The sequence below is a fragment of the Notothenia rossii genome (assembly GCF_949606895.1).
Source record: "Notothenia rossii genome assembly, chromosome: 6".
In the NCBI taxonomy this organism is placed as follows: Eukaryota; Metazoa; Chordata; class Actinopteri; order Perciformes; family Nototheniidae; genus Notothenia; species Notothenia rossii.
The window spans coordinates 54,183,327-54,323,326 of NC_136909.1; the positions used below are offsets into that span (position 1 = coordinate 54,183,327).

Sequence of the window (140,000 nt, forward strand, 5' to 3'; positions counted from 1 at the left end):
AACTGCCTGACGTTGTAATCACACGTTACTACAGCTTAAGCACTCACAACTCTCCTTCTCTTAGCGACTGTAACTCCACAGTTGCCTACACTATTTTCGGGTTTGCTAACGGTAGCTACTTTTGCTTGATAGCTAGCCATGGCTCTTTCCCCACCCTCGGGTGCTATTTCCTGCTCTAACTGTCTCATGTTTGATTACTTCCCTACCTCCTTTACTGGTACCGATACATGTGTTAAATGTAGTATAGTTGTTAGGTTGGAGGCGGGAATCATAGCCATAGAAGCCCGGCTCCGCATCTTAGAAAATAACTCAGCTACAGTAAAGCCCATGTTAGCCGGTGCGGACCGGCAAAAGGTAGCTCCTCTTAGCCGTCCCCCGGCAACTCCCGAGCCGCAGGGAGACTGGGTGACTGTTCAGAAGGTGCATAACGCGAAACCCGCAGGTCCCCACCAACCCGTTCACGTATCTAACAGATATTCCCCACTCAGCGAGACACCCGCTGAGAAGCCAACTCTGGTTATTGGTAGCTCTATTATGAGACACGTGAATTTAGAGACCGAAGCCTCCACAGTCACATGCATTCCGGGGGCCAGAGCGGGCGACGTTGAGGCGCATCTTAGACTGCTGGCTAAAAATAAACGTAAATACAGTAGGATTGTTATTCACGTCGGTGGTAATGATGTTCGTTTACGCCAATCAGAAGTCACCAAACTTAATGTGGCGTCGGTGTGTAGTTATGCTAAAACAATGTCGGACACCGTAATCTTCTCTGGTCCCCTCCCCAATCTGATCAATGATGACATGTATAGCCGCATGTCATCATTTCAGCGCTGGTTGTCTTGGTGGTGCCCAGCAAACAATGTGGGCTTTGTAAATAATTGGACAGCCTTCTGGGGAAAACCTGTTCTGATTAAGAGAGACGGCATTCATCCTACTTTGGAAGGCGCAAATCTCATTTCGGCAAACATTTCAGGGCTTTGTGGACTTAATCCATGACAAACTGGAGTTGAGACCAGGAGGCAGAGTCGCAGTCTTACACCCTTCTCTGCGCTCTCTCCTGGGCAGTTATCCATAGGAATCCCGAACCCAATAAAATACCCAATATTAACGGTGTGTGTGTCTGCCCAAGGACAATTTAAGGTAAAACCTAATAGAGGTGTCATACATATTAACCTAATAAAAGTAAATGTAACAACTACTACAGTGCAACAAAACAGGAAGATTAAATGTGGTCTCTTAAACATAAGATCTCTAGCATCTAAAGCAATATTGGTAAATGATTTAATATCAGATTATAATATTGATATATGCTGTCTCACTGAAACTTGGTTGAGACATGAATAATATGTCAGCATAAATGAGGCCACTCCACCCAGCCATATCAATACTCATATTGCCCGAGGCACGGGCCGAGGAGGTGGAGTCGCAGCAATCTTTGGCTCAAGTTTACTTATCAATACTAAACAAAAATTTAATTATACCTCCTTTGAAAGCCTCGTTTTTAGTCTTACGCATTCGACCTGGAAAACTTTGCAGCCAATCTTATTTGTTACAGTGTACCGTGCACCAGGTCCTTATCAGAATTCTTATCAGAATTCTCTGAGTTTTTATCAACTTTGGTACTTAAAACAGATAAAGTAATTATCCTATCTGTTAGTGCTATAGCCAAATTTAAGGAAGAGATTCCACCAATACTTAACTCGATAGCATGTCTGAATGTAAGGGAGGAAACTTATACAAAATGTACACCACCCCAAATTGATCATGTTGTTGATAGTGCTACAGATGCGCTGCGAATAAAATTAGACTCTGTTGCTCCTTTGAAAAAGAAGAAAATAAAACAACATAGATTAGCTCCATGGCATAATGCCGAAACCCGCAAAATAAAGCAAAAGTCGAGACAACTTGAAAGGATATGGCGTTCCACTAAACTTGAAGAATCTCGTTTAATTTGGCATATTACTCTCAATGAATATAAGAAAGCACTGCGTAAAGCGAGAGCAGCCTACTACTCTTCATTAATAGATGAGAATAAGAATAATGCAAGATTTCTTTTCAGCACTGTAGCCAGGCTGACAGAGAGCCACAGCTCGACTGAGCCTTCTATTCCCATTGCACTCAGTAGTAATGATTTTATGTGCTTTTTTAACGATAAAATTGTTACTCTTAGAAACAAAATTAATTACCTATTGCCTTTGACCAGTATAGTGTTATCAACAGCTCCCGGAAACGTAAGTTCTAATATTACACTAGGTAGTAAACTAGAATGCTTTTCAGCCATAAACCTTGAACAATTAAATTCAATGATTCTCTCTTCTAAACCATCAACGTGTATCTTAGATCCGATTCCAACTAAGCTGTTAAAATAAGTTTTTCCATTAATTAGCACTTCTTTATTAAATATTATGAATATGTCTTTATTATCAGGCTATGTTCCACAATCATTCAAAGTAGCAGTGATAAAACCGCTTCTTAAAAAGCACAACCTCGATCCAGAGGTTTTAGCCAACTATAGACCTATTTCTAATCTTCCGTTCCTCTCAAAGATTCTTGAGAAAGCAGTCGCAAAACAGCTGTGTGATTACTTAAAAAAACTATGATTTATTTGAAGATCTTCAGTCTGGCTTTAGAACACAACATAGCACGGAGACAGCTCTGGTTAAAGTCACAAATGACATTCTAATAGCCTCAGACAAGGGACTTGTCTCTATTCTTGTCTTGCTCGATCTTAGTGCTGCATTTGATACTATCGACCATGATATCCTATTGCAAAGACTAGAGCACTTAGTTGGCATACAGGGAACTGCTTTAGGCTGGTTTAGGTCCTATCTATCTGAACGCTCTCAGTTTGTACGTGTCAACGATGAATCTTCCATGCAAACCAAAGTTAGCCATGGAGTGCCACAGGGCTCAGTGCTTGGACCTATTTTGTTCACACTATATATGCTTCCGTCAGGCAATATTATAAGGAATCATTCTGTAAACTTTCATTGTTATGCGGATGATACTCAACTATATTTATCAATCAAGCCTGATGGAATTAATCATCTAAATAAAATTCAAGACTGCCTCAAGGACTTAAAAACGTGGATGACCTTAAATTTTTTGATGTTAAACACGACCAAAACTGAAGTTATTGTACTTGGCCCGAAGAATCTACGAAACAAATTATCTAAAGATATACTAACTATGGATGGCATTAATTTGGCCTCCAGTGAGACTGTAAGGAATCTTGGTGTTATATTTGATCAGGATTTATCCTTTAACACCCACATAAAATCAATTTCAAGGACTGCCTACTTCCATCTACGTAACATTGCAAAAATCAGGCATATCTTGCCTCAAAACGATGCAGAGAAACTAGTCCATGCATTTGTTACTTCAAGGCTGGATTATTGTAACTCCTTATTATCAGGGTGTACAAAGAAGTCAGTCAAGTCTCTTCAGTTGATTCAAAATGCTGCAGCTCGTGTACAAACCAGAGTTAGAAAAAAGGGACCACATTACTCCTGTTCTGGCTGCCTTACACTGGCTCCCTATAGAACACAGGATAGAATTTAAAATTCTTCTTCTCGCCTACAAAGGCCTTAATGGGCAGGCGCCATCTTACCTTAAAGAACTCATTATACCCTACTGTCCTACTAGGGCATTGCGTTCCAAGAATGCAGGGTTGTTGGTTGTTCCTCGAGTCTCTAAAAGTACAATGGGAGCCAGAGCCTTTTCTTATCAAGCTCCACTTTTGTGGAATCAGCTTCCAGTTTGTGTTCGGGCGGCAGACACCCTATCCGTTTTTAAGAGTGCGCTTAAGACCTTCCTTTTTGATAAAGCTTATAGTTAGGGCTGATTAGATTCAGCCCCTAGTTTTGCTGATATAGGCTTAGTTTGTCGGGGGACATCTTACTTCTTCCTTCTCTCTGTCTATACCTGTGTACTCTCATGTTCCGATTAACCCAGCTTCCCCAAATTTCTTTCTTTTTGGTGTCTATATACGCCGGGATCCGGAGTCATGGATGATCCTGCGGTCCTGTGTCATGGATCGCGAGTCCTGGATCTTGAGTCGTGGCTGTGGTCCTGGATCATAAGTCCTGGATGGATATCCTCGTGGATTCATCTTCCTATTATACACACATGCATTTCCAAACATTTGGACTACCTATGTTGCAAATGTATTATCTTTTCAATTTACACACGGCATCTATTGCACGTCTGTCCGTCCCGGGAGAGGGATCCCTCCTCTGTTGCTCTCCCTGAGGTTTCTCCCATTTTTCCCTTTAAACTGTGGGTTTTCTCTGGAAGTTTTTCCTTGTACGATGTGAGGGTCTAAGGACAGAGGGTGTCGTATTGTCATACTGATATTCTGTACAAACTGTCAAGTCCACTGAGACAAATGTAACATTTGTGATATTGGGCTATATAAATAAACATTGATTGATTGATTGATTAAATGTTTTATGTGAGGGACTTCGGATGGAAAGTAGCTCAAAGCTAAATCCGGCATATTTACGCTTGGCACATTTATTGTTTTAAGTGTTCATTGATGTGCATTGTCCCTACCAAATAAACGATTAAAATAAATATTTTTTTTTAGTTGTTTGTCTGTATTTGTTACTGCGCACTGGGACAGGGTTGCACTCCAAAACCTTGTTGTATATTTTTCTACAGTGACAACAAAGGCTTTTAGCGTTAACTGTATAATCGTGTGGTGTAATGTCTATGTAATGTTTATATGCTGATGATGATACTTCAGGTTTAACAGTTTATTGGGTTCCCCAGCTACCGATATAGAACAGACATGTTCCAGTCACTGAGGACATCTGCATTGGAAGAGTTCAGAGCATGAAGAACACGTGTGAAGAAAACATGTAACTGCTGACCTGTTCCTCACCTCTACATGTATGTGTGCCTCACCTGTGTGTTTCCCACTGCTGCGTGGCACACCGGCAGCTGGCTGCAGTATTTAAAGGGCTGACCAGTGGGCTCACAACGTTGTGGTCTGGACTCAAGGTAAGTACACAACATCAGCCTGTTCATCACCCTGTTCCTTTATTTAACAACTAAAAACCCTTCATGTCCACAGATGTCACACATGTGGAGTCTGCTCTTTTTCCTCATCGGAACAGCATATGGTAAATTGGATTTATCGATTTGCTTTCACTGAAATTAGATTAGTTTAGATTACTTTATTCTCAATACATAATAAAAGCAGAGTGTAAAGAAATTAAGAGGGTCTAACCAAAGTGCAAACAGTCAGTTATATACATATCTATCAGCAGTCTGTACAAAATAAATGATACAAGTAAAGGTAAAGAGATGTCAAATGTATAAATAAGAATAAATACACTGAGCGTAAATACAATATACAGCAGTATACACTGTATTTAAATGCAAAGTAAAGGAATCTTGGAGTTTGATTGGTTCAATATATAAGTGGCTCTGCACCGTGGTGTTGTTGTGTGCATGTGCTGTGTGAAGTGTTTTACTGTAGAACCATAATGGAATAACGCCTTCAGGCTTTCATGTATTTGTATTCTATGTAATGAGATTTGTCTTTTTTTAATCAAGAATAAATTCAATCAATCAAAGCTCCAACATGTCTGACAGTATCACAAACTGCAGCCTGGTCACTTCTTTATTAAAGCTATAACAGTTCAATATTCAGGCCTAAGTGTCCATGTTCCTTATTGATACAATATTAAATCAAATGCAAATACTCTAAATGTCTTAAGGATTCCTTTTACACGTTCAGCCTGACACATTTGGTGTGTTTCCCAGAGAACTGGATGCAGTCAAAATAAATCGAATCCACTTTAGACTGAACATGAAATCTAATGTATTTGTTTAATGACTTTGAATTTGTGATGTGCTATTGTTTGTGTTTTTATTTTGTGTGTCTTGTATCTTGTTTTTACTTTTTCTTGTTGTGCTTTCTTAATTTAGTTTTAATATATTTGATTGTAAAGCTATAATCTGGTAAAGTGCATAATAAACCAAAGGTATGTTTGAAACTTGTACCTTTTAAATACAAATATATTTAATGTTTCCAAGATGAAGTGTTTGTAACTTTCATCATCTGTCTTTTTCCTAAAGTTCTGTGGAAAAAGTAATTTCTGATAAAACAATGTGTCCGAGGTGTCAGGATGCATGAGGGGTTGTGGACACTCACATGTGGTCAGGTCTGTGTCCTGCGTGTCCTCAGCGGCTGAGGTCTGTTTCGATGGGCTCGGCTGCTTTGATGACCTGCCTCCGTGGGGGGGCACCACCGCTCAGAGACCATCCTCCGCCCTGCCCTGGCACCCTGAGGAGATCGGCACCCGCTTCCTCCTCTTCACCCAGAAGAACCGTTGCTACCAGGCAAGAGCAGCTTTCATTTAGTATGTTACAGTTAGGAAAGAGATGCTGTCTCTCATCCTGTGTGAGCATGGAAACACTATCTGTGGATCCTCTGTGGATCAGTGAACCAATACAGAGGGTTACCATTAGTTTGAGATATTATACTATAACAATTTCTCCATGCCCACGTAAACATTCAAATGGTTAATCAGGGCTAAAATGTCTCCTCTCCTCTAAACTGGCAGCCAATATATCCTCTTCTATAATGATGTCAACATCAGTGATGGATGAAAACACACATTATTTGGATGATATCGTTAGACGATTAAAGTGGGTTACATTCTCAAGCTTCACATCAACTTCAATCAGTTGTTTTTTTCAAAATGTTGCTGTGGACTGTCCACTTCCTGTGGATTTAAGGGATCTATATGGATACTTCAATATTGGGCAAGTGAGTATTGTGTTAATGAAGACTAAAGCTATATAAGTCTTTCAATTAGTTTACCTTTGCTTTTCTTTTGAAACTGTCAGGAGATAAAGGCTGATAAAAGCATCCAGGCGTCAGACTACAGCAGGACGAGGAAGACCCGCTTCATCCTTCCTGGGTATCTGAAGGAAGGAGACGAGGACTGGCCCCAGGAGATGTGTAAGGTGAGCAGGCCCTCCATATAAATATTATTCCAGCTTGTTAGAGTCATCATTTGCGCTTGACACTCAAATCCTCTTTGATACTTTTCCAAGTGACATAAATGATTTATTTTATTCCTTTCAACTTTTTTCTCAAAGGGATATTTCTCTCTTTTGCCCTTACATTGTGAGTCTAGTTAAACCAGATTGTTCTTGATGTACCGAATAAACCCTTCACCAAGAACAATCTGGTTTTACTTTGAGTACTTTGTGGATTATCAGTGCTGTAAATGTTTTGGGACTCAAAACATTTACAGCACTGATAATCCACAAAGTACTTTCTACCAGAGAAACAGTCCCTTTGAAAACATTCACAAACTGATCCGTGTGATAGAGTAACATGCTGTGAACTCTACACACACAATCACTTATATTGTATTTTGTTGATAACAAAAAAATAAGAAACTGATACTAACATCCAGTGGTGCACCTGGGCTGAATGCTATCATGGGGAGGGGGGGCCGCATGTGGTTAGAGAGTCCCAGCAGATGTGTGGGTTCTCAGCTAGAAGCAAAGTGAGGCCACTGAGCACATTTCTGAAAGGTTGTGTACAGCTTTATCAACTAGTGTTTGTAAATGAAGGGAATAAATACATGTAGAGTATTCCCTACATTTTCTATTAGTTCCCGGTCACTATCAGATCAACCGATTTAACTTTCTATTTAAACTACTTTAACTCACTTAGTATTCCTCTGCTTTTATTTACCTGACGCTCACACAGCTCTGCTGCTGCTGTCTCCAGGCCATGCTGACCTGGGAGAATGTGAACTGCATTGCTATGGAGTGGAAGAAAGCCGTGAGGACTCAGTACGTGCAGGCTGCCAACAACGCCAGGGTGGTGTCTGCCCAGGTGGTCTCCATGATCACCTTCCTCAAGGTAACCTCACCTCACTAACTGTGCCTAATCCTTCTGAAAGGCAGAGACATTTTGGGGCTTGGTTTAGTCCTAACCAAGGTTATAAACATCCTGGACTGCACCTTAAACAATCATTTAAATATTAATATTTGCAAATGTATTAATTGCTTTTTTTTGGTATTACAGCCATATTACACTGTTATAACAGCCATATTACACATTAAAACAACCCATATTACACTATTATTACACCTTTATTATACCAATTATAAACAATTATAACACCTGTACTCTCCTTATAACACCCATAATAGACTGTTATTTCACCCTCATGCCCCCCCGTTATTACACTGGCATTACACTCATATTACACATTTATAAACCCCTATTACAGCATTACACCTCTATTACGCCCATATTATACCCATGTTACACCCAGGATATATTGTCATCACACCCTTATTAGACGAGTAAGACCAATATTTCACCCATATTACACTGTTATTACACTCTTATTACACTGTTATTATAATGTTATTACACTGATGGGTTAAGGGCTAGAGGACTATCCAGCTGAGTTCGGTAGAGACAGATTTGAGTAAAGACTTTAATAATAGTTTTACACGTCCATACATTCATCCTCATACACATATGCTAAATTGTATATGAAACATTTTCATGCTGCCTCAGCAGCTAAAAGTGTCGTCCCTATATCTAAGTTCTCAGGGACACACACACACACACATGACACACAGTGTGTACAGTATCTCTGAATTGAACACACATGTTACAGAGCCAGTACAGGCAGCAGGCTGATAAGTTCCACATCATCGGACACAGCCTCGGAGCTCACGCTGCAGGAGCCGCCGGCAGCAGGATCTCCGGCCTCGCACGCATCACAGGTACACACACACACACACACACACACACACACACACACACACACACACACACACACACACACACACACACACACACACACACACACACACACACACACACACACACATACATACACACTTAAGTCACAATTGGGGACACACATCTTTACACCCCCCCTTAGGGGACAGCACGTTCTGAAGGGGTTAGAGAGATGCTGGTAAGTAGAAAGTATTACTGGGAGTGCCAACCTTATCAAAATCACTTGAGATTTTAGTTTACAATAACTTTTGTCCAACCAGAGTTAAACCTTCAGATTGGGGACAAATCATTTAAATGTCCTTTTTGGGGACTCCAGATATACACAAATACACAAACTGATAAAAGGGACTTTTGGGTACCACACTTTCCCATTGGGGACACAAGTTATTAAATGTCATTATCAGCAGGGGTGCAGTGGGAGGCGTGTGGTGTAGTGGGTTGTGCATTGGTGTTTGGATCAGGGGGTCGCAGGTTCAAACCCCACTGCAATCAGCATGTCGTTGTGTCCCTGAGACACTTCACCCCAAACTGCACCTGTGGTGATTATCCACAGTATTGAGCATGTAAGTCGCTTTGGATAAAAGCGTTTAACGACTGACATGTAATGTAATCAGCAGCATGTATGTATTTTGTTCAGCTAATTTGAGTAAGGAGGACATGTAAAGTGGGTAAGAAATTCATCCTTTCACACTGTTCTCGAAAAGATCCTGACATGTCTAAATAAAACTGTTTAACTCTATCAAGCTAAACTGATACAGCTCAAATACATGAACATAATGTAAAAACAAAATACAACTCAAATATATTAGCAAAATGTAAAAACCACAGAGAAGATTCAAAATATGAGTGTGGACCAAGCCCTTAATAAGTAGCTCGCCAAGCAAATCCAAAATGGAGAAAATACACCAAAAAAAAGGAAATGTAATTAAAATTAGCTAACCTAAACGAAACCTCAATCATAGCAAACTATCTACTTACTAGTACTCTATATCTTTCTAACGCCCTTCCTTCCCCCACAATGAATATCGACCAATCACGTATTTACTTGATTTGCGGGACCAGCGTTGCAGTCGGGAAGAAATGCAATGTGGAGCAGCACCTCACAACATCATAAAGAGTTAGACCTTTCCTTCTGGCAGAATCAACACATCAGCCCCATTGAACAGCCTAGTCGTGCAGCCTATACAACACATGAGGGACAGAGTTTTACTGTGTGTGTTGCAACTTGCATATATCTTTATTGCACCTGACACACACATACGCATGGCGTAATTTCCACTGGGGACATGTCCCACCCACTTTTCGAAATCCTGTTTGCGTCTCCCCACTTTACAAATATGTTTATTATAATTTGTTAACGTAAGCCGTCATCGCCACGGAGGAGCACACAGCCTCTGTGAGCGAGCGAGAGAGAGAGCTAGAGAGAGCACACCTTTATCTGTTTAATAGTTAAAATAAAGTAAGAAATCATTCCAATGTGTACTATTTCATTTTTATTTGTTCCGCTCATGGTACCCAAAACCCAATGTACAATAATTGCCAACAAAACATATCTCAAACAAACAAAACACACCATTGAGTGAAAAGGAGCAGGGAGAAGAAATACATCTTATATTACCTGCCCCTTTCTAAATAAAAAAAAAAATTGAAATAGATGGTCAGTCCTTCATATTTATTTTTCACAGCCAAACATAACATTACATTACATTTAGCTGATGATTTTATCCAAAGATACATAACAGTATCTTAGGATAATAAGAGAAACAAAAAAAACAAACATATTTCCCACTTGACGGTGAATGGAAAGAAACAAAACAACAAAAAACAACAACAACGTTTAAAAGGGGAGTGATTAGTAAAATACGCATAAATAAAAAGAAAGACTGCTAACAAGGTAACATAAGATAAGAATAAACACATTTAAATGATTTGTTATTGGTTGTGATCAAATTCTAAAGATGTTTGGATTATTGAAAAGTATACAGCTCCCTTTCATCTGAGTGTTGAGAGCTGTATCCATAAATTCATTTTGTGCTCAAATGGCACCAGATTGATGCATTTAACTTCAACATTTAAAAACAAATCTTCCCGGGGGTGCATGCCCCGGACCCCCCAAGAGGGTGTGAGGTCCACCCCCAAATAAAGCAGTTTAAAATAATTAAATTGGGTTAAAGATAAGCATATAATAATGTTAAAATGTGCTAAATATATACACTGCAAAAAAGCAACAAAAAAAGAGGAGTAAAAGTAGCTATCGACTTGTTTTATTTTTTGAAAGTAGCTCTCATCCTACAAAAGGTTTGAGACTCCTGATCTAAATAAAACAAGTGTTTCCTTCACAACAGTCCAATACAATGATACAAATGAATTTCATACTTAATCTGACAGACATGAAAAGTAAGTATCCAAAAAAAACGTAAATGTGGATATAAAAACATGTCAGTTTGTGTCATTCTTAGACTAATCATGTCCCTAGTCCCTATTCGCAGTTTATTTATTACATTCAACTTTTCTTTAATCATCTGCATACAAATTGGGGTCACAGTGACCAGAGGCATCTAAAGACAATGAAGCTCAAATATGATCATAATATAAAAAACAACATACAGTTCAAAAATACATGATTATGAGTCCTGAGAACAGCCCTTTTTCATGCATTTTGTAATGTCAGGGTTTTATTTTAGAGGGAAATTGTTCAATTTGTCCTTTTTACTGTATATCACCAGGTGTAACATTTTACTATTGAATTACATGCTTGTCATTTCTTGGTTTCTTTGCCTGTTGTATAACGGGGCCCTGCCAGTGTTGGGGCAGAATCTCTGCTCCGCGCCATTCCTATATGAGCGGGTTCTCAAAAGAAGGAAAAATTCAAAGCAGCCAGGATAAGGGTTAAACAATAATCTGCTTTAATGGCAAAAACATACAAATACATCACCTAATCACGAAGCACTCTGCAGAGTACTCCGGGCTCAGGTTCTACCACCGTGTGAGACACGTCTCAGAAACGGCAAGTCAAAAACAAGAGCGCCGATCTTCAAAATGATCACAACATTTATACAAAGAGTTCACTTCTGAGCGAGCTAGACAGTGAGTTGGCAGTGTTCCATTGGTCGGTTTCCCTTCTGGGCGGGATCCCAGGTAGTAAGTCCGCAGTTGTTGATTCCATGTTGCTTCTGTGCGCGTGTGTGTGTGTGTGTGTGTTTCTGTCCCTCTGCCCTTAGGCAGATCCCCCAATCAATGATTTGGAGTCATGACAGAGGACTCTTTGACAGGACACATACTCATTCCCCCTAAACATCTTCAACACACATAAACATCGTATCATGTATCTTATCACACAACAGTCACCTGTTTTTCTTTATGAAAGCCATATTTGTAAATATCCAAACGCCATCGTCCCATGACAGTCCCCGAATCAGTCAACCAACATAAGTTAATTGTTCTTGTGGCTTAATGGCTTCCCTGAACTTCCCTTCACCCCAAAGTCAGCTTACTAGGAATGAATACATTTTATTGATAAGCTCAAAAGGACGTTTATCTTGTTTACTGCTGGGTGACCCAAGTCTCAAGGCCTGCAGGATGTGTAGGAGATAAATCATTAATTCTACCAGACTTTAACTGCCTTATATCTGAAAATGTATCTGGGAATTCCCCTGTTAATTGCAAGGACTATTGATCATTAACAGAGAGACCCTAGGGGCCTCTTCTTGGTATCTGCTAGGCAGAAGTCACTCAATGCAGAAATCAAAAGTTTAACACACATTCTATATAAGGTGACATTAAAATGAATATACCAGATTGAACTTTCCTGCCATAACACGTTACTTTAATACTTCAAATAATTCGAATAATACTTCAATTCCCCCTTTTGGTCTCGCCCCACGAGACCAACTCACATAAGACATTTGAAACACAACTACTGTCATTCTTTGCTACTGTGTCTGTCCCCCTTCATTAAACCTTTGGGAACAGAACACAACTTTCAATGTCAGTGAAGGAACTATCAGAGTGCGAACCTGAGTGCCAGAAAGCAGCATCCTTGCGTGTTGTTGAATTCTCAGGGCCCTCCCCCCTCAGCGGCATACGCCAACAAGGGCAGCTGATAGGGAGGGGGAGATGCTGCCTTTCCTTCAAAGGTGGAACTGATGAATCTGATCAGAGAGAAGTAGACTCCTCTGCTGCCTCAAGAAGTCCCCCAGCCCGCTGACGCCAGCTTCCGAGTTGTCTGCTGTAGGGATGTCCGCGAGGTCCTTCTCCTCCAGTCCGCTGATGACAGCTTCCGAGTCGTCTGCTGTAGGGATGTCCTCGTTGACGATAGCCAGGTCCGTCCTGATGTGTCTGGGTCCTTCCAGGTGATTTCCTCGCCGCACACTGGCTCCAGTAGTATCAGATGTCCCCCTTTGCTCCTCGGCGGACGGCATGAGATGTCCTCTGGGTCACTCTGTAGAGGCCGGAGAACCTGGGGTTGAGCCACGTAGGCCTGATGACCTTCAGCCAGACGAACTCCGCTGTAGAGGCCTCCTGCTCCTCGGGTCCCCCTTTTGGCGTCAGGAACCTGTGTGGAGAAATCTGATACCCACCCCTCAAGTCTAGGCTCAGGGCTTCTGGGCCCTCAGGTGTTTGACCCACCACTGGTAGGCTGCTTGGAGCCTGTTGGTGGGGTGTCTTAAAACAACAGCTGTCTGTGAACAGGTTTTCTAAATTAGTTGCAGACCTCCTATCTGCCAGTGCAGCTTCAGAATCTTAATACTTGGCCTGTGTCAACAAAATAAACCCCAACATCTTTAGGTGAACTAAGTAACATATTTCAATAGCTCTGAATGTCTGACAAGCATCTGTGTTATTTTTAAATGAAATCCTTGAGATCCTATTTAAAATCTAAATCTAATATGCACTGCTAATGTTTCTGGTAATGGAACACACTAATGTTATGGATTAAAAAACAACTAATTTCATGGTACTGACAAAGTGAATAATTTCCTGGTGACACTGCTTCTACCCGTCAGTGCTTAGATATTATCAAGCTGAAAAATGAATACAGAAATCCAACATACTGTCATCAAATGTCTTTCTATTATGAATTTAAATTAAATGTACATCCCCATAACGATCTAAACAGTCTATGGCTTTTACTTCTTTACCAGGCTAGTTACAAGATGTTGTCTAAATTAAATTCTATCTCATTACATTACTATGTTTTAACTTAACTGTAATATGTTCTTTCTACATTTCAAACCTCAGTTACTTTAATACCTGTTGAAATATTACAAAAAAATGTCATTATCACAGTTCACCTTCTCTGGTATTCTCATTCTGGAATTACCTCTCTCAGTAGCCCCTTGGCCACTGATTCTGCATCTGTGTTACCTGTTATAACTCAATCAATATTAGAAACATGTCAACATTTTTTAGGAAACCTCTCGTTTCCTTTGGAGCTCCAGAATAATGTGTTAGTCTAAAAACATGCTTGGTGAGTCATTGTTTTAGAATCATGCAGTTGCACTGATCACATGCAGACATACATTCACACTCACACTGTCAGTCAGGGTCAAAGGTCATTTGGTCTCAGTCTTTTTGGCCATGTCGTGCTCTGCAGAGACTTTAATATTCTACTAGCTGGAGTTGTACTAGTGACATCATTGTGTTGATGTCAACCAATGCAACAAAGTTTTTCTCGTGTTCGCAGCATCATTTTCTTCAGATGTTTAACAAACAAATTATCAATACACTTTATTAATATACCACCCCTAGGAAACACAATACCTGACAAATGTTCATGCAAGGCATTCTTAAGTGAACCTGCAGAAAACGTCCTTTTGAATTAATATTCTAAATTAAATAAATAATAATAACAATAATCCATTTTATCAATTTGTTTACCCTTAGAAGTGAACATACCTCATAATGTTACTTCAGGATGTTAAACTAAGCTTTGGCCAAATCAATCATTTTTACTGTTTCAGATCTAACTGGAGGTTGAACAAACAAAACCTTTTTTTGTTTACATCATGCAAACCACTACCACATTTTCCAATTTCAGCATCAGCCTTGTTACTCTAAAATTATGTCTTAAATAGGAATATTAGAAATGAAACAAATATTTAATCCTCAGAAATGTTCTTAACAAATGGAGAGTAATGCCATCTCTCTATCTAGTGAATAGCCAACATATTTAAAAAATGTCAGATATACAAAAATGAGCCTAAATACTTTTTTACTATCAAAGTCTAAAGCCAGACCTAAGCTGAACAGTTTTGGTAATGGACAATTTAATCTAGAAAAAAAAAAAAACTGGACTTGTGTTCTTGTTATGTGTTCTTTAAAATACATTAGTAAATACCTTGTGAAGTATTCACAATATAACTAATCCTCTCTAGGATATGAAATCCATTCATCTTTAACCAGGTACTATTTCCCTATTTATTTTTAGTTCATGATAATAATGGTATAACGTCCACACGTTTACCCATAGCTAGGTTCTATGTCAAGATCTATCATGTGTGACATAATAATCAGATGTCTTGTTTGCCAAACAAGGATATTAAACTTGAATCTTTCAGTATTCCAGACCATCATTAAACAATCAGCCTCCTTTCCTAAACACTAAGCATACGTTCTACACCACCTTCTGATAAACTCTTGCACAGTTATGCTGTAAAATCATTGCATGATTTCTTCAGAGTCTGAACAGACTGAGACCAGCCTGTCTCTTGATCTTGTTATATTGAGATCAGTCCATGATTCATTGTCCTCTTCAACTGTAGTCAGTGGCAGGGCCCCCAAAAAGCTAGAACCGGCCCTGGTCAGTGGGCTCCAAGGAAACTCTCTCTGGCACTGGGATGTCCTGAGGGGGAAGGAACCTCTGGATCAATGTGATACAATCAGCAGACACACGTTGTCCTCTGTACAGCAGAAATCCCCAAAAACTGCAGTACCTCTTCACACCACTGTTGCCTTGACAACGAGGCACAAGCAAACTGTCCATACCTCCTCAGAGATGCGTTCTTTGCACAGTTCTTCTGTTTGCAATGAGCAACATTTCACCAACACACTGATTCAGAGTACAACCCAAAGGTGGCGCACAACTATCCAATGCTGCTGTAATCACAGCAAATCAGCTACTGAGAAAAACTCAATGTAAATCTCTCCCCCAGCGGGTTACAAAATAAAACAGCTGAGTGTCTATATGGTCAGGAATGCTGAAACATGTGAATGTTAAAACCAATCAATGGTAACAGTTTTCCTATTCTTCATTACTTCAGTTAATAGGCAAAACAAAGACACCTTTCTTAACCACTATAGATTCATCTTTAATCTTCTTGCTTATTCTATTCTTTTTCAAATTGTTTATCTAAGTTGTGTGTTACAAGCATGGTTAGATTTGTAACAGAATACAAAACTAACTGTATTCAGCGCTATATATTTAAAACAAGTAATCTGACTACAGTTAATGAATATATTTTTGGAACACTTAAAGGAATTATTACAAAATGTAATCTTCATTATTACTAAAGCTGAAACCTAAATAAATCATCACGGAACATTTTTATGTCCTTATTACTTAATTGTTTCAATAAAAACTCAAAAGCATTGTGAAAACTCCCATTTTTGAGAACATCTCAACACTTTTATTCCATCTAAGCACGAATGTTTATGAAAAACTCGTCCTATTAATCCCAAACGGTCTTTAATGGTATCAATTGTGAACTTTTCTTAATATTAATTGCAAATGCAACGTTTGTTCTCTTTATAACAAAGACAGGATAGTTGCAGCTGAAACTGGTTAATAGCAATGTTCTGTTAACCTAGATAAGCCTGTTGTTCTTATATCTAGTAAATATATTCTTATTTCATGTTACTCATAAAACAATATGACATTTTCCAGAATAGTAGTAACTCTATATAACCTGTACTCTCTCTATACTTCGTCAAACCATCTGACTTTTCTCTCTCTTCCTCTCTGCGCCCTGCAGCTGCCGGCCCAAGGTTCTCTCATCAAAACCTCTTTTGTTCTCCAACTGTGTGAGATGGCTTTTAGCCTCGTGCAGCACCTCTATCATGCTTAAACATTAACAGATTCCCTCTGACAAACTTACAAAAACCTTCTTTTTACTTTCTACTCCTTCATCATAAACTTAAAAACACCATTGTGGTAGATCGTTTACGTTTTCAGTTTCCTATCTACTTTAAACAACCATCAACTGAGAGTAACTGTATATGATAACAACTCCTAAATAACCTTACAATATATATTTCTTCCAATGAGTTCGTTATTTCATGTCTAACAAATTCTCCTCTTTCCATGTCGTATTCTAGATGGAAAAATCCACCTATCATTTAATTTGAATAAAACCTTACCCTTAATGTACTTCATATACTCAGTAAATCTCTTTTTACTTTCCCCTAAGGTGACTGTATGTAATACAATTTTTCCTTGAAGTATAATTAAGTACAATCCTTAGTTAATGACAAATACCATGAAATTCACAATGTAATGCAACGGTATCAATCAGTTCTCAAAGACTATATTTAAATAGCAGCAAATCATTGTGTCTTATTTATTTCAATATGTCTACCACTTCAAATCACACATTGATCTGTTAATTTTCAATGTATTTCCCTCCAACTTCAGGCATTAGAGAAAAAAGCAAGCAGATACCCTCCGGGCCGCTGCTGCTCTCGAGAGGAAAAAAGGGGGGGGGGGGGGGGGGGTCTCATAGGCTCTTAACTCACGCTCCTCTCGTTCAAATTCTCCCTTCATTATGACTTCGTATCTATTCATCTGACTTACTGTCTTTGTTACCAGTAAATATTCACAGAAGAAATTCCCCGTACAGTCTATTCAGCTTTTATTGTCTGATGTTTATTCCAACAAGTTTAGCGAGCCTCTCAGCGCGCTTCAACACCGTCTTTCAACGATGTGACGCTGACATGGAGTCGTAACCCAGGCTTACAGAACTCTTTATCGTGACGTTTGGCTTTATAGATTCAACCCCCACAGAACAAAGGATTAATGAGGTCCGGTCACTTCAAAATTGCTTTTTGAAGGTTGCGTTAATCTCCTTTGGATTTACTTATAACTCAACTTCGATTCCTATGAACCTAAGAATTGTTATTCTGATTTGTTCCCGGATGGCGTCTGAAAACAGCCACTGAACATCCCCCAACGAGTCTTCAGCCGTCTCCTTTTTGCAAAAAGTACGGGGCCTTTCACCTTCGTCTTACATACCTCGTTGATTCACTTTTATGTTATATAACTTTCCTACCTATCTAAAATATGTATTTGTATATTCCACCGCAACAACTATGACACCGGAATATGTCTCTGACAACTCTAAAATTTAGTTTAGCCAATTACAGACCTTTGATAGAAACAGGCTCGTCTGCTCACCTTTCAATTGTAGGATCCTCGTTTTAGTTGTCAGAGATTATTCTAGGCCTCTTCTCCGGACCATTCGTCCGCTGGCTGCTGATTTTCCTCTCAAAAACCCTACTCATGACGTCACCACGTCATCACGTCGGGGAAACACCATTTGTTGGGGCAGAATCTCTGCTCCGCGCCATTCCTATATGAGCGGGTTCTCAAAAGAAGGAAAAATTCAAAGCAGCCAGGATAAGGGTTAAACAATAATCTGCTTTAATGGCAAAAACATACAAATACATCACCTAATCACGAAGCAATCTGCAGAGTACTCCGGGCTCAGGTTCTACCACCGTGTGAGACACGTCTCAGGAACGGCAAGTCAAAAACAAGTGCGCCGATCTTCAAAATGATCACAACATTTATACACAGAGTTCACTTCTGAGCGAGCTAGTTGGCTGTGTTCCATTGGTCGGTTTCCCTTCTGGGCGGGATCCCAGGTAGTAAGTCCGCAGTTGTTGATTCCATGTTGCTTCTGTGCGCGTTTGTGTGTGTGTGTGTGTGTTTCTGCCCCTCTGCCCTTAGGCAGATCCCCCAATCAATGATTTGGAGTCATGACAGAGGACTCTTTGACAGGACACATACTCATTCCCCCTAAACATCTTCAACACACACAAACATCCTATCATGTATCTTATCACACAACAGTCACCTGTTTTTCTTTATGAAAGCCATATTTGTAAATATGCAAACGCCATCGTCCCATGACAGTCCCCGCATCAGTCAACCAACATAAGTTAATTGTTCTTGTGGCTTAATGGCTTCCCTGAACTTCCCTTCACCCCAAAGTCAGCTTACTAGGAATTAATACATTTTATTGATAAGCTCAAAAGGACGTTTATCTTGTTTACTGCTGGGTGACCCAAGTCTCAAGGCCTGCAGGATGTGTAGGAGATAAATCATTAATTCTACCAGACTTGAACTGCCTTATATCTGAAAATGTATCTGGGAATTCCCCTGTTAATTGCAAGGACTATTGATAATTAACAGAGAGACCCTAGGGGCCTCTTCTTGGTATCTGCTAGGCAGAAGTCACTCAATGCAGAAATCACAAGTTTAACACACATTCTATATAAGGTGACATTAAAATGAATATACCAGATTGAACTTTCCTGCCATAACACGTTACTTTAATACTTCAAATAATTCAAATAATACTGGAATACATGTATGCAACTAATATGATGTAGGTGTGTTGGTACGGATGTGGGAGTGGTGTCAGCTGAGAAATGTGTGTGCGTGTGTCTGCATGTACAGTGTGTGTGTACAGAGACAACAATATACAGTAGATTTGGTTTATAGCAATTTGCAGTTTTCACCTCATATCTCTTTCTCTCTCTCTTTTTCTCTCACTCCCTCATTCCCAAACTCATACACACACTCGTACATATTAGACCTCCTTATACCTTGTATGTGTGTGAGAATGAGACAGGAGTAAGTGTGCTTTCATGGCATTTTTTTTTTTCATTTGTGCTGTTTCATGTGTCTTTGAGGTAAACATATGTATGATCTTGACCCAGCTTGACCTCGATTTTTTGAATTAGGTCAAGATCATACATATCTTTACCTCAAAGACACATGAAACAGCACAAATGAAAAACAAAATGCTATGAGAGCACACTTACTCCTGTCTCATTCTCACACACAATCACTCACACACATACAAGGTATAAGGAGGTTTAATATCACGGATGCAAACTCATCAGGTATGAAAAAGGTGACAAGGATCCGAGCCCCCGACCCCATGGAATATCGGCTTTAAAATGAGGAATAACAGAGGATTTTAGCAGTCAGAACAACTAAAGCAGCAGTGGTAATAATAACGCAAACGCCATAGAGTCACATCTAATAGAAATATATTAAAGCATTTATTTGAATTGTGTAGCACTCAGTTTATAATTTTGACAGCACTGTTGAACATTTTGAAAATTTATTTTGATGCCTCTGTGCAAGGCTTAGTCTTTCTATCTTTATAGCCAGTGGTGTAAAGTAACTAAGTTAATAAACTCAAGTACTGTACTTGGGTAACATTTTTAGATACTTGAACTTTACTTAAGTATTTCAATGTTTTGCTACTTCTACTCCTCTACAATTCAGAGGTAAATGGTGCAATTTTCCTCCACTACATGTATTTAATACCTTTAGTTACTCTACAGATGTGGATGAAAGATGTGAAATATAACCAAGAGTTAAATCAGACTTTAGTTCCACCTGGAGTAAATTCACAAGCTACCCTGCCGTATACAAAGTCATTCAGACTAGCTGCACCTTTACCAGCTTTGAAAACACTTTAATGATCAATCATTATAAAAAATATCATATATATTATTCTGAAATGGACCAATCTGCACAATGACTACTTTTACTGTCGCTACTTTCACTATATTTTGATGAGAATACTTTTCTACTTTTACTCAAGTAAAATATCTGAGTACTTCTACTTTTACAGTTACTATTCACAAACACACCCGTAGGTAATGTAGCTGCTGAAGTTAGACGGTCATCGTGGAGCAGAGTTCAGCCGACAGACAGGAAGACTCAGGCTTCATTATAATATATAAAAAAATAACACCATGCGCGTCATCATGGCACACAACAGCTAGCGGACGCAGATTACTCCAGGTCCCAGAAACCCCCCGCCCACCCCCATAAATATTTGTATTGCAGATCTACATGGATCACGAAAACGACCTATCCTGTATTAAAAACTGCACATTTTTCTGAAAGGTCAAACATTTGCATCCCTGTAATATTTACGAGTCTGTGTATGAGTTTGGGAATGAGGGAGTGAGAGAAAAAGAGACAGAGAGAGAAAGATATATGAGGTGAAAACTGTTAATAGCTGTAAACCAAATCTACTGTATATTAATGACTCTGTACACACACATTGTACATACATTCACACACACACACATTTCTCAGCTGATACCACTCTTCCACATCCATACCAACACACCTACATCATATTAGTTGCATACATGTTTTCCAATGGCTGGCAGGGCCCCATTATACAACAGGCCCAGAAACCAAGAAATTGACTCCTCATTGCCTTACTCTTTCTATCGTCTAAGTCAGCAAGATAAGAAACAGCAGATATTTCAGTTAGGTTACACATCTGCACAGTACTTTTCTAAAGTAGTAAACATGCAGCAAGTATGAAGCTGTATTGCATTGAAAGACAGAAGCACAAAGTATAGCCAATATTACTAAGTTTGCAATTGAGCTCCAATTCATCTACACGATTACAAGAGGATGGGCGCGGAGAGCAATTTCTGTCAGATGATCTGTTATACTTATACCCATGTCTGCCAATTGCTGAACCAGTTGTGCACGCTTTACCAAATTCATGGCATGTTCTCTTTTAGCATGTTGTTCCTTCTCTGCAATTTGGTGTCGTTTGAAGCATTCCTGAGGGTGTTGTTGCAATTTGGTTGTTCGAGACTGTAATGAGAGCAATTCAATTAATAACTAATTAAAGCAAAGAACTTTTCAAAGCAACCTTAAATAACATTTCACAGCCACAAAATTAGCAACATTGTAATAGTAATTACATTATGTGCGATTGGAGTGCTGCTGTATTTTGGTCATGTCATTATATGTGTTGAATCCAGGGGACTTCTAAAAGAAAAGAGAAAAACAAGATATATAATAATAATAATAATAATAATAATAATAATGGATTACATTTTTTATTTAGAGCGCTTTTACAGGTGCTCAAAGCGCTTTACGATTACATATATCACATATTAGACATGTAAATGTCATTACTGTGGATATATCTATCATAGAAACATACATAACCTCTGTGTGTATATACACAGTCCAAGATATATACATTCTATCAATACAGGTCATATCTCATGGCAGAAAATATGCTACGTGTAGGGGAAACTTCTGTTGCAAGTGCAGGTGAGTCACCGACTCAAAAGGAGACACGAGGAGAGCTGGAGCTTTGATGGGAAACACTGATGGTTTATTACGAGCTTCGGCCGGAGAATTCACAAGACATGTCACAGGGCCACGGTTTGACCACACGGTTGAGATGCCACCGTCAAATTTGAAGATTCCTCTCTCCTGCAAAACCCTTTAACAGGTTTGCTTGAGAGTAATCAACATTCCTTACTAGGTAGACTAAACAGCTGGGAACAACAACAAAATACTAGGGCAGTCCCTCCTTATGGGAGATAAATCAGAGGGTGAAAGGTAAACATATATGGGAATTATTCCCTAACACTATGTTTTTATTTTATTCAGTGTAAGGGAATGTAGGTGGTCAAGAGAGAGAGAGAGAGAAAGTGTACTGATCTGTTATTCATCTATCACATATACAAATATCAATCTAAAAAACCAAACACTAGTTAACCCATATCCATAAACCCAGTACATAACACACTGAGATCACTACAGAGCAGTGCCCAAACTACACCATTTAATACAACTACATACCTTGTCCATGGCTGCCATGATTAGGCCCAAATTGCATCCTGCTGTTCCCCCCTTCTTTTTGAAAACCTTCATCTACTGAGACGAATGGCGATCCAGTTGAGACATGAAGGTAGGCAGCAGCGGAACGGTGGTGATGCGGGTGAATTCTGCGTTTACCTGCAACACATTGTGATACAGGTTAAAATGTTTTGTTTGAAGCTGTTGCATCTATAATAATATCCATCAAGTATCATAGCAGAAATGACAGGAGTTCATCTACTGGTGTAAACAAAACAAAGAATTTCAGTGCATCTTCTTTAAAGAGTCCTCTGCTGCTGATGTTCAGGTGTATATCAGTATGTAGTGTCTCTGCTTTAAAGAGTCCTCTCCTGCTGATGTTCAGGTGTATATCAGTATGTAGTGTCTCTACTTTAAAGAGTCCTCTCCTGCTGATGTTCAGGTGTATATCAGTATGTAGTGTCTCTACTTTAAAGAGTTCTCTCCTGCTGATGTTCAGGTGTATATCAGTATGTAGTGTCTCTACTTTAAAGAGTCCTCTCCTGCTGATGTTCAGGTGTATATCAGTATGTAGTGTCTCTACTTTAAAGAGTCCCCTCCTGCTGATGTCCAGGTGTATATCAGTATGTAGTGTCTCTACTTTAAAGAGTCCTCTCCTGCTGATGTTCAGGTGTATATCAGTATGTAGTGTCTCTACTTTAAAGAGTCCTCTCCTGCTGATGTTCAGGTGTATATCAGTATGTAGTGTCTCTACTTTAAAGAGTCCTCTCCTGCTGATGTTCAAGTGTATATCAGTATGTAGTGTCTCTACTTTAAAGAGTCCTCTGCTGCTGATGTTCAGGTGTGTATCAGTATATAGTGTCTCTACTTTAAAGATCCCTGTCCTGCTGATGTTCAGGTGTGTATCAGTATGTAGTGTATCTACTTTGACATGTCTCCATGCTTTAATGTACACTTACATACACCAAACTTTCAAGTTATATTCCTATCAATATTCTGAAGGCTTTTACAGAAGAGTTTTTTCATACATCATTCATAGCCTGAATTATATAACATGTTATACCTAAAAACAAAAAAAAACAAGAATTTTGAACCTGGCTTTATCCAATATTCAGAAAAGTGTTCTTGAAATGTGTTAAAATATGCACATATTTCATCATTTGTATATTTAAACAAACTATTTCAGAAAACTTGTAATACAAAAAACAATTGCCTTATTGCAAGTAATTAATTGGAGAAATGTCTTGCTGATATCTTTAAGTTAAACAAAATACCCTATTCACCTGTATTCACCTTAACTGACAAATCCTACTCATTTAATCTTTGACTTATTTGGAGACGTGAAGGATACTTACTGTACTTTTGAGCCGCTGGCTTTCATCGATGAATCTGGCCACTCCCCAACAACTTGGAAATCTGAAATTCAAAGTTGGAGAATTAGTCACACAATGAACTTCATGCCAAAAATAATTAATCCTGTATAGCCTAGTCTCATTACAAATCAAAAATGTTTATATTGCACTGTTTTAACATGTATGACTTATCTCATGATCCCCTAGTGCAGGGGTCGGCAACCCGCGGCCAACGGGCCGCATGCAGCCCTTTAAGCCCTCTGCTCTGGCTCTCTTGAGTTTAGACAAAAATAAGAAGGAAATAAAATAAAAGTATTTGTAGGACTATTTATATTTTGTTGCATGGTTGAAAATGTTTCGTATTTTGAGGTGATACTGTGACACATAAATAAAAAACAAAACGGTTTTAATTAGGTCAACTTAAATATGCGTCACATCCTGCTACGGTCCCGCGCGAGCGGCCGAGCGCCTTTTCCTCCGGGTGAATAACCTGACCCCCGGCTCGATGAGCGAACTATGGATAAATCAAAGTAAAGTACCGGAGGAACACAGGATTTAATTCTGTGTGGACTGAGTTATATGCTTTCAAAGCAAACGATGCTGGTTTACCGGTATGTTTGATATGTAGAGAGAGAAGTTGTCAACGGTGTTGCAGCCTTTACGTATCGAGGAACAACAAGGGAGAGGAAGACAGCTGACAATCTTCCGTCATAATTCAATGGGATATGTAATTTATTTCAGAAAACACTTTTTGTTATATTCCATGGAATGCTCTTAACGTCCCGATAGCAATGAATATATTAAATGCGTTGACAATAAATACATACAAAAAGTAATCTCTGGAAGCCGTAGCGCTGTAAAAAGCACGACCAATCATTTTAGCCGGCCCGGCTAAAATAACTGGATGGCCTACCTGCCTGTCAGCCTGTCAGCCTTCCATCTGTGCACACATTTATCTCGTGGCCTCATTGATGATGCGCGTTCGTGTGTGTTGGAGGAGGGACTCTGTAAGAAAGTCTGAAGGAAGATTCATATTTTTTCCGGTTGTGTATTTCCAAATTCTAGCGCACTCGAGCTGGTTTCTCCATTCTTAACTACTGTACCCTACCTTTAACTATTTTTAGGGTGCAGCTATCTGTTTTATTTATTTCAAAGTGGGCCCATTTTAATAATATTTGTTTTTCCTTCAAATGTGCAGAGGACTCCCCAAGTGCTGTGTTTAATTTATTTTAAAGTAGGCCTGTGTATTATTTTTAATTATCCTTTTAGGAGTTCTTTGTTTCTTATTAGAGGTTAAAAGTGTTATATAATGTAATAAATAGCCTAATAAATGCAAAAAACTGTAGTTTTTGTCTGATATAACAATAAATACAACTGTATTAGCTATCAAGCTATGAAATATGTTTTGCGGCTCCAGACAAAAACATTTTTGGGAAAAAGGAGCAAAATGGCTCTTTTGGTCAAAAAGGTTGCAGACCCCTGCCCTAGTGTGTATAGTAATTGTAGTGTTTACCTGTAGTTAATATCCTCTGTTCCTGTATTAAGTGATGATCTCCTGCACACACAGACACAAACACATACAAAGCGTTATTTAGGTAAAACCTATGGGTAAAACACAGTCCACGGACAATATTTGAATGAAACCTTAAAAATACCACACTTTGAAAAAGAGCTGAAGCTGCAGTTAGCTTGATATGGTCGCTTAGCAATGCTAAGCCACGTCTGCCTCATTACAAGCATCCACAAAAGAGCTGCACGGCACGCGCTAAAAAAAATCTTGCGCGTCTGTCTCATTGCGCTCAAGGCTCAAACAGAGAAAAGAGCGGCACCGCACAAGCTAAAAAAAAAACTTGCGCGCCTCATTGCGCTCAAACATCTGCAAAAGAGCGGCGGATGCGCTAAAAAACCCTTGCATTTGTACGGCCCCTTATCCCTGCATTAAACGTTACCTAAATCAGTTAAATCGAATATTGTCATACAACACTGCATAAAACCTGATAGATCCAGCAGCTTTATTAATTTGCTCCAGTTGTTAACTTAAACTAAAACCGTAGCAAATAGGAGATACCTAACTTTGGCGGTGAAATAATTAAGATAAAGTAAAAAGAAAACTGTCAGCTCACCTATTAAAATGAGTTTGCTGTCATTACACAACTGGATGAAACACATGCATAAAACCTTAGAATATTCATAACATAAGCTATTAAATAGGAGATACCTAATTTCGGTTGTGAAATTATTAAGATAAAGTCAAACGAAAACTGTCAGCTCACCTATTAAAATTAGTTTGCTGTCATTACACGACTGGATGAAACACATGCATAAAAACCTGATAATACTCATAATCTATCAAGCGTACCGTACCTACCGTAGTGGTTGCAGCCTCTTTGCATCTGATTCTCCTTCTGTCTCTGTCAGTGTCATATGTCAAATCAACTGGAGAGCATCATATGACGCTAGTGACGGCCTGTCACTCTTGCCGGGAATGGGGGAGAAGCCATACTACTAAACTGTACACCGCTTCACACCGCTGTTATTGATCATTGGAGAGGAGGCAGACGTTTTTTTTTGTATTATAGCAGCTATCGGATTGAATCAATACATGGGCTGCACAGGTTGTCATGTCCGACTATCACAAGTAGAATCATGAAGAAAAATACGCCGGTAAAATGTGCCTGTAGAAAACGGCTTATGCCACAATAGGATAGCACCAAGTAGTCAAGATAGTCTGTTTAGCTTCAGTTGCTATGCTAACATCACCCATTTTCTACCAGAGAAACTTTCATGACAGCGTTGTGGAATTGGGGATATGTATCAGCTGCTTGTGTGACAGTCAGACACTGAATACTTTACAGCGGCCGCTGTCGGGAGAATAAACGGTCGGTAAATACCGCTGAAAAACATTAATACACAATGAACCATGGCACTCTGGAGAAAAGTATAAGGTTGGAGTAGTCGTTATTTAATTTAATCTGGCTTCGTATGATTAAAAGTAACACGATCATCGAGCCGAAGCAGTCCCTCACTGTTGTTGTTGTTGTTGTTGTTGTTGTTGTGAGCGCCGTTGATGAGAAAATCAGCGACGTAAACGGTGACGTCATTACGCAGCAGCGGAGATAGAAGAAAGACGTTCTGAAACGTCTTCTGAGTTTCTGCAGAAACCTAGTTGTGTGGAGCTGTTGCCAACTTGGCGACTTTCTCGTTAAATTCGGCGGTTTTCCGAACCCTCTATGGAATCAAATTAGGGTCAATAATATTCACAAATTATTTCACAGTCTGCAGTTGTATATCACCTGTTGTGCGCATGTGAAAAGATTTTGTGCATGTGTAAAAAAGTTTTGTGCACACAGATATAATTTGCTCGTGTAAAAACATGTTGCAGCTGTAGAAATATTTTGTGCGTGTGTGAAAAGTTTTTGCAGATATAATTTGCACGTGTAAAAAAGTTTTGCAGGTGTAGAAATATTTTGTGCAAGGATATTTACAACAGTGAGGTTTCACAAAGTCTGAGATACGGACACACAAATTTCCTATCTGTGTGTGCGAACCTGAAGTTACAAGCTACAAGCTGCTATTTACGAGTACGAATTTTGACCCTGTTTTTACGCCTGAGTATGCTAGCCAATCAGCACGTTGCCCACTGACTAGCCAATCGGGACGTAGCCCACTGACCATCCAATCATAGGACACAAGGTTCTAACGCGTTCGTTTTGCTGACCTGCGCCACTTGGAGCGTGCTTGCGGGAGTCAACATGGAGGAGCCCGAGGCGAACTCTTGTGGGACACAGGTGGGTTAATTACATGCTACCACGGAACATGCCACTACAGTTTTAATTAACTGACGTTACATCGTAATTAACTAAATATATCAAGACAGCTGTGCGTGCATCCCGGAGTTACTTAAATTGTATATTTAACGCTAGCTAGTTGATGTGGTCTTTGCTAATACTACTTTGTGCCACCCTCCTTTTTTGGGCTCAGTACTATCCCAACAAAGTATTTCCATTTACCTATTTATAAAACAACATGGTAAAGCAGTAAAATACAGCTCATCTTTAAAAACGCAAATGTCATTTATTTGATGTATTTCCACAACCTCTTGTTGTCTTTGAATGCAGCCTCTCCATCCCAACTCGAACAGCTGACAAAATTCTGGGTAGGGTGGGAAATCCCTACAGACACCTTGAAGGTCCGAGTTGTGAAGGGGGCGTACCTGAAGTCTTCCACATGTTTTGGCACATTGCATGTACCTGGGCACTTCCAAAACTATGAGGACTTTTCCAAGCATGTGGAGAGCTGCATTGCAACCTATGTTACAGGCTTTGGTCTAGTTTAGATACTGCTCATCAGTATGATTCTGTTGCAAAAAAAACATTGTTTCAGTGTTATGGAGCTTCTGCTTTTGTTCATTGGTGTAAAAAGGGATTTTGTCTTTGGTATTCTTTTACCTGAAAAGAGATCTCCATTTTAAGAATATCGACTCACAGAAACGAAACCTTTTGAGATTATTACTACTTCATTTGTTCCAGTGGTCAGCTCAAAATTGAACTTGAACATGACATTTTGTGACAGATACTATAACCTTTGCCTGGTACTCTTTTTGTACTGCATTTTGTTGGAAGGGCTGTTTGGATTGTGCCATATGTAGTTCTGGCACCTGGTTCAGGTAGTTGTAACCAATGGCATCATTCATTCTGTTAATAGAGTCAATATTTAGAAAATGGTCTATTACAGTACTTGTTATTGCTGATGTATTTACTTGAATCCTACAGCTCTTGTATCCAAAGATTCTAAGAAATAAACCATTGACCAGTGACTTTGGATGTTTGCTTCATTTCAATTTACCCACATTTTACATTTTTCACAACAATCAAAATGTGAATTATTATATTATATACCTTAAAATGTTCTGCGGCTAAAAAAGTAATTTCCATTCATAAACCACAGAACTGATCATTTGCTGTGTAAACATTTCCCCGGGGACTATTTTGAATGCAGGTTGAAGTCTCTGAAAATGATTTTTTCAAGTCGTAGCGGAATGAACAGAAGTCAATGTCAGGATGAAAGGTAGGGACATTATTGTGAGTTCTAAAATAGAACATTATACTACTACTGTAGTATCTTTCATGTAACAAGGAACTGCATTAGCTAGTGGAAAGCCATGTTATTCTAAGAGTAACATTTCAGGTTACTACAAATAAAGTAGGCCTCTAAAATTGAAATACATTTATTTTCCCTTTTCAAAATGAGAATATAACAGTCATGCCCTATATATATATATATATATATATATATATTCCATCATCCTCTACCCAACCACCCCCACAAAAGTACCACGTATCTCCAGATGTGTTGGTGTTGAATGTTTGTGATCAACTGAAGGATGAAGTGTTACTTAAATTCTTCTTCAGCTAAATAAACTCTTTAAAAAGCCTCTTGGATCAGCTTGAAAAGCCGTCGTCACAAAGCTGAAAACAGGCTGTTTTTCTGACTTTGTAGAGATACGTGGTTTTCACAGGACAGAGACAAAGATACAAACACATGATGATCTTATAGAATATGATGCATTGATGGAGATTAAACTAGCCAACAGGATATAAAGGATTTAAATGCAACTAATTACTGAATACTTCTTCCACTGCTGAAAGTTAGTATGCATTATGCCTTATGCTTCCTGACTTGATTCAAGGACACCCTCTATGTAGTGAACTACAGCACTATAGATGTCTGCCCCAAAACACAATGAAGGAGCAGTAGGATTAAAAAGTTGATTCAGTCCTTCCAGTTCTTCGATGCCCAGGCGAGATGCCAGTTCAGGAACCTGTACTCCAATTTGATCCATGTCTGCAATTTCCACATCTGGAAAATGGATCCCCTGAAATAAAAAAGTAATCGGGTTAGTTAAAAATAATTACATGGGATGACACCCTAAAACAGTGGTCAGGAACCTTTTCTAGAAATCATTTGGCTCCCAACAAATACAAATTCTAAATTACTAATACAGTCCATTATTTATTATTAAATTATTTCCACCCCACTGATTAAATTGTTGTTTTGTCAATCTTGACATGAACACTAAACTAGATTTCAATCACTTGACATGCATTACTGAACTGTAATTTATTAAGCCATTTATTTAGTTTAAATGTTATCCTTGTACAGACTAAATAGACTAGTGCACTGCATATTCATTGCAGTTTTCAGGTGTTAATTTACCAGTGAAAGAAGTCAGCATCTTTTTTTCCTGCAATATTCTTTTTGAGGCCTACAAATTCAAAGAAAAATAACAACAGTAGTTGTTTTCATTAGTTTTACATTTTTCGGATTGTGGCCTATGTCTTTGTATATCAACAAAACTATTCTATGCAACTGAAACTCAATGTTACATTGTGTTGCATAGCCCATTGTTGGCTTTGACACAAATTGTAATTCTGCTGTAGCCTGATTATGCATATGGTTATTGCTGTGTACTATTGGAAGATGCCTGGTAAAGTGAAACACAGTGGTCCTGGTAGGCTAAATTCCAGTTCCCGTGTGTTGCATTTTCATTATAATATTAAGAACAGTGTAAGGATTTTGTCAAATAAACATATAACCAAATACTAACATTGTTATGACTTCTAAAAGAAAGCAAGGTGTGCTAACATTGGCTTCCTCCACAATGGTGAATAAAACACAGAACTACAAAACAGTTTTTCCCCTTTACCTCGAAGTTGTCAGGAGGGCTGACAGGGCTCTGACTCTTCCCGATTTCCCACAGCTGGTTAGGAGTGAGGTTACGTTCTGTTTGGAGTGAATGGTTATTCCAGCCAACTGTGAATGTGTCAAGATCTTCCTGAATTCGGGGCAGAAAGACATACTGAGCACAGAAAAGGTGTGTGCAATTTGCTGGGTCGAGCAGGCCATCCTCCTCTAGGCTGTGGAGCAGATCGTAATAAATACTTGACACGACATTCCACACGTCACGCCACAGGCGCTCTATCCTGAAAGACAGTTGACAAAAATAAATGAATAAATGCAGTCCGTAAACAATTATCACACCTTTACGTTGCAAAAAATGCAAATAGTAACTCAATGGATTTTTCCCCATCCCTAATAACACTAATATGTACATTAATCTCAGCAACAACTTTTAGCACCATAATTAATGGCAGCACGTCACTATTAAGCGATACACTAGCAAAAGATATTTTGACCAAAGAAAGCTTTATGACAGAAGCTACAACCATACACTGATATTACCTTTGATTATTAACACTTTTCCCTGAGATGATGCTTCCCCTGCTGCACCCACGAACGTCAAACATATGTCTGGCAATGTCCACATTTTCCACACCTTGGTCTCCTCTGACCCTTGACATGTACAACCATACAGATACCATGTTAAGTAATTTGACAATGTGAAATTTGAATCTCTGTACTCTTAGAGCTGGCTGTATCTCCAGTTTTCTAAGTACAGCTATAGCCATTTAACAAGCTTCACTATTGGCTCCTGGCTAATCCCCCAGGGAACCAGCAGTTTTAAAGATTTTGTTACCACAGAAACAAGAGGTTTTAGTATGAGACTGAAACATTCTTTATGGGCACATCACTGGAAAGACCTACACATAATATTGGGAATATGTCATGAGGTCATGTAAAGTAATATAAACAAGGAATGAATAATCCAATCTCATTCTAAGGCCATCCCCATAAGTGTCATCACTGGTAAAGTGTTGTTTCAGAAATGACATATAGGGGGTGCTAGGGCTTCCTGGGCCTTTGCTTAATAGGCACTATATCCCCAACTATCAATTTACAACTTTTCTTGTAAAACTTAGTGAAAAATCTGTTGATCATGTAGGCCTATAGACCTTTTTGAAAAGCAGCCATTTTGACATAAAATAGTAGGGTAAACACAGGTGTTACCAGTGATACTAATTAATGTTCTGTTCCATTCAGATCAAACAGTCAGGGTGCTGCTATTGTGCATGTTGGCTCACTGGAAAGGCTCTACTGCACTAAATAGAATGGAACCTTATATCAACTTAATTAATTTAACCTGTATTTACCTGCTAGTTCATGTCAATACGGCTGCCGTGACAAAAGTCTACCTTATTTTTATAAAATGGCCTAGACTGATACAAATCAGTGTTCTTTTAACTGTATCAAGTGCACCTGACATTTTTCTTCATATTCACTATTTCCAATAATCCAATGTTTACATGTAAAAAAAAACACACACAAAACAAGAAATAGCCTGTTACCTGGATGGAAATCCGTGTTTGTCCACAGCCTCAAGGAAGAACTGCAGAGCTGTTGAAGCCTTGTTGTTATTGGCTACTTGTAGGTACATGATCTATGAGAGCATTTATAGAAAGGAAAAAGTAAGCACCACAGAAACACAGTACTCAAATAACCTATTAATGAATTAAATACTGACCCCATACTGTATGTGCGTGATAATTAACTTTAAAAAATGGCATTTAATATCAATTCACTTTTGGTCAATTGTAAAATAAACTCCAGGAAGCACTAACCTTTCTTGAAAATCCATCAATTCTACCAAATATTACCATACCATATCTGCAAAATAAAAAGGTATTAATTGCTTGATGTATCCACACCACATCTTGTCCCACCAAGTCCTTTGATGATTGAAATAATCTTCGTGTCCATCGCCAGACCCCTTTTTGTGGTGTTGTGCTGAATAACATGATGTGATCGGCGCCTACATAAGATGACCCGCACAATGTATAGTGAAATGTTTATCTTTGGCTACAATACTGCTTGTGTTTACATTATATAAAACAAAGCTGAGGAAGAGCATTTATTGTTATAAATATGTTATTTGTGTCCTAAATATTGCTGATTGGTCTTTTAAATGAATGAAGTAAGGCTAATTTTGGCCTGAACTCGAGCAGTGAGGCATGTGTTTCAGGTTAAAGCTTTTGAAGTTCTGCCCTTTTCATGCAAAAAAGTATAATGCATGGACTGTAGAGTATATGAAAAAAATATACAATTATATTTAAACAAATAAAATAATTAGATTGATAATAATAATAATAATAATATGATTGATTGATTTTTAAGAAAACATGAATCGCTCATCGTCTATTGCAGCGGGTTGTAAGGAGCATTTGTGTTGAGTAGGCCATACAGTTATTTATTATTGATTATGAAGATCGTATGGTTAGCCCACTTTACCGTTCCTTTTCTGTTCACTTATTTTCCAGCTGACGTGAACACAAGTCGGATTGGAAACTGAACCTTTTCGACCTTTGGCTAACTAACGTTACCTTCCTCTCCATATTAAATGCCCGGGGCATTATGTCAGGAAGCACCCGACAAAAGTGTTGCATTAATTTCTTTAACATTAACGTTACTCATTCAAACGGCACAACAACAACAAACGTTAATTTAGCCAACAGACTGTAGCTAGCTAAGACAATAGCAAAGACCACATCAACTAGCTAGCGTTAAATATAAAATATAAGTAACTCAGGGATGCACGCACAGCTGTCTTGATATATTTAGTTAATTACGATGTAACGTTAGTTAATTAAAACTGTAGTGGCATGTTCCGTGGTAGCATGTAATTAACCCACCTGTGTCCCACAAGAGTTCGCCTCGGGCTCCTCCATGTTGACTCCCGCAAGCACGCTCCAAGTGGCGCAGGTCAGCAAAACGAACGCGTTAGAACCTTGTGTCCTATGATTGGATGGTCAGTGGGCTACGTCCCGATTGGCTAGTCAGTGGGCAACGTGCTGATTGGCTAGCATACTCAGGCGTAAAAACAGGGTCAAAATTCGTACTCGTAAATAGCAGCTTGTAGCTTGTAACTTCAGGTTCGCACACACAGATAGGAAATTTGTGTGTCCGTATCTCAGACTTTGTGAAACCTCACTGTTGTAAATATCCTTGCACAAAATATTTCTACACCTGCAAAACTTTTTTACACGTGCAAATTATATCTGCAAAAACTTTTCACACACGCACAAAATATTTCTACAGCTGCAAAATGTTTTTACACGAGCAAATTATATCTGTGTGCACAAAACTTTTTTACACATGCACAAAATCTTTTCACATGCGCACAACAGGTGATATACAACTGCAGACTGTGAAATAATTTGTGAATATTATTGACCCTAATTTGATTCCATACCCTTTGCCCTCCCATAGTACTCACAGGCGCTCAGACAGTTGCCACTCGCAACAGCTTAGCTGCAGTCAGAGCAGAGAGGAGACAGCTACACCCTCCCGCGTCGAGACTGCAAATTAATTGCGCATGCGCCAACCGCCAAGCCGTCCTGGTTTTGAGCGGGATTTAAATGTAAATGTTTCTTCACTGTCACACTATATTAAATAACTGCCTTTGCCTCAGTCACTTAATCACCTCGTCCACTGTGTGTGTGCCTCTCAAGCTAATCATCCACGTAGGTCATCATGTCACAGTCTAAACTGTAATCACAAAAGTACAGAGAGGAGTGGGAATCAAACCCCGAGTTTAAACGATGGTTGAAGCCATTTATTGGAGATGACACACGGGCATACTGCCATAGACGTCGGAACTAGGGGTGCGGGGGGTGCGGCAGCCTCAGGAATCACAGGATTAGCCTACGTTAAAAAAATAAAAATAAAGATTCTGAATTTAAACTCAATTTGTCTGACTTACATGTATTTCTTAATACAGATCTTTTGATGTGATATGCACCCTGCCTGGCTCAATACAGCAGCCTGGCTGGCATGGCATAGCTGTTGCTATGCAGACTGCATCTGACAGCTCACTGTGACGTTGGCCTATGTGTAAAAAAAAAAAAAAAAAAGTAGCGGGAATTTTTTTTATGTTTGCTGTGTTCGCGGCTCTCATTTGTTTTTAGCATATGCATAGGCTACATGATTTGAGTTCAACTACGCCAGCTAGAACTAGCCTATGTCTCAAAAACGAATTTCAGATTTTTTTACAAATCCGCCTGACCCAGCTAAACGTCCGAGAGAGACACCTAGAGGCTGTGTGCCAGCAACCGGACAGCAGCAGCAGGCAGCCGAAGGGCCCGGCGGCCCTCGGCCTCGTCCTCCCTCCCCAGCGCCACCACCAGCACCCGGTGCTAGCCAAGAAGAGGCAATATCATGCAAACCACCACAGGATTACAATTTTCCTGCCAAGAAGTTGGGTGAGAACTTCACTCGTTCCTGCAAGGCCGCCTGGTTCAGAGAGTGGCCGTGGCTGGAATACATCGCGGTCAGTGATGGCATTGTGTGTGGTGTGTGCAGGTCAGCTGTCAAGCGCAAGTTGGTCGGGTCAGAACAAGCTGACAGTCCGTTTTTGAAAGATACGGGCTTTTCAAACTGGAGAAAAGCAAAGGAGAAAATCAGAGACCACGAGAAAACGCGCATTCATTTAGATGCGACTCAAAGATTGGCTGCATTGAAAACTACGCCAATTAATGCGCTTTTGTCTGAGGCTGCTGCTAAAGAACAAATAACAGCCCGGAAAATGCTGGAGCTCGTTTTCAGCAGCGTGAGATTCCTGGGGCGCCAGGGACTCCCTCTGAGAGGAGCTGCAAATCGGGATGGGGTGTTGTGGCAGCTAGTGGTCGAGAGGGTACGCGCTGATCCTGACCTGCAAAACTGGATGAAGAGGAGGGACAATTGGATGTCGGGCAGCATCCAGAATGAAGTTCTGGAGCTGTTTGCCCATGACATCCAGAGGAAAATCGGAGCCAAAGCATCCGAAAGTCCTTTTTTCGGCTTAACTGCTGATGGGACCACCGACGTCAGTGGAAAAGAACAGTTCTCATGCAGTATACAATTTGCAGATGACAATCTTGAAGTCCAGAATTTCTTTCTGGGCTTTTACAACGCTCCAGACACAACCGCCGAGATGCTTTTTCTGTGCATTAAAGATGTCCTTGTTCGGCTAAATCTGCCGCTGGAGAAGCTGAAAGGCTACTGTTTTGATGGAGCCAGCAACATGTCAGGGAGGTTCAAGGGAGTGCAGGCAAGATTAAAGGAAACATGTCCTGACTCCTTGTTTGTCCACTGCGCAAACCACTCTCTGGATTTAGTGTTGCAAGAAGTGGCAAAAGAAGTGCGCCTTGTTGCCGATACACTGAACTTTGTTCGGGAAGTCACAGTTGTGATTAATGATTCAGCAAAGAGAAAAACGTTATACCAGTCTCTTTTTGGATGTGGAGAAGTGATCAACCTGCTTGCCCTGTGCCCAACTCGGTGGTGCGTCAGAGTTGTGGCACTGTCACGGTTGCTGGCATGCTATGGAGAGATGCTGCAGACATTTAGGACCTTGGAGAGTGACAGGATTGTCAAGGGGGAGACGCGTGCCAAAGTGGCAGGATTGCTCAAAAAGGGCACCACTACGCGCACAGTCTTTGGTTTGTTTGCCTGCGTTACCATGTTTACGCCATGTGAATCCGTGGCTCGGTCACTGCAAGGCACCAAAGTCACAGCCCTTGGATCAATGGAAGCTGCCAAACTTCTTTGCCAGCGACTGAACACACTCAGACAAGATGACACCTTCGCTGACCTTGTGGCCAAGACCAAACAATACACAGAGCGCTACAACTTGAAGCCTCCTCATCCAGTGCGCACCAGCAAGACCCCAGCGCGTTTTCGCCATACAGCGGAGGAGGAGGAACGGGAGTTGGAGAACGAGGGTAAATAAATAGGCCTAAATAAATAAATAAATAATGCCAACAGTATTTTAAAATTAATCATAAAGCTCATCGGTCTGTAATGTTGAAAGAATGCAACAAATACGCACACAGAGCGTGCTCTCCAGCATTTGTGGACAGATTTGATCTATCCATAGAAAACTATATCATAGTTCATAATAATGTACTACATCCATGTACGCTTATTTGCGAAATTAGCCTGCAATTAATAATTCATTACAACGGTATCAACTGACTAAATAACGTATAGGCCTACTTTCATAACAAACCATATTCATAATTTGAATTTAAATTGAAAATTTAAGGTTGACCCACCCAGCTTAAATAGGCAGCCCATATGGAAACTATTTGTTGGTTGTTGTTTAACTGTTATATTTAACTATTAAAGAATATCCAAGCCTGTGGAAGAGGGAATTGTTTGAGGCCCTGGACTTGGTGCGCACAGAGGTGGAGCGGCGCTTTGACCAGGAAGGACTCCGCGTAGCTGCAGGGCGAGAGCAGGCAGTTCTACAGGCGGCCCAAGGGAAACGAGTGGATGTGGGTTCCCTGGAACTGACTTCCTTTTCAAGAGAGCAGCTAAGCCTTGAGCTGGACATCCTGAGCGACGTGTGTAGGGGGCGAGAAGTGAAAACCATTCAGGATGTATTGGCCATTCTGCACACCTTGCAGCCCCAATCCCGCTCCATGCTGTCGGAAGCGGAGAGGCTCATAAAGCTCTGTCTGGCTCTGCCCATTTCTGTCGCGGCATCCGAGCGCTCGTTCTCGGCGTTGCGCAGGTTGAAAACGTGGCTGCGCAATACTATTAAGCAGGAGAGACTCACTCATTTGGCCATTATGAATGCGCATAGCGACCTTCTCGATGAATGCGATGTCTCGACCCTGCTTAAAGAATTTATCAGCAGAACAACAGAGAGAAGGTCTACTTTTGGAACAGTTTAAAAGCCCTTACGAGCGCAAAGTAAACCGTTATTTTTCTGAATGTTCCATTAGGCCTATGTTCGTAAAGGCTGTATTATTCTGTTGATTTTCTGAATGCTGTAGGCCTATGTTATCGCCTATTAGGCTACAGTATGTTCCTTAATAAAGGCTTGATTAATTCATTAATTCATTTTGTTTCATACATTTTCGTAACAATTAAGATGCTGCGTGTGTTTATGTAGCCTATATCTGTTATGTATAGGCCTAGGCTATTAGGCCTACGTGTCGAGTTCGTTAATCATTGATAGTGTGAGTTTCCCCCCCGACCCTCCCAGCAAAAATCCCGCACCCCCCCCCCAGAAAATAGTTCCGACGTCCCTGCATACTGCCTTTATTTTAAGGGAGATTTCTACTACAAACTATTAAAACTACTTTCTACTTTTTCTAATGGAAACATTTCTGATCTACTGTCGTCTGGATTTACTCCTTGAACGTTTTTCTTTACTCCTCTCTCCCATGCTGTCCTACAGCCGCCAATACATGATATGCAAATTAGGCGATGACGTCATTTAGGGACTTCTGGTGATAGCCAATAGCTACTTTCCTTACTATGGAGTTGGCAATACTCCCATAAGGAGGGGTCTGAGCTCCTAGGAAGGCAGTGAAATCCATCATACATCTGTGGGGGTCGCTAATACATTACCAACAATCATTATTTTAATCACAAATAATGCATGTGTCAATGTAATGAGTATTATTTATGTTAAAGAGGTAAATAGGTTAAAAGAAAAATATGTTCTCCAAAAGAACTACGCATCGTATTCTCTCTTGAATGACAATATACCTGCACTTCACCAATAACCATAAATTATTGCGCAATCTATACCTGTGAGCGTGCTGTGCAAGCTGAGATGAAGTTTTATGACGTGTGCATAGTTGAACCTTTTCATAAGTTTGTAGCAAGTAGAGGGCTGCTGCTGCTGTGTGTGTGTGCTTGCAGTGGCTTGGAGCCTACCCTTATTTTCCCGCCTTTTTGTCAATATTTTGAAGAGCCACAGTTTTTGCCCGTAGGACAGGAGACCAACAGGCGCCTATCAATGATTGTCAACTGACAGCACAATGAGTCAAAGGACTAGCAGCAGCAGCATGATGATGATGTTAAATCTGTTGTTTTAGGAACACGGATGTAAATACATGGAATTCAATAAACATTGAATAGCATGCATGCAGTTTGTCTGTGCCTTTTCCTTCATGTTGTCCTGGCATATAGTCTCCCCCATGGTTTGCTGTGCTTCCTGGGGATGCTCCAAGCGCTCAGAGAAAGGAGTATGAATGTACGGTTTCCCCACTGACACAGAGAAGAGGAAAGAATGGCTGGCTCAAGTCAGCAGGAGCAATTTAACTATCACAAAAGACAACAACAGCAACACAATATGTGAGGTAATCATATTTTTCACAAAACAAAGACCACACCATTGGGAAGCTTAACGTATGTTTAATCAAAATCAGGAACAGGGAGAGGCTTGCAGAACTCTGGGAGGTGAGACTCAGTGGTGAGGGTCTCATTGCAGGTCTTCAGGCTCCATTGAATCCCCCTGGGGTTCTTTTGCTGAGAGAGGGAGACAGGAGAAATGGTTAGATACATCTAGCAACCTATAGGATGGGAAATTGCTGACCTATTTTAAACTTACCTTGTGTTTTCACTCTCACTTAAGTCCCTCTCCCTTTGCCATCAATCCAAAACCAGCTGCAACATAATACAGACAGTATGTATCACAAAAATAGCTCTCTTCCTTATTATTGTGTAACGTTAACTATAATATACTAGCTTGAACTCCAAAATGAATATCCTCATTTCACCATCTCCACCCACTACAATCACACGCCCCAATGTTATATTTAACTCATATTTAACTCCCTCCACCCCGGATAAAAGCACGTTAAGAAGCCCCTTTTCTCTCATTCCAAAACGTTGGACAAAATGACATTAAGAGAACGGAATTTACAATTAAAAGGCTGCATGGTTAACATGTTTTGCTAACTTTATCCGGTATCCTAGCCTAATCTGTTATCGTTCCCTAAATCTATAATTTAGAGGGGGATAATCCTCCAACATGCTTTAACTCACATGTTAATTTGATTCAGATGTGTTGATCCACAATATAAATCTTTAAACGTCTTACCTTTAAAAGTCCATCACAAACGGTCTATTATGCTGCAACTCTACTGCGCTGATAGTCTTGCCGCTAACTTCCGGGAACTATTGAGAGGCTCCACGATCCGCCATTGCTGTAAAAAAATTGTCCATTGGAGTGAACAGAGATGTTGCAACTCTTCTACTATAGGGCTCTGCCCAAACCTAATCGGGGACGTCCATCAAGTCAAACCTTTAGTCACTAGTATAGTTTTCAGCCCACTGCTCCTACTAGGATGGGTTAAATGCAGAGAACAAATGTCACTGTGTGTGCTGTGTGCTCTGCATGTGTGACCATTAAAGAGGGTTTCGTCCCTCCCAATTATATTCTATTCTATATCAATCTATAGCCTGCCCCCCTAACTTTTGTGTCCCTAAAACTGTACTTGTAGAAACAAACCTACACTATGTCCACAAGCTTCTCAAGCAATGAAACAAGCAGTACATTAATTAAAAGTTAATCATTTTAAATATCATGTTAGGCCCGTTAAAAACGCAGCTACAGCCCTGCATTAAACTGCGGAGCGGCGTTCACACAGCTGCAGAGAGGGAGCGAGGCAGCAAACTGTCCCAGCACCTGAAGGTGGACCAGCACCTGGAGGTGGATCAGATTCCCCTGGGAGCATTTCCCCTTCCACTAGTTTTGTTTTTACCAAAGACGAGAGCTTGAAACTAAATATCAATAAAACGCTCCTGTTTGAATCGATAGCGTTTAACAGACGGTCGCTGTTTGGGGCGTTACGTTACAAAATACTACACAGACAGCGCTAACTGGGAGATCGATCACTTTTATTTGCTAAACTATGCAGTAGGCCTACTATTAAATCCACGTAAATTACACATCACAGCAATGAGGCCAGATAAATTAAACCAGGATACATCCTTTGCCGTCAAACACAGCTGCCTGTGTGCGTTTGATAAATACTTTCTGATGTTATATTTATTATATGCTACTTATCAGCTACATGGCCCTAACGTGTAAAAATATATAAAAGCATTTGTACCAGTGCTTTTCGCAAGTAGACTCTTGCAGGCCAGAGTAGCTGGAGTGATTCAACAACAACAAAAATACATATCTGAGAAGTGATCAGGACGAACAGAAAGAGGAAAAGGAAAAGAGAGATGAAGAGACCAGGAGGGTCAGAGCAGGAGGAAGCCAAGAGGAGATGAAGACATTAGTGAAGAAGAAGAAATGTATGTGAGGAATAAAGATTAAGTGTCAGAAAGAGGGGCAGAGGCAGGGATCAGGAGGCAGATGAGACTCCAGCTGGACCACATGGTATGTTTTTATTCTCCTTGCATATTCCATTACAGCAGCACAATCTAGCAGCTCTAAGTATTGACACATATTGATTGAAATGTGTTGCTGCACAGGTCAACTTTTGCTTTCTTAAGAGATGGGTGATGTCATTTGTGTACTTAATTATAACTAAGGAACTTTACTGTACTTACAGTAAACAGAATTATAGGGTATCATGAGTACTTCCTGCTGTTTTATGCTATATTTTAGTTTGTTTGTCTGACCACCTTGTTTCTCTTTTGCATTAACACTTGTGTTAGGGCATGATTTAACAATAAATAGGTTAAACAGTATAAAATACCACGTACCGTCCGCCCTCCCATGCCACCCTGGCATGACCTCTTGCCCCCCCTTTGCCACCCCATGTAAAATGTTCTAGAAACGCCACTGAGTATCCCTAATTTTAATTTTGTGTAAAAGTATCTCCACAATTACACTGAACACAAGCAAAGGAAAGGTAAGCTTATAGGCTAGTCCAAATCACCAGTGCAGCTAGTTAACGATGCTAACTTCGCCTACCAGTTAGCACAGGTGGGAATTATGTGGAAAACAATTAGGATTTGCCGTTTTAAAAGCAGCTCAACAATTAAACTTAACATGATTAAAGTGTAGGCAAGCCTGTATTGGACAAAACACATCACCAGTGAAGTTAGAATACATAATGAGGGAATATGTTGTGGAGGTACGGTGTTCATCCCTTAGCTAGCAAAAGTATGCTAGCTGACCATTTTAATGATAGCTACATGCTACCAATAGCTTACAATGCATATGAATGTAGCCTACATTTACAACAAGCAAATGATGCTAATATTGGCTACCAGTTAGCAACATTTGAAAACGTGTGAAAAGGATTAAGTAACACTAATTTTAAAGTGTAAAAGTATCCCCATAATTACACTGAGCATGAGCAAAGAAGAGGTAAGCCTATAGGCTAGTCCAAATCACCAGTGCAGCTAGCATGTAGTCCTAATGTATTCATGCTAATGTAGCGCAAGCTACAATGCTGGGAGGGGTTTGCACAAGTATTATAGCTGACCATGATAATGATAGCTACATGCTATCAATAGCTTACAATGCATAGGAATGTACATTTACTTAGTTAATATGATGCTAACATCGCCTACCAGTTAGCACAGGTGGGAATTATGTGGAAAACAATTAGGATTTGCCATTTTAAAAGCAGCTCAACAATTAAACTTAACATGATTAAAGTGTAGACAAGCCTGTGTTGGACAAACCACATCACCAGTGAAGTTAGAATACATGATGAGGGAATATGTTGTGGAGGTATGGTGTTCATCCCTTAGCTAGCAAAAGTATGCTAGCTGACCATGATAATGATAGCTACATGCTACCAATAGCTTACAATGCATATCAATGTACAGTGCATGACATTAAGGATTTTGGGAGATCGCCCTGTGGGCCATCTAAGCTAATTTACAGATGGCCCTGAGCCCAATAGAGATTGCCCTGAAAAATGCGCGCGGACGAAATGGCACGAAGGGTTTGGGGGGCCTCCCCCTAGAAAATTTAGATTTTTGCAGGTCTTAGATGCTGTCTGGTGCATTCTCTAGACTGAATTATAAGATGAACCACCACAATATTATATTGTACAATTTCAATTTTATTCTTCATTTCACTTGTTTGTTTGTGTTAGCTCGCTTGCATGCCCTGCATAGCTATAAGAAATACTTAAGTTGTTGGTGAAGACTAGGGATGCACCGAATATTCGGCCACCGAAAATTATCGGCCGAAAATTGTTAAAAAGGCCCTTTCGGCCGAAAGGGTTTTAGCACCGGAAAAAAAAATATATAACCGAATGTCCGAGAACAGGGTTACGTTGATCATACTCCGCATATTTGTCCGGGTGTTTTGATTTCAAGTGGTGGAGTAATCCCGAAGTGGTGAAAGTCTTTGCAGTTACACCCCCTCGAGAAATGTCAGCTGAACACGTTTTACAAATCGCAATCCGCGCCTCTCACTCTGATATTTTTGAAATATCTCCAAGCGGCAGACATGTTGGCTGTGAGCCAGCCTCGAGCATGGTCGCGCGCCGTGCTTGTCGCCGCGTTTTGATTACGTCATCACAACAACACGTTAGGTTATGTTAGAAATTAAAATCAATGTTTTAATGGGGAAATGTAGTTTAAACATGCCGTCAGTTTTAATGCTCTTTTATACTGAAAAACCAGAAATTCTTGTGCACAAGCAGTTAAGCTTTTATTCTGAAAATCCTTCATCTCCGGTTAGCATTTAGCATGTGGCTAATATACGATTTCCTGAAGAGGTGAATTTAGTAGCGAAATGATATGGAGTGGTGCAAACCGAAGCCTACTGATTTAACACTACAACTATAGATGTCGAGATACTACCATGCTGAATATTAAATGAAGGTACAGTTTATTTGAATACATTGTTTACAGACGAGAGTAGCATGTGACAACATCCGGAATGACCGGAAACCAAACGAGCCGAGAAGTATTGTTTAGAGTATTGATTACAGCGTTTAGAATGTGTTAAATGAAAAGTGATGAAAGAGAATATGAGGAGAAACGGTGTGTTAAGCATATATTGAATGTGAAAAGAACCTATCCTCTGTTTAAATGCAATAACGGACATTGGAGACGAGGCGAGCCGGCTGGCGGGGAGGAGCCAGCACACCATATATAAACCACCGGAGGAGAGATCCACGCTCTTGGCTTCCCTATCGAGGAGCGGATCACAGCTGTTTGTCTGACTGAACAATATTCTGTCTGTAACACTACCGCGCCTTTTTTAATTAAAGTACCCAATTGAACTTTCACAGAGACTCCATTTAGTCTCCTATTTTAAAGCTTCTCTCCTGGTCGGGAGAATAACGAACACAGTTAACAATCTGGTGAGTTCCCTGACGTGATCTCGCTGACCGAGGAGAGAAAACCAACCGGCTGTTTTCTGGAGACGCTTGCAGCCATTCGACACACAAGAGCTCAAATCAATCGGTAAGAAGATGCCTGTTATGACAAAGATTCTTCACTAGTTAAACTAGGCAAAGTTAGATTTGTGTGTTTGATGGCAGCCGGCTGATCCTGAAAATAGCTGTGCATTTTAATGTTAAAACAACCCAAATTCATAAAATAATCACTCTAAAACCACGAGGCGTTGTTTTGTCACAAGCAGGGTGAGTTCACACTTTCTTTTGTTCCATTAACCCTGCATGCTATTAACCACGTGTGGGTGTTGAATTTTAAATATATAGTGTGTGGACATTGTACTTCGGATAGGTGCCTTGCTGCTTTCACATGGGTGTCTCTTGTTACGTTAATAGTTATTTAGCCTATGACGTAAGGGTATATAGCCCATTTAACGACTTTTTGTTAAGATCTGGAGACATAGCGAATCGGTTAAGGGCCGAGAAAGTGAAAAGTAGCGGGGCATAGTGAATCAGTTAAGGGCTAAGACCGAAGTCAGTGAAGAAAGTCCTTTTCAAGAAAGGCTTGGTTAAGGTCTAGGCCTTTATCAGTGGTTAAAACTGTTCTGTTTAAAAAAAGATATTGCGGGTGGGTTACGGTAATCGGAGTTACAGCAGCAGTGCAGTAATAAGACGACGGTCTATTATCAGTGGCTGATAGGTCTCCATATTAGTCCCAGTTTGGCGTGTCCAAATAGCAACAGTTAACCATAGTCGACTATAAAGTCAAATATTACGTGAACAGGTTTATAGCTAGTGCGTAAGGGTTCCTAACTTTAAGTGATGATATCAATAAGATAAAGCCCATAGTCGACTATAAAGTCAAATATTACGTGAACAGGTTTATAGCTAGTGCGTAAGGGTTCCTAACTTTAAGTGATGATATCAATAAGATAAAGCCCATTTTTTCATAGTAAACTAGATAGAAATGTGGTTATTTTAAACTAAGTGTTGTTTTGGCTTGTATTTCAGGGTTTATGATACCACACCAGTGGTTTACTTTGTTACTGTTCGTTTAAAGATCACCTAGCCATTGTTTAAACTCCCACCCGGGAGCCGCATGGACAAATCTCTTTGTCTACAGGTCAGAGTGCGAAATAATCGGGTGCCATCTTGTTTACACCCCACATGTGGAAAAACAAAGACAGGGCAATCGCCATTTCGTGAAATGCTAATTCAAAGCACTCCTTTCTTTGTTCTTATGCAGCTGGTTTCACTCCAATGAGGCATTTTCCTGACCTCCATCTTGTGAAGAACGAATAATACTTCTTGTCACAGTTGGAACTAGAAGGCTGAATCAATTTTTGGATATTAGAGAGAAGGATTGTTGTATTTCCAAAGATTTGAAGTATTGCTGCGCAAATGTGTTTTGGCCGTTTTTGAAGTATTGCTTCTTTGCAAATGTGTTTTGGCGGTTATGTGTTGTGTTGTTTAACCATAGTGTAAATTCCTATTTTAAAGATATTTTTGAGGAAACTAAGTTTCTCCTTGTTAAAAACGAGTCAGTTTTGAAACAGCTATTCCCTAGTGGATTAAGCTGGAATTTAAAATAGCGCACTCTGGTGGTAGTACAGAATTATTACCCAAATAGCAGAAACACCATAACATTGTGAATTTGAACCAAATTCACATTTCAAAGTCAAAACTAAACTGTACACTGTACAATTTTTATTTTTAACAATTTAAAATTTGCACAAATTTTTATTTTTTAAACAATTTAGAATTTGCACAAATTTTTATTTTTTAATTTACTTTAATAATATAAAAAATTAAAAAAAAAAAAAAAAAAAACCTGATTTAAAGTTAAGATCGGATGACATAGGATATTAAAATCAGGAACAAAGGTGCTAGTCGGAGGATTAGTGCTTCAATCCTTGATAAACTTCATAATTTCATTCGAATAAGAAGAGAACATGTCACTTAAAGACACTAAGTTGAGACCAGACGCAGAACCATGCACAACTGCAGTTATTAAGGAAAGGGTAAAAATCAGATCAGATGCTACAACAGTTCCAAATCTTAGATGGAAGACATGGACCCAATATAAGAAACTGTTGGAACAGTGGCAAACGAGAGGACTGCTTCCAGCAGATAATCAGCCTGAACCAACGAAAGCCCATAGAAAAGCAGTAATTGACCATGAAAATGGAGAATACCTGCGAGAACAACAAGCATGGATCAAAGCCGGACAACCCTCTTGGTATGGACCTGAAAACATTGCTATGAACAGAGCTGAAAAAAGAAAAGCTATGGTTGCAAGTCTGGTATTCCATCTGGAAGATGCCAGCCAAGGATTGACAAACAGCTTACATGTGGTAGAACTCAGCAGAAGAATGGAAGAGGAGACCAACAGAAGAATGGAAGAACTCAGCAGAAGAATGGAAAAGGAACTCAACAGAAGAATGGAAAAGGAACTCAACAGAGGAATGGAAGAGAGACGAAAGGCAGTTGAAGCCCATAATGACATTATTGCCGAAAGACAAAGGGAGGTGTCCGATAGGGTCGCTTGTCTCAAACCAGTGAAGAAGTCAACAAGAACCCAGCTGAACTAGAGAGTGACTGTTAGCGGGAGAACAGTGACGGAGCGACGGAGACTGGCCCAACATTTTCCAGCCAGTACATAAATGGACCCCGTCAGAAGACCGGGGCTGTGTTTAAAGGGGAACTTCACTTATTCTTAGCCAGAAGTGTAGTTTTTAATCAAACAATTATGTGATTTATGGAGTCAGATTACATTTTTCTCAAACACAATTTTATAATCGGTCTGAAGTATCTGTTTTAAGGCATGAGCCGCAGATTAAATAACATAACACTGATTGAGAGCTTGGATGAAGAAGTTGTAGGGTTTTTACAACAGTTTCAAGAATCAGTCTTTATTTATTTATTCTTGAGTAACTTTACTGATTTATAGTGTAGTGCGTAAGGCAATATCTCATTTGAGTGAGGGGCACCAGCCCTTCATGCAGGTCACTCTCTGTGAGAATAGTTCATATTTTCCCTCCAGTTTGGGGAAATATTATTTTATCATATGGTAGTTCAGCAGTGTCAACCAATCCTCTAATCCTAGAGTTATCGAGACGCATTAGCGACACCAGAGGTATTGTTTTTCGCAGCAACGATGATGCATAATACCATTACAAAAGCCATCATTGAAACAAGTAAACTATTAGAAGTGCTAATTGCTGATTTTTTTTATAGTGAATATGCATTTATACCATCAGAAAACCATAAATCATACGATATTTTTGTACCCCTTGTGGGTACACGGAGAAGTTATATTTCTTTAATGCAACGTTATGGGTTTTACATGTCCTGTTCAGAATAGGGTAATCATTGCAATATTAATTGAGCATTTTATGCTCAAAGGAGGGAGTGTCATGATTATACAGATATGTTGATTTCAGTGACGTTGTAGTTAATAAATAATAACATGTAGTCAACAAGAGGTATGCCGAAGCTCGGGCCTTCTCCAAGGAGGGAGTGGTCCAGTTTGAGATATTAGACAAATAGAAGTGGATGAATATGTCAGAACTCTGAGTAATATTATGCAAGTTTTGTCTACACAGGCTAGGAAAACTACAGAGATACCAGAAGAGACACCAGAAGAGACTCCTGTTCGGCAAGGTGATTGGGTGAGGGTGAAAGTTCACAAAAGACAGTGGCTGATCCCCGGTGGACGGAAGCGTGAAAGGTTGTAACAAACTTCACACGCGCTCCGGTTTAAAGGTAAAGAAAAAGGAGCAAATTGACACCACCTCACACATTGTCACCCTTCACTGGCAACTTCCAGAACATTATTGGGAGTTAGGACTGATTTGGCAGAGCTGGAACAAAACAATAAATAGAAATAAGATAAAGATAGAAACAGCTCAAAAGACAAATTGTCTATAGATTTTTATAGATTGTACATTAATGTGAAAACCTATTTTTTTGTTTTACATCTGAAAAAGAGTCCAATTTTTTGTATGTTATTTTTGGACTCGTTATTTAAATTCTGTAACGGACACAACCAGGGATAAAATAGAGATGATGACGAGAACAAAGCCAAACCAATTGTGGGGTCCCCTAGGGATAAGAGTACACAGGCTACTAACCCAAAAGTACAGCTTTGTACGTACAAACTCTATGAACAAAATTTCCCAGCAGACAGTGGCGACATTGCAGATATGTCCAGTCACCAAAGTTACTTATGTTCTAAATAACAGTGAGATTTAAAGTGATGGAGAAAATATGGAGACGTTCCTTTATAGTGTGTGAAATATGTGGTGCTTGAAGCATCTAGGTATTTAAATGTATGGAAGAAAGTGGTTTCCTGAAAGTTAATTGGAGTAAACATGTTACAGTGGGTGAAAACAATGTTTAGGGATTTGGTACAATTATTAGAAAACATTAACTGGGCTTAGATGACATTTAACATCAAAGAAAGATAGTATGGTTAAGAAAAAGGAGTGGGAAAGATTGGATTTATTTTACCTCAGTGTGTTAACTATAGATAATGCGTCCCGAGATCTCTCTCTCTCTCTCTCCGCCTGTCAGAACGCTACGACCCCAACTTCCAAGCAGACAAAAGACCTCACCACGGAAGACTCCTCCTCCTCCATCGAACAGACAGAAAAGCAGAGCTGAACCAACAATGACAAGACTTTATCCTGAACCATCTCCACCTGAGGCATCCAGAACTACAGGTGACATAAAAAGGCACACTCTCATCGGTCCCCCACAGGACACGAAGTTCCAAGCTGAGCCACAAGATTTGGACACAAGAGCAGAGTGTGGGACATGAGAGCGGAATACGCCCTCCATGCAACAAAGTAGAGACTAAAGGAGGAGATGAAAAGCAAAGCAAATGGGACACTGAAAAGAGTTACAGCGGAAGGGTCCAAGCGCAGATGGACTGAGGAGAAGGTGGACGGAGAATAGGACAGGACGGAGGAGTTGGCATGGTCCGGCAGAACGTGAGGGTCGTGGCTTGACAACCAGAGGGGGAGAGAAGGAAAACGGGAGTGAGTGAGTTTACACATAAACACACTTCTTCACCAACGAGAAATACGTAAAGAAAAAGATTTATTAGCCATGAATTAATCAATTGGTGAATTTATAAAGAAAAAAGAGGAAACTATTAAATAACCCTAAAAACACACTGAGGGTAGAACATATTATTCAATCTTTTCATCATATGAACAAATTATTCTTTAAGAGTTTTTTTATTCATGTGTGAATTTGGGGAAGATTGAATTTGTTACAGTATAGACCTACAGTTTAAAGGGATGGTTTTAGTAACCACTCTATAAAAGCAGACAAATCTTTATTTGTATGGAAAATGTTAAAGGTAGAGCTAGTACCAAGCCAAAGATAGTATTCCAATCTAGAGTATTGATTTCTCCATTTTAGCATGGTTATTACCTCAAGAGGGAAGATTAAGGTGGAAATAACACTTGTTTTTCGTCCAAGATGTAGAGTTTTAAAATGACACTGGGCAAAGAGCGAAAGCAAAGTTTAATTAAAAAAAAAAAAAAAAACTAATGTAGTTGGGAGTAATACATGCGGGGCCTTGGATCACTCATTGTGATGGTGCATATTTGTTACAACAAACATCGTTTAGGGAGAAGGGGTCGCTCAACCCACCCTGCAGATGTTTTAAATCTTACTTGCAGCTTCAGAGGGAGCGCACGGCACCAGAGTATGAGTTTTAAAATTCAAGCGCCACCAGCTCCTAAAGGTCATCCATTCAATCAGTGATGACCTGACTTTTAGAGATGTTATTTAAAGGAGAAACATATCTGCCATAAGTGTAAATTCCGGAATTGAACTGCAAACCATTAATGAAATGACTTCTGTTTTAAAGTTCTTGTTAAAGGAGGGAGTGATTATCACATGCTCGGGCACCCAAGGTTCCACACACTGTTAAAGGGGTTAGCATAGCTATTTAAGTAGACCATAATTGAAAATAAATTAGTATAATGAGTTATTGATATTCCACTGGTTCTCACACCATCTCAGGGACTTGATCACTGCATTAGAACAGACCACCCAAAGGTAATGAGAAGGAACTTTTAAGTGATGAAACTCTACAACTGTTGTAACTGAGCAAAATCTTCTCCCAGAAATGACTGTCTAGAATGCCGTACCCCAGAGTAGAACGTACAACGGCCCCTTCTAGAGAACATATTACTTTCATACCTTAAATGGTATGAAAGGAGGGAGGGTAAATTTCTCGTGAGGAGATAATTACAAATGCTAGCAGAACAAGACGACCCACCCCCGTATACAGATGTTGATGACAATGATGAGTTAGTTTAAATGATGGATGTTCGGAGATGAGATTGATCAATGAATGTCCAGCTGATGTGATTCTTTACATGATATCATGTGAAGAAGTGAGCAAAATAAAATGCTAAAATGGAGTCAATTTATTTTATACTATTCCAAGATAGTGTATTTTTATTTTCAATTTATTTTATACTATACCAAGATGGTCTATTTTATTTGACTTTACTATTTTATTGCTATTCTAAAATGGTTTATATCTTTTCACTTTGTAAAAACAAGTGCCTTAACACTGAGCGTGGTATGAGAACGGTTTCTGTGAAAGGAGGGAGGAAGAAATGTTCTGATACCAAGCCATTGCTGCTATTTTGAAGAATGATATTGAATGTAAACACTAGAAGTTATGCACAAGGGAAAACTTTTATGTTTGAACACAGACAAGAATTTATTTTGTATTTTTGTAAAGCCGGCTGTAAAACCATTCCATTTGATTGTATGTTTGTTAATATGAGATATGTAATATGCAAAGTTCAGATGAAGAACTCATTGATTTCAGTATTATACACACCTTTTAGGTGTGTAAGGAGGGACTGTTAGAAATTAAAATCAATGTTTTAATGGGGAAATGTAGTTTAAACATGCCGTCAGTTTTAATGCTCTTTTATACTGAAAAACCAGAAATTCTTGTGCACAAGCAGTTAAGCTTTTATTCTGAAAATCCTTCATCTCCGGTTAGCATTTAGCATGTGGCTAATATACGATTTCCTGAAGAGGTGAATTTAGTAGCGAAATGATATGGAGTGGTGCAAACCGAAGCCTACTGATTTAACACTACAACTATAGATGTCGAGATACTACCATGCTGAATATTAAATGAAGGTACAGTTTATTTGAATACATTGTTTACAGACGAGAGTAGCATGTGACAACATCCGGAATGACCGGAAACCAAACGAGCCGAGAAGTATTGTTTAGAGTATTGATTACAGCGTTTAGAATGTGTTAAATGAAAAGTGATGAAAGAGAATATGAGGAGAAACGGTGTGTTAAGCATATATTGAATGTGAAAAGAACCTATCCTCTGTTTAAATGCAATAACGGACATTGGAGACGAGGCGAGCCGGCTGGCGGGGAGGAGCCAGCACACCATATATAAACCACCGGAGGAGAGATCCACGCTCTTGGCTTCCCTATCGAGGAGCGGATCACAGCTGTTTGTCTGACTGAACAATATTCTGTCTGTAACACTACCGCGCCTTTTTTAATTAAAGTACCCAATTGAACTTTCACAGAGACTCCATTTAGTCTCCTATTTTAAAGCTTCTCTCCTGGTCGGGAGAATAACGAACACAGTTAACAGTCACCAAACTTATAGGTGCATTTGTTGTTGTTGAAGGTCTGGCAGTCTTTATTTACACTATTTTGTTGTAGGCCTACTGGCCTAGATGTTTATGCAGTTTTAAAGCACCTTGGCTTTGTTCTGAATGCACTTTGTTGTAGTTATCCTACAGAGAAAAGAAAATGCACTTGACTTGGAATTAATGTACTGTGTGCATTCAAAAGTGCTGAATAAATGTTTTATGGACCCATAATAGTGATTATTATTTAAGTTAAGTTTTGCCATAATCATGTCTTTTTCCATAATCAGGTAGTTGAACAACATTGGTAAAAAAAAAAAATATATATTTCTATTAATCATTTTCGGCATTCGGTTTTCGGCCAACTGTTTCCTATTTTCGGTATCGGTTTCGGCCAAGAATTACCCATTCGGTGCACCCCTAGTGAAGACACTTTCCATCTGATGAAGGCAAATGCCTTCCCAGATGTAAAAAAGTAGAAAACATAACATTCAGTTATAACTGCCAAAACAAACATTATTTACACTATTATGGCCCCTGTTAAAAATGTTTGTAATGTTATCAACTGTAAGTTGGTCGAACGAATGCCTCCTCATCCGGAAGCTGACCGAGCAGACCCGAGCAGCAGTCGAGAGGAGCGGAGCGCATCCGCGAAGCACACAAAATGGCGACGTCAGAGTTCCCGTTAGCCGGCAAATCTAAATCTCTCCGTTCAAAATCATTTCTCTTTAGCGCAATACCGCTTCAGTTGCGCCACTTATGTGACAGACAAGAAGAGTATGTGACAGACAAGAAAAGTCAATTCTAATGTCTAACACTTAATGTGGAGAAAGAGATGTCCTGTATGGGTTGATTGTGCGTTGATCTGTTGGTAATGCCTCGGGGTTCCGGTAGGCATGTAAACAAATGCATAATGCTGCGCTATACTTTGTGGCCTCACCCGGTTGCATAGCGACACTTATTGTTGAGGTGTCTTTTAATAAGCAGGTATTCATATCATTAGCTAGAACTAGCTGGATCTGATCGATATGGACATAAACGCGAGTGAAGTCTAATGTGAAGGGAGAGAGAGATCAGCTGCTGCTGACGAGTCGAAACGCAGCTCTGCATGATCACATGCAGCGGTGAGCGGACAAAACACACACTTCAGGTTAGAATATCACACGTAGCTATTTGAATTACCTCTCAAACTACCTAAACTAGTTATAGATATATTTAGTTTTACTGTTGGGTCACTCATTACTGGATCCGCGAGCTGCATAATACTGGCATAATAGATTGCCCGATCGGGCAACCAGTAGGTGAGGCTTCATTGCCCGAGCTAACTACTAGATGGCCCCGGGCCATCGGGCAGTCCTTAATGTCGAGCCCTGATGTACATTTACAATAAGCTAATGATGCTAATATTGGCTACCAGTTAGCAACATTTGAAAACGTGTGAAAAGGATTAGGTAACACTAATTTTAAAGTGTAAAAGTATCCCCATAATTACACTGAACATGAGCAAAGGAGAGGTAAGCCCAGCGCCGTATAGATAGAAGAGTTACGACAGCGGAAGTCCAAAAACGGTTATCGTCACGTGGTTCATGCAGACGAGGATCGTTCCCCGGAAGTTCATGGCAGGCAATGTGAATGCATTGATAACAGGAGATAGAACTACGATTTTTTGGTAATTATTAGTGAATAAAGGTTTTGATTTGCAATATTTATACAACAAATCGATATGTGTATATGTATTTACATCAATATGTTTTAAAAAATAAAATAGAATTTGCTAATATTAAGTGATAATATTAAGATTAGTGTGAACAACTAGTTTACATGTTAGGCAAACAGTGCCTTGGTTAAAGAGCCTGTTGCTGTTTATAGCTTGGAATTCTTTAAAACCAATATTATCTTCTTAAACTTGTATAGTAGTCAGGAGCATCACTTTCTAATGTTTATTGATATATTTAGAGGGAGGGGATCTAAAGGAATGCTTCAAAATTCAGATTAGATTAATTTCTACCATTTTCTTAAATTCATGGTAGTTTCAGTAATCCCATGGTTATTGAGGACACAAGTTATCGAAATGACTAATGTCATCTTTATGGCAGGAGACCGACAGGTGACTATCAAAGGACTAGCAGCAGCAGCAGCAGCAGCTTGATGATGATGCTAAATGTGTTGTTTTAGGAACATCCATTGCAAATACATGGAATTCAATAAACATTGAATAGCATATCATGCAGTTTGTCTGTGCCTTTTCCTCCGTGTTGTCCTGGTTTGCTGTGCTGCCTCCTAGTCGCCACCATGGTTTGCTGTGCTGCCTGGGGATGCTCAAATCGCTCCGAGAAAGGAGTACGAATGTACGGCTTCCCCACTGACACAGAGCGGAGGAAAAAATGGCTGGCTCAAGTCAGCAGGAGCAATTTCACAACCAACAGCAAAAAAATATGTGAGGATATTATATACAAACACTGCATTTGCACTTTTTCACAAAACGAAAACCACACCATTGGGAAAGCTTAATGTTTTGTTTAATACAAAAAAACAGGGAAAGGCTTGAAAAACACAGAGTTGAGACTCAGGGTGCAGGGTGAGGGTCTCAATGCAGGTATTCAGGCTCCATTGAATCCGCCTCTGGTTCTTGTGCTGAAAGAGGGAGTAACAGACAGGAGAAAGGGTTATACACACCTATATAGCACACCTATTGGATGGGAAATTGCCTTGGGGAGATAAGGTGTGGTCTTTGTTCCCAACTGAAGTTATGGAACTTTATTATTTGTGAGTTTAACAAAGTATGACCAATGGCATCAGTAACAGATGTGATATGAATTTCTATAAAGTTGTCTCACATTCTTGGTCATATTTTATATACAGTATGTAATGAGTAATAACATGTCCAGTAAGTATAAAGTGCACTAATACTGTGTATTCAACCACTATGGAATATGTATGTGGGCAGACAAAACTGAGTTGTTCTGTGTGTGAAGTAACCTCAAGTCACTCCGCAGGCACATTTTGATGCAGACCAGTTTGTCAAGACAAAAAAGGGCAAGACTAGGCTGAGAGCAGAGGCTATACCCACCATCTTCGTGCATCGCCCTGTGGTCAAAAAGAGAAGGGCCCCTGCACCACGATTCACCCCGGGACCTGTATCTACAAAGCCCATAGCTCATGATCACAGCTATAGTGTGAAAGGTGACACAGGTATAATAAGTATTAACTCTTAGTAACAAACGTCATATTTCTTATTTTTAAGTGGTATAATATTTTAAATGTTCGAAAATCTACAGTGCCATGTCTTCTACTTACATTAGTCTCAAAGATTGAGGGAAGAAGGGATGAGGAGACTGAGAGAAAGGAAAGTGAGGGTGAAGAAAGAGAGGACATGGCTAGTGAGGAGAGACAGGGAGGGCGGACACCACCCACTCAGCCAGCAGCCAGTCGGCATACGAGGGAACCAGCAGCCAGTCAGCATACGAGGGAACCAGCAGCCAGTCAGCATACGAGGGAACCAACAGCCAGTCAGCATACGAGGGAACCAGCAGCCAGTCAGCATACGAGGGAACCAGCAGCCAGTCAAACACATCTATTAAAAAAATTAAAGAGAAAATTAAAGAGCCAAGAAGGAATCACCAAAAAAGCAAAGGCTGCACTAAGAAAAATCAGGAAGGAAAATGCAGCTCTCAAGAAAACAATGAAAATTAGGGACAAGAAATATAAGAAAAACGTTTTCAAAAGACCAACTTAAGGCATTAGGCAGACTCACCACAAAGGGGATGAAATGGAGCAATGATACAATTAAGAAGGCTTTAAAAATTCGCTTTGCGTGCGGACCAACGGGTTACAAAACTCTGCAGGAATTGCAGATTCCCCTTCCAGGAATAAGGACACTGCAAAGAAGGATGCAATGTGTTAAGTTTGAGCCTGGTGTGTAACAGCTAACACCACTGCCCCTCCACCCGTAACATCACTGCCCCTCCACCTGCCAACATCAGTGCCCTCCACCTGCCAACTTCACTGCCCTCCACCTGCCAGCACCCAGCCAGAGGAGCGCAAACAATAAAAACAAGCAAGGTGTCCCGTCATGTACCTGGACATTTGGGTTGGCAAAATGGAGTAAGAGATGGACTTGAAAAACCTTGGTGGCTCTCTACTCATGTTGTTACAGTTGTCTTGGTTGCAGCTCTCAAGTTTTTTTTGTTGCCATTTCCACATCTTTAGAAAATATGAAATAAATGAAGTGAAATCAACCTCTTCTCTGGAGAACAAACTTTGATTTCTCTGTCTTGTGAGTTTGCAGTCTTGCAGTTTTGCTCCTCCACCTGTAACATCACTGCCCCTCCACCTGCCATACAGTAGGTTACTAACAAGATTACTTATATAATACAGTGATAGAATACATGTTTAGTATGCTTACTTATATAAAACAGTAGTATTAAACTTACCTTGTGTTTTCACTCTCACTTAAAGAGCCTGTGACACGAACCCAACAACTGTTGTGCAATGAAATAGTGGGCTACTAGTAATCTCGAACCGTCAGTTTAAAAAAGAAAAAGCGATACCGTTCCGATAAATATCAATAATTTCGAACATCGCGGGAAAATTCCTTCGACTCATTTTGAGGTTTTGGGGGAAGCCGGAAGTGACGTCAATGCGGGAACGCTTCACTGTGCGGCGAGAGAGCCAAACACGGACAAAGTGTGTTGTCATGCGTAGAAATTGTGAATTACTGAGTTTAGGCACGTTAATAACGTTTTAATGAAGTTGACTACAGTATATTCATATTTGTCAGTGCTTTCATGTCAATTCGGCGAACATAAACATAAATGATCGTGGTGAAGATGATGATTAAATTAGGATTAAAAATCGGTAGTGAGAGCTGCTGAATTTCCTCCCGTCGGATGTGATATAAAAACAAATCGATTATTTTTGTAAACTCAAGTGGATGAAACTACATTTATTAGTGCTTTCATGTCAATTCGGCGAACATATGATACATTAAATGATCGTGAGGATGATGATGTAAAAATCTTTTGTTTGAGCCGGTCTGCATTTCCTGATGAGAAAACAAACCGTGGTGTAGTGGGCGTTGGACGCGGGGGTACGCCGTACCCCCACTTATTTGAAGCATGATTTCTTTTTTAAATAGTCTAATACATCTAAAATCATTCCCAGTGTTATCAGTTGCAAGTGTGTGTTTGTTGTAATAATGACGAAAACATAATAGGCAGATTTCACAGTAATTATAATAAAAACTTAGCTCAAGCATTTATGCAACTTGATTTGAAGCGTGTGTGTGTGAGGGGCAGAACTGTGTGTGTAGGGTGACCAGGTGTCCCGCACTGTGCGGGACTGCACACACAGCATTTTTATTATTTGTCCCGCGTCCCACACATTGAGACTATGTCCCGCATTTGAGTGATAGTCGCGGAGAAAGGCCGGATCGGTTCGCTGACAGCCGGCACCGCCCTTTATTATTATATTGTCTAAACGTCATCATGTAAGTTGCGCTGACAGGCGACACAGAGGTCCCCAAGCCCCCCCCCCGTTGACAGTTCACGAGCGCGTCCATAGTGTCTCCCGTCCACCCACCACCCCGTCCACCCAGTAAAAACATCCCCACTACACCACTGGTTGTAGTAGTACACCAACATGGATTAAACGTGTGTTTTTTTTTACCACAATGTCGGGGAAATTAATGGATAAAATGCACGGATTATTATTATTATTATTATTATTCCCACTCCGATCGGGACACTAGGTCCACCGTTTCCCCACAGCGAGGCTCCCCCCGTTGACAGTTTACGTGGGCTGGGCTGGGTGCAGTGGCGGATTGGCCATCGGGACGAATCCCGATGGGCCGGTACCGAAGTGGGCCGGTCGGATAAATCACTAGCACATCCCCCACTCCCCCCGTTGACAATTTACTAGTTGTACCGAAGTGGGCCGGTCGAGAGTCCCGAGCTGATTTTTAATCCCAGTCCACCACTGGCTACATGACCGTATGATCGCCCATATTGACGCACCTAATTCCTAAACTTCTAACAGATACAAAATAAACCAATCCTTCAGCCTCATATGAGCTCTCAGACACGTTCAAAATTAAACTGTCATCGCTGTCTGCTGTGTGCGCCATCGTGCGTTTGCATGCAGATGCTGGGATCCTGAACGGTGCAGCTGGAGCGCTGTGCCCGCATTGACGTCACCCATAATTTGGCGGGACTTGAAGAATCCCCGAGAAGATGCAGGAAATGGTCAACATTGAAGGGCAGATTAATGGTTATCAAAGTACAAATATCCAAAATCAGTTCAGTAACGGTTTTCAAGGGGACAATATTTACTCAAATTGATGGGTTTGGATGATGGGGGAAAATCGTGTCACAGGCTCTTTAAGTCCCTCTCCCTTTGCCATCAATCCAAAATCAGCTGAGCTGCAACATTATACAGACAGGTAATAATCAACATAATCACAAGGACACAATATGGCTCTGCTAAAAACACTCACTCTTACACGCACCAAAGTTATATTTATCGAATATTTAACTCCCTCCACCCCCGCATACAATCCCTTTTAGAAGCCCCTCTTCTCTAATTCAACAACGTTGGACGAAATGACATTAAGAGAACGGAATTTACAATTAAAAGGCTGTTCAACGTGTGTTGCTAACTTGATCCGGAATCCTAGCTTTATCTGTTATCTGTAAACGTTCCCTAAATCTACTAATTTAGGGAAAATCCACTGACATACTTTAATACACATGTTAATTTGAATCAGATGTACTGATAATATCCGCAATATAAATCTTTAAACTTCTTATTACCTTTAAAAGTCCGTCACGAACGGTCTATTATGCTGCAACTCTACAGCTCTGCTAGCCTTGGCGCTAACTTCCGGGGAACGATTGAGAGGCTCCACGATCCGCCATTGCTGTAAAAAAGTGGTCCATTGGAGTGAACGGAGATGACGTAACTCTCAGTCTATACGGCGCTGAGTAAGCCTATAGGCTAGTCCAAATCACCAGTGCAGCTAGCATGTAGTCCTATGTATTCATTCTAATGTAGAGCAAGCTACAATGCTGGGTGGGGTTTGCACAAGTATTATAGCTGAACATGATAATGATAGTTACATGCTACCAATAGCTTACAATGCATAGGAATATATAAATAAATACATTTAGTTAGTTAATACACTGAACAAAAATATAAACACAACACTTTTGTTTTTGCTCCCATTTTTCATGAGATGAACTCAAAGATCTAAAACATTTTCTAAATACACAAAATAACAATTTCTCTCAAATATTGTTCACAAATCTGAAAAGATCTGTGATAGTGAGCACTTCTCCTTTGCCGAGATAATCCATCCCACCTCACAGGTGTGGCATATCAAGATGCTGATTAGACAGCATGATTATTGCACAGGTGTGCCTTAGGCTGGCCACAATAAAAGGCAGTTTTGCTTTATTGGGGGGGTCCGAAGATCTGTCAGGTTTAACCCTAATCCTAACCCTAACATGTCACCCACTGACATGTTAGGGTTAGGGTTAGGGTTAAACCCTAAAACATTTTTTAATGTGTCAGTGGGTGACATGTTAGGGTTAGGGTTAAACCCGACTGGTTAAACTCTAAAACTTTTTTTGTATGTGTCAGTGGGTGACATGTTAGGGTTAGGGTTAGGTTAAACCTGACTGGTTTTCGAACCCCCCCAATAAAGCAAAACTGCACGTTTCAGATTGGCATTTTATTACACACACACACACACACACGCACACACACACACGCACACGCACACGCGCACACGCGAACACACGCACCAACTTTCTAGACATGTGTTGCAGTGATAGAGTCTGATAAATGACTGGGAACCCTCAGTGATTGAACACCTCTCTCTGCTCAGGACTGGACCCAGTTGAGCCGTACTTCCAGGGCACTGATGCTTCTTTCCGCCTGGACACCAGCGAAGCCACCTTTGTGGGCGTCATTCACACTGATGGACTTCCTTTCAACTCCAAACTTGGTACACATCACTTTTCATTATGATGAATGAGATCAATGTGGGCAAAATTGCTTGATGTTTCTTTAAGTGTGTTTTTTTCATTTTTCTGGTACAACAGTGTTCCCCTTTAAATCACATAAGGTCCACATAATGTACAGATATGAAGACTTTTTTTTCTATGAAGTGAATTTCAAATATATGTAATGTTTTCTTAAGTTCCTTAAAAATATGATTCTTTTCAAATGTACCTCTTAGTTGAAAGGCCACAGATAAATGCAGCATGATAACTGTTTTTAAAGTTGCATCATAGGGTAGGCATTAAGGGAACTTTGTGGCCTTATCATATGTGTTAAATCTTGATCAAATCAATAAAAGAAACATATGTCTCTGTAAAACCATCCCATAAGGTCTGGGGATGTCCCAATCTGTCGGTCACATCGACTTCTACCCCAACGGAGGAGAGCTGATGCCTGGCTGCTCCGCCAACAAAGGCCAGCCCTCGGACCTGGACGCTATCTGGCAGGGTGAGACATCTCACTAAACATGGAATCAAAATGGGAACTCAATGATCACAAGGATGATTTTAGTATAATCAAATGATCAAACAAGAACTTTAGCACTTCACTCAAAAGGCTAGGAAAAGTGCTATATAAATATAGTTCTTTAATGTCATGTTGGCTATTTCACTTTTTTTTACATTGTTGTGCATGTGAATGCTGACTCAATTAAACCTACATAAGCTACTGTCAGGAAAGAGAAAAAGTGCACCCCTCCCTGAGCCACACCTGGGAGAAGAGCCTGACAGAGAGCGTCAGGTAGCCGGGCCTTGACCCAGGGGGCCTGGTCTTGGCACCCCCCAACAACTATTCATACTCAGTACCCCCCCTGGCCAAGTGTTGGTGTGCTGGAATCGCCTAGATGAGGTCTCTGACAGGTTGTTTGAACAGCAGTTCAGAGTGGCTGGCCTTCTTGGACTCTCTGAGGCAGGGTCTCATGCTGGAAGGGAAACCAAAGGGGGAATCTAGTTGTGTTCAATGCTGACATGGGCAGTGATGGAGAGAGCAGGGTGAAGGGGGGTTGGAGGCAGGGCGGTCCTGATCTGAAACCAACTGCTGCTTTGTTGTTGGACTTCTGTGCTAGACATTGATGGACCATTAAAATCACCATTTATGTGCGAGTGGCTTCACGAGTGTACAAGAGCGACCTAGGCCAGCCGGTATTAATGGACTGTGTGGTTGTACCATAAGATCTGAGTGGGGACTGTGGCAAAAAGTTTTGGACTAAAGGTTGTGAATAGTGCCAGCAACCCCAGAACCCACTGGTGGACACTGCGGTGAAGAAGGTGTCAGGCTGAAGAAGGGGGTCTTTCTGGCTGCAGGCCCCTGATGAACAGAAGATATTGGAGGGATGGATGTATCAAAGGAGTCTCAAATTGTATTGAGGAGACTCAACTTATTTAAGTAAGCTTCTAAAACAAGTTACCTTTCAGCATTTTTGAGAGTCAACATGTTAACATCATAACCTGTGTTTATAAACCATGATAACCCTTGTATGTATTTTGAGTTGCTGAGCTGTTTCTGTTATTCAGCATACCCTGAGTAAATCAAACATAATGCATTACATTACTTTTCAGCACCATAAATACCATCTTCTAAAAGGATCATACAGTTTTAAAAAACCTCTTTCTTAAGAAAGGATTAGGTTTATTGCAGTTTAATATTGTCGAATTAGACCATTTAAAAATACAACAATGACTCATTCATCCTTTTTCATCTACCATGCAACTTACAGTGCAGAATCCCCCCCCCCCCCCCCCCTCCCTGTAATATTGGAGTTGCCCCAATGGAAAAATCGTGAAGAAACCTCAGGCAGAGTTATTCCTGCAGGACCTATCTGAGCAAATATTTTCTAATATGACGACGGCCTTCTTTTGAAATGTGCCGCCGAGCAGCAGGCTCAAGTAGCAGCATTGGTGCAATGCCTGGGTCTGGGGGGGGGGGGCTTTGGCACAGCTGAATCTACCACTTTTGATCCTATAGATATGATGGGGAGAGGGGTGGGGGGTGGGGCAGGGCTGCATAGCTGGAGGTGTCGGAGCGCCTGGAGTTGGCCCTCACTGAGAAACAACAGAAGCTGTGACCTCTCTGTCTGTATGTCTGTCTCTCTGTGTGTCTGTCTCTCTGTCAGTCTGTCTGTCTGTCTGTCTGTCTGTCTGTCTGTCTGTCTGTCTGTCTGTCTCTCGGTGTGTCTGTCTGTCTGCGTGTGTGTGAGACTGACCGTTGAGCGGCCCGACCAAGCAAGGAGGCAGAACGTCCAAAAATATAACCCGGGGTGGGCAATTATTTAAACAATATGCACAAAGTTCACACAGCCTCAATCCTGCTGCTGTTCACGCGAGCCCAGCCTGCAGCCACCAGGATCTCACACACACCCACTCAACAAGAAACAGCACTTAATACACAGACTAATTAGACACAGGTGAGGGGGGGAGGAGACAACCCAGGGCCCCAGGTGCACACAATCATCAGCCACAGACATTCAACATATTATTTGCACCCTGATTACACTCAACCGCTGTCATCCTTATCCCAGCATCCAGACGACATCTCAATAAATACGGCTTAATCAGTTAAAAAAACACTACTTCAATAATTAGTTTAAAGAGCCTGTGACACGAACCCAACAACTGTTGTGCAATGAAATAGTGGGCTACTAGTAATCTCGAACCGTCAGTTTAAAAAAGAAAAAGCGATACCGTTCCGATAAATATCAATAATTTCGAACATCGCGGGAAAATTCCTTCGACTCATTTTGAGGTTTTGGGGGAAGCCGGAAGTGACGTCAATGCGGGAACGCTTCACTGTGCGGCGAGAGAGCCAAACACGGACAAAGTGTGTTGTCATGCGTAGAAATGGTGAATTACTGAGTTTAGGCACGTTAATAACGTTTTAATGAAGTTGACTACAGTATATTCATATTTGTCAGTGCTTTCATGTCAATTCGGCGAACATAAACATAAATGATCGTGGTGAAGATGATGATTAAATTAGGATTAAAAATCGGTAGTGAGAGCTGCTGAATTTCCTCCCGTCGGATGTGATATAAAAACAAATCGATTATTTTTGTAAACTCAAGTGGATGAAACTACATTTATTAGTGCTTTCATGTCAATTCGGCGAACATATGATACATTAAATGATCATGAGGCTGATGATTTAAAAATCTTTTGTTTGAGCCGGTCTGCATTTCCTGATGAGAAAACAAACCTTAGCTTTTTGTAGTTGCAGTAAGTGGTGTAGTGGGCGTTGGACGCGGGGGTACGCCGTACCCCCACTTATTTGAAGCATGATTTCTTTTTTTAATAGTCTAATACATCTAAAATCATTGCCAGTGTTATCAGTTGCAAGTGTGTGTTTGTTGTAATAATGACGAAAACATAATAGGCAGATTTCACAGTAATTATAATAGAAACGTAGCTCAAGCATTTATGCAACTTGATTTGAAGCGTGTGTGTGTGAGGGGCAGAACTGTGTGTGTAGGGTGACCAGTTGTCCCGCACTGTGCGGGACTGCACACACAGCATTTTTATTATTTGTCCCGCGTCCCAAACATTGAGACTATGTCCCGCATTTGAGTGATAGTCGCGCAGAAAGGCCGGATCGGTTCGCTGACAGCCGGCACCGCCCTTTATTATTATATTGTCTAAACGGCATCATGTAAGTTGCGCTGACAGGCGACACAGAGGTCCCCCCAAGCACCCCCCCCCCCCCCCGTTGACAGTTCACGAGCGCGTCCATAGTGTCTCCCGTCCACCCACCACCCCGTCCACCCAGTAAAAACATCCCCACTACACCACTGGTTGTAGTAGTACGCCAACATGGATTAAACGTGTTTTTTTTTACCACAATGTCGGGGAAATTAATGGATAAAATGCACGGATTATTATTATTATTATTATTATTATTATTATTATTATTATTATTATTCCCACTCCGATCGGGACACTAGGTCCACCGTTTCCCCGCAGCGAGGCTCCCCCCGTTGACAGTTTACGTGGGCTGGGCTGGGTGCAGTGGCGGACTGGCCATCGGGACGAATCCCGATGGGCTGGTACCGAAGTGGGCCGGTCGGATAAGTCACTAGCACATCCCCCACTCCCCCCGTTGACAATTTACTAGTGGTACCGAAGTGGGTCGGTCCAGAGTCCCGGGCTGATTTTTAGTCCCAGTCCACCACTGGCTACATGACCGTATGATCGCCCATATTGACGCACCTAATTCCTAAACTTCTAACAGATACAAAATAAACCGATCCTTCAGCCTCATATGAGCTCTCAGACACGTTCAAAATTAAACTGTCATCGCTGTCTGAGCTTGCTGCTGTGTGCGCCATCGTGCGTTTACATGCAGATGCTGGGATCCTGAACGGTGCAGCTGGAGCGCTGTGCCCGCATTGACGTCACCCATAATTTGGCGGGACTTGAAGAATCCCCGAGAAGATCCAGGAAATGGTCAACATTGAAGGGCAGATTAATGGTTATCAAAGTACAAATATCCAAAATCAGTTCAGTAACGGTTTTCAAGGGGACAATATTTACTCAAATTGATGGGTTTGGATGATGGGGGAAAATCGTGTCACAGGCTCTTTAAATTATGTGCAAATATGCCAGTGGTGTAGTCTACGTGATACGCAGGTATACGCCGTATACCCACTAGAAAATGCCAGTGATTTCCGTATGCCCTCTTAAAAATGAGCGATGATACGTAACAACATCATTTTGTGACTTCGCTTTCACGCTTTCGCCCCCTTCTGTGTTAATACTTTTGGACATCTGGGGCTTCCGTCGCCTTTGGCCTGTTGCTAAGCAACAGCAACACACTTTGTTCGGCTCTGACAAACCCCACGTTTCTCTAACGTTATCAGAATTTGATCCTTCCATCATTCAAGTTCGCGGAGCGCTAAACAGGAAGCAAACATGAAACGAAAACAGACGAAAATATTTTAATGTTTTCCGAAGTTTTCCCCTATTACCACTACAGAAGAAGAGCCAGGTCAGGCGGTTGTCCTAAAGGTGACAGAGAACGACGCTACCGCAAATTTACCCGGTAAGTGGAATTAGCATGGTTATCATTAACGTAACAGTAGCTGGAATGTAAGAACAGGCATCCTTGGTTAGAGTGGAGGGACAGAAAGTTAGGTAAATGTCAGCAGACATGCAAAGGAAAGCTGATCTAAACAACAGAAATTCATAAAGTCAATGACTATGCAAATGAGAGTTAATTCATGGTCATGTTAAAAGTGCATTTAAAACATTTGCACCATTATATTACTATATGTTAGTTATCAGTAGTTGTCAAATAATTAGCTATTGAAAAAGTGGAAGATTTTTCTCCTTTTATCTGCTTTTCATGCATTTGTTAGCCATGATGTAAATATTGTAAGCAGTTTATTAAATACTTTTGAGTAAATCTTGGCTCTTTTCTGCAGATATTATTGGTAAAAACTTGTATTATGCTAATTAGTCATGGTTTTGTTTATTTCCAGGTTGTGCTCTTTGCAGCGCTACAAAATCAACAGATGTCCTCACAGAACAACGAGTGTCTATGTCTGAGGAGTGGGTGCACTTTAAGATCCAGTCCTCAGATTCAAGCAGATCAACATCTCTGGCCTCTTTGAGAAACAAGATTAGACGACATGAGACGTCCAGAGCACACAAAATAGCCCAGGAGCTCACGGAGAAGGGTGGACAGGATTTAGTTGGAAATGTGGTGAGAGCTGTGTCAAAGACAGTGTTTGCAGTAGGCCATATTGAGATTTTGATAAAAATGTCGATTAATTGTTCAACCCTAGAAGATAAGTGGGCTTTTTCCATCATTGTTCATTCTTTTATTTTTTTATTGTTAATGTCTCTGGCAGTTAAAAGTCACATAAAAATGCTTATAATACATTGACATGTTGATAACACATAACCAGTCTCAAGACTAGTCTATGCATTACTAAGTGTGATGGTGTTCATGAGGTGTTGCTTCGAGACAGGATGAATACAATTATTACAGTATACCCACTACAAAAAAGTAGACTACACCACTGAAATATGCCATGCTAACTGTACTGTGCAATCACGCTAATAAAGTGCCATATCACCCGGCCCAAAGCTGTCAGTCCATAGTGACGAAGTCGTCACAGTGTGTGTGTGTGTCTTTCTGTCTGTCTGTCTGTCTGTCTGTCTGTCTGTCCTTCTGTCTGTCTGCCTGTCTCTCTGTCTGCGTGTCTGTCTGTCTGTCTGTCTGTGTGTCTGTCTGTCTGTCTGCCTGTCTGTCTGTCTGTCTGTGTGTCTGCCTGTCTGTGTGTCTGCCTGTCTGTGTGTCTGCCTGTCTGTGTCTGTCTGTCTGTCTGTCTGCCTGTCTGTCTCTCTGTCTGTCTGCAATGTATAATGACCCTGGTCAGAAGGTCATGTGTTCATAAGTAGCTATCTGAAGTTCAATAATTCTACATATACATCTATTTTCTTATTTCTCTGTACCTCACCCTCTTTTACCTCACGGTCCATTCTAACTTTACTCTTCCTTGCTTTCATCACCTGTCCAACCGTTTGCCAGGTGCCAAGAAGTTTGATGACTGCAACCATGTCCGATCCTACAAGTACTACATCGAGAGCATGGTGAAATCCCAAGGCTTTGTAGCATTCCCCTGCGTACTGCGAAACCTTCCCTGCCTTGAAGAATAATTGATCCTTCGTTGTGAAGAGTCTGGTTAATGCGCGCCGCACCACAGCAGTAGCCCCGCTGCGACAGAGTCCAACAGAGAGGCAGGAGCTGCGGGACAGAAGCCTAGAAGCAGGGTTGGGTTGTAATGGAATACATCAGCGTCATATAGCCCTTACGAAAAAACACTATAGTATTACTATTAAGAATTACTATAGAAATACCACAAAAAACTGCTATAGTATTTCTATGGTGTTTTGGGACACACTATAGAGAATTACTTTAGTAATACTATAGAGTTGGCTATGGTGATCTTATAGTGAAGTTACAGTTATACTATAGTGTTTCCTGTAGTATTTCAATGGTTTTTCGGCCACTATAGGAAATTACTATAGCTATACTATTGAGTTTTATGTAGTATCACTATAGTGCTTTCTATATTATTTCTATGGTTTTTTGGAACACACTACAGAAAATTACTATAGTAATACTATAGAGTTGGCTATGGTGATCTTATAGTGAATCTATAGTTAATTAGCTTTAATAATGATGTATTCATCCCTATAGTAGCCTAAGTATGGTATCAACAAATAAAAGTTAGCAAGCAGAGCAGTTTCAATTTGAAAGATAGGGACTTTATTAACAAAATAAAATACTTATATCAACGCAGCCTCACTCGCACTTTTTCGCCACATCTGGCCGAACAATGAAACCTAGCCAAAGTAGCTAGATAGCATTAAACATATAGCTGCTAATGCTATCAATATAATGCCGATTGAAGAAATGATCACAGAAAAGAGTGAAAGCTACATTAAGTTAAGATAAAATAACTATAATAAAAAAGAAGAAGAAACCATTAAAACAGTAAAATAAGTGTCTCCTGTTACATACCCATCTGTTATGGAAAAATAAAGTATTCCAAAAGTATTCTAAAAGTAATCTGAATACGTTACATTTTTAAGACACGTTACTGTAACTGTATTCTGATTACTTTCAGAACATTCAGTATTCAGTAACTGATTACATTTACGAAGTAACCCTCCCAACCCTGCCTAGAAGTGATCTGCTAAGCTTTATGCGGTCCGCAGTACCTGAGCGTGCTCCATTAGCACCCCCCCTCCCCCCAACTTCAAAATTCTGGGCTATATAAAAATCGCTGGCCCGCGATATTGTCAATCGGATACATTTTGGCCCTTGGACAAATGTAGTTGGTGATCCCTGATGTAAGTGATAGTTCAAATAGTCTATTTACACATATACACATATTCTTATTTATTTGATCCCAGACCATGGTCCTTTCCTGTACCTAACCAAGCACTTCAATTGAAAACATGTCAAGATCTGTGATTCTCTGATGGTCAAATGTAATTGGGGATGATTGTCCAACAACTTTTCCTGTTGTTTATGTACAGGGACACAAACACAAGACCATACCAAACACTACAACTACTAAACATATATCTGGTTCCCATTACTTAGGGTTTTGGTCTTACCTAGGTCTTTTTGGATTGCATTTTGCCTTGACATTGATCTTTGGAGGAAGGATTATAGAAATATTGTATCTACAGTAAGTAACAGTAGCAGTAACAACTGTGAAAATACCTTAAACATTTTAAAACCCTTCCTTCAATACTTCATTTAAATTGTTATTTGGTAGCTAAATACACTTAACACTATAAATGGCAGATTACATATATTATATTGTGAAACTTTTATGTAAGTATGTTGTGTGAAAACTATCTGCAAAGTCAGAGGGTCAACTCCTCTCAGGCAAATGGTTCAGCAAAACTGCAATCTCCCCTACTTAAATGTAGTGTGGATGTATACAAATATTTAAGTAAAACAAAATCAGTTTGAGTTCCTGCAGTTGCCTACATACTGCACCTCAGGACAGATCTCCTGTGCACAGGAGAGGAACAAGGAAATAATTTTGACGTTGTAGATCCAGCCTCAGTGCCTGGTCAGAGAAGAAGATGATCTACTTATAGCTAAAAAAATTCTATGGAGCAGCCTACATGCTAGCACTCGTCCACCACAATAGCAAAGAAAGTTAGCATTCTTGCTAACTGTTTTAGTCAGTCGCTGCATTATTGACATCAAACCATACCACACCATGCTCCAACAGAACAGCGTTATATCAGCTTGGATTGAGCCATACAGCTGAGGTTCAAAGGTCAAAAGCATGTCAAGATGCACCAGACGATCTGCACGGATATACTCTCCTTCTCAACTGAATCCACAAGATTAGGTGGTTCAATTGAAATGAATAATTTCTTTGTGTCATCAATGCTGATGTAGAGGTTTGCCTCCTGATGTAGAATTATTTTTGTGTCAATATTTCCCAACAGTTTGGTGGAGGGACTTATGTCTGCATGTGAAGTTGTAAGACAGTTAGATTCGTACATGACAATGGTTTTTAAAGCTTGTGATGGTACAAGCAGTACAAGAGGAGCTGAGCGGCATCTTATGTCCTCAATTGAAAAAGTGACTGGGGGGGGGGCATATCTTCACCATCACAGCATGTGTATGGGCTGCCACCTGTTGCTGTCGGACACTGATATGGCTGTGAACCATTTCTTTGGTTTTAGAAGTTGATTCGGCAAGATTGTATTTTTGTTGCAGCTGAGGGGGCGATATAAATGGGCTTCCCTCATGTCTTCCACGGGGAGGGTTTGTATCTGCAGCTGTTGGTGTTAATGACAGTTTATCCCTGCTTTGGACACATGTCCGGATCAAAGGAGGCCGGGGGAGTGCCGAGGATGACCTCATACGACTATGTCCCCGTTGAGAGATGACAGCACCTCCTTGTCACTCACCTCGTAAACGCTCTCCTGTCTGCTGTTGTTCCTGCAGGTGGGGCTGACAGCCACAAAGTCAGCCTGTTCCCACACACTAACTTACCGAGACCAGCACCTCTCTCCACCTTCATTTATAAGGTGGCAATCTGTAGCATTTTGAAGGAGTATAAGGAGGAAAATCTTGTTGGGTTGTCACTTTTTTCCTGAGTATTCATTGACAGGAGAAGAATGATACGCTGCATCACGGGGTGAGCTCATTCTTCACACCTCACGTGTCCTTGCCTCCACAGGGAAAGTGTTTCCCATGTGCAGACAACAAGTGCCCTCTGATGGGCTCCCATGCCGACAGGTTCACTGTGACTGATGGCGTTTCAAAGAGCAAGTACTTCCTCAAAACGGGCAGTTCAAAGCCCTTCGGCCGTAAGTACCCTGCCCCCTCGTCACTGTGCCTCACACACAGGCTCTTGAAGATAGACATTTTTCTTTAGGCTCCATTTTTTACTTTTCTAGTTTTAAAAATCCTTGGACACTGTTAAAAATGCATTGTCATCTATTAAAACAGATCCAACGCCCTGAAAGGTTCACATGTATAAGTGCTGGGAATTTCAATCAATATACATCCATCTGTGATCTAGTATGGATATCAAAGTTTCCAGATGTCAGGGTTTTTACACAGGTTGTGTTCCAAGATATTGAGGGAAATGTTAAAATAATTCATGTTAATAGAGAGCACCTACAGCTATAGTTAATCAGGGGAAACTAAACGTAACCTTGTTTGATTTGTTTTAATGCAGGCACAAACACTATGATGTCATGATAATATTACCTCATCAAAAAAGCATTCGACAAAAACGTAATGGCACAACAGATCCATTCACTGATTCTAATCATGAGGCCGCTGCATGTTATGATCTACATAATGATTGATTGTTCTTGTTCCTGCAGAAAACGTGTAAAATACTTTAATTATTCAATATTATGTTTTAATTCAAATGCTCTGGAGTAGGAATCTGTTGCTTTGTTAATTGTTCTGAAAAACAATTATGAAATGAGTTTGAAAAATTGTTGTAACACCACTTTGCTCTGTGTACCTGTGCAGATATGGTACATTCCAAACCTGAGCAACATAAGTAACAGTACAATATAATTTAAAGATATCATATGCTGTGTTTTTTTCAAATCCGGATCCATGGAAAAGGATGCATGTGTCATGTGACAGTACGCTGGGGCCATGGTGACAATGTGACTCTTCTTCCTATAGGTTACAGCTACAGGGTGAAGGAGACCCTGGACAGCCCCAGCTGGCCCAACCCCGGCTTCATGTTCGTGGCCCTCTCTGGGGACAACGACAGCACCAAGGAGCACCAGCTTCATGTGTAAGCTCATTCTAACATGTGACGTCACTGATAGTGGTACAGTTGCAGAAGTGGGCCTTCCTCTTGTCCAGGATGTTGAGTTTGTTTGACCAGGCCTGGGATCTTGAACAGCCAGTTCCACTTATCAGACCATGTGACTTTTTTTAGTATTGTTTTTACAATTACTAACACACATTTCTCTTTACTTTTGTAAAACCAAATCATTTTCTTTCTTAACATTCAGTTAAAAAGTTACTCTATCACCCAACTAAAATGCACTACACTACAGGATCGACTGAAACAACTGAAACTTGACTTTAATTAAATGTATTATGTCAACACATTTCACTTGACTATTAGTTTAGTTAAAAGCAATAATGTTAGGTTGAACATATTTCAACTTAATATTATTGACTTCAACTAACCTAATACAGTTATGTGAAAATTGTTGACATAATACATTTAATTAAAAAAATCGACCTTAGTTTTTCCGTGTAGATAGATAGGTAGAAACTTTCTTTTTCCCAATAAGGAAATGGTTTTGTCACAGCAGCATTTTGACACTGTAAATTGTCATTGTAAAATAATTACACCATATCTTAGACCCTCCAGAAAAACGCGATTCTGCGATCGCAGAATTTACCGCATAATCAGCAAAATGGCGCAGATTTTTAAAAGGCCGCATATTTATCAAAAGGCCGCATAATCCCCGCATTTTTCCACCCAAAGTTGAGAGAAAAAAAAGTTAACTCGTCTTGACGTGACGTCATCAGCTCGCGCATCACAGAATGTAAACAACATTGTATCGAGTGAACGTGTGGAGCTCACACGATAGAGAAAACACAAAGATGAAAAAATCTAATCCATCTCATTTAACGACGAACATTTCTACTAAAGACCGGGCAAAAAGTGGGGGTAAACTATTCTGCACCCCGTGAAACTGTGTGTTGGAGCATAAGAGAAAATCGACGGTGACGACCCACTTCGATTCATTCAAACATTCGAAAATGCTTTCTGCTACTGCGGACAAGAAAGCCAAACAACTCACGTTCATCAACCTCCAAAACCCTTTCGAGGGCTACAAGAAACAAAGTGAGTAGCCTAAAAGATTGAAGCTGGTCAGAGAACGAAGGAGTAAATGAAAACAGAATGAGGCGGAGAAGTGTGTGTGTGTGTGTGTGTATGTGTGTGTGTGTGTGTGTGTGTGTGAGATTAAAATAGCCCAATTGCTTTTACAATAAATAAACATTGAATGTGTTTAATTGAATAGTAAAGGGGTTTAACGTTAGTGGCAGGTTGTGTGTGAGAGAGAATAAATAAGACAGCCCTATATTTAAAAAAATTGTTATTCTTTTTCCCCGAATATTTAGCATATTTCGCAACTTTCCGCATATTTCGCAACTTCCCGCAATTTCACCGCATAAAATCACATAAAAACCCCGCATCTTTAATCGCATAATCAAGGAATTTAGCCCGCATAATCAAGGATTTTTGCCCGCGTTTTTCTGGAGGGTCTAATATCTTAAAATAGAACAATATTTCTTCAAAATAGAATAAAATACAAATAAAATAAACATTAAAAGCAAATATAAACATATGTGCAGTAAACAAAGACTCATATCCAGAAGGGTATCTAAGAATACACACTATATAATATACAGAATACACAGTGGTTCCCAACCTGGGGGTCGCGACCCCCTTGGGGGGTCGCCAAAGATCGCAGGGGGGGCGCCAGACCTCAGATGATTTGAGGCCTAATATCATATTTAGAATAAAAAAAAAAAAAAAATTACATATCATTTTTTTTTTTACATATCATTTTTTTACATATTGTAACGCAATACATGATTACCGCTAAAAGCCTTGTCTATATTACAATAAAATATAGAAATTAATTGATTAACTAAAATTAAAATTCAAAAAATTCATCTGATACTCCTCCGATTGGCGCCAACATTGACGTTACTGTGTCAGCTTTCATAATAATAACAGTTTGCTGCGCTTGCTAGCTAGCGACCAACTTCATAAGGTGAATATTTTTGTCTAAAAATGTCTGAAAAACGTAAAGGAGATGACAGCTCATCTGCAATCAAAAAGAAAATGAGGACCTACCTAGAGAGCTATCTTAACTTCGGTTTCATGGAGGGAACGGACAAAACCCGCCCAGAGTGTGTGATATGCAGAGAGAAGCTAGCCAACGAAAGCATGAAACCCAGCAAAATGAAGAGACACCAACAGACCATGCACCCAGAAACATTCGGGCGTGATCGGGACTTTTTCATAAAGAAACAACACCTTGCAAAGGCAAACAAGCCAATGGATATTAGAACAGCGTTTGTTAGGGCTGGCAGCGAGGCCTCTTTTGAATGTGCACTTTTAATAGCAAAGGCAAAGAAACCGCACAACATTGCAGAGCAGCTCATTAAGCCAGCTTGCATTAAGATGGCTGAGAAACTGTGCGGCCCGCAGGTGGCGGAGAAGCTAAAAACTGTACCACTGTCAAACAATACGGTGAAAGACAGAATTGAGAAGATGGCAAGTAACTGCGAGATGCAGCTGCTCGAAAAGCTTGGAAAGGGGCCATTTGCCATACAACTTGATGAAACCACAACTGTAGCAGACGAGGCTGTGCTGATCGTTTATGTGCAATATATCGATGGGGAAGATTTGAAGCAGGACATTCTTATGTCAGTCAACCTTACCACTACCACTCGGGGTGAGGACATTTTTACTGCAGTGGATTCTTACCTCTCATCCCACAAGCTTTCCTATGAGAATTTAGTTGCATGTTGCACAGACGGAGCTGCCTCAATGATGGGGAAAAACAAGGGATTTAACAGTCGCTTGAAAGAAAAGGCCCCACACTGCACAATATTTCACTGTGTGATACATCGCCAGGCCCTGGCCAGCAAGAAACTGTCAGAAGACCTCAGCGAAACACTCTCAACTGTTATTAAAATAGTCAATTTCATCAAAAGTCCCCCCACCAACAAGCGTCTATTCGCAGACTTGTGCGAGGATGAAGCGCGCCAAACCCTCTTCCTGCACACCGAGGTGCGCTGGCTCTCACGCGGCCGAGTGCTGGCACGCTTTGTAGAACTGAAGGAAAAAATTGAAGAGTTTCTACAAACTCGTAACCGCGCACTGTCAGAGCAAGTGACTGAGTCATTCTGGATTAAAACAGCATACCTGGCCGACATCTTCAGTCTCTACAATGAAACAAACAAGCGTCTGCAAGGCGTGGAGTCCAACATTCTCCAATGATGCATTTGTGTGCAAACTGGAGTACAGGGTCGGGAAAATGGAGAGGGGGGAGCTGCAACAGTTTCCACTACTGCTGAAACAATCCCAAAACAATCCTGAAACGGTGCCTGTGTCTGTACGTCGCGAGTTCATCCGCCATATGAACGCACTGCAAACGGAAATGCAATCACGGTTCGCTGACATAGACGAGTATGTCTCCAAGGAATTGTGGGTTTTAGATCCCTTTATTGCCAAAGTTGAGGATGTGGAATACCTGGATTGCGAAGATGAGCTCACCGACATCCAAGCTGACTTGCTGTCAAATAAATACTTCCAGGAAAAAGGATTCAAAACGTTTGGGATTCTCAAAGGACCAAGCCTCGCTCCAAAGATCACACTGCATGCCACGACCAGGATTATACTCCCATTCAGTACGACATATCTATCAGAAACAGCCTTCAGCGCCCTTGTTGCCATCAAGACAAAAGCACGCAACACACTGGAAGTTCACAACGACTTTAGACTGGCTGTCACTCACATTACACCTGACATTCCATCCCTGGCTGCGGGCGTGCAAGCCCAAGGTTCACATTAATGAACCTACTTGAACCTCGTCTTCTCTCTGCTACCTGTTCCATGGCAGACAAGCATTTGATTTACCTGCTTAATATGCCAGTTTTTCATTTTTTTTATATAGGCCTATGCAACCATATTACCATTTATTTATGAGACATAGTATATTCTTTTGAAGTGTCCTGTTCTTCGACATTTGAAATAAATATGATGCATACATTTGAAAGTTAGTAGCTAATAAAAGCATACAAAGACAGAAATGTATCATTTTTTCTTTAATATAAATGTTTCTTCTGCGCGTAAAGTGCCGGTTTCAGTTGGATTATTTGTCACAGTTGCTCCGATCAGATCGGTCTCCTCCATTTTGTAGATTATTTACGATTTTTTAATCCACATAAACACATCACCAAAATCCGGCTTACTTTGAGCAAGTGTTTTAAACAGTTGAATCCCTTTGTGAATTGTTTCCACTTGCGCCGTCCTTTAATTTCTTGATACAGCGGGCATCCAAATTCATTAATCCTGAGTCCAATAACCAATAAAGTCACTCCAATAGTGCTCCTTCATTACGCTTTCATTCTCCTTTAATGAAATACTGCACATTCATCCAGTTTGTGACAGTAGTTGTAGCATTTTTGAGACTTTTAAACTTTCCGCTGTTACCAGGCACGGCTGTCACTACCCGATCTGCCCCCCTGCCCGATCTGTACTGCGCATGTGCGAGATGGTCCGCCATACTGGACAACTACATACGGCAACTGTAATAGGACACTTCACACAGTGGCGTTTGGCAAAGCAGAAAAAGAACACAAAAAAACCGGGAGAGATGAGTTATTGTTATGACAACGTGACTTCACTTTTATTTAACAACTCTTTTTATTGGGTTCTTTTATTTGGGGTTCAGTACATTGTCAGAATAAGTGAGAAATAGATTTAACTTCTGTTAGACAGCTATATGCCATACATTTTTGCATACATTCACAGTAAATATTTATTCAGTATGATAACTGCCAAACAGAAGTTAAATCCATTTTCTTTTTGTGCTTTGGCAAACGCCACTGTCTCAAGAGTCCTAGTTGGGTTGCCGTACGGAGTTGTCCAGTATGGCAGACCATCTCGCACATGCACAGTACAGATCGGGCAGGGGGGCAGATCAGCAACAGCGATAATTAAAGTTTCAAAGTTTTGGGGGGTCGCAAATTCCAACAGGAGTCATTTAGGGGGGCCCTGGGTGAAAAAGGTTGGGAACCCCTGCATTAGATGACTCTCTAATAGACCAATCTACGAAAGGGGATGAGAGCACTGACAACATCTGTCTCCAACAGAACAAAACCAAGGGCTCTGAAAAGTGAAGCCAACATGGAAGAGCTTTACCCGCATCCCCTCTAATACCCAGCAGGGGGGGACTGCAATGGTTGCAATACAAAGTCTGATTTAGATCTAGGCCGTTTCTCAATCGCGAGGATGCTTGCTTGGTAAAACATTTCGTCCGAGTCACTTGCTTCAGAAGCTAGGCAAGAATCCTTCCCGGCATTCGGAAAACGAAGAGTGGAACAGGCTAGCAAGTGTGCAGGTGTGTGTCATATGAGAGGCCCGCCTTACATTTTCTGCCACAGATTTGGGGAAATTGGTCAGTGCGCAAAGCATTGTGGGGATTTTAAGCACGCAAAGTAGTGATGGGCATTTCGAATCCCTTCGGGGACACAAATCTTTTGATTCAGTTCACTTTAAAGATTCGTTCACTGATTCGTTCACCGGTTCGCGAACGACTTCTGGTGATTTGCACGTTCACGAACGATTCGTCTTTGTACTTAATTCGTTCAGTGATTCTTCACTACTGCCGAAGTCCGTACAAGAAGTTTGCTGGCGTAAAATGTATGATATTAAAACACATTTTACACCTCACCTTGTTGCCCCATGAATTATGCTCTGGGAATAGGCTACATATTATTTAAGAAATATAATTGGCCATTGTTAAATCTCATAAATTTGTGCCTGACTATACGATGTATTACAGCAGGCTAGCACGTTATAACAGGGCTGCCAACACTCACGCATTGAGCGTGAGAGTCACGCAATTAACCCATATCTCACGCACTCACGCCACACTTGCCTTTCCTCACGCTAACTTTTCGTTCCAAAATAAATGTATATAAAAATGAATTGAAGGAACAGCAAACCGAGCGGTCTACGAAATGAGACGGTCTTCTGGCTTAGTTCAGTAAAGTTCTTACGATATTGGGAGATTCTGATTTCACGGATCAATAACTCATGAACAAAACGTTATTCAGACATAAATGACGTCTCCTAAGTACCGTGGTAAGGTTGACAACGAACTACAATCACATTTTGATCAAAAAAAGCCAATATGCGCTGTCCTCCGAGCTGGACACATTACATTGGTCTCTATCCGCAGCCGGAGAAGAAACGAGTGCTCAGGGACCGTCTGAAAAGTGCAACTCCGAAAAAAGTGAATACAATAATATTCAATCACTATTATACAGCTTATTACTACCAAACTCACTACACACATCAATAGTCTCCTGGTGGTCATACTACAGCAGAGTTTTAAAGAATATCCTTTTGAATAATTTTGGGGAATATTTATAATGTCAAATCTTCAATAAATATGGCATCATCTTAAATAACTTTACTATTATACAGTATATTTCTACCAAACTCACTATTTGCATTGTTGTTGTTAGCATCTGGTTAGCTAGCTGCGCTAACGGATAGAAGCTGTTCCTCAAACAATGAGAGGGAGAGCTCTCTCCTGTCAGACTGAGAGAGATAACTACAGCTCAGTGAGGTAAGGGACTCTGTTTAGATAGTTAACTTTAGTCTAGTTATCTCAGTGGGTCTTAAACGTTTTGGTCACCATTTATGAGAATAAATGAAAAACAGTTATGACAGATGAGCTATGACAGTAAAACAAGAATACAGTTTAAAAGGGGAGTGATTTGTAAAATATTTTGCTCACAAAATGCACCAGGTTGATGCATTTAACTTCAATATTTAAAAAAAAAATCTTCGGAGCTGAGGACCCCCCCCCCCCCCCCCCCACCCCCCACTTATAAAATAGCACTTTACCTCTGCTTACACCTATATGCCATTTTATATGCTGTGAGCTGATTATCGAGCCTTCATTGTAAGAGTCGCGGGCACACTGTGTATGTGCGTATTCCACTGGAGCGCCCGGTACATTAATGGGAAACCCTAGTTTGTACATGTTCAATACATTTGTAACACTGTACACATGAACGTTTCTTTTTTTGGTTCACCAAAAAAAAATCTCACTCCAAGCTGAACTCAAATGTTGGCAGCCCTGCGTAATACTTTCAAACCCATGCACGTACTATGTGGCCTAACTTAAATCCCAAAGCAATAAACTCCATTTGGCCGAGTTCAAAGTGAATAAAAAAATATATCCTCTACATCGGTGACGATTTATTCATATTTTATGTACCCATCTATTTTTACCTTTAGCTACCGGCCCAGCAACCTAAAGGAAGTGTAGTACCGCCGTTTGGCCACAACGAATATTCTACTCAGAGTCCGGCGCTCTTCCTGAGGGCTTGTCGCGAAGAGCTTCTCTTTAGCTTTTGGGCGGAAGGCGGCGACTCAAACAAACAAATCGTTTTGTGGGAGGAATCAGTTCATCTCGTTTACTTCGCGAACGACCCATCACTAACGCGAAGTCTACCCATGTGCAGCCTCGAAATTACCCCCAAACCAAGGACGCAACCTCGGTGGAATTCCAAGTAAGCTGGAGATTGGAACAGTCAACCCAGTCTCATAAAAAAACGTGTAATAACTACGTTGGTCCACAACTTGGGACGTAGTATCTCTACAAAAACGCCTCTGAAATTGTAGGATCCCTAAGTTTTTTTTCACCATTCATTCCAATGGCTGGCGTCTACGTCACGTGATCTTCAAATTTCTCATTGTAGAAAAAAAAAACATGGCCGAACTTCGTTTTATTCTCGGTGGAAATGCCTATTTTAAGGTTAGTTTGGCCATTAAAATGCGTTTTGATGTCATTTGATGCGAGAAATATGAGTTGTTATTTCAGATTATGTGTGCAGTGGATTTACATGATTTTTAGTTTGCTAGTTATTCCGAAGATTACTTCAGAAAATTGTGATACGTTTTCATTGTTACCAAGGTGGTTGCTAGGGACGCTGCTATCGATATTATTTCTGTTATGTTGTGTAACTGTTTAATGGTGTTATCTTTATTGCCCTCGAGATTGAGAAACGGCCCTAGTTTAATTATTTTTCAATAAAACTTGATGATAATTGTATATAGGCCTAGTATGTTCCCATTTAGAGTTGAATACTGTAGTCTTTAAAGCAGGGTATGCTTTTCGCCTTTTCCTCCCACAACACAACCCCTCTCAGAAGGTTTTCACTTGCTGAATGTTATTGGGGATATTTTGGTTGCCTAAAAATAATGTTTTGGTTGTACGAGTTCCATCCTGTCGTGTCACAACGTGGTGACGGCAAAAATGACAAACCAGAGGCTTCAAATCTGTAGTAGCAAAACCGACGGGTGTGTCAAGTGACTCTGTCTACATCTTTTATACAAAGCTCTATAGGCCTACTACTTTTTTTAGAACAAAATGACTTCCACAATTAATAAGGACTAATCAGTCAAGTTCTAATATGCTTCAATAGGCTTTTTGTATCGTCAAGATAACAGAGCATAATTCAACTATAAAACTATAATGCAGTACAAAACTCTGATCATGCCCTGACAGTCTTCTGCAGATATGTCCACACATCCATCATGTGGACCGCGGTCCTAAACGTATCAACTATGTGAGGAAAATAAGTACTCTGATGAGTTAAGGAGAGAAAAGTGGAAGCATTAAATGACTGTGACTGGGAGACACAAACAGTGTGCATCACATTGATTGAAGGCATCCTCCCTATGTACCACTTGTAGTTGTTTGTAATGGCAGCTAAGGTGATGGTGAGTGCTTATCCTGACGTCCAATCTTCCAAATGTTTGATATTGAGGTAATCCAAAAGTAACGGAAAGAAATCAGGTAAGATTACTTTTTATACTCAGATTAGGTTACTGATAACATTTTCTTGCAAGTAACTGGTAATTGAAAAAGAAGATATTTTAAAAGTCTCCTCCCAACCCTGGTTACTGTACAGCCGCTCCACTGCCCCCTCTGTGATGGTGTTCGAGAAGATATATTTCAGAGTATGTTTTGATCTGTTGTGCCCTCTCTTCAGGGGAGCGTTGGTGTCTGGGTGGACCTACGAGGTGCTGCTGGATGCTGAGTTGGATGTGGGGGCTGTCACAGAGGTGACGTTTCGCTGGTACAATCACATCTTTAACCCTGTGACACCCAGGTATGGTGCGTCCAAGGTGGAGCTGCAGAGAGGAAAAGACAACATGATGTAAGTCAGATTTGTATACATAAAAGCCTTCAGGTGGCACTCCTCACACTTTGAGAGGAAATCAAACACACCTACACAGTGATATATGGTCAATCATCAGACATGTTATTGAAATGGTGGCTGTAAGGAGATGGTTATAAAGGCTGTATATTACATTTTGATTAGATAAATATAAAATGTTTTTAATTAACTCTTTGTTAGTTTGCCAAATTATTTTTACGAGTTCATTTAGAGCTGTGTTATCTGGTTGAATAAACGGCTGTCCTTAACCTACATAAGCCTTTATCTCTTTTAACTGAATATTGCTATGCGGTAGATAGAACAACACACGCACGCACGCACGCACGCACGCACGCACGCACGCACGCACACACACACACACACACACAAACTCTACAGAAGGAATTCAGACTGAACTGGATTAGAGTTACGTCAAATGTATCAAGACAAAAATCCCAATCTAATGTATCCATGTCTACCAGCTAGAGTCTACCAAAACAGAACTAATTGTTTTTTTAAAACATGTCATCGATGTGAAATCAAGTTTATAAGCAATTCTCGTGAAATCGGGGAAATGGTACAGTACAGCAGTGGTGCTGTACTACATTATGTGTCATGGACTCCCTTTAGCCACTAGAGGGCAGCATGAGACTGTGTGTAAGGTTTTCCAGTGCTGGTGGGGGGAGAGTACATAGAGGAGATTTCTCCTCCATATTCTTTACTTTCATATCCTTCCATTTATAAATAAACATATAGTGATGGCAAACAGATTGACTTTGACTTTAAACTTTATATACAAACCAGATGTTTTTATCATTTTTGGAATTCTACGTTTTAATATAGTTTGCCTTGTCGGCCAAAACAGATTTCAAACAATCAGTGTTTACTTGGATTTTATATTTGAGAAAGAGGAAATTCTGCTGTTTTGACATACTTGTATGCAGTAGATTAAAATGGATACTTAAACCAATATATGTATTCACATTGTGTTCTATGCTGTTTCACTCACTCACTCTATCCTTCCTTCTTTGCTTCTTTACAGCGTCTCCTTCTGTGGTACGGAGAACGTGAAGGAGAACGCCCTTCAGCGTGTGCTTCCATGCCAGGCCTAACCAGGCAGGCTCTCTCAATAAAGATACGTTATACTCTGATACACTCAGACCTCTGCACGGCTCCTTCCTTTGTGCTGCTGTGCAGACTGTCATATTGTTCTATTGAGATCACACAATGAGGGAGAATAACACAGAAACACAGATAGTACACATGGAATATATATACACGGGCATAATAAGAATAAAGTAAAATTAAAATAAAATTGAACAAACATGTATTAACAGTATAAATAGAAATAAGAAAATCCATCCATCTTCTCCTGCTTATCCGTGGTCGGGTCGCGGAGGAAGCAGTTCCAGCAGAGAGCCCCAAACTTTCTTTTCCCTGGCCACATCAACCAGCTCTGACTGGGGGATCCCAAGGTGCTCCCAGGCCAGCGAAGAGATATAATCCCTCCACCTGGTTCTAGGTCTGCCCCTTGGTCTCTTCCCAGCTGGACGTGCCTGGAACAGCTCCCTAGGGAGGCGCCCAGGTGGCATCCTAACTAGGTGCCCGAACCACCTCAACTGGCTCCTTTCGACGCGAAGGAGGAGCGGTTCAACTCCGAGTCCCTCCCGGATGACTGAACTTCTCACCTTATCCCTAAGGGAGACACCAGCCACCCTGCGGAGAAAAACCCATCTCGGCCGCTTGTACCCGCGATCTCGTTCTTTCGTTCATGACCCATCCTTCATGACCATAGGTGAGGGTAGGAACAAAAATGGCGCGGTAGACAGAGAGCTTTGCCTTCTGGCTCAGCTCCCTTTTCGTCACAACGGTGCGGTAAAGCGACTGCAGTACCGCTCCCGCTGCTCCGATTCTCCGACCCATCTCACGCTCCATTGTTTCCTCACTCGAGAACAAGACCCCGAGATACTTGAACTCCTTCACTTGGGGTAAGGACTCATTCCCTACTTGGAGTGGACTGTCCATCGGTTTCCTGCTGAGAACCATGGCCTCAGATTTGGAGGTGCTGATCCTCATCCCAGCCGCTTCACACTCGGTTGCGAACCGATCCACAGCATTCACTAGAAATAAGAAAATGACTTGGTTAAATCGTTATCCGATAAATGTACATGTATTCAGATGAGTGAGCATGGTTAAATATATATACATTTAAATGTATTTTCCTGAGACATAAGAACTTATGAAAGAATCAAATATTTAAAGATGCGGCCTTTACGCAGATAAAATACTTAGTATTATGTACTGAGTAAGAGTCAGTGGTGGAAAGAAATGAAGTACATTGACTCAAGTACTGTACTTCAGCATACATTTGAGTGTACTTTACCTCAGTATTTTTTTCCTCTTCTACTCCATTTTTCTACTTCACTACAAAACAAAGGGACATTTTGTACTTTGAGAAATGTAGTAGGTACTTTATACATTGATATTTTCTTTCACACAACACTTGTGTAACATGATGCCATCCAATATTATATTAAAAATACCTAAAACAATACAACTACAAATTAATTTGCAGCAATTTTGCACACTTTGTGTAATTTTTTGTTAAGTAACATTTCACAGTTTCAACCTCTCAAAAGTGAGACTGAAAATATTTGAATATTTTGTATTTTATTTGAATCATTTAAAGTTTTTTCTGCATTAAATAACTTGACTCCTAATACCTAAGTACATGTTCATCAATCAATCAATGTTTATTTATATAGCCCAATATCACAAATGTTACATTTGTCTCAGTGGACTTCACAGTTTGAACAGAATATCAGTATGACAATACGACACCCTCTGTCCTTAGACCCTCTGTCCTTAGTCCCTCACATCGTACAATGAAAAACTTCCAGAGAAAAACCCACAGTTTAACCCTCCGGTATCATTCGATTGGACAACGCAAATTAGTCATTCGAGACAAAAATGTCCACTGCAAAATACTTTGATAAAAACATTATATTAAAAGTTTTTTTTACAAAAATGTAATCATTTTCAGGAATAAATGCCATTTTGAAAATATGAAACCGCTGTTTTTTTTCATGATGAAAACAGAGAAAATTAGTTATTTTCCAAAAAATACGTATCTGGTGACTGGATCTTTTTTTTTTATAACAGTCTTGGATATGTCAAAGATTAACAGCAAAATAGATTTTTTTGCATTATTAGTTTTTGCACAAAATCAGATTGCAAAAAAAAGTTACATATTAGTCATTAGAGACAAAAATGCCCACTTCCAAAAACTGCTCTAAAATGACAACAGATTAATATTTTTTAAAACTTTTTGGGGTTAAATATTTCAATCAACTTCAGTCCTGATCAAAAATAGCAAATGTTGAATTATATTCAGGATTTTAACCCTTGAACTGCCAGTTTGAATACATGAATTTGCGTTTTCTATGAAAAACATGCACAAAAAGGCAGTTATTTTCCATATAATAAATGTTGGGGGGGGTCGGCTTTTTTTAATTTTATAACAGTCTTGGATATGTTAAAGATTAGCAGCAAAATTGAATTTTTTTGCATTATTATTTTTTGCACAAAATCAGATTGAACAAAAAAGTTATATATTAGTCATTCGGGACAAAAATGTCCACTTCTAAAAACTGCTCTAAAATGACAACAGATTAATATTTTTTTAAACTTTTTGGGGTTAAATATTTCAATCAACTTCAGTCCTGATCAAAAATACCAAATGTTGAATTATGTTCAGGATTTTAACCCTTGAACTGCCAGTTTGAATACATGAATTTGCGTTTTCTATGAAAAACATGCACAAAAAGGCAGTTATTTTCCATATAATGAATGTTGGAGGGGTCGGCTTTTTTTTTTTATCACAGTCTTGGATTGCAAGGTATTAGTACTTTTACTTGAAGGATTTGAATCCTTTTTCCACCACTGGTGAGTGGGTCCTGCTTTACCTCCATCAGCAACCCCATGTGGGACAGAACTCTGCAGGGTGTCCAAACTACTGCCTGAGGGCCAACTGTGGCCTGTGGTCCGTTTTTAATTAAATATGGCCCACACACGAATCCTGTGCTTGTCTTATATTGTATTTCTAAAATAGATATGTAAACATATGTTACACAGTATTCATGTGTTATTTTGCCCACTTTTAAAATACATTCAGTCATTAAAAGTTGAAAACATGTTATAACAAATCTTAGTTATTTGCATTATTTGCATAACAAGCTTGAAATAGACCCTTCCTATTTCCACTTATTATAAGCAGTGTGAGCTTCTGTTTTAAGGCTGCCAACAAGATAAATGAAACCCTCTGTGATGGAGGCTGTTTTTCATATATTTAATTATCAAGCAAAAATCTACCTACTTTTGATTGATTTTGCAAACTTATCACTTCACTTATGAGGCAATATACCTCACCTCTAGTGAGGGGCCCCGCCCTTTGTGTGTTTTTCTGTATGCATTAGACCAGGGGTCCCCACACTTTTTTGGCTGGTGAGCTACTTTTGAAATGACCAGCTAACCGAGGTCTACCAACCAAAAATAAAATCCCAAATTGCAAGGGTTGCTGAATAACACGTTTTATTTTTACATGGGATAACTACAATAGGGCTGCAACAAACGACTAATTTGATTATCGATTAATCTATAGATTAATGAAACGATTAATCGACTATTCGGACTACTACTGTGTGCCTTGCACAATTTCTCAAACGCTCTTATTTAGCCATCAACTTTTAGATTTAGTTTGAGGTTGTTTTAGGCATGTGGAAACTAACAATGAAGACAATAAAGATGAATACTTGATTCAAAAATACATTATATTATTAAATTATAATATATAAAATTAACATTGCTTTTTATTTGAATTAAATAAATAATATTTCACATCAAAAGAAACAACAATGTTTTAACAAATCATATTAAATAATCTGATGACAGAACTGTAAACAGAATAGCTGAAACTTTAACAAAATAAATAACTCAGTTACCTCTAATCATTAACCCATGTTTGTATAATGTAGTTAACTCCGTGTGTTGCTGCTAGCATACATAACACCTGACGTGGAAACGTTACTCGTGGATGGGGCTACAGAGCTACTAGAAAGACAGTCGAACCCGGTGCATTCCTCCGTCTGAATGTGGTGCACTTTTGCTAAATGTTTAGACAAATTGCTCGTGTTACCGCCCTTACATGCTAAACACTTTTGGTGACGAGCATTGTCCACCTCAAGACGGGTAACATGTAACCACACCTTGGAGCGCTTCTCTCCACCATCTCCTCCGTGTGTTGCTGCATGTAGCAGATGCGTGTGTGTAAACTGCCCCGCCCCCTTGCAAACAGACGGGGGAGAGAGAGATCTCTTCTGGATTGGAAAGATAGAAAATACACCGACCATAGACGCATTTGTTTGTCTTTTTTTTAGAAACGAGTTGGCGACACTAAGACTAAGAGATAATGTTTGTGTAGCAATAATACATGACCTTTCTCTTTCTCAACTCGCTACTCGGAGGGAAGTCGCTGTCATATGCCTTGTGAACACTCCGATAATGCCTCTCCACGTTACCGTTCTTTGGCAGAGCGACGCTTGCTTTACAAATAAGGCAAATAACCTTTGAATGTGACATCACACAAAAAAGATTCTCCCTCCCATTCTGTGTGGAAGTGGTATGTCTTTAGCTTTTTGCTCGTTCCCGCACTCATTTTGGTGTTTGTCTCTCCCGGCACTTGACTGATTTTGTATCGCTTTGCATTCTGGGTTAACAGACTGGAAAGCAATAGGTCGCTTTTTCTGTCAATCAAGTCAACTCCTGAATTAAGTGGCAGGGAGGCCAAGGGAGGAGGGATCAAAACCTGTTTTGTCTATTTTAACGGAGCTGGATTTTTTAAAATTTATGAATGACTCGCGATCTACCAGCATTGGTCGACCGCGGTCGACGTACTGGGCACCTCTGCATTAGACAAACATACAAAGAGACAGAAAGCCACCACGCAGATGGCGCATTACCACTACACCGCGGAGCTCGCTTTAAGCGTGCTGTGCCCGGCCCATTTTTGGTTGCGTTTACACTAGGCATAGTACCGGCTAGCAGGCTGGGTACTATTTCACAGTTTTTCTGGCCCCACAAAATCGAGGTTCTTTCCGAGCCAACAACCAGGCTGAGTCGGGCTGAGTATGCTAAACTAGAGAGAGAATCGCTTGCAAGGGGGCTACAACTACAACAACATGAACATATTTTACCGTGATTTAATTGTAATATACGTTTCAAAATGATGCCGAAGTAACAACATACTGATACCGGTTAGTAAAAACCATGAATTAATGCTTTGACCAGTCTGCAGACACAAGGCAGGCGAAACACACTTTGAAATGCGTGTTTTCTGAATGGAGATCGGCTAAGCTAACGTTGTATATACTCCGACCGTCCACACTCGCAACAACGGCCTACAGACATAAATAAACCAGCGTTGACGCTTCTTCCCATTTACTTTGAATGGGGTGACGTCACGCTTTGCTGAACTGCATTGTGGGAGCGTTGCTTCGCTTTGCTCGCTTCAAAATAGAGCAATGTTCTACTTTTGAAGCTTCAACGGAAATGTCAGCCAATCGAAACATATGCCAGTACAAGCTCTAGCCAATCAAACCGCTGCTTGTGTGTCCGGGAGGGGAGATTCAGGTGATTGGTTGTTGGTCGAGCTTCAGACAAGCCCGCCGGCAAGTGTCAACGCACGCCGTTGTGTGTAGGGGCTGTATGGAAATGCAGCATAAAGTGAGCCAGTCCTAACAAGGCCTAATGAGGCCTAGCCATACCGAACGAGGCCCTGTAGTGGAAATGCGCCAAGAGATGCCCAGAGACTCAGAAGGCTGCAGAGATCTTTGAGCTCGGACAGAGGGCATCTTTGAGTGTAAGCCTACAATCTCCATTCATCATTATTACATGTTTATGGACTGAGAACTCACAAAAATCACTTTAAACCAATCCCTGACAACTTCATTGCTAATTATAGTGCCCCATTATGTCAGTGTTACTACTGTCACTTTAACAAGAGCAGCAGAGGATACTTCACGTGTCCAACTGTTAGCCTCTTTCCTCTGCACAAAGCTAACTGTTCCTCTCTGCCACAGCCTGTCAGGACAAGCAGAGGGTAAATATTACCCTTGTTAATGATGAGAGACATCAGGCTCCGTCTGTACGAACACAAATCAACATGGATGACATGTTGAGATCACTGCGTGTGCAGAAAGACCCGGACAAAATCATGTCTAATGTGTCACATATATCTGTAATTCCAAAAGGCCTCTACATATACGTGTGTGTGTGTGTGTGTGTGTGTGTGTGTGTGTGTGTGTGTGTGTGTGTGTGTGTGTGTGTGTGTGTGTGTGTGTGTGTGTGTGTGTGTGTGTGTGTGTGTGTGTGTGTGTGTGTGTGTGTGTGTGTGTGTGTGTGTGTGTGTGTGTGTGTGTGTGCGTGCGTGTGTGTGTGTGCGCAAAGGCAAAGCACTTATTAATCTGTCCGTGGCCTTTCGCTGGCTTATGAAGTCCTGATTGTGTGTCATTGTTTTGGCTTCATTTATTTGAACACACACCCCATAATCACGCTCGCAAATATACGGCTTTAAAAAGACGAGCTGCCATTTTCATCATGGCTCTAACAAAGTGCATTTGAAATCTCTCTGACTTCCCCTGAGCTGAGGCATCAGGGCTCACACAATACCAATCAGAAGAGAAATCTCTCGGCTTCAAAGCTTCAAGCTTGACTACATTAATAATATTAATAAAACAGCAAATTGAATGTGTGGGCTAAGAGGTGGGGGGAGAAAGTGTCTTGAAATCCTCTAAAGACAGCCGTCTTTGTCTATGACTCTTGTTTCTCTTTTCATTATTGGCTCATTGAAAGTGAAGGCTAATGACAAAATAGCGGGCTAATTCCTGTAATTATGTGTGTTTGTCAAAGGAAATGTGCGAATGACAGCGCTTCTCCTTCTTCTGATCTTTAAGCCAGTAGCTTTGGGGGTGGCATTGTTACTAACAAAGCATTTAGAGACAGGTCATGAATTAGTGAGGTATACATATAGGTGGCAGCAGAAACACAGCTCCCCGGGGAAAGCTTGAAAAACAAACTTAACCTCTGACCTTTAGCTTCATTGTATTATAGTCAATAATAGTTGTGCATGAACACAAGTGAAATATTTACATGCCTATCAAAAAGTTGAGCCAAAAGCTGGAAATGAATGTCCGACAACAAGGACACAACACAAATGTTACATTATGGGATAGAAAAAAAGAGAGCTGAGAGCAGCGGAGGGAACCGGCTCAGGGTCCCGAGGGTTCTATTGTTCCATGTCTCTCTGAAGCTGCACAGGAAGACGGTTTAGTCTGTTTGACCTCCATAGGAAAACTATTTTGAATACCAGTATATATTTTTAACCTTCATAATGGATTGATTCAGCAATAATGTGAGAGTATAAAAAAGAATGCATTATAGTGAGCATAGAGGCTGGATAGAGGCTGATGGTGCAGGCTTTTTAATTAGTAGAAAACAGCTGATACTCAGTTTGTGATTCCATAAATGCTTGAGTTTTTGGATTATTTGTAGTAACCCAATTATTGAGTTGGTCAAGGCAGTAACCTAGTGTCTGTTTGTGTCTCATTTAAGAATTGACAACATCCAAGGACCAGTTAGAAAAAAACTTTCCAAAAGCTTAATTTGGAGAGACAAACCAATTCTCTAACACTGAAAGATATTAGTGAGTTTATTTCATATGCACCCTTTATTCATTGAATTTTGAACTTTTTGGTTACAACACTCAATAATTTCTTGGATTTCATCAGATTTGGAATAAGTGATTTAAGCAATACGAAATTGTAAAAATACTCATGTAAAAGTCCTGCATTGAAAATCTTAAGTAAATGTACAAAGGTATCGGCCTCAAAATATACTAGAGTAATCGTATGTGTGATGGCTAATTTCATAATCGTAATTTAAATGACTGGATTATGATTATGTATGCATTAATGTGTCTATAACAGCTGGTCAATGTATTTTATCTACTTTATATTCCGCTGCTGGGTATCTTCACTTATAATGTAGTGTTTTACATGTACAGTAGGCCTAGTTTTTATTTTTATATGTAGTTTTTTAATTAGATAATAATCTGAATCTGTAAAGTAAGTAAAGTAGCAGTGAGTTGCACAGTCTCTTATTTGATTCTGCCATTAGATGTCATTTTTTAAATCCCCTAGGGATTTGAATGGTAAATGGTAAATGGACTGTACTTATATAGCGCTTTATCCAGTCTTTAAGACCCCTCAAAGCGCTTTTACATACTATATGTCATTCACCCATTCACACCCATTCATACAGAGCAGTGTACCTTACTCTAGGACCTAACATTCACACACATTCACACACCGTTGGCCATGCCATCGGGAGCAACTCAGGGTTAAGTATCTTGCCCAAGGATACATCGACATGTTGACTGCATGGGCTGGGATCGAACCCACAACCTTCTGGTTGAAAGACGACCACACTCCCTCACAGCCACAGTCGCCCTGAATGCTGCTGTATGTGAAGTATATATTTTGAAATTTCCATTAAAATCTCCATGCATGCACAAAGCCTGTTTATAGTTGCTGGCTGTGCAGTTTCCATTTATTTCCATGGAGTGAGTTTATTGTTAGTAAACCTGGATGTCATATCTGAATCTACCCTGACACACACGCTTCTTAACAAGCATGAACACTATTCAATACACAGAGCTGCAGTGAGCTGCTCTCACCACAACACGTTCTCACTCCCAACCCGTCACATGTTGACGAGCGGTCTGGGCCCCTCACCGTCACTCTATTGCGTACAGGGTACCCCTTGGAAGTCTGTTTTCAACGGGCAGGGCATCCCATTGACTTTCATAGAGCTCCAAGAACGTTGGTAATAGAGAAGTTGGGATCGTGGTGAAATGCTCTCCGCAGATCCATTCTCACAGCGTTTATCAACCTTTTTCTTACTCAATATCAAGCCACACTTATTGTTTTTACTTCTTTATTTTAATTGAATAATGTAGGACTTTTGTTGCCGTCAGTTATGGGGAGAGTAGGGGCTCAGAATACTGAAATCTGTATTGTTTCATTGTTTTTTCCTTCTAATTTTGTATTCTTTTCTAAACCACACACTGTTATTTACTCAACAATAACACATAATTATCCTTGTGTTTATTTATTTGTTTGATTAATAAACACAAGTTGGAGTCCGTCAGGACCGAGGGTCGGAGCAGCTCATAGTAGCCTAGTTGCTTTAGAGAATTGTACACCCGGAAGTAAGTATTCTCTCCGCTTCGCTTGACAAACCCCGTGATAGTCCTCAAGCTCTGTGATTTGGATGTTTGAGTGTGCGCCGAGGGTTACGCCGAGCGTCGAACAGCACTTTCAAATGGGATGGAACCACGGCACTGTCCAAAACTGGATTTGAACGGGTCCACCCCGTATTCTGCACATTTCTTATACTATCTACATACATCTTATAAGAGTATAATATCAGTTAAAATAAGTGCTTAAACATACAGTAGTTAACATTGCAGGAAAGCAATATATTAGTACTTTGTCAGGCTTAATATTTATACCCTGTCGTGGATATTTTAAACTTGTCAATACTGCAAAGATGTACAATGAGAGTAATCAATAATAAACTGGTGAAAGCAAGCAGCGTTGTCTTTCGTTGGTTCTTTATTTGAAGCGCTTCAAAGGTACATGTCTCACAGAGTACAGAGTAGTCTGCAGGAGTGCACCCAGGGTATAATGTGTGTGTGTGTTTTATAGAGGACTGTTGCTGTGCAGGAAGTAAAAGAGATAAGACTTTCCTTAGAAAACTGTTATCTTACAATGCTCTCATAGGGAGAGCCGCATCCTCCAGGTACGACCTTGGCGGGATGCTACCGTGTGGTACAACAGGTCGAGTTGACCAAACAATTTCTAAGCATAATATCATCATTTGGTTTTACTATATAAAGTAATATAAGAAATTGCATACCCCCAAAGTTTTTTTCTTATTCAAAATAAGACCTTAACCTAAAGTATTATTTAATGTTTAAATAAAGCCTTATTAGTTTGTCTGTCTGTGTCTCCTATTAATATCTAATAATACATTTCAATAACGTGCTTTAACCACCAGGTGTCCCTTTCTATCAGCTGTGCACCGTTATGGTGTAAATATGTGACCCGCTCTATCGAAATCAGTCGGAAGTCACAACGGTTCATTTAAAAATAAACGTGGATTTACGTAAAAAAACTATTTTTTCGGGGTTCTGGTGTTTTGTTTGATTTTAAACAAACAAAGTCTTGGCTTTCAGAATATGAAACTTTATGGTGTAAATATACCAATATACCGATTGGATCAAATATAAAAGTCAGCCGAATTAGTATTGATACTGCAAGGAGACTTATATTGTGAAGAGAAATTGAAAATGTTGTTTAATTGCTGATATATTTATGATCCACGTCACATATTCAGTTTCGGTGGCAGTTCTTCCTGTTTGTCTAGAAGTCTTCTCATCAGGGCTCAATAAATAGCGAACTACGGCAGATATGTAATATTTAATGCAGCCGAAGCGTGTATTACAATGCTGTTATGTGATGACCTCCAAAGAGAAAAGCAAGCAAACTCGGAATAAAGTATTATTTTATTTAAAAACATTTTTTTTCGGATTTCACATCAACAGGAAGTCCGGTTAACTAAAATGTCCGTGCGGAACAATACCCCAACCCATAGATCCGTGGGTGAATAATGTCAATCACCATATTACACACATCCCTTCACATTTACATTTTAATTTACATTAAAGTATTTCGTGAGGCCTTCTAAAATGTTTTTAAATATAATTAGGGTTGTAGTTGAAGAGTTTGTAACAGACAACGGCACATCCATTAATTCCACATCCACACGCATGGATTAACATCGATTTAATACATTAATGTAGCCTTTGTTTCTGCTAAAAGAGGTGTCGACCAGCTGGGGCAACAAGAAAATCGGTGAAATCGAGTGTGACTATTAAAACAAAAACAATTATTCTATTAATATTGACAATAACAACCGACCGTCGGGGAGCGTTCTCATGGCGTCTATTATCAACGCTATTGGAGGTCTATGAAGGTCTATGGGACGCCCTGCCCGTTGAAAACTGACTTCCAAGGGGTACCTGTCCGTAATATAGTGACGGGGAGGGGCCCTGACCGTCCGTCAACATGTGACGGTTGGGAGTGAGAACGTGTTGCTCACCATATTCAACAGAAGGAGAACACACACACAAAGTTTATGTGGATTATACTGCTGTTTTAAATAGTCAACACCAGACTCAATATGTGTGTGTGTGTGTGTGTGTGTGTGTGTGTGTGTGTGTGTGTGTGTGTGTGTGTGTGTGTGTGTGTGTGTGTGTGTGTGTGTGTGTGTGTGTGTGTGTGTGTGTGTGTGTGTGTGTGTGTGTGTGTGTATGTGTGCATGTTAAGTGTTCAGGAGTACCTTTACACCTGAACACTTAAGAAGGTTACACAAATATTCAATTCAAACAAACAAATTCTAATGAGCTTACATTCTGTCTGTTTTTAACCAAGTGCAGCTTTAACAAGCACAAAGAGTGTCAAGCCCCCTGTTATCGTCCCATGATTTCATTGGTTAGTCATGTAGCTCTGACCCCTGCCATTAACTGGAAGAGAGCACACATGTGGGAGGGCAGCCGAGCCGGGGACTAAAGTGCCACTTGGAGAGTTTGGGTCCCTCCAGATTGCCGTAGCAACTATTCTACTTCATAGCTATTTGAGGGAAACCAACCACACCTATTCAACCCTCTCACCCTGTCTCCACCTTCCCCTTACACACACACACACACACACACACACACACACACACACACACACACACACACACACACACACACACACACACACACACACACACACACACACACACACACACACACACACACACACACACACACACACACACACACACACACACACACACACACACACACACACACACACACACACACACACACACACACACACACACACCCTCCCTTGCCCTGTAAAGGGTTGAGTGGCTCTCTACTCCCACTTCTGTAAGAATAATACACTCACAGCGTAAATGTATTCTGGTTCATGAATAAGTGCCTGTGTTTAGTTTCATATTCACCTGGGTGAATCACTGTTGGGGGAGTTTTCGGGGAACTAAATGAAAAATCCTGTGTTTCTTGGTAAAGTGTTGGGAGCGTTTGTAAGCTTGATAACACAAACTAGTAAGGGAAAGTGTATTTTTCCCTGATGCTTTGTAGTTCAGTCACAAATGTACCGGCACCTTATATGGTAACCTCTAAAAAAAAAAAAGTAATGTCCTGCTCAACACTGTCGAATTTAACAACTAGGTAGAAATAAACAGAGGACCAGATAACCTGTAATTCTACACCTCATTCTTACTAACACACTGCTAGCCACCAATGCTAGATGCTATCTCTGTAAAAAAAGATCAAAGTGGTAACTGCTAATTCACAAAGAGGCAAAATCATAAAAATTATGTTTTCAATCTGTTGTGATGTTGAACAGATCAGTTAACAATGTAGTCATTTGTTTTCCAAAAGGGAAAACATTTCCAAAATGGCTGCCAAATGAACATCAAAGACGATCTCCTAAAATGTAATAATGAGTTAAAAAAAAAAAGAAGTAAAATAGATGGGTTAGATCCGTATAAAGCCAATGCTGAGACTTTTATTATAAAACAAATTAGTAATCAACTCTTTTCCTGCTCATCTGCTCACCTGACTCCACTTGGTGGCAGTGTTGCTTCACAAGACTTCTCATAACACAGCCCAGTTTTTCTTTAACCTCTTAAGCCCTGAGCCTGTTTTTCAGGTTTCAGGCTCCAAAATGCCACTAACACAGCAAAGACTATATCTTCACTTCTAAAAGGGGTAAATTAATAATCTTTTCTCTCAAAGCAAGGTTACATCTGTGAGTTTGATTATAAGTGTCAGAATCAATATAGATTTTTTTATTTTAAAGTAAATTCAGATGGAATATAGTAAAAACATGTAAATTCTAATGTCCGCCTAAAAAAAACCCATTACTTATAGTGAAAACCACCCTTGAATGATGAGTTAGTAGACTAAAAGCTTTAGGAATCCAAACTATAACATATAATAAGTACCCTGTATCAAGATTGATGCAAAACAAGTGAAATGTGACCTTTGTAGAGAGGTTTAGAAAAATAAAGTCCAGACTCACCTCTGGGTAATTTGTGAACCATCAGTTCCATTTGACCTTTTTCACAGTAAAAATCTTTTTATTACTTTGAATTATCACTATAGGTATTCATTCAATCCAAATACAACTGTTGTGAAAAAAAAAAAAAAAAAACATTCTCTGTTATCCTCCCCACAATGCTAACAGTAAGCCTCTGGATTAGCCCCAAGCGAAAAATGCTAACCTATTACTGCACCAAAAATCACTCCTAGCTACCTTATTACTTATCCTAGCTGCACATCCAACACATAGTTTATGATCGTAAAGAAACAGAATCTAACGGTGCCCACCTCAACACTGAAAGATACAAACTCGCGACGTTATCAACAAAAACGTACATCAAAACAAGTGGCGCTAGGTAGCTACACAATGCTAACATGGTTTACCTTCGTCTTTGTCTGGTCTAAACTGGTCTTCAATGGCATTAAAACGATAACAACGATGATGTAGTTAATCCATAGGTTAATATCCAATGTGGCTGTGTCCCCTTTGAAATGTTCTGATAATCTATAAGCAATAAAACTGCAATTCCATTATCTGCTTTCCGCTCTGTGCTCCGTGCGCTCTGGGTCCTGCAATTCCTGCTTCCTTACGTAGTAAACAATAAGTAAGGTCTGCTGCGTAAAGTGCCTACGCTGGCTGGCATTCTTAATACTTTACGCAGGACCATATCTCTGGAACCCATTGGTCGATTTGGGTGATTTACACCTTTTTCTTAACTATTACATCCAATAGAATCGATGAGCAGTTCCCAAATCCACATAAACATTACCATTGCGGACGTAATAGAGAAGCAAACGAAGCACATCTGAAAGTACAAGCCTGGACGGCAAAACTTTATACCCAGTATATTGCCATAAATATGATGGTGGATTATCAGTAAACATTTCTACGTCACACAAAGACATTGGATTAACCTTGAGCGGCGTTTTTATTCCTTTGAACACAACTTTTGATCACAAATCCAAAAAAGGTAAGACGTAATTATTGCAATATTTTTGAAACCGGATGTTGTTTACTTTCTCTTTTCTGGCTGATAGCTCCCGAATTCGGGGTCGTATAGTGATGACATTACATGTGTGGGATCTGTGGAGTCTCAGCTTTAATCGGATATCTTGTTTGTGCATAAGTAATAAGGGCATTGCTACCGTGGGTGCTGTGCAAATGTCTGTTAGCATTTTTTCGCTCCATGCTAATTCAAAGGCTTAGGTTTACTCTTGTGTTTCTTTTAGCTAAAAAATGTTCATATTGTCAGTTAGCTGAGTTTCTTATCGTTAAAAGGGTATGGAACATTAATAGTTTCATAAATGTTAAGAAGCCCTGAGACATGGTCTCGTACAAAAACGGTGGAAGGGGTCCACTGGGGGGACCCTCGGGCTTAAGAGGCTAAGGGACCGAAGTGAAAATGTAATAATTGTGTGTAAACCCAGCATTAATTATGACCATCTCAACAAAAGTGGACCGCCATCTTTACTAAATTTAAATGTAGCAATACACTTCCTCTGAAACCACTAAAATATATAGAGAACATTACCTCAGTCATTATATTATATAGTTTCTGAACCTGTAGGGAAAAAATTCTGCATTTGGTGAAGTACATACATTTCATCCTGTAGGTTTATCCAATGTTTGGATTATAATCAAACTACAAACTCAGAGGAAATTAGCAGAATAAAGACTACCAAAAGAATGTTCTTTGAAATACACATACTTTATTGGTGACAGTCTGACAGTGATTACATGGCATTGATCAAAATACACCCATTACAGTAATGGGTGTATTTTGATATTTGTTTTGATCAAATTGAAAATTGCAAAAGAAGAAGACATTTGAGTAACTGAAGATAAATGCATCATCAATAAAGAAAATAAAGAACAAAGCGTACATTTTGTTGTGTTTCAGAGTGGCTGAGATGATCCTAACTAAAGCTCAATCATTCTAGCAGTAACATTTTCTGAATTAGTGTATTTTAAATAGTATTAAGCAGATACCTTTACATGATGCAAGCTGGCTAGGCTGCAAACTCAGATTACATCCTGAACCACTCAGACTGACCAATCCAACGTCTGACATCGTGCCGCCTGACACTGAGAGTAGAAGGCTAATGTCCACTAAACATGTCTTTATATAATGTTATCATAGTTTTAATTTGAAAGCTGCTACATATCAGAATCCTGGAGAGGGGTCTGCCTGCAGGCCTGCACTCTCAGGACAGTTCCGGTGTAGGCTGCACTCTCAGGACATCTGCACTGTCAGTACAGGAAGTGACGATTCTGACAAACACGTTTTTTCCCCGCCCCCCGAAAGACTTGTTTGATGGAAGTTTTCAAATCACAATGGAGACTCATCACGGAGGTGATGAGTCCGCCCACCGTGCACTTTGGTTCGGCCTTGGTCAAGCCCTTTTGACTCCCCCAGCCTGGTTCTCGTAAAAGTTGACTTCGCCATTTTTCGCTCAAATGACACCATGGAGCCTGTGGAGGAATGTAACGGGAGTTGACACGGGACTCTGCCAGCCTCACGAGTGCCTATTTTCGGACACTTTTTTTCACTTTTCCCCAGTTTTATTATTGTTTAAGCTATTTTACACTGCCCGGTCTCGGGTGTCCCCCCACGGCCTGTGTCCAGCCCCCCCCCCCCCCCCCCACTCATCCATATATTAACGGATTTTGACAATTTTTGTTGCATTTTTCTCCTCTCCTCTCACTGATCGAATGGCAAACGCGACCCACTGTCGGAGGGCCTCCGCGGCGGCCCGGCCTAGTGCTCCTGCGGTCGGTTCCTCCGAACTGCGGGTTCGTCTCTGATGGCCGGGAGGGTGTGCTGCGTTGGGGTGGGGGACTTCCCCCAATCTGCGTGTCTCTTCCTTCCCGGGCCGGCCGATATGAAGCATGACCAAGACGCACCGTCTGACTCAGTGGTCCCACGGGTCCCGCAGCGGGGTGGAGGTTCCATGAGTGTTTTTTATTGGTTAAGTGGTCCTTGGTATGAAAAGGTTTGAGAAACACTGCGCTAGTGGGATGTCAAAGGGGGAGCCTCGTTGGGGGGAAATTATACAGATGGCTAGTCCGCCCCTGAAAATGTCTATGCAAACGTTATTATTAATAATAATAAAAAAAATAAAAATAATTAAAAACAATTATCTTTTTTTTTTTTTTTTTTTCATTTTTATTTTGTAATCATCTCGCGACCCCCACTCAGGGTCTCGCGACCCCCCGGAACCCACTTTGGGAACCCCCGGTCTAGCGGGTGTAACTAAAATACAAGATGTATACATATGTATATAATAAGTGCCAGTACGATTTTATTTTGTATTTGCGTGCATTTCCTGTTTGGAAAGTGGCGCTGTACTGATAGTGGCGATTTTATTTTTGGAATTCTTAGCGTGCACTTCCTGTCCTGAGAGTGGAGGTGTCCTGAGACTGCTGCCTGCAGGCAGGCTCCCATGGAATCCTGTGCATTATACACAAGGTTGCACACATAACATTGTAATTATCTACTCAAAGAATCAATAAAACATGGTGTTATTATAACCTTCTGGTTCATATTCATCCTTTGTGAGTAGAGAGTTGTGTAGAGGAATAAAAGCTTATGAGATTAGTTCAGATCAGTAAAGTATGTGAGGTGCTGCTCTACTGTCAGTTCAGAGCATTAGCATGGATTAGCATTAGCTCAGAAAACACTAGCAACAGAGTATTATACACAGCACAGCCACACTCCAGCCTGTGACAGGGCTGATAAGCACACAAGTTATTATAGAAAACACTGCAATCATCTTCATCACAGTGCCGAACCTTGATTTTGTGTATTAGTAATAGCAAACAACTTATTGTTGGTAGCTTGTAGCTGTTTAGTCATTCCTATGCGACACATGCGACACGTGCATGCAGAAAGAGAGCCGGACAGCATCCCGAGCGACTTTGTACATTGAAAATGAAAAGCGAGACAAGCTTTGATTCACCATTAAAATGGGAAACTTGTCTTTAAGATCGTACTATTTGGAAACCAAGATCCCAGAAACACTAAAGGTCAAAATTACTCATAAACCTGCTGGTTAATGACTGAAACATTACTATCCTTTTTTCTGGAGCAAAACCGAAGAAACATCCACAGGTTTATTCTTCTTCCAGTTTTTATCACGGTGATACTTTGCCTCTTTACGGGATGTTTTGTTTCTAGCTCCAAGCTAATAAGCTAGCTTAGAGACTTGTGCAAGTCTTTTGAACACCTGTCTCTTGAGTTGTGTGAGGATGTGGTGACGCTCATGGTCAGGTACACACATCAAAGTCAAAGTCATGAACTGGAAGTGTCCAACTGTAACACAGCAGGAAGAAGGTGCAGCGTTCTGTACAGAATAAATGTAACTACGAAAGCTAACGCTAACGTAGCTACTCTGATGTTTAGCCTACAGTGACCGTCACACATGAATTTGCAGTTGCAGTAGCAGACTTTTTTGACAATGGTGACCTAAATTGAGGAAGCTATAATATAAGCTGTTGTAGCTTCCGTGCATCGAATTAATGAAATTGATGAAACACCAATAGAGCATTTTTCCATGAATAAACCTAGCAACAACCATGATGTCACTACATCACCAGGCTTTATCTTTCAACCAATGCTGTTTAAAAACAAGAGACAACGCACAGCAACCGGTGCTTCCATCAGGAAAAGGAACTTCCATCCTGTGAAGTGTTAGGGTGAATGTTGAACATTTAGATGTGGCAAAGTCCTTTCACAGATTTACAATCAGTGTGATGCTCAGTGATTAAATCTGAAGTCACATATACAGTATATAAAGCTGAGTGATGAAAGGATGCTGATGGGATGCAGTTTATGCACTGATGGGGTGAGTCAATCTTGACATCACAATTAATATACTAGGCCCTCTTTTACTTAAGACTTTAATAAGTAAACCTTTCATGATCATCTGGAAATGTGGCTCTTCACTGGATTATTGCTGACTATGCTTCAGTCTTTAACAAAGAAAACAATTTCTAAATGAAATGGCTTGATTGTATTTCTTCAAAGAATATGTAATAATTATGATCCTACAGTTCAGCGGGTGAGATGAAAAGGGGACCGGACACAGACTCTGCTACCATTTCAAGACTGAAATACTTAGGACGGAGGTATTCAAGTTTCTTTTGTGTTTGCGAAAAAAAGCACACATCCACTCTCACTTTAAACAGAGCATCCAACCTGCTGCGCCTCATGCTATGGAGAAAAACTATTTGAGATGTTAAAGCGCACACACACACACACACACACACACACACACACACACACACACACCCACACCCACACCCACACCCACACACACACACACACACACGCACACACACACACACACACACACACACACACACACACACACACACAGTTCTAAAGCTGCAGAATAGATGCCAACAAATCTGTACAATATTTAAATACTGTATTTACACAGAAATAAACACACTTCCTTGCTTGTCTCAGCTGGCCTGCATCTTTGTGCAGAATAATAATCTAATAGTCAGAAGCATAAACAAATAAAGGCAACAGTTATGCGCATTGAGGGCTGTACTTGCTATTCAGATTGAGCTTGCAGCACGTTTCACATTCTAGGATTCTGATTTGACTGTGGATCATTTTAATGGAACATACTGGTGGTTTTGCATGATTTGGCTGATCGGCTAAATTCAGATATACTAAGCATTGCCAGTGACTGTCAAAAGTAAGCCATAAGATTTACATTGACTTCCCATGTCATACCAGCCCGGGTTTTTACCTTTACAGTACATATGGTAATACTTCAGTGCTGACAAATGGTTCTGGTCTCTCAATTAGTAAAAGACATACTGATATGTTCTCCTAAGGTTTGCTGTAAAAATAACAAAGCTGTAGATGTTTATCTGTTAAATATGTCCACAAAGGCTATCTATAAACAAATATTAAGCAAATACACAAATCAGAATTAACTCTAATGTTGCTTCAATTCTCCTGGATGTGAATTCTAACCCTTTTGACTTCTCTTTTAACAGCTTGTTTTGCTGCCCATAAATTGCCAATAAGCCCTATGGTTGGTCCCTTCTTCATCTAGGGACGATTTGTTTCATACAGTCATACATAGCTCTTTATATGAACACCCTAAATAAGCTAATGGTTCAGCCTGAGGTTTTTGTCGAGGGTTTATATACTTTAGTGAACCTGCTTACAGCACTACCATAAAGTGAATCCATCTCCTTTACAAACAAAACAGTATGCTTTGAAAAACACTGGCAGCACTGTGACAGTTTACTCTGTGTCAAAAGAGCTGAATCATGCAAAACCATGATCACATGTTAGTCGTTTACAGATATACATTGATTTGCTGTAATCTGAAGCAAAGAAGATGCAATCTGAATGTGTATCCACTATGATAGTGTAGAATATTATACCGTATGTTTTGTTTTTCTGGGGTTGTATAGAGCGATGATTTCAAAAGCTGTCCTGTTACACGTTATGTCTGAGAGGTGATACGCCTTTATCTTCCTTGTGAGGAGCTCTTCAACCTGATTCATCACAGAGCAGCACACAGTATGTTATGATTGTGTGAACACCATAAGGCTCCTCAGCTCACACACTGCATTCTCTTTTCTTTCTGGTTGTAACATGAATTCTACTGCTGAAGGCCTGCCCGGGTTAAAGGTAAACCTTAACACTTTTATTCAAACCATCTACCAACCACACTTAACCTCTGAGTGACGCAGCCTTGAGATTCACTGACCTTTCCATCAAACATCCCCAGTTTATGTGTTTAAATGTGTGTGTGTGTGTGTGTGTGTGTGTGTGTGTATATTTGAACAGATCCTAAATATTTGGGAACATGAGCTCTCGTTCCCTTCTTAATGGCTTAGGAAGTCAATGCTAGCTTTGACGGTGCGTCCGGTGGACACGTCCACGGCCATGGCCCGGATCTCCGTGTCTCCAAACTGCATGAGCGTTTGGATCTCACGGCGCGGTGCCGTGCTCTCTGTTCCGCTCACATCCAGGCGAAGTGTCCCACACTTCCTTATGCCGGGCTCGCTGATGAAGCCCACCTTCTCCTTCTCGGAGCAGTAGACGTGGATCACGATGACCTGCTGGGAGGGCTTGGCGGGGGTGTAGCTCCTCTTCACCAGCTCTCCCAGTGCCACCGACTGGTCGGCGGCGATGAAAGTGTCGAGGACGTCGGTGCACCAGCGCGTGCCGTCCTTCACCAGCAGCTTCTCTGGAGGGTGCTTGCCCTCCACGAAGCGGTTGAGGACGCCCACTCCGTATGTGAGGGGGGAGCGGCGCACTTTGATGATGCTGGGGTCCAGGCCGAACAGCACGGCCCCTTTCAGAATGGTGAGGCCCACGTCATGGGGGATGATGATGCGGCTGCGGCCCTGCAGCATGTCCTGGACAGCCTGCTGCAGCAGGAGGGACTCAGCAAAGCCCCCCACCAGGAACAAAAACTTAATGTCGCTCACCTCCGGCTTCTCAAACAGCTCCGCTAGAGGAGGAGACAGAAACTCAATGAAGGAAACAACTGACTGTTACAAGGAACACATGTGCCACCAGCCACTACTGTTTGAAGTTTATGTGCAACATTTACTGTGGGATATTTATACTGTCTTTTCAATTAGCTCATGTATTCAAATGGATCTCCGATTTTCTCTACCAACTCATCATTACAGCTGTGTGTCAGCTGACCACAGATCAGATGCTGAAAAGCATGTTGTCACGACCGCTGAGAAACAGGATAAGCAGGTGTATGACACAGAGTGAACATACTTTGCCTATGGATCCTATTATTAGAGATGATCTGACAGTGCAGAGAGAGACGCACACAGTGGGATTATAGAGCAGTTTGTAAACAATCTGACATTTGAGCCATATTCCCCTTCCTTTCTTGGTGATTTGTAGCTGAAATGTCACCAATGATCCCTCATTACCAAAGTGCCTAAGGCTTGGATTTTACTCTCTTGCTTGTCTGCTTGTTCTCCTTATGGCGCATTTAGCATCGTAAACATATTAACATGTGTAGCGTGTGCACGTACATCCTGCTTCATGTCTGTCACACTCCTATTCTAAATAACAGACACATTTTAATCAAATCAGACTACAGTGCTTTAAATGTGCCTGTGTTACTGTTTGTTTGTTTTTTGTTTGTGCTTTTATTTGAGTTCATGTGTGAGTATCTGTGAGATCGATATCACTGTCACTGTCTGCAGACAAAGTTAAAAGCAGGTCCTCTAAAGGTTAGGCTAATACTGCAAGACTCAATCAATCAACTATAGTCACGTGTGACAATCATGAGATGACATGGTATACAGTGTATAATAGCATTGAGTGATATAACCATATACATATATATATAATGTTTATCCTTTATATTCTTCCAAATCCTTACTAACGTTATACCAGCTAGGCCTATGTTTTACTTCAAGAAAATCAGAACTTATAGCAGAATGTATTTAATTCACACAGGACTAAACAAAAATAATTCATTTCATATAGACTTTTTATTTATTGAATTAGAAAAATGCTATATCTTGATGTCTTCAGCATCCTTTTTTAATGCTAAATTGTTTCTTAAAAATACTTATTTTTATTATCTTTAAAAAAAAGATTTTATTATATCTTTATCAGGATATGAGGTTTTTCCATATCTCTAAAGCATATTGTATTAGTTACTTGCACAACTTAAGAGTGAAGACACTATGAATACCAGCTATATGTGGAAATCCTAGTAATCAAAGCATGAAATGCAGTTTGTTTGACCACAATAGTGTGTGTGTGTGTGTGTGTGTGTGTGTGTGTGTGTGTGTGTGTGTGTGTGTGTGTGTGTGTGTGTGTGTGTGTGTGTGTGTGTGTGTGTGTGTGTGTGTGTGTGTGTGTGTGTGTGTGTGTGTGTGTTGAGTGCAGCTTACTGAGATGTTGGATGATGTGGTCTATGGTGGGCTTGAACAGGGAGTTCATGGCGTCTGGATTCATCCTCAGCATCCCCTGAGACGACCATTTGACAAAATCCACACTGAGAGAGGAAGTGACAGTATATGAATATATGAACGAAATCTGCAGATAGGGCGCTATTAAAATGATAATGACAACATATTTAAAATAACAATATGTCCAAATAAGGCAAATGTTTTGCATAGTTGTATATGAAAATAAAAATATGATAACATAGTTTTCACTTACAATCTGCTTAGAATCTTAACAAAATCTTTTTTAAATGATAGCCCAATTTTCATATCTAAACTGACACTAAACCACTAAGATATCAACAATGCTTTCTCACGATCTGACATCTCTTATGATAATGTACACTGTTCATTTTTCATTGTGAGATATTTGAATGATGATGTGTGTGTCCAATAATAAATCTATAGTGTCCGTCTGCTGTGATCCCATGTGTGTGATTCCTGTGCAGTATGTGCATTAGGTTTTGAGTTCCACAGTTGAAGTTGGCACTTCCTGTTAGACATCATAGGAGCCTGGGGTTCAGTGGGCTCCAGTTTCAGACGTATACATATCTTATAATGTCCCTCACTGTGGGATTATTACCATCCACACAGACAGGAGACAGGCCCATTACATGGAGACTCCATGCTGGTCCCACAGGTCAGTCGTTACAGAACTCTAAGGCCTGGAAGCCCATTTATTACTTTCTGTCTAACACTAAGTACTAAGTGTTTGTCATTATGGCAAAATGGGTGTTTTTAATCTTGCTTTTAAATGTATCTCTCCAGCAACCATGGACAGTATATAAGAAGTGATAATGTCACATTTTGGAAACAGAAGTGACACATGAGGGTGGAACTCAGTACAATTGAATATAACATATTATAATTAACTATGATGAAGTGAAAACTCACTGTGGAAGTGTCAAAGTCAAAAGATGATTCCGCACACTGTGGTAGCAACCTGTCAATAACTAGGTAGTCCCGCCCTAAAGCAAATCTTGGTTTATCCTCAATTTGACTCTAAATAAGACCCTCATATACAAAACCATCATTATGCTGTGTGAAAGATGCACACTGTGATCTCATCAGGCCTTCTTTATGATCCAGACAGATCAGCTGTGTGTTGAAATAACGATAGTGCTCCATCTTACTATACTGATCTATTTAATATGTCAGGGACAGGTCTTCTGGTTTCTGGTGTGTACTCACTTGCTTTTGCGCAGGGCATGTTCCACGCTGTGGCCCCTGAACTTCTTGTAGTAGTCGATGAAGGAAAAGGGCAGGTTGATGTTGAGTGGGTTGGTTCTCTCAGGGGCCGCCGCCCTCTTCCGGGACTCAAACGCAATCATCAGGTCCACCCAGGCTGCTGGTCTCTTGATCTTAAATTGGTCGATGAAATCCTGGCCAAAGATCTTACACAGCAGCTTCTCAAATTCATAATCAATGCCAATGGAGCCATAGGGACCGCCTGGGAAGAGAGGGGTCCTGTGAGACTGTGGCTCAGTACAATAGAAGCATCAAAAACACGCCATGATTTTCTCACATCTCCAATATTGTATCACCTGCTGGTCTCAGGCAAGAAAGACTGTGCCCAAACTGTTTAAGATTATTTTCAAACAAGCCTTAAACCTTTTTGATAAGACATCATTAAAACACATTAATTGCGATATATTATCCAAATTCAATCTCCTCAGCTTTGACAATCTCATTCTGTTCTTAAAAATTAGATTGGAATTTAATACCACCACGACGCCTTTGAGAAGCTTTTCCACGTCCGCTCTGAACATATGGGGAGAACCTCACGATCTGCTCTAAATGCAGATTTATCCCTCTGCCTTTCACAATCAGTTTTCTCATTTACGGCCATCATTGATTTTGGGAAACCAGTCTTGCCAACATTACTTTACTGTAATTTGAGATTTTAAATGAATGGTAAAATGATATTTCTATTGGCAAATGTACTAGTATTTATATTTGATATGTCTGTGTTTGATGTCTGTTATGTGTGTTCCTTCAGGAACTGCAGATGGAAATGAGCTTTTATCTATTATCTAGCATTTAGCATCTTTTCTCTTTTAAAGATGAATGTATTTGTATGCATGGTCCTTGTTCAATAAAGATATATAATAGACCAGATGGAGTGGTCTTACAGTATGCTCTTACCTGAGGCCTTATAGAGCTCCTTCAGATGTCCCTCTGGGAGACGGATCTGATGGACAGTCAGGTCCACGGTTCCTCCTCCACAGTCCACCACCACGTAACGGTCTCCTGAACAGAGGGGGGGTGCAGTCAGTCATGTGCTTCTAATGCTTCTCATCTAACAGCTCCCTCGCTGCCTCTGATCTACTCTGTACGCTGTTTTCAGGAACATTCTCAGAAGAGTTGGACGAGACTCTGTGTGTCTCTGCAGCTGGTTGAACCTCAGAGTCCTGCTTCCTCTCTGGGGCTGTGGGAGTGTGAGCAGCACAGTGCAGGAGGTAATGACACAGACTCTTAAGGGGCTTTAGCTAAGACAAGATGGTGGGCAGTTTGGACATGATTTACGCAGTCAAACTACATGTAACAGAAATTCAGCTAAAGGCGGAATTACTAATCAAGTAGTACCAGTTACATCTGTATTTAACCAACATACATCTCTTTCACTGAAAGGGTCTAAGGGATCTTTTGATATTATAATTGTATTACTGAAATTAGGAAAAAGGGTCTTTGGTAATGTATGCTGCTTCTTTCAGCTGATTGGGCGGGTCATTGAGCGTGTGACTGACAGCAGAGCGAGCATGCAGGTAGAAAGGAAAACAAGTTCAGCTAAGACGTTAGACTAAGTTAAAGTCAGTGTGGAGAGAAACTCAGCAGACTAATGTTGACAGTCACAGTTGAGCACTGTAATCATAACTGACAGAACCAATGGCAGACGCAATGAAGAAAAACCCAGCATGAACTAAACTGTAGTTTGTCATCCAGGACTTTAGAAGTAAAGAAAGCAACACACGTTTAAAAATAATGACCTTCAGCGCCTTTCTGTAACTATTACATTCTCCAGGTTATTACAGTTCCTCAAAAAAACTCTAGTGCTCTATTTCAGTAATATCTAAAGTTAGTACCTAAAAAGAAAGATATGCAGCAAAGGAAACAGCAACAGTGTTAACCCTAGAGGAAAGGAAGATGGAAAGAGGTGAAAAAGAGGAGAAAGAATCTACCTTCTTCCAGCTCCGCCCAGAGCTCCCCTATGACATTCTCCACCATAAAGGTGCGGCTCTGCCGGTTGCGCCGCACATGCTCCTTCGCTGCTTGTTAACAGAGAGAGAGAAGGTTCTGGTGAGTGTGAGGAAGCTCTGCAGTGAGAGGCTGTGGGGCTCAGGTACAGGAGTGTATGAGGCAAGCAGCAAGCTGAGGTGCACAAGTATCACACTGTGAGCTACTCTCATACTATTATTACTTATTAAAACCATAATGCATACTTTCAAGATCAGCTAAATCATTACAACTAGAAAAAGATCACTTGGCTGTTCAGTACATACAATTACAACACATACATATGTATAGATATAGAGAACATTAGTGCTCACAGTGTTACCATGCAGTGAAACTGACGTGTGACAAAAAACCCTCGAGGAAAGTCAACTTCACCGAAATCAGTTCATTATTACGGAAGAGCATTAGGGCCACATGACAAAATGTTTTAGGGATGTGACCAAAAGCAGCAGGAAGACCTGACAGGAGTTCATGTCAGAGGGACACTTCCCCCTACACAGAGGAAACAATACAGGGACTCTCACAGCTCTGCAGAGGGCATGAGAGAGGGGCATGTTGTTCCAGAGGCAGAAGGACATGAGGTCAATGACCCATCAGTCAATCACATTTATTTATACAGCCCAATATCACAAGGTACGCATTCACGTTGGGAGGCTTTACAGTATGTTCAGCACACAGCATCCTCTGTCCTTAAAACCCTTCAGAAGGAAAACTCCCCTTGAAATCCCCCAACTAATGTGGAAATGTGGGAGACACCTCGGGGGAGACTGCTGAAGTTGAGATACTTTGAGATATCTCCACTTCAGCAGACATTAAAAAGCTTCTTTTATATCTTTTTTTGGAGAAAGAGATATGCTTTACATCAAGGGCCGTATTCACAAAGCATTTTATCTTACCGCTAGGAGTGCTCCTAACTCGCGCTAAAACATTTTACGTAGGAGTTTTTTCTTAAAAGTTATTCACAAAGCCGCTGAGACCTACTCATACTAAGGATAAATCACTAAGAGTGAACTAAGAGTGACGCGCCGTTGCTATGGATTACGTCGATTCTCGTGCATGAGTTTAGAAGCGGTCAGTACGGTGATTGGTTGTTCAGAGTAGGCGGTCTCGGTGAAACACATCCACAACATCCCACAAACGAGCCCACTAAATCACCGAAAAACAAGGAAATAGCCTAGGCTAGAAATGTATTCCTATCAAATAGTTATGGACAGTGCCGTTAGCAGAATACACGCATGATGACAAGTTTGTGCAGACCACGATAATGATGTTGTATATGCACGTTAAAGAGAGAGAGCAAACAATAAAAATACGTAAATTGCATTAAATCAAGGAGGCAATTAAAAACACCCTGCAAACTATTATCCAATGAGCATATTTCCAGCACTTAAACACTTTCAATAACAGCCCATACCGCCGTTCAAGTCCCCCTATCATGATGAATAAAAACAATCTGCGTGTTGATGGAATGTACTTTCTTTCTATTGACGAACACGTCCTCATCTTTTGATGGCTCAATTATTTTTATGTGCGTCCCGTCAATAGCACCGACCGCACCGGGCATACCTGCAATTGCCATGAAGTTGGCTTTGATCCTGTGTAGTTGTTGATTGTCCAAAGGAAACCGGATAAACTGTTGGATGATATGTGGTCTAGAGATCGCGTTGATGGTTTGGTTTATGGCACGGCTGACTGATGGTTGCGATATTCCTAAATCGTCGGCATTGCAAAGTTGAATTTTCCCTGTTGCTAAATATCGTAGTGTTGCCAAACATTTTATTTCCGGACTAATCGGGTTATTCCTGTTAGGTGGGGATGTTATTGCATCCCGCACTAATTCCACAACAAGTTTGATACCCTCACGATTTAGCCTATATCTCATTGATCAATTCACAGTCTTCCATTGTGTCCAAAACATTTCGTCTCGCAGCCATTTTCAGATTCTGAATAGGTCTTACTGAGTTAGGAGTCCTCTCGAGGACTTTTAAGCTCTCCTAAACTTAGGTGCTACTTTTAGGCCTAAAATACTTTGTGAATTGCTCTTAGTGAATACAATTAGGAGTCCTAAATGTAAGACTGACACGCCCATTATGTTTAGGAGTTTCTCCTAAATTCGCCAGTTAGGAGCTACTTTTAGCCCTAAGATCCTTTGTCAATACGGCCCCAGATCTATTGTTGATGTTTACGGCAACCTGTCACTAATACTATTCTTGTGTTCCTTCTTTTATTTCTGATCTGAAATCTCAGATGGTTACCCTGAATTGCATGGCAGTGAAAAGGCAAACAGATCAGAGGAGGTGGCACAAGCTACATGTACTGCACTGACTGGAGACCACTGTACATCAGCTGTAACAGAGCACCTGATCCATGACTAATGTTCCACACTCTGATTTCTCTCACCAGCACTCATGCTACAGTATATTGTGAGTGGGATGTACGGACAGATGTACAGACTGACTCAGAATGACTTTATGCCTCCGTCCTCTGCATGCCAGCGGGGAGGCCTAACACACAGACTCAACACAGCCCAACAGTCAGCTGGGGGACATTAAGGCCAGTAACAGAGTCAGAGATGTGAAGTATTAATAATGTAAGAAACACTTTTTTGTGTAGGATAACTTGTAAAACATGTAAAAGAAGCAAAATCAAGCTAAAATGTGAAGGTTGGAAATAAACATAAAGTCATGCATTTTGTGTCTAAATAAAAAAAGATAGCATGTTTACCATGACCTGGAGAAACTATGGATGGAACAGCATTCAACAGGAGAAAGAAATGTTACATGGTCAGTACTTGGGCTTCCAAACTGTAAGAATGCACACATTCAGAACAATCTGCAGGACAGATGTGAGCATGTTCTAATGATCTATGAAGCTTCATGGGTGAGACATTCTGTGTGAAAGCATCATGTGTTCAGACAATCAGCACCACCTAATGTACCTTGGGTTATTGCGCCTCCCACATTCTCAGTGGGGCTGCAGCCGTTCTGGGTGGTGTTGGTGCCCAGGTCCACCATCTGGTGGAGGCGGAGCTTGCGGCAATAGATGGATGCTGCCTCGGGTTCCAAGGCGATGATCAGCTGCTCAGGGTTCTCACGGCTAACCAGACCAGACTACATAAGGGAGGAATACAGACAAAAGAGACACCTTTAACTTGTGAATGAACATACTATTTATTGAGCATGATGATGTGCTAAAATGCCCACAATACTGTCTGAAGGGGTGTATGCTTTGTTTAAGGCTTTTTTTTAATTATTGTTTCTACTGCAACCACAAAACACAATAGTTGTTGATGTTATTGTTTGTGTGCTTGCTTGTGCTGCACTTCGTTACCTTAGCAATTAATATTAAACGGGTAACGTATATTTTTACCGCAAATGACTCACATTTCTAATCTTGACCCCAACTTCCTCCCAGAAATCCAGTGTGGATTTTTACCAGTCTAATTACATGGCTAACACGGACAACACAATGACTGTGAACAAATGAAGTATCATTTGCACAAAGCACATCTTTGCTGATGTTCCCTAAGGTGCTAGCACCGCCAGTCAGTTTTTGTCAGACTTCACTCGCAAAGTGCAACCAGGGTGAGTCTGTCAACAAAGTGACACCAGCTATGCTAACCAATGCTATTGCTATATGTTTCTTCAGACACTATGGCATTCTGTTTCTTAGATATGCCTACTCACTGTAGAATTAATTTGGATGAGAAGTCAATTTACAATACACTTTACAGTAGATGTTACTGTTTCTGCTAATCAAGTGCCATTCATGACAATGATTCAAGAAATCATCAAAAACAAAGTAAAAAGCCCTTTGATGTATCCTAACAGCTTGTCAATCATTTACCTTTTATGACACAACACATGTATTTGTTTCTATCTCCCCAAAATCCAAGAAAAATATTAGCATTTAAAAGTATTTTAAATGCATACACTGTTCATATCTAACCGTACTGAATGTAAAACTGCGTAATTCGTAACTTTTACCCAGGATGGGTAACCCACTTTGTCCAATATGAAACCAGAATGAAAGTATGTCCCATAACTTTGTAACTCTTGCAGTTATGTTATATAAAATACCATTATACTTCTAGAACTAGCAGAGTTGATGTGTTGCTGTACAACACCATACATGAGGAATACAATGTCATAAGATATGATCACAATTGCGGTTATGTTGGTTTTAGGGGTGGATTAAAAGAGAGAAGGGCTGTGGGTGGTGTCCCAGCCCCAGAGGCCTGATGGATGACGTGTCCTCCCTGAGCAGCCAATCAAATTATCCTTACTGCCTGATGCTGAGTCACTGCAGACACCCCTCCCTTCTTCACTGCGTCTCCACCTCTGTGTTTCACTCACATTCTCTGTCAGCTCATCCCTCCATCCTGCCTCCAGCGCCAGTGCAGAGCGGCTGAAAGCTCGCCTCTTTTTTATTTCTGCCCTGCTCTGCACCCACACCCCTCTCTTTCCCCCATTTTAGCTCACACACTAGGGATGTGAATAGGACAAGAGGATGATATCATCGGGGAAGAGAGTAGCAGAAACCAATAAGAGAAAAGCTTAACAATTCACTGTAAAAGGTTTGGCTGTCAAATTACAGTAAATTACTGGCTACTAGTAGTTGCATTAATTTATTATAGATATTTTACAGTAAATTAGAATAAAAGTACATCTAAATACTGTGACTTTACAGTTGCCATGCCGATGGAATTACTGTGATATAGCAGTACAGAGCTGTGGTATTATGGTACCTTGCTGTACATAAGTTACAGTAATTACTTGTATTTTCACACTTTTACTCTAGAAGTAATGCAACACAGTAGCCAGTAATTTACTGTAAATATAAAAATGTAAATAATACTATATTATATTGTAAATCTGACTAGTTAACTGGGATTGTACCATAACTACACAATTCAATCGGCTCAATCAACAAAGAAAAACAAAGAAAATGCCCATTTTAACTTTGTATTACTCCATTGAAGTGCAAAGTACATTTCACAGTGTCTTGGACATGTTTTTACGGCCCCAACCTCTACTCCGCGGTAGTGGCTCGTGCTGAGACCCACAACATGAAAGAATACATGCAATAACCGGTACTTGGTAACGAGCATTTATTGATAATCAGCCGTTTGCTCACACAAGCGAAACAGGAAACAAAAAGAGGTCTGGAGGACGGCCAAAAGTAACAAACAGAAGGAGGGAACCCGAGCCAGCCACACCACGGGCCGTAGGACCCAGAGCCCCCCCTCCCCCAACCAGAAATCATTAATCAATCAATTATAAACACTATGGGAAACTAAATAAAGCCGCGAAAACTGGACTACCAGGTCCTCCAGGCGAAACATAAACACATCTGCAAAAATATGGCCTTCAGCTCAAAATGGCAAAGAGGTATTCTAAGGAGTGTCTTCCGGCGTTAGGATAGGCGAGACATCCTTCTCCTCCAGCTTCTCTTTATATATACGGCTGAGTGGAATTTGGAGCACCTGGGCAGAGGCGGAGCCAGGGGCAGACCAGGTGCAGACCAGGTGCACCTGAGCAGAGGCGGAGCCAGGGGCAGACCAGGTGCACCTGGGCAGAGGCGGAGCCAGGGGCAGACCAGGTGCAGACCAGGTGCACCTGGGCAGAGGCGGAGCCAGGGGCAGACCAGTTGCACCTGGGCAGAGGCGGAGCCAGTGGCAAACCAGGTGCACCTGGGCAGCAGGGAGGCAGAAAAGAAAACAAGGAGGGGAGCACATGTCTACACAGACATCCACTCGAAGTCAACAATTTTCTGAAGAATGTGCAGACATTGGGTTTGAATTGCCATGCCTCTTTTTGGCTTTCGAGCCCGTCTCAGGATTAATGCCCAGGAAGCACCTGAAAACAATAAGCCAAGACAACAATTTCAATTTTACATAGATTTATATGTTGCATCGTTTATTTTAAGGCACATGCAGCGGTGACCCTTTCAATTTAAGTAAAAACTGCACCAAAGAAAGAAATTAGTATTTAAAGCCAAGCAAGAGCGATAAAAGCAAGAAAATCACTTAATTTGTTGTGTTATCACAGAGGGTGGTCTGAATACAGTATTGTACTGTGAAATAATACAGTAACATGTTGTGAAATCCTGGTAGTCATTGATCCTGTACATTCAAAGTAATTAACTGTGCCTGCATTGATTTCACTGTGAAATTCAAAATTACAGTATTATATTGTGAACATTACAGGAAAAGACTGTAAAGTGGTAAAACAGTAATTTATTGTAAAATATTACAGCTAAATATTGTGAAATCATGGTAATATTTTACAGTGAATCTATTGTCTATAACCAAAGTTCCCCTTAGCTCTGCCATAGTTGTGGGTTGTGACAAGGATTGTTATAATAGTCAGGTTGTCATGTTTGGAACTATCAATACCAAAACCTAAACCTGGGTGCACTGACTGTGAGTGTGACCCCAAGCTGTTCCCCAGCCAGAGACACTGCACTGAAGGGCTGGGCAGATCAAATGTTCTCTATCAAAAATAGTACCAGAACTTGTCATTGGTTGTCTGGTGCCTTGCTCAAGGGCAGGAGGTGAACTGGGACCTCTCTAAGTAACAGTCCACACTCCATATTTTAAGTCTGTTTGGGGACTTGAACCGGCGACCTAACAGCTCACAGTCCAAGCCCCTACTGACTGAATACTCATAAACACATGTGCAGTGAAGTATCGATTTATAACATTTTTCTAATATTATAATCATTATTTCACTGGAATTATTATATATATCTCAGTTTCCAAGAGAAAAACAAAAAGGATATTTGACTGCTCAGATTCATCAGTTAACATAATAATGCAGTGAATGATACAATCCCCGCCTCAGACCACCACCAAGCTAAAAACAACCTTGCCCTGTAAAGGGTTGAGTGGCTCTCTACTGCCACTTCTGTAAGAATAATACACTCACAGCGTAAATGTATTCTGCAGCTAACTGAGCTGAATATCTACTTGTATCAGACCACTTCTAATAATCTTTTGCCAGCCCTTTTTGCACCTGCAGTGTTGTTGAAAGGCTACCTTCACAAAACTATAAATAAAATAAAAAGTATTTACAAACTAATTCTCTGGTCTAGCGTCCTACAAAACTACCCACGTTACAACTTTCAATAGTTCTCCTTCCTCCTTTTCTCTCTCTCTATACTGACTGCCTCCCTGTGTCCTCTACCACAGTCTGAAGGTCACTGTATGTGGGCGTCACACATAACAGTAAGCATGCACCTCTCTCTCTACAGTGATGATTATCCAACACACATCATTGGAGCTAAAGTCAGATCCTTTGTGCAGCCATCCATACTATATGGTTACAATATTGAGTCTGTAAACAGATGTCAAGTTACAAAGGCATATAAAGCTTCTCTGCCTACCTTATATGCAGCCTCCCTCATGAACTGCTTTGCAGGCATTTTCCAGATGGCAGGAACAGTAATGACCCATCTCACATCATTGTTGTCAAACTCTCCACCTGTCTGATCACTCAGCTCCTGCGGCAGCAAAAGTAAACACAACCAACAGGTTAGCAAACAAGTGCTAAACATCCCTTTTGATGCAGTACAAGTTCCCTGAGCTATTCAGCGTGACACAAAGTGCCCCCTGCAGTAGTCAGATTAAGCACGTCTGAATGCTAGTATATTACAAGATAAGTAATTATTAACGTCAGGGTTCATTCTGGGATTAAGCCCAAATTATACACACAATGTAGATTGTAGATATATGAATATAAAAAATAAATGTTGTTTTGTATGTTTACAACAAATGATTCGGTAGTGAAGACAGAGGTGTGTTACCTTAATTGCTTGCTCCTTAAAGAAGGCCAATGCATATGCAAAGATATCAATAGCTTTCACTCGCTTCCCATTGGCTGCGTGGAGGTCTGTCTCTATGGACAGATTCTGAGTGCAGGAAGAAAACATCAACATTAGAGTTTAAAAAAGGACATGAAATCAGAACTTCAGCAGAAAAGTATATGCATATGAGGAGGGAATATGAGGTCTGGAAATACATTTCATATATCCTCTTTGAGGATCGTACATACAGTATATGTGACATGGCTCAGCCAGATGTCAGACGGTGTCTTACAAACAGTGCATCTCTGCAGCCAGCAGCCAGACGGCCATCAAATATTCATGGGATGATTCTTAATGGTTAACGGCGCTTTTCCACTGCAGGACCTCGCACGGCTTAGTACGGTATGGTTAGGCCTTGTTAGGCCAGGCTCACTTTATGCTGCGTTTCCATTGCAGTTTAGTAGCTGGGGCAGTAACTATAGTAACGCAGTGTAGGCGGAGCGATGCTGCGTAAAACTGCCGTGACGTCATCTTCCATGCGAAACACAAAACCAACATCAGCCGTTAGCTGTTAGCACTCAGAGCTCACAGCTCCTAATATCTGTTCAGAAACTAGACAAAAGTCAAACAAGTACAAACCACAGACTGTCTGTGTCATGGCGAATACAGTCGCTGCTTTATTCATGTCTGTAGGCCGTTGTTGTGAGTGTGGACGGTCAGAGCATTTACAGCGTTAGCTTAGCCTGATCGATCAGATCTTCATTCAGAAAACACTGAGATTTACTAACCGGTATCAGTACGTTGTTACTTCGGCATCATTTTGAAACGTGTATTACAATTACATCTCAGTATGTTCATTTTGTTGTAGTTGTAGCCGCCTTGCCAGCGATTCTCTCTGACCATTCAGCAGTTGAGAGTGTTCACTAGTTTAGCATATTCAGCCTGGTTGTGGGCCCGGTAAGAACCTCAATTTTGGAGGGCCAGAAAAAAGGTGAAAAAATAGCCCAGAGACGGAACTACCCCAAGTGGAAAAGCAAAAAAAAGTGGGCCGGGCTACGTGCTGCAGTGGAAAAGCCCCATTAGTGACCCAGTAACCTTTCCTCTTTTTCCATCATTAAGGTTAAGTCTTTTGTAGGGGTTTAACGGTATACGTACCGAAATTATTCGGTACGGGCCCTTCGGTTCGGTACACGTGTGTGCCAAAGTGTACCGAACTAATATAACGTTAAACGTAAACAATTGAGAACGTGAACAACTTTTTGGAAGTGATCTCAGGTGCTGCGTCGCAGCGTTCAGTGTAATTTGCTCATATTGGATTCAACGCGTCATAGAGCGACCAAGTCATTTCATTGGACGAGAGGCATACTATGAGAGCTGGTCACAGGGATGCGTTCAAATTTAGTCAGTAATTTGAGGAACTGTCGAAATGGAGAAACGCAGATAAAGTTGAGCACGAAAATCCTCCAGCATCATTGAAGTCTCCGGTTTGGGAACATTTTGGTTTCGCAGTTACGTACAAGGATGACGGACAAAGACAGGTGGACCGAACAAAAGCTGTTTGTCGGCATTGTTCAACTAAAATTGGTTACGCGGCTGGCAATACATCAAACTTGCACACTCATTTGAAAAGGCATCACCCGTACGTGAATATCACCGGTACCAAAAGAAAAAATACTGAAGTGCAAACCCAACTCCTGCTAGCATTTAAGCCTCCACCACTCGCAAAAAGTTCAGACCGAGCCAAAGCTATAGAGTGACGAAGGTAGCGCTTTGCTAATATGGCAACATAAGGATATTTGGCGTTTGCAATAGAGTGGCGAAGTCCCTCCCCTTCCGGTGGACCTCCATGGGACCTTATTTCGGAAAAATAATGTATTGAAGTCAGTGGAGAGAGAAAACGTATCTTTCGATCCCGTTTGAATTGTGCCGTGAATTACACATATGATGTTTGTCAATCTTAAAAAATAATTTCCATGTCAAAAAAGTCACAGTTTGTCGTAAAACTGTTGAAATATAAGACTATGGGTCCTTCTCAGGTCGATTAAATGTAATCCTTGCATCCCTCACTTGCGTCGTTTCACTGCGTCTAGTCCCTCCCACCAGGGAAGCATGGAGAGACGCAAGGAAACCACGAGAAGCAGGGAAATTAGTTTTAAGAGCAATGGGACGTCCTTTCTTCCGGAGCGGCACATGAGGCGACGTCCGTTTGTGATGACGCTGCACAGCTGTTCGTCTGACAGCAGCTCTGTCCCTGTTATTTTTACAAACCCCCCCCGCCTCTGTTAGTACACATTTACTGACAAACATTTGTACCATCTGTTGTAGACCCAATACATTAAATAAAATAAGAACTCATTCTCAAAAAAGATATAAACGCCATTCTTAAAACGTATAAACGAAAAAAGCGATCATGAAAATGCTTCCAAAAAATGAATAAAATGATTTTTGACCACTTTGTTGTTCAGATATATCACATATTTGTAACTAAATGATACATTCATTGAAAAAAAACACAGTATAGAGGCTGAGGAGTGACTCTCTTGAGTTTCATGTATTTTCTTCATTCCGCTGGGGTACTGCTCTCATGTCAAGAAGCATCAGATCAGTGCATGCCCAGCATCGTCCAATCAGTGAGCGATACAAAGTAAGGGGGCGGAGCAAGTATCAGTGGATTTCATCGGAGGATGGTCTGGTGATTCCTCGGTTATCGCTCCTCCTTTATCGCTCCTCGCACCTCGATCGTCGGTCCTCCGGCAGAAACAAGCGCCAAGGGACGGTACTCAAGATGGCGCAGACAAATCAACTTCCGGTGATACCGAGGACCGAGGAGCGAGGAAATGAAAATAATCGACCAGAGAAGGACCCTATGAAAAATATGCAACTAGAAAGACTACAAATACCAGAGATGTCACAATTGTTTTCCAATTGTTTTCCTCCACTAAGAGATAGCGCCATATAGATATAATCTATCTATATGGCGCTGGCTAAGATAAGATACATTTAACAAGATGCCTGTGTGCTTAGTACCTGGTTGTTATCATACCAGCAATGGGTCTCGCTCGTTCTTTCGCTTCCCGTCTGATGAAAGGACCAGGAGTGGCTGGATCAAGTTAGCTACCTAGCTAGTAGCTAGCACGTTAGTTAGCATTACAGCCTTGTCATTTTTATTAGCCTTAATATGAAGCAACATTAAGTAACCCAAAATGTTAAACAGTAAGAGTAGTAGTCATATTTCGTGAACCCTTTGAAGAGTACTGTCACCGGTGTGATCATTCTATAACACACAATTTAGGCCAGGGGGAGAAATGCTAACGCTAGCATCGCCGATCGCCGATCTTTTCTACTTCATGCTATCTGCACAAATGGTTGACATTAAACATTAAAAAGACCAGGCAGTTCAGAGAGAATCAAAGGAAGGCAGGCAGGCAGATTTGCATGACATTCTTCTGGACGTGTTTCATTGTGGTAATAGTGAGGGGAGTCAATCGTTTTGTTGACAAGACAGTAGTGACGGCCATCTTGGTGACGTGTGTTGTTCTGCGAGACCAGAGATGTAGTTCATTGAGCTTTTCACACAAACACATTATTTTTTTTTTACTTGCAAAATTATCTTTTAAATTGACAAACATCATATGTGTAATTCGTGGCACAATTCAAATGGGATCGAAAGATAATCTTTCTCTCTCCATTGACTTCAATACATAATTTTTCCGAAATAAGGTCCCATGGAGGTCCACCGGAAGGGGAGGGACTTCGCCACTCTATTACAAATGCCAAATATCCTTATGTTGCCATATTAGCAAAGCGCTACCTGGCTGTATCTGCTACCTTCGTCCCTAGCGAGAGGGTGTTCTCCACAGCAGGAGACATTGTTAGTGCCAGCAGATCTGCCCTTTCGGCAAGCAATGTGGACAAGTTCATTTTTCTTTAAAAAAAACATGAAAATACAATGACAAGCAAGACATAATGTCAAACTGGCTGCTTAGGTACTAGTACAGTACAGTACAGTTCAAATACAGATTATTTCAGTTCATCGAAATGCTGCACCTTAATGTTCATTTTATTATATTTTGTATTTATTTGAATGAATATTCACAGTTTAAAAATAATTAAAAACCCAAAACTAATAGTTTATGTTTTGTGAGTACTAGTACAGTAAAGTTCAAATACAGATTATTTCAGTTCATTGAAATGCTGCACCATAATGTTCATTTTATTATATTTTGTATTTATTTGAATGAATATTCACAGTTTAGTAATAATTAAAAACCCAAAACTAATAGTTTATGTTTTGTGAGTACTAGTACAGTAAAGTTAAAATACAGATTATTTCAGTTCATCGAAATGCTGCACCTTAATGTTTGTTTTATTATATTTTGTATTTATTTGAGCGAATACTTTATTCACAGTTTAATAATAATAATACAAAAATATATATATATGTTTTGTGATAATTTTTTCTGCTGTACCGAAAACGTACCGAACCGTGACCTAAAAACCGAGGTACGTACCGAAACGAAATGTTTGTGAACCGTTGCACCCATAGTCTTTTGTCATTCTATACTTTTCTCATCATTAACAAACTTCATGAAAATATCAAAAGTTTTACTGTATATCTCAATAGTTTCACTAACCTACATGTCTGTGACACTAAGAACTTACTAAGGATGTTAATCTTTAAATCAGCTCACATGTAAATAGACTGAGTGATTTTCAAAAACAGCTGGCCAGTGCAGTTTTTATCAAATGTAACTCAAACTGTATTAGAGCAGTTGTTATGACATCTTTTCAGTTTTTATATCATTTGAGTTTGTTTGGCAATGAATTAGTGTAAGTGGGATTAATATCAAATACATGACAGGGTTTGTTCATGGTAGTACAGCAACATTGGAAGAATAAGCTATGGATACACAGTACACAGTACTTGATAGTAGGATAAATGTATTGTTGGTTAGGACTGTACATGGGGTTTGCTGTCAATTAAATACATATTGAATATTGATATCATTGGCCCCTTCAGTTTCAACATTATAATACCATTGTTAGGATATATTTATGCTACGGGTAGGACGGATGGCTGATTATCAGTCATATCACCCCCCTCTTATATTCTGAATGCTTGGTGATTCTCCATAGGTTTTTAAGGGTGGAGCCTAAGCAGCATTAAATAAAAAATATAGTGCAACTGTAGCTATAATTAGTTATTTTTAAAATGTAGATTGACATCAAATGAAAAATTTGCTGAACCTTTTTTTTTTTACAGATTTGTACAGTAAACACTACTAGGACTGCAGAGACTTCCCAGTATGCATAGATGTCATTATTTATTTATAAACTCTTATGTTCGAACATGTGTTTGATCCAGTGATAAATAAATCATCAGTCCATCTATTACAACACCACAGCAGACCAAGAGGCAGGAACCCTGGCACAACAGCCACTGGCATAAATAACAAACACAGCAAGAAGGTGCAGCATCGACCTGGGACAAGGTGATGAGGATGGGCTGTGATGGGACTGCTGCTTGGCATGTCTGACTGCTATTCCGTATGTGTGAACAGTGTGTATGTGTCCTTACTGCAGTGGTGTGGAGCTTCATTTTGAATTTTTCCAGATAGAGCCACTGTTTGGACTCGCTGGGGTCCAGGTCATGGTAGAAGTCACGGGCAGCATAACCAAAGCTGTGGAACTTCCTGTCTGGAGTCAGCAGGATGGTGGTTGGAGTCTTCTGATTGGACACACCAGGGTCCCCGCCTTCCCAACGCCTGCGAGGAAGTCAGTTATTATTTATGTACCATAAATCTGTATTTCTGCTTTCCTGGTAGTCAAATAAAGACTTTTTGAACTGTAGGCAGCTTAACATTGTCATGAATAATCGTTAGGCTGTTGAAACCACCCAACTTCTGACCATCAAATGCACAAACAAATAAGCATCTACGAGTTATATGCAAAGTGCAAAGTGATTTCAGTTCATGCTTTCTGTAACATTCACAGTTTACTCGTGAACACTTGTATTTGGGTCAAGTCGGTCATTATATTGTGTCAGGATAACCACGATCCTCTCTTGTAGGCTAATTGAGACACCACAGTATTTCTGGATAAATCGAGGTCAGCTATTATTATTCATATGTTCCTTGGGAGAGGTGCATGATGGAAAGGCGGGGCCATCTCACTAAGAGCACCTGATGTGAAGAGGAAATCGTTTGGGAGATCTTGGAAAAAACTGGATGGAACTGCTAACTGCAGGGATATCTCCTACATTGTCATCCGGAATAACAGTGACAGTCATGCTGCTGTCTGTTCTCACTCTGCTTTTTGTAATCTGCCTCCAACTCTCTGTTGGTGTGTGTTTCTGCATATCTCATGTTATTTTAGTCTTCTCAGTAAATGTGGGTATTACAACTATCATAATACTATATTGTCCTTTATGTTTTTTTTATTTCAATCAACTGTAAACATATAATGTACAACTGCTGTTCTCTCACATACCAACATACAGGACGACAGCACAGGAAATAACTGTCTTTCTATGAGGAATATAGCTTTTCCTTTGTAAGAGGGCAATTATTTCTTAATTTAAAAGTTACAGTCTTGCTTAAATAAATGGCATTATTTAAAAAATATTACTGATCTGTCCCTGACTATGATTGGCAAATTGGAGAACAGATCTACACCCCATATGTAAAACGATATATTTTATTTGATCTTCCCCATTACAGAGAGCTCAAGCACCATGCAACACATTGGCTACACTCACAAGGCATTGTTTATCTACTTTCTTCACACAATACGAATAATCCATATGAACAGATATCTGCATATGATTGCAGAATTTGTAGGTAACGTTAAAGATGTCTGGTTCCTGTCTGTAGTTCGATTGGTATTGCTTAATAGAGCAGTCTATGGTTACATGCAGGTCCATCTGGAAAGCAAAAAAAAAAAGGAAAGCATTGGCAGAAATGAAACCTCAGATCTCATTGGGTACTGATTGACGAGGATTTAGCTCTTTATGCCCTAACAATGAAATAATCCGGTTGAAGTCTGTCAACTACAACTCCATTCTAAGATTAAAGATGTTAAGACTGCTGTGAGCAGTAAGCAGCGCACAGACAGGAAGTGTTGTACTGATATCCACTGGCCCCGGCCTTCACAGGCTAAAAGCCACACTGTTATCCGGAGGGTTCTTAAGATTGTAATATGCATAACTGCAGACAATTGGCCATCTGCAAAACAAATGAATGCAATAAACTTTACTCAAACTACACACAGCAAAGCCGTACAGGTATGGTAACAGTACTCAGCACAGATTCTCCAAGACAATCATTCCTCTATTTTAAAAACACAACTTAATATTTGTGACGGTTAAAGGGTTTTGAAAGATGAAAAGCAGCTGGATGTATTGTGGGACAGACTTGATGGCATTACTCTTTTAATGGGATTTGTTTAATTATTATGGCAGCCCTATCCTTTAAGTCAGAACACCAGCAACACGCCAGGCAGCCTGTCCAGATTAGAGTAGAAAGCAAACTACGCTTATACTGACTCATGCACCTCACTGAAGTAAAATGTGTCTTTTTCTATGAGAAGGCCAACTATAAAAAAAATGTATACTGAAAAACTGAAACGTGTACTTTAATCAAATGTATTATGTCATCAAATGTCACATAACTTTATTCGCTTAGTTGAAAGCAATAATATCAAGTTTAATACAACATATATTGCTTAAAGGTGGGGTATGTAATTTATTTCAGAAACACTTTTTGTTATATTCCATGGAATGCTCTTAACGTCCCGATTGCAATGAATATCCTAAGTGCTTTGACAATAAATACATAAAAAAACATGTCATCTGTGGAAGCCGTAGCACTGTAAAAATCACGACCAATCATCTGAGCCGGCCCGGCTAAAATAACTGAATGGCCTACTTGCCTGTCAGCCTTCCATCTGTGCATAAACTTATCTCGTGCCCTCATTGGTCATGTGCGCGTTCGTGTGTGTTGGAGGAGGGGCTCTGTAAGGAAGTCTGAAGGAAGTGGCAGATTTTTTTCGGTTGTGTACTTTCAAATTCTAGCGCGCTCGAGCTGGTTTCTCCAAAATTACCTACCCCGCCTGTAATTAAAGTCAATGTTTCAGTGTTTTCAGTGTATTCAATGCAAATAATATCTGTAAGCTGCATCTCTGTGAGGTTTTGAGGAGATGAGGAGCTGTGATGCCAGCAGGTTTCTGGATCATTTGTTATATCTCTCACAGGCTCCGCCCTCTACTGGACTCTATGGGTACTACCTTATCATGCAAGCATTCACCTACTGAGATTTCTATAGACGTAGCCGGTCCCGGGGCGGGCCTACCTGAATGCGTGCGCATCTCACTTCCGTATAAAATGAGGCCTCGCCTCCTGACCACCATCCTTTACTCTTCAGCGAGCGGAGGTGATAGCCTAGCACTGAGTCCGAGACGTATTTTTTGAGAGAAAGGAAGAAAGAGAAAGAAAGATAGCGGGCGCCGATCCCCACCACCTCTGCTTCGAGTGTTTGTGGGACCAGGGTATGGCCGAGACGGTGCCATTTCACGTTCGCCATCCCTTCCGAGTCCGGCGTCCATGGAAGTCTACCGCCCAGGGCTGTACTCTCCCTGGATGATGATCATGGCGGCGGGTGTGTGGGCTACTCGCTCATTGCTAGAGATGCCCCCGCCTCACCAGGTCAGAGCGATTATTGGGCCGCAAGGCCGAATAAGTAGCTTGGTCCACAAGCCTTTCCCCAGGCCCGGTTCCCCCGGGGACCGGTGCTCAGTGGCTTCACATGATATAGGGTCGACCCTACTTCATCACAGGCCGCTGCCGCTGCTTGCCTTGTGATATCCCTGGGATATCATGTCGCAGGGCATTTTTCCAAAGAGGACCGTGTTGATCTCCTGGGAGCCCCCGTCTTTACGGAAGGGCTCTATGGATCGATCTCCTTGCTCACGGGATAAGAAGTAATCGCAGCGTGGCTGATTCTTGCCCATCCCCAGCGGAAGAAACACTGTCCTACACTCCCCGCCCCCGCTGTAAACCCCAGTATAGGGAGCCAGCAGGTGGGCGTGTGCACGTGAGTGGAATAAACCGTGTGCTGTCAAAGCACTGTGCGGGTTCAAGAGACGCTATTGCCTGCGTGCTGTTGTCAGAAAACACACCTTGCCTGGTATAATAGCTCCGATTAATACATTTCACCGTTGAATGAGAAATACAGCGTTAATACGTGGGCGCGCGGCCCTCGTGAGAGTGGCCGCGGTGTGTTCAGGGACCTCCGCAGGGGAACGGTGGTTTACGTTTGTAAACTCTAGTTCTAGAGTGATGTGTGTGTGTGGTAAAAATGCATTCAGTGAGAACGAATGCATTTATCCCAGAGTAAGAGTAATCTCTCTCCACAATTCCACTTTTGCCCATGATGTCCGTTTCGAAGAGACGCCATTGTGACGGCGCGCGCGGCCCCTCTCCCCTGAGGGCGGGCCGCGGTGCGTTCAAAGACCTCAGTAGAGAGAAGAGTCACGGCAGCGTGCGCTCCTCCACAGGCTTTTCTGCAGACGAGGGAGCGCGGCGCGACGGTGAGACGAAGGGAGAGGTGCCGGCACGGAGATCTCGTGCCCGCGGCGCCCCCAACCTCTTCAGCCCACCCCGTGGAACCGGCGTGCCGGCACTCACGGGGACGGACTTCCCGTCTTCACGGATCTGACTTGCCTGGCGGGGGAGAACATCTCTCCGCCCGGGACGAGAGGGCGAATCCCGCCTCCTCCCTGCATAATGCACAGATCACTACGTTTTCTAATAAGAATGAGGTTGATCTGTATCCAAATCTGAGTGTCTTTTGTTTCCACAAATGCTACACTTATACACAATGTTAACCGTACAAATTCCCCATTCGCTGCCCCAGCTGTAGCTCCTGTAAAGGAGGTGGCTAGCGGGCATGCGCAGATGAGAGGGATGAACCGCAGGGAGTGCTATCTGAAGTAGAGCGCTATGCGGGTGCAGGGACATTATGGCGGGCGTATTGCTGTCAGAGAACACACTACGCCTAGAACAAAGACTCCAATTAATGCAGTTTTCCATAGTGGTAAAGGCTGCATTATTGCGGAGCCCGCACTCACACAAGAGCGCGTGGCGGTGCGTTCAGGGACCTCAGTAGAACACACTACACCTATAAAGACTCCGATTAAATGCTGTTTACCGTAGTGGTAAAAACAGCATTATGGTGGAGCGCGCGGCGGTGCGTTCAGGGACCTCAGTAAATAATCGGCCCTTTCTGTGTCGACCCTCCATGGGCAAATCTTCCCTTCACGGGGAGTTTTGCGGTGGAACGGGTCACCAGAGAGTATTACAGCTTCATAGCTGCGGCCCCACAGCAGGGAATGGAAACTCAGCTGTGTACTAACAAAGTGGATGGACAGGATGCTGAAACGGGGCTATTCACTCCAGTTTTGCAGCGTCCCAACTCCTTTTATGGGCATGCGAAAGGAAATCTGTCTTCCCAGGAGGAGATTGGTTTCCTCTCAGCAGAGACTCAGGCTCTGGTGCAGAAACAGTCTGTGTCTGTTGTGCACCCTCAGCACAGAGAAGATGGTCTTTATTCCATGTACTCCCTGGTTCTCAGGAAGACAGGGGAATTCAGATCTATTCTAGATCTCAGCAGCCCGAATCGCTACATTGCCAGCAGAAAATTCTGCATGTTAACTGTAAAAACAGTTAATGGGGCTAGTGCAAACCGGGCGATTGGTTGACAACCATCAACCTGAAAGACGCATACTTTCATGTGGAAATTGCTCCGGTGCACAGAAAGTGTCTGCGTTTACCGTTCGGCTACTCCATATCCCCACTCACGTTCAGTAAATGTGTGGCCACTGCACTTCAACCGCTGCGCGCCCATGGCATGAGAGTTTTTCTTTTACCCAAACAACCTCATAGTCATGGCCGGGTCCAGGGAACAGGCAATGCTTTGCACAGCACAATTGATCACACACCTAACCAAATTAGGCTTTGCGATCAATTGAAAAAAGAGCACCCCATACCTCACCAACAGGCGTTGTAGTTGGGAGTGGTGTTCGATGCAGGCACGCTACGCGCCACCCTGTCAGGGAGCAGAAGTGCGTCCCTTCTCCGAGCGGTTCACAGGCCGTGACAGGGGGCGACAGTGACAGCTTTAACTGTCAAGCAGACTTTGAGTTTCATGAGGGCTGCTCACATTGTGATCCCGCAGGGGTTACTGCATATGCACCGCCTGCAGAGGTGGTTCTCCAGCCTGCGTTTGGATCCCAAGAGGCACAAACGGCGGCTGGTGACCATCCCCCCTCAGTGGAGGGCAACCTCCGGTTCTGGGGTCTCCCGGGCGCCTCCGGAGGGGGTCTCCACTGGGACGGGTAACCTCCTACATCACAGTGTTCACGGGAACAGGATGGGAAGGGACCTGCCCGAAGAGGGCTATAGGTGGGCGCTGGTCTCTAACAGAAACACAACACAGCAACCTCCTAGAGCTACGGGCGGTAGTGTTAGTCCTCCAGCATTTCATGCGCCTAATTCAAGGGAGACATGTATTGGTCAGGAGCGACAACAGCACCACAGTGGCTTATATCAACAGGCAAGGCGGAGTCCGCTCCGCCACCTTGTTGGCCACAGCGGAGAGGCTGTGGTTATGGGCTTCAGAGGTGGTGTTATCTCTGAGAGCCCCCCATATCCCGGGACTGGAGAACAGGGGGGCAAACCTCATGTTGAGGGGGCGGCCCCCTGCCAGGCGAATGGACGCTTCACCCAGAGGTGGTGAAGCAGATCTGGGCCCAGTTCGGGAGAGCGGAAGTGGATCTGTTCGCCAGCCGGCGCAACAGCCACTGTGCCCTGTGGTTCTTCATGGCCCTGAGCGACGACCCGCCTTTAGGGGTGGACGCGTTTGCACACGAGCCATGGCCAGGGAAGCTGCTATACGCCTTTCCACCGCTGCGTCTCATTCTCCCTCTCCTGGGGAGAGTGAGGCGAGAACGTCTGGCAGTCATTCTGGTAGCGCCGGATCGCGTCGGGGCTCCGTGGTACTCAGAGATGACAGATGAAGGTGGGCCAGCCCTGGGCAATTCCCCAGTTCTGGGGGGCGATGTCTCAAGAGGCAGGTGCAATCGGGGCGTTACCCACTCTGTGCCGTCCTCTCCAGGCTTGGCTCCTGAAAGGGACAGGCTGAGACAGGGTGGATTGTCTGACAGCGTTATTCAGTCTATCCAGGCAGCTAGAGCAGGATCCACCACAGCCTGTTACAGGTCGAAGTGGGTGGGATTCCAGCGATGGTGTGAGGAACGGAAAATAGAGCCCCTACATTGTGAGTTGGGCTCTATTTAGTCCTTTTCACAGTTATTGGTGGACAGAAGACTTGCTCATTCTACTGTAAAGTGTATGCAGCAGCCATCTCATCCTGTCATGAGGGATTCAACAGCAGGTCAGCCTTTTCTTATCCACTGATGTTGCGGTTTTTCAGGAGGCTGCACCCAGTAGTGCGCGCCTCCACCCCGCAGTGGGACCTGCCGCTGGTGCTCGAGGCTCTGGTCACAGAGCCATTTGAGCCTCTAGAGCTCTCCTCCCTGAAAGCACTGTCGTGGAAGACAGCGTTGCTACTTGCCTTAACGTCAGCCAAAAGAGTGTCCGAGTTAACCGCTGTCGGTGCACCCGAGTTCTTTACTGATTCGGGGTGACTGTGGCGGGGCGACACTCAGACCGAACCCCTCCTTTGTGCGTTCAGGTCGAGGGCTATTCATTTGGGGGGATTTAGTCTTCAACCCCATGGTGGGGCCAGGGAAGCTAAATTACACCTCCTCTGCCCGGTGCGCGCGTTAGCATGTTATGTAGAGCGCACAGCTACCCTGAGAAGCACTGAACAGCTGTTTATGTGCTTCGGGGGCGGGGTGACTGGAAAAGCTCTGTCCAAGAAACGCCTGGCAGGCTGGCTTTGCGGAGGCATTGCACATGCCTACGAGAAGGCAGGGAGAGCCTGTCCCACGGGGGTCCGTGTGCACTCCACACGAGCTGTGGCTGCGTCGATAGCTTTATTCAACGGTGTGAGTGTGGAGGACATATGCACGGCTGCGTCTTGGTCAACGCCAGGTCCCTTCATAAAGTTTTATCTCTTGGATATGTCTGGCTCTTTCTCAGCGTCTGTGCTTACTGGGGCAACACAGGACTGGTGAGGAGGGGGGGTCTGTGGGTCAGTTGGCATCTGACTCCCTCCCCGGGCGTAAAAGCGCTTACGTTTCTCCGGACTCCTGGAGGGTCGCGGGGTGACGTAATGCGCTTTGGGCCCCCTCGCCTGCCTGGGGGCAGGAGGGGGAGAGCCCTCCATACTATAGTCCGTACACCCTCTGCACGGGGTCAGTGTCTGAGTGTGGGGACATAGGGGGCACTTGCGCTCTCCCCGTGCTCTTAAGGGACTCAGGAGAGAGGGTGCATAGTGAACCCATACAGCTGCAGACTTTCCCTGTCTGCCTATAAGCGGACGCAGGGGAGCCCTCAGCACTGTTTTCGAGCACACTTTTATGCGAGGCAAGCGCATCAGGGTGTGCTCTATCGGCCGCAGCCAGGACTTCTCAAAGGTTACAACCGAGGGAGAGGTGAGTGAGGCGCAGCGTCTGCTAAAGCCAGTCAGGGACAGTGAGGTGGAACGGTGTGTTGGACGACAGTGCGTGCATACATCGGGGCTCCGCCCACTGTACCCATAGAGGGCGGAGCCTGTGAGAGATATAACACCAGGTTACGTATTGTAACCCTTTTTATATTAACACAGGCGGAGCCCTCTACCTTGGGGCACTGTCTGTCCTATATCGCTCGCTGAAGAGTGGTGTAGGATGGTGGTCAGGAGGCGAGGCCTCCTTTTATACGGAAGTGAGATGCGCACGCATTCAGGTAGGCCCGCCCCGGGGCTGGCTACGTCTATAGAAATCTCAGTAGGTGAATGCTTGCATGATAAGGTAGTACCCATAGAGTCCAGTAGAGGGCTCCGCCTGTGTTAATATAACAAGGGTTACAATACGTAACCCGGCGTTTCCCTCACAACACGTGAGGCCAGCTGGTGAATGCTAATGTTCAGTATATAGTATGAGGAATGTCTGGTACCAGCACCCAGAACACCCCCACCCGTCTGATACAGCGTTTCACGGATTCCTTGCTAGAAGCGTAAACCCTGACAGGATCCAGGTCGCCTCTGTCCAGATCTTGTTTTTGTAAGGATTCCAGCAGAGCAGGGATCTAAATATTCAGGCATCTGGATCTGTTTAACTGCACATCTAGTAACACTTAAAATATCTCATTCTGTTTCATATGATAGTCAGAGACAATGACTGGTGTGAGAGGGAGTTTCTTAGGCAAAGTCCCAAGGCCTGTGTGGGATATTTCCTCTTTAAAGGTATTAAATAATATAATACTTTTTAACTTACTTTTAAAATCACAAGATATAAGTGTGTTTCTGTTGGTTTGGATAAATATGGAACATTTAAAGTATAAAAACAAATCGTTTTCAGGATTAGTAATTATGTTCTAAATCCCTACCCTTCTTATGTTTTGTAACTTAGTGACTTTTAAGGTGGCTAACTCAAGTCCTCCTCAACACGTTTCGCAATGATGACGTTTGAGAAGAAAAACTAAATATAACACAGGCTCAACCTATGTTTTTTTCTTGTCTGAATGATGAAGATATCTTTAGGGGTTATCTCAAATAGAGCCTGGTGTTGACCCATGCCTGCTTTATTTGTTTGTAAGTGTATGTGCCTCCATTTCTTTTGAACTAAATCACTAAATCCAACAATGCAGCTCTAGAAAGAATGCCAAGAATGTGAAGAATCACACATGAGTCATTGAAGTAAACTCCAGTCAGCTGTTAACCCCTGTGGTGCCTGGCCCTGAGGGGTCATGCGACTCAGTGTCAGAGTTCAGCTTTTTTCACTAATAATTTATCATCCTAGAAGATGTTCTCAAAAACCTAGGTTTCTGTGTGAATTCTCTCAGGCACACTGTACTCTGTCATTCTAAATCTACCATAATTTAGTCCGGTTCTAGATGTGGTTTCTGTGCTCAAATGTTTTAATCAGATGTGCTCAACTATAACAGCAAGCACAAGGCTTTTATTACAGCCTGCTGGTCGAGACACATTGTTAACACATTTCTAAAGTTACATTAGGTGTAAGTGGTATCATCTCTGCAAACCCCAAAAACTTTTAGCAATGACAAGTCTATCATTTGGAATAGTGTTATTGTTTTTGAAATATGGTACCTAATACTTTTCTTCAATACCTTATGTTGAGTGGTATCAGCATACTGTTTCAACAACCCATCTTTTAATAAAAAAAGGAATTAAAATGTGCCAATTCTTTTACTCTTTGGTTTGAATATGAGTTTGTGTTTGCATTAATATATTTGAGATAAAAGGTCTTATGATTTAAACAAGGCATTACAAAATATTGATTTAAGTCCAGTTGCAAAGGATTTCAGATTTCGAAGATGGTGGGATGTGCACATCCTGATGCGGCTCCACCCCCACAGAGTGTCTGCACTGCAGTGCTGGCCTACCTCATGGTGTGAATGCATTCCGGCTCCTTAGTGAAGGCGTAAGCATAACCGCTGGACGTGGTGCCAAAGTCAATGGCTACCACCACCACGAAGGAGGGGCCCGACGGAACCTGGTCCGTGTCGTTCTGCTGCAGGAGGGGGGGGGGGGGGACAGGATGAGATGCTTTTCTTAGGCTTTATTGTCATGTGCACAGTCTCTACAGTGTAGAGATGGCAATGAAAATATTTATGCCCAAGCTCCTCCAACAATGCACCAAAATATATACATGAAATAATAAAACCCATTTAAAAAACAATAAAATAGTGCTATCCTTTAGTAAGACAATTTAACTACTGTAATACATCTTTAAACAACCGTGCAATATGAACTTCCACTTAAAATACTCACTTTGCTGCTATCGCACTACTTTATACGTGCAGTGCAACACATACTTTTTTAAATACTCTAACTGGTTGTGTATTTTGTAAATTGTAATTTGTGTATTATACACACAGAAAGCATGAGAAGAACAGAGAATAGTCACTGATGTGATTAGAGAGTTACCTAGACCCTCCAGAAAAACGCGATTCTGCGATCGCAGAATTTACCGCATAATCAGCAAAATGGCGCAGATTTTTAACACTAGAACCGCCAACGGGTAAATTTTACCCGCAGCTGTTTTTTGATTGTATGTAACTTTTGTTCAATAACATATTAAAGTCTCCCAGTCCGTGACTTTTCCTGAAAGTGTGTTATGTAGCACCCTCTGTTGTTAACAATTGTCAATATGAAGTCAGATTGAAAAAATTGCCAAAAAGAATACCATTTATACCAATATCCGCCAGCGGGTAATATTTACCTCATAGAAAATGCAGCGTAAACATGACGTGTTGCTATAGCAACGCCTTTTGTATACTGCGGTTCCTTATAGATAGAGAGATATATTGAGAGATATTGATAGATAGATAGATATATTGATAGATGGATAGAGAGAGAGATAGACAGATAGATAGTTATAGATAGTGTAACATCTTGGAGAATACAAGATCTTGGATGACTGAGCTCACGTTGAGGATGTAATGCATGTGTGCAGGTTACGTGCCGGTTGAAGAAAGATGGACACTCGGAATGAGAGAAGTAGTCCGCGTTCTCTATTTATGTAGACAATTATATGTTCATAGAACATAACATTACAGATATATCGATAGAGAGTGATAGAGACATTTGTACTTAAACAAAACACAAGTCTAACACCAAGCGTTTAAATCAGCACTCTTAGCGCTATTTAAACTTCATGCTATCTGCACAACCTATATCATATAAAAAGCTGAGAGTCCACAGATTATATTGGTATAAATGTCATCACTGTGCGATCAAAACTCACTGTTCTGTATGATAAATAAAATAGCATTGTACCTTGAAAATCTATAGCAGGTACATTTTACCCGTTGGCGGTTTTAGGTATACAGCGACCTCTGGCGGTTCTATTGTTAAAAGGCCGCATATTTATCAAAAGGCTGCATAATCCCCGCATTTTTCCACACAAAGTTGAGAGAGAAAAAAGTTAACTCGTCTTGACGTGACGTCATCAGCTCGCGCATCACAGAATGTAAACAACACTGTATAGAGTGAACGTGTGGAGCTCACACGATAGAGAAAACACCAAGATGAAAAAATCTAATCCATCTCATTTACCGACGAACATTTCTACTAAAGACCGGGCAAAAAGTGGGGGGAAACTATTCTGCACCCCGTGCAACTGTGTGTTGGAGAATAAGAGAAAATCGACGGTGGCGACCCACTTTGATTCATTCAAACATTCGAAAATGCTTACTGCTGCTGCAGACAAGAAAGCCATTCAACTCACGTTCACCGAGGCATCAACCTCCAAAACCCTTTCGAGGGCTACAAGAAACAAAGTGAGTAGCCTACAAGATTGAAGCTGGTCAGATAACGAACGAGTAAATGAAAACAGAATGAGGCGGAGAAGTGTGTGTGTGTGTGTGTGGGGGGGGGGGTGTGTGTGTGAGATTAAAATAGCCCAATTGCTTTTACAATAAATAAACATTGAATGTGTTTAATTGAATAGTAAAGAGAGTGTGTGAGAGAGAATAAATAAGACAGCCCAATATTTAAAAACATTTTTATTCTTTTCCCCCGCATATTTCGCAACTTTCCGCATATTTCGCAACTTCCCGCAATTTCCCCGCATAAAATCACATAAAACCCCCGCATGTTTAATCGCATAATCAAGGATTTTAGCCCGCATAATCAAGGAATTTAGCCCGCATAATCAAGGATTTTTGCCCGTGTTTTTCTGGAGGGTCTAGTTACCTGAGTGTGTGAGGGAGACAGTGGGGTGATTCCAGGGTCCCCCATGCTCTTTGCTGGAGACGGATTAGCCATTTCTTCTGTAGAGGAAGAGAGAAAGATATTCATGTTACAATCTCACACTGTGCCTCTTATTCTTGTATGTTTCATCATTTATGTATGACTTGTACTACTTTTACTTTGAGAACAGTAAAAAGATGAGGAGGAGCTCAAAAACAATCTGGAATCTGAAACCAATGGAAAATGATTGTCTTTGAATCAGGATGCTCTTATGATTCAGGGCAATATTTTTTTTTTAACAACAACTGAAAAGAAATGTTCAGCCTGCCAATAAGCTACTAGCTAGTTAGGGTTTGTTAAGTAAAGCCACACAGTTCCCAATGTTATTTGAAAGTTGTGTAATCCGGCAATCCATCACAATGATCTGACTCTTCCTTTAGAGTTGACACAGTGGTAACTAACTATCCTTTCTGGTATCTTGGATAGGGCTGCTTGATTATGGCAAAAATCATAATCTCGATTATTTGGGTCAATAATTGAAATTGCGATTATTAAATGCGATTATTCATTGACTTTGAAAACATCCATTTATTGGAGAGAAACAATTTGAACAGTATGTTTTTAACAGTTGATTACCCTGAACTTTAAATATAATTAAACTGAAAAAAAAACAAAAAAAAGTATTTAAAAATAAATAAATAAAAAAATTATCCTTTTATTTCGATTACATTGTTTTCGTAATCGTTGCAAGCCATAATCATAATTGCGATTAAAATACGATTAATTGAGCAGCCCTAGTCTTGGATATCATCAACACAGCCCAGTTAAAAAGTACAATGAACAAATAATTGAATATGAAGAGCATGAGTCGCTTTTGTTCTTTACTCCGGCCTTCTTTTGTTACGTTGGGCCGGCTGGCAGATTTGATGACCATATAACCATACTGTATTACCGTGGTTACTGAAGGAACTCAACTCAAGCATGTTGTATAATTAGGCTGTATACAAAATGGTGGTATTTGAGTAATAAAGACCTTGGGACCTATCTCAACTCAAAGTCAATTTATCAGCTTGCTCATTTTAGCCTGAATGAAGCCCTGAAGCAGAAGAGATCAGCTACCTGTGAACCTTCCCACTCACAGAGAAGAGGTCAAAGGTCATGGACCAGGAGTAGGTGGGCAGCTGGAGAAATATCCAGAAGGACATTCTGATGCCATTTTAACATGAACAGGGGCTACCTTCTCACCAAATAACAACCACCTTCGTACCACTTCAGAAGGTCTCATGATCAGGACTGAGCAAACATCCACTGACCAACACCATGAGATGAGAAAAAGCTACTGTCAAACGTTATGCTACTGCTGATGCTATTATCAGGAAAGTTTAGTTAACTAACACATATGACAAAGAAAAGAACAAATCATCTTATTTGACCATTTATTTTGATATTAAAAGGACTGAATACATTTTCAATAATTGCAGTTGTAGGTCAATGTTTGGTTGATTCACTAATAAATAAATGCACTAATCTCTACACACACTTCATATTACCACACAAACACGTAACAAGAGACTTCACACCGCGTGGAGAGAAACGAATGCCCTCATTAAGGTGCTGTACTGGCATTGTGAGTTATGTTATATTCATGTACTTGAATATATTGATTAAACACACAGGACAAGTACTGCTCATTGATTGGTAATAACTTTTTTTCTCCACATTTTTCTGTTACTTCAGTAAATATATCCAACTATTTTTAAATGTTTCCTTTGTGCACTGAATAGACCCTCCAGAAAAACGCGATTCTGCGATCGCAGAATTTACCGCATGATCAGCAAAATGGCGCAGATTTTTAAAAGGCTGCATATTTATCAAAAGGCCGCATAATCCCCGCATTTTTCCAAACAGAGTTGAGGGAAAAAAAAGTTAACTCGTCTTGACGTGAAGTAGTGATGATGATGACGCGACGTCATCAGCAGAAGGTAAACAACACCGTAGAGTGAACGTGTGGAACTCACACGAGAGAGAAAACACCAAGATGAAAAAATCTGATCCATCTAATTTACCGACGAACATTTCTGCTAAAGACCGGGCAAAGCAGTACCCCGATGTCTTTCACAAAAGCACCCAGTGCAGAATAGAGAAAATCGACGGCGACGACCCACTTTGATTCATTCAAACATTCAAAATGCTTTCTGCTGTTGCGGACAAGAAAGCCAAACAACTCACGTTCACCGAGGCATCAACCTCCAAAACCCTTTCGAGGGCTACAAGAAACGAAGTGAGTAGATTGAAGATTGAAGCTGGTCAGATAACGAACGAGTAAATGAAGACAGAAGAAGAAGAAGAAGAAGAAGAAGAAGAAGAAGAAGAAGAAGAAGAAGTGTGTGTGTATGTGTGTGTGTGTGTGTGTGTGTGTGTGTGTGTGTGTGTGTGTGTGTGTGTGTGTGTGTGTGTGTGTGTGTGAGAGAGAAAGAGTGTGATTAAAATAGCCCAATTGCTTTTACAATAAATGAACATTGAATGTGTTTAATTGAATAGGAAAGGGGTTTAACGTTAGTGGCAGGTTTTGTGTGAGAGAAAATAAATAAGACAGCCCAATATTTAAAAAAAAATCTATTCTTTTTCGCAAGTTTCCGCATATTTCGCAAGTTTCCGCAATTTCACCGCACATAATCACATAAAAACCCTGCATGTTTAATCGCATAATCAAGGATTTTAGCCCGCATAATCAAGGATTTTTGCCCGCGTTTTTCTGGAGGGTCTAACTGAACATCAGAACTCAACATATTTTAAACATAATATTACTGTCAAAGTACATATAGCAAAACCTTTGTGGGGAGAAAGCAGAAAGCATGGATAACATTTAATAAAGACACATTGCTGAGACTTGCCATATGTCGGTAACATCACCTGTGCCTATTTAATACTGAATGCATCCTGTTGTTGATTAGCGGGGTTTAGAAATGGCAAAAAAGTAAAAGTAAAGTGCCAAGTTGAATTCAATGTTTGTGCAAAGCCGAACATGTGCTTGGGGTTTGGGAGACATGAGCTTAGGTTTTGTTCTGTGAGTCCCACTAATAATCATTATGTGTCACTTGCTCATTTGTGTGAAACAATTAATCTGCTATCAGTATCTGAAATCAGCTCAAGACTTTGATCAAATGCTACAAACACACTTTGAATGAATGAAGCAGAGCAGAAATCCTCCTGTTTTGATCCTAATGAGCGCTTCCAATCAGTGGGTGGAGGGTCTCAGAGAGCATCAGCTCTGCCGTCTGATGCACCTGTCTCTAAGCACAATGGCATTTCAATAAGAGATTGTCTCCCCATTTGCTGCCATCCTTTTCATTAGTTGGACTTAATAGCCTCCACAGAAAGTGTTCTTTGAACGCACAGAATAATAATAGTCTCTCGACATATTGTAAGTGTCTGGCAGAATTGTATCACCACAGGACATCAAGTTATCCATCCTTTTTCCGCCTCGATCACCCTTTTCTCTTTTCCACCCCTACAGAGTAGATGAGTGGTCTGAAGACCCGTAATACACTTTTCCAGGCAATTACGGTGCAGAATTACAGACCACCTGTGGCTAGACTCCTTCTAGAAGCCCACTCCCAGAACCACCTTTACAACCTTCCTTTTTATTCCTAACAATTGCCAGAAAAATCAAATCACAATTAGAGAAGTAAAGTGATTGCACGTTTGTAGCAGATAATATCTCAAGTGCTGTATTACACAGGTTCTGCTGCTATTGTGCTAGCTCCGTTTGTTTACCTCCATGCACTAAGACATGTAATTACAGAACAGGTAGATGTGCATTGTGAATGGAAACTGTTTAAAGTCACCGGTTTAAAGCTGTGTGTAGAACCCTGACATTGTTGAACACCCACACACACCCTGCTTCACTATGTAGTCATTTGTATGAAGTTCTAACCTAGCTTTTTAGGTTTTTCGTAAGGGTTAACCTGTTAACCGATACCTTACGCACATGTTTCTAAGAACGTATAACACTGTAAAAAAAAGAAGAAGCAAAGAATGTCTCAACATGAGGAGATAACTGTTTACTTATCACCACAGGTTTGAAACCATTACTGTCACTGACCATTTCTCCAGGGCTGCCAACATTTGAGTTCAGCTTGGAGTGAGATGTTTTTTTGGTGAACCGAAAAAAGAAACGTTCATGTGTACAGTGTTACAAACTAGGGTTTCCCATTAATGTACCGGGGCAACAGTGGAATACGCACATACACAGTGTACCCGCGACTCTTACAATGAAGGCTCGATAATAAGCTCACAGCATATAAAATGGCATATAGGTGTAAGCAGAGGTAAAGTGCTATTTTAAAAGTGGGGGGGGGGTCCTCACCTCCATGCCCGGGAAGATTTTTTATTTGTTATATTGAAGTTAAATGCATCAATCTGGTGCACTTTGAGAGCAAAAGGAATTCAAGGATACATCTCTCAACACCCATATGAAACAGAACTGGAAACAGATTTTCTTTTTCTTTGTGGATATTTTAAAAATCACTCACCTTTTAGACTTTATTCTTGTTTTACTGCCATATAGTATAACTGTTTTTCCTTTATTCTCATAAATGGTGACCAAAACGTTTGAGACCCACTGAGATAACTAGACTAAAGTTAACTATCTAAACAGAGTCCCTTACCTCACTGAGCTGTTGTTATCTCAGTCTGACAGGGCAGAGCTATCCCTTTCCTTGTTTTAGAAACAGCTTCTAATAACCGTTAGCGCAGCTAGCTAACCAGATGCTAACAACAACAATGCAAATAGTGAGTTTGGTAGAAATATACTGTATAATAGTAAAGTTATTTGAGAGAATGCCAGTTATTGAAGATTTCACATTATAAATATTCCCCACAATTATTCAAAAGCATATTCTTCCAAACTCCTTGCTGTAGTATGACACAGAGGAGACTATTGATGTGTGTGGTGAGTTTGGTAGTAATAAGCTGTATAATAGTGATTGAATATTATTGTATTCTCTTTTTTCGGAGTTGCACTTTGGAGACGGTCCCTGAGCACTCATTTCTTCTCCGGCTGCGGATAGAGACCAATGTAATATGTCCAGTTCGGAGGACGGCGCGTATTGGCTTTTTTTGATCAAAATGTGATTGTAGTTCGTTTTCAACCTTACCACGGTACTTAGGAGACGTCATTTGTGTCTGAATAACGTTTTGTTCATGAGTTATTGATCCGTGAAATCAGAATCTCCAAATATCGTTCCAACTTTACTGAACTAAGCCAGAAGACTAATTTCGTAGACCGCTCGGTTTGTTGTTCCTTCACTTTATTTTTATATTTATGTACATTTACTTTGGACGAAAACTTAGCCTGAGGAAAGGCAAGTGTGGCGTGAGTACGTGAGATATGGGTTAATTGCGTGACTCTCACGCTCAATGCGTGAGTGTTGGCAGCCCTGATTTCTCTTTCACAGGCTTACTTTTATGGAACTTATTACATTTGTAGTTATATTTCTTTATCATCACTGTACACAATAAACTTTCTTCTCTCCTTTTTCTTTTAATTTGTTGTCTTCTTCTATTTTAATTATTTATTTTGCATTCTTTTTTTCCTTTCTCTTTCCTTTTTTTATGTGTAAATATTACAGTAATATTTAAAGACCTATTATGAACTTTACTATAGGCTCTATGTCTATTAAACATTTTGAATAGTTTTAACCAATACTGCAGCAGCGATGAGGTCATCCAGGCTCCTGATTGGCTGAACATCATGTTCCACAGTGGAGGGGCATCATTAAAATTAAACAGGAAATGTTGTATTCCTCTAAAAACCAGCTGAACTTAAGTTGACATAGCAATGCTGACTGTGCCACTGAAAGGATGGTAAGTCTGTATTTCTTTCCTCTCTGCAGGAGCAGTGACTTCCTGTTGGCCTCACATTCCATCTATCCCCAAACAACTGTTCCTCAGAGGCCCGAGCCACGAGAGCGTGTTGGTAAAATGATCAGGCACTTGACAAAAAAAAGTCAATTAGTCTAAGTACAACTGGAAACAGATTCCTTAGAGTTTAAAAGGCCCACATCAATAAAGAAGGTCACTCTGACTGAGGGTCTGCCTGCTGAAGAGCAGCTAATCCAAAACATGCTTTTAGCTGCTCTCACGGAGAGCAGTCACCAGAACAGCAACTTTACCTGGACCTAACCCTACGCTTATCCCTAACGTTTCACTATTGTATTCACTTCCAGTTCACCTGACCCTTCAACTTCCCTCCTGTGTGTCTGTCAGCAGGGTGCAGTGTAGAGTGCTGTGTTGTGTTTGTGCACCAGGAGCACATGTGAGGCGTGTTGCCCTGCCCTGATTTCCATTGCACAAATATTGCAGCGAGCATTTGCTGCGTCAAGTTTTGAAGTGAAGCTACACCTGCGTGTGCTTTCTGTGGCTTGATCACTTCGATTAAAAAAGACATTCTACAAGTTTACCTTCATCTGGCTCGAATGCCTTACAGCTTTAAAGTGCAGCGATGCTATAATCCAGCAAACTGTATATAGTTTAAATATTGTTAATGTTCAGAAAATTGTAAAGAAAGCTGCAGAGAATCTTTGGAAATCAGAGAAGATAATAGAAGGCTGTTTCAGAGGACAGTGCTGTCTAAGTCTGATGAAACACAGACAGAAACAAAGCGGTTCCCTACAATAGCAGCAGAGGAGCTCATTAAATTCACTGAGAGGCACAAACACAACACACTATCAAAGAGCCACATTCATAAAGGAAGAGTTTGAGGAGAGAATGTGCCGTTTCTTCTTCCCATGTGAGGTCCCATTCATCTGTGCCACGCAAAGAGAGACTCCCCCCACACACTCCTCTCTCCCCGGCCCACTGCATCCACTTGGCCATCAGCCCAGACACACAGGGCAGAGAACCAGCCTGACAACAGCTGCAGCCACCAACACACAGCATGTCACTTCTGAACACACACAGACCTGCACACACACTGTGAGGTAGATGACACGGGCCTTTGAGGATGAATGGAAACACATTTCTAAAATGAAGCTACAATTAGAGCTTTCAGATACTGAACACCTTATGTTTAAACCTGTTTTGCTAAATGTCATATTGTCGTGCTGGATGAAGCATGTCAAACTTGTCAGTATATAGAACTTTATTATCAGAAGCATTTCTGCCGTTTTAACGAAAAGGTTTATCATCTATCATTGGTTGATATCTATGTGTGTTTATATAATTGGTTGTCTTTATATTTGTCAGATAAAACTGTATTTATTTGTGGGAAACACAATCAAACCACCAGATTTTTTTTTAAATATTGAAGTTAAAAACATCAATCTGGTGCACTTTGAGAACAACATTAAGAGATCTATGGATACATCTCCCAACACCCATATGAAACAGAACTGTAAGCAGATTTTCTTTTTCTTTGGTTGGTTATTGGCTAATGGTTACACAAGCCAAAAAATCGTTATGACATCATAAAGTGGCCAAAATCTGATCAGTTCATTTTCAGACAGGTTTTTATATAAATGGATCCTCCTCTCCGCAGCATCAGGCCTCCTCACCATCCTCATCCTCTCGACCTTAGCGCAGCCTTCATCACAATCAGCCATCCTCCTCTCACGTTCCAGCACACAGTCATAACTGGAACTGACCAATTCTTGTTCACCTCATATCTCTCAGACAGACATCAATACTAGGGCTGCTCGATAATGGCAAAAATCATAATCTTGATTATTTGGGTCAATAATTGTAATTGCAATTATTAAATGCGATTATTCATTTACTTTGAAAACATCCATTTATTGTACTTTAAAACAAATACAAATAATAATTTGAACTTTTTAACAGTTGAATTATATGTTCAGGGTAATCAACTGAAAAACCAATACAAAATAAAATCAAATAAATTATACATTCACATCTACATTTAAATAAATAATATCAAAATAATAAATACCAATAAACAAGATCAACAAACATGTTGCAGTGCACTGTCACAACCTGAAAACTCCTTAACATATAGCCAACATTTTGGTAAAACATATTCAACATATTCCACTCAGTTAAACATTAAAGGCTGGCCCACT

At 40.9% G+C, this 140,000-nt stretch overlaps 4 protein-coding genes and 2 long non-coding RNA genes across 15 annotated transcripts in view; 3 read left to right on the forward strand and 3 right to left on the reverse strand.

Moving 5' to 3' along the window:
- Positions 1-4,947: 4,947 nt before the first annotated feature.
- LOC307042772 (inactive pancreatic lipase-related protein 1-like) lies at positions 4,948-69,476 on the forward strand. The gene is made up of 9 exons (XM_079686858.1): positions 4,948-5,004; positions 5,078-5,126; positions 6,197-6,351; positions 6,862-6,981; positions 7,760-7,894; positions 8,667-8,775; positions 59,557-59,676; positions 60,063-60,179; positions 66,255-69,476. Exons 2-9 carry the CDS (start codon positions 5,078-5,080, stop codon positions 66,380-66,382), a joined length of 933 nt encoding a protein of 310 aa, XP_079542984.1. The 5' UTR covers positions 4,948-5,004; the 3' UTR covers positions 66,383-69,476.
- Positions 27,246-28,826, forward strand: LOC307042776. The gene is made up of 2 exons (XR_013809240.1): positions 27,246-27,798; positions 28,129-28,826. It is a non-coding gene; the product is annotated as an uncharacterized lncRNA (long non-coding RNA).
- Positions 28,828-34,136, reverse strand: LOC307042773 (uncharacterized protein). 4 transcript variants are annotated; one of them, XM_079686859.1, is made up of 6 exons: positions 33,598-34,136; positions 32,530-32,575; positions 32,257-32,348; positions 31,253-31,363; positions 30,717-30,993; positions 28,828-29,885 (listed from the first exon to the last, which is right to left on the reverse strand). In XM_079686859.1, exons 2-6 carry the CDS (start codon positions 32,566-32,568, stop codon positions 29,676-29,678), a joined length of 729 nt encoding a protein of 242 aa, XP_079542985.1. In that variant the 5' UTR covers positions 32,569-32,575; positions 33,598-34,136; the 3' UTR covers positions 28,828-29,675. The 4 variants fall into 4 exon arrangements, with proteins under 4 accessions (XP_079542985.1, XP_079542986.1, XP_079542987.1 ...); XM_079686860.1 differs by lacking the exon at positions 32,530-32,575; XM_079686861.1 differs by lacking the exon at positions 31,253-31,363.
- Positions 54,174-56,098, reverse strand: LOC307042775. The gene is made up of 3 exons (XR_013809239.1): positions 55,426-56,098; positions 54,742-55,245; positions 54,174-54,305 (listed from the first exon to the last, which is right to left on the reverse strand). It is a non-coding gene; the product is annotated as an uncharacterized lncRNA (long non-coding RNA).
- LOC307042774 (inactive pancreatic lipase-related protein 1-like) lies at positions 66,429-80,901 on the forward strand. The gene is made up of 5 exons (XM_079686863.1): positions 66,429-66,496; positions 69,448-69,577; positions 70,419-70,533; positions 79,575-79,742; positions 80,785-80,901. The coding sequence occupies exons 2-5, from the start codon at positions 69,487-69,489 to the stop codon at positions 80,852-80,854; spliced, it is 444 nt and encodes a 147-aa protein (XP_079542989.1). The 5' UTR covers positions 66,429-66,496; positions 69,448-69,486; the 3' UTR covers positions 80,855-80,901.
- Positions 80,902-95,728: 14,827 nt separating this feature from the next.
- Positions 95,729-140,000, reverse strand: part of hspa12a (heat shock protein 12A) — a 189,493-nt gene continuing 145,221 nt past the window's right edge. The window contains exons 2-13 of one of the 7 annotated variants that reach the window (XM_079686867.1): positions 131,923-132,003; positions 129,609-129,733; positions 119,622-119,808; positions 114,044-114,148; positions 113,624-113,740; positions 109,176-109,347; positions 108,962-108,976; positions 106,183-106,272; positions 105,149-105,253; positions 104,195-104,453; positions 102,950-103,053; positions 95,729-101,529 (exon numbers count right to left, since the gene is read on the reverse strand). In XM_079686867.1, the coding sequence (XP_079542993.1) occupies positions 100,898-101,529; positions 102,950-103,053; positions 104,195-104,453; positions 105,149-105,253; positions 106,183-106,272; positions 108,962-108,976; positions 109,176-109,347; positions 113,624-113,740; positions 114,044-114,148; positions 119,622-119,808; positions 129,609-129,733; positions 131,923-131,994 (1,983 nt within the window). In that variant the 5' untranslated portion in view covers positions 131,995-132,003 and the 3' untranslated portion in view covers positions 95,729-100,897. Of the gene's footprint in view, positions 101,530-102,949; positions 103,054-104,194; positions 104,454-105,148; positions 105,254-106,182; positions 106,273-108,961; positions 108,977-109,175; positions 109,348-113,623; positions 113,741-114,043; positions 114,149-119,621; positions 119,809-129,608; positions 129,737-131,922; positions 132,004-140,000 lie in introns of all 7 variants that reach the window. The other 6 variants (XM_079686866.1, XM_079686865.1, XM_079686870.1 and 3 more) reach the window with 6 other exon arrangements.

Bases quoted from the DNA above. Each gene is read 5' to 3' on its own strand.
- LOC307042772 (XM_079686858.1), top strand. From the start codon at position 5,078: ATGTCACACATGTGGAGTCTGCTCTTTTTCCTCATCGGAACAGCATAT. The intron at 5,127-6,196 runs GTAAATTGGATT...GCGTGTCCTCAG, and splicing joins CCTCATCGGAACAGCATATG to CGGCTGAGGTCTGTTTCGAT. The intron at 6,352-6,861 runs GCAAGAGCAGCT...TGAAACTGTCAG, and splicing joins AGAAGAACCGTTGCTACCAG to GAGATAAAGGCTGATAAAAG.
- LOC307042773 (XM_079686859.1), bottom strand. From the start codon at position 32,568: ATGGTAATATTTGGTAGAATTGATGGATTTTCAAGAAAG. The intron at 31,364-32,256 runs GTAACAGGCTAT...GTACATGTCAAG, and splicing joins AAACACGGATTTCCATCCAG to GGTCAGAGGAGACCAAGGTG. The intron at 29,886-30,716 runs GTAAAGGGGAAA...TTTTTATTTCAG, and splicing joins GCCCTCCTGACAACTTCGAG to GGGATCCATTTTCCAGATGT.
- LOC307042774 (XM_079686863.1), top strand. From the start codon at position 69,487: ATGGGCTCCCATGCCGACAGGTTCACTGTGACTGATGGCGTTTCAAAG. The intron at 70,534-79,574 runs GTAAGCTCATTC...CCCTCTCTTCAG, and splicing joins AAGGAGCACCAGCTTCATGT to GGGAGCGTTGGTGTCTGGGT. The intron at 79,743-80,784 runs GTAAGTCAGATT...GCTTCTTTACAG, and splicing joins AGAGGAAAAGACAACATGAT to CGTCTCCTTCTGTGGTACGG.